At 40.1% G+C, this 144,179-nt stretch overlaps 2 protein-coding genes and 1 non-coding gene across 6 annotated transcripts; 1 reads left to right on the top strand and 2 right to left on the bottom strand.

Moving 5' to 3' along the window:
• Window positions 1-26,989: 26,989 nt before the first annotated feature.
• FZD2 (frizzled class receptor 2) lies at window positions 26,990-28,966 on the bottom strand. The gene has a single exon (XM_031468619.2). The coding sequence runs from the start codon at window positions 28,915-28,917 to the stop codon at window positions 27,220-27,222; it is 1,698 nt and encodes a 565-aa protein (XP_031324479.1). The 5' UTR covers window positions 28,918-28,966; the 3' UTR covers window positions 26,990-27,219.
• Window positions 28,967-58,100: 29,134 nt separating this feature from the next.
• GPATCH8 (G-patch domain containing 8) lies at window positions 58,101-143,250 on the top strand. Of its 4 annotated transcripts, none has more exons than XM_031468621.2 (8): window positions 58,101-58,212; window positions 78,357-78,431; window positions 86,456-86,528; window positions 103,900-103,967; window positions 104,635-104,721; window positions 121,410-121,553; window positions 133,985-134,115; window positions 137,071-143,250. In XM_031468621.2, exons 1-8 carry the CDS (start codon window positions 58,168-58,170, stop codon window positions 140,969-140,971), a joined length of 4,524 nt encoding a protein of 1,507 aa, XP_031324481.2. In that variant the 5' UTR covers window positions 58,101-58,167; the 3' UTR covers window positions 140,972-143,250. The 4 variants fall into 4 exon arrangements, with proteins under 4 accessions (XP_031324481.2, XP_064351850.1, XP_064351852.1 ...); XM_064495780.1 differs by lacking the exon at window positions 58,101-58,212 and adding an exon at window positions 84,185-84,202 and having other exon boundaries at window positions 78,351-78,431; XM_064495781.1 differs by lacking the exon at window positions 58,101-58,212 and adding an exon at window positions 101,775-101,819 and having other exon boundaries at window positions 78,365-78,431.
• TRNAN-AUU (transfer RNA asparagine (anticodon AUU)) lies at window positions 134,251-134,325 on the bottom strand. The gene is given in 2 exon segments: window positions 134,251-134,286; window positions 134,290-134,325. It is a non-coding gene; the product is annotated as a tRNA-Asn (tRNA).
• Window positions 143,251-144,179: the final 929 nt, after the last annotated feature.

Genomic DNA, 144,179 nt, shown 5'->3' with positions numbered 1-144,179 from the left:
GAGCCCTGTATTGCTCACTTCTATGCTAAATGCCCAGAGAGGAACCACAGGGTCCAAGGATCCCCTTATCAAAGCAGCCCAGTTCCAGATGTCCTCAGTCTTTCCCAGTCTGCAAAGTCTCAAGTCAGAAGAGCTCCATCTCTGTTCTGTTAGGTTTCTTCGGCCTTCTGATCATCCCATTCAGTCATCCGGTTTATATAATTCCTTTAATCATATTTAATTATAATTTTTATATGAACAATAGCAGGCACATAATAAATGTAAACTATACAGTAATATACCAAGTGTAATAACATAATTATTATAGTTAACATTTTATTGACTGCCTACTTTGTCAGGCCTTTTATATATATTACCTCTTACGTTCATAACACCCTGCCAAGCAGCCTTTACTGTTTTATAAGCAGAAATCTGCGACTTGGGGAGTTTAACTTGCTCAAAGTCATATAGCTAATAACGGGTAGGGACAGCATCAATCCTAGGTCTCTGGCTAATTTCAAACCCATTTCCCCCTGAGGCCTAACACTGTAGGGAATTTGAAGAATAAACTTGAAGGATACATCGTCAGCACCATTAAAACACTGACAAGCCAGTTCACGGGACTTTATGCTCGTGCGCATGCGCGGGCACGGACACGCAGGGAAAGTTAAGACGACAGCGCAAAATAGCTTTTGGAGGACTGATACCAGACAGCGCGGGCAAGGAGGGCCCGGGGAGTGGTGCTGGCAGTAAATGGCACAGTTTGGAGGAGAGAGAGGCCACCAAGGGCAGCGGGGATCACTGAAGACTTTGCAGAGGGAGGAGAGGGACTTAAAGGGTGGGTAGGAGTTGATGGTGGGAAGAACAGGAGCAAAGGTACACAGGTGGGAACTCAGTCGCGGTGAAGAGATCAGACTGATCTCCTGTACCCTGGTAACTTCCGTCCCTCCACTCGCCATCCCTCTAAGCAGGGCTGCCCTTAACATCTTGCGGGCTTGGGGCAAGAGTACAAATAAAAAGCTGCAAACCATATTTCTAAATATTTAAAATTTATCAATCAAGTGAACAAATGTTAACTAAGATCTATCCTACCCTCTAACCTTCATGGATCTACTTTCAAAACGACTCTGGAGTTTAGTGCTGGAATGTGACAGCTCTGCCCATCCTCTCACCTACTCACCTTCTCTTCTCACCAACAGTTCCTTTCTGCTCTGCTCAGGTGAGGACACCTCCCCAACTCCCATGTGCAAGTCCCACCCACCTGTCTGCCCCAAGGGTACACACACTTGCCCTTGGCCTGCCCTTACGGGTAGGTAAGATGAAAGGGGAAAGAAATCTGAAGGTCTTGAAAACAGTCTGGGGTCACTTAAATAGGAAATTCTGGGGATCAGTGAGGCCTCCAGCTCAGGTGCAAAATTTAATGGATGCCCAAAATAATGATAAATAATCTTTAATGCAGTATTTTAAAAATCAAAATGAATGTAAAAGGCCCATGATAAACAAAATAACATTTTTTTCTAAGATGGGATCAGTATTATGGTTTTTTTGTGTGTGTGTGTTGGGGGGGAGGGAGGACTCAGACTTCAATACAGTTCCACACAGCGCTGGGCCAGGAACCCAGAGCATGATCTAGGAGGGAGAGTGGAGGGGGCCATGTAGGCTCAGAGTAGGCACATCCCATGAACTCTTTGCTCTGCGGGGTGGTGAGCAACTGGAGGCTCCCAGAACAGAAAATCCTCTTGCCTAGACCCCAAGGGTAATGCATACTAACTGTGAGCTCCATGAAGGTGTCCAGCATCTAGCAGAGGATCTGGTATGTAGGAGGCTCTCAATAAATAATTCTTGAATAAGTAAACGGATAGCACTAAATTCCAAAATCATCACAGTCATAGCCATTACAAGGTTCCTGGGACAGTGACTCAGTGCCAGCCTGGCATCCTTGTTATCATCATGTTGTCAGCTGGGTCAAGGCCATGAGTTAGGGAACAGAGGCAGAGAATGTGTCAAGACTTGAAGGAAAATGAACTAGGGTCCTGGAACAGTTTGGGGCAGAAGGAGGCAAGGTTGTAGTTGAAGAGAGTGTGAGGTCCAGGAGGAAATCCAGGTGAGGTGGAGGCCAGGGGTTTCAGGGGCTCAACCAGAGCAGGATTTGGAAGACTGAAGGAAAGGGAAAGGGATCCAGGCATAGGGTGGGGGATGGGAGGGAGGGAAGAGCAGGCTCTGGGAGGACTGAAGGGCAGGCCAGGGAGTTAGCAGGAGTAGGATGCAGGGAAGGGAGCTCCAGAGCCTGGCAGGAAGAACCTGGGATCTGGAAGGAGTGACGGGTGTGCATGTTTCTGCACAGTGACTTGAGGCCTCGAGAAGGGGAGCCGAAGCCTCCATTATGAATCCCAGGAGCCAAGAACAGGTCTTTTCCTCAAGAAAGGGTTCTGGGCGGGCCCCTCCCCATCGACTCGGGTTACACGCTGGTGTTTCCTATTTCAGGCCCAAAGCCCAAGCCGATGGCCTGGCCTCTACCCCCTCCTCCCTCCCTCTTGCCTCCACCTTCCCCAGGGAGGGACAAACACACTTGATATATGAAGTGTTTCCACCTCGACGCTTGGGAATCCCACAAAGGCTTCAGTGTGTGGCGGCCCCTCCTCCCTTCACCCCACCCCCTCCCTTTCCTCCTTCTGTCTGGGAGTCTGGGAATGCCTCCTTTCCCTGGGGGGTGTCAGAGAGAAGGCCGACAAGCTCTGGGTGGGGAGGTTCCTTGTCCTCTCCAGTTGCACGCCTCCCGTAGCGGGTGAGGAGGCGTGGGTCAGTGTTGGGGGTGTGGGATGATGATCACTGGTCTCTTTGGCTTCCCACGAGAGCCAGGTTCTAGAGGTCAAAGTGGTAGATGGGAGGGCTTGGTTTCTAATTTACCTCTTTGCCTACCTTCCCACCTTGTTCCCTGCTGCCAAAGCCTACTCCCTCAGGTCAGGGGAGCATTGCACGCCCCACTTTTCTCCATACAGGGACCCAAAGGAGAAAGAATACCGAGTTTTCAAATGCTCCCTACATGCCAGGCACTGTGCTAGGCCATTTTACAAAAATCATCTCAATTCCTTGCTGGAAAACTTCTGAAGTAGGTATTTTTATAGCCTAAGACAGGGTGAGGCAAGCGAAGTTGGAGGCAGTATGGTGCAGTGTTCAAGACCATGGACTTGGGCAGCAGACAGACCTGAGACCAAATCCCAGCTCTTGGCCTCATTAGCTCTATGAATGGGGCAAGATTTTTATCCCCCAAAGCCTCAGCTTCCCCATTCCTAAAGGATAAAGCTCTTCACAGACTTGATGGAAGCATTAAATAATATATAGTGCAAGAAATACCTGACAAGTGATGTGTAGTCAGTGCTGAGATTATTATTTTTGCACAGTCCCACAACTGGTAGCGGGCAGAGCAGTCCCTGAGCTTTCCACCCCACAATGAGGCTCTTCTTAGACGGCAAGAGCCCTAAGCCCAGTGGAGCGGGCTTGGTCCCCGGACAGTGAGTCTAGGAGGAAGAAGTGTGTGTGAAGCAGAAAACTCCCTCCCAATTCCCAGGGGCCCTCTATGGAAGTACAGATGGTGTAAGGACTCCACAAGAGCCTGAAGTCAGGGAGCGCTGAGGACACAGACATCCCACCTCCCACCCACAGGCAAGGGGAGGACCCACTTCAACGCAGTGGGTGGTCTCTTGGGCCAACTCCTCCTCTGACTCAGGGAGAAGCTGCAGCTGGCTCTGGGCCACACCCGCCATTCACACCACCAGTCACACCACATGTGTCCATCACTCTAACTCTTCTTGCCACCAAGAGTACAGTGAAATGCATACACTCAGGGTGTTCAGAATAACGTCTCACGTGCGAACGTTTCACTTGCCAGCAGGCAAACACAGGTACCAGGCACCCATGTAGGGGATATGCTTTGGGTTTATGTGCATTACATCTCATCTGCTTGCGAAGGACTGCCTGTTTACAAACACCTCTGAGGTTACACAACTCCTAGACTTACCCTGGAGTCCCTGGGTGCATGTGTGTGCCATGTGCCAGGATATATGCATGTGTCCACGTGTGTGACTGCATGTCAGACAAACTCCCTGGAGCTGGGGCTCTGCAGGAGGGGTCAGATGGCAGTCTGAGACACTTTTCATGTGTCAGGAAAACCAGGCTCCCCTTTCAGGAAGCCTTCCCAAGGAAAATAAACTAGCCCAGCTCCTGGGGCAAAGGGGGAGGGAGAGATGGGGAAAGAGAGAAAGTGACTGAGCATGGTGGAGGAGGTCACAAAGCAAGGCAGTCAAATGACACCCCTCTGACCCCACCCTATGACCCCATCCTGATCTCTGGAAATTCTCTTCCTTTCACTTTATCCTAAGAGGGCTTTGTCCTCTTTCTCCTTTTCGGATCTTTCTTCGCTTCTCTCTTCTCTCTCTCTGCACTTTCTTCTCTCCCTTCTCTACTCTTCTCCTTCCAATGTCCTCTCTTCCTCCCCACTCCTACTTCTCTGGCTGCCAGCCAATCACCTCTGCTTCTCTCTCACTTCCACTGTGGGAGTCAAAGCCATGGTCCACCTATGAGAACAGGTGGTCAGAAAATCCCCATAAGAAGCCCCTGGCCAGTGCTTTCAGCGATGGAGGGGGTCTTTTATTTGTCAATTGGCTAACTGACTACATCACTTATCAGATGTTTATTAAACACCTGGTTTGTGCCAGGCACTGTGGTTAGCTCTAGAGCTGCAACAAATGGGCTCTGCCTCAAGGAAATTTCAGACTGATAGGGGAGTCAGAAATTAATCAAAACCACGTACATAATGTAAAGTTAAAACAATGTTGAGGGCTACGGACAGAAGAATACATAAATATGTATTGAGAGAGCCTCTAATGGGAGAATTAACATGGTTAGGGGATGGGAAAGATTCATTAAGGAAGTGTTTAGTCTAGATTTGAGGGAAAAGTAAGAGTTAACCAGGCCAAGGACTGGAGAGTGGGTGTAAAGTGAGACAGGTTATTGGATTGTTGTAGGCAGAGGGAACAGCATATGCAAAGGCCCAGAGGCCAGAGGGAACAGGTCCATTTGTATAATTGAAGAAAGGCTTATGTGGTGAGGACACAGAGGGAACTTAAATGAGACTGGAGCAAGCCCTGCATGCTCTCAGAGGCTGTTAATGGTCATTCATCTTGCCAAAATTCACCTTGCCAAAATGCTAACATGCTTTATAAGTATGATATGTTTTATAAGTTTTTAAGTTAAAAAAGAATAAATTCATTAAGACTTTTAAGTGATTTTATGTTTTTTTCACCACAACAGCATCCAGCCATATTTGAAGAACAACAGCACCCAGATCTGGGGGACAGTAGGAAATCTGCAATCTGCAGATGATGTTTGGTCCATCTATGAATTCTCAGGGCCCCCACAGGTTGAAGGTCACCGTGCTGGGGAAGAGAGGAAAGGAGGGGATAGAAAATCACCTCAGTGTGTTGCTAGGGTCTGGATCAGACAGAAAAAGCCAGGCTGAGCCCAGCTCCGCACACTCTCCTCCCACAGGATCTGCCTCTGGCCCTCTGCCACCCCAGCCATGTGCTTAGCCCCTAACAGCTGGGGTGGCTTGAACTTGGGGTAGCGGGGTTGGGGCAGGCAGGCAGTGGCTGGGAGAGGGATGAGACAGCTGAGCAGGGAGGGGAGGAAGAAGGAGTAAAGCATGGCCTGGGGACCCGGAGCATCAGCATCGCCAGGGAATTTGTTGGAAATTCAAATGCTCAGCCATCGCCCTTGACCTACTGAATCAAAATCTTGAAGTGAGGTGGCCTTCCTGGCATTATGTTTTAACAAGCCCACCAAGGGATACTTAGGTGCTGTGCAAGTTTAAGAACCAGCGGTATAGAGGAAGTGCTATAGGCTGAATCTGTGACAATAGGAGCTGAGTCCTCCATGCATCCATCCATTCAGCCATCCAGCCGTCATCTACGTCATCTACGTCGTCTACGTCATCTACGCTGGGCACTCTTTTCATGGAAGCCTGTCAAGGGAAAGGCACGGAGATGGAAATAACAGGGCTCCCTTAGGCCCAACTCCCTCTCTAGGCTCTCCCCAGCCTCTGGCCTCTTGTTCTGGTAGGTGGAGAGTCCCCCCACCCGACCCTGGCCCACGTGTGTGGGGTGGGGGAGGGGAAGGGTCTCAGGAGGGGTGTCAGGCGATGTTTCCCGGCAGAGCCAGCTGTCCTTTCCAATCCGCATCGCACCCCCACGCCCCCCAGCTCCCTCACAACAAGCACACCCAGCAGCTGCAGGAACCACCCAGCCTGGCCCGACTCTAGCCCCAGTGTCCCCCAGCTCAGGGGAAGTGAAGTTCAACCTGTTCTTCCTTGATGGCCCCGCCCAGGTCTCCACAAGGGACCCAGACCTACCACAGCCTGAACCCATGATGACTTCCAAAAACTTCTCTCCGTCCCCACAAATCTCCCCTTCTTGAGGGTATTGGGGAAAACTGTCCCAAGCCATGTCAGCGCCCCCAGCCAGAGCCCCAAACCCAGCTGTCAGCTCCTCGGGTCACAGCCCACCCCCACTGAACGCCATCCCACACTGTGGGTGGGATCTCATCGCCACACAGGCCAAGCAGCTGGCTGGACCACCTGCCTCAGGAGAGACCAAATGGGAGGCTGAGAGGAAGGGCAGGGGTGGGGGAGGCTCTGAGGGAGAGGAAGCAGGGGTGAGAGGGCTGGGGTCAGGAAGTCTAGGCTGTTAGAGTTGCCAGGGGTCTTAGGGATCAGCTAGTTCAGTCTGGACATTTTACAGCCCTCCCCTCTAAGGGGAGAGAGAGTCAGGGCATCTGTGCATAGAAAATGCCCTCCCCCAACTGACTCTCATCCATTTCAGTACACGGGGTCTTCCTTGATTCAAGTCCACATTTCTCCTCCCCTGTCACTCATTCTACTAGTCCTGACTGTTCATAACTGATACTAAGTCATGAATAGGTCATCTTGTATTCACTGCATGTTTATAACTTTTTGTGCCATGTGTGTGTGTGTGTGTGTTTGTGTGTGTGTGTGTGTGAGTATGTGCATGCAGCCTCTACCATCAGACTGGGGGTTTCCCAAGGACAGAAACTATGCCTCTACCATCAGTCTAGGTATTCCTAGACGACAAATGATGTCTCCCTTCCATTAGAATAGGAGTTCCCTGAGGGCAGGGGCCATCTCCCCTATTAGACTGGGGTTTCCTAAAAGCAGGAACTGAGCCTCCAGAATGCTGGGAGCCTCCTTCTCACCCCCATGATTCTCTTCAACAGAGACATTCTGGTGTTAGTCCCTTAGCCATGGGGTCTGGGGCTCAAGTTCAATGAGGCCCTTGGACAAGCAGTACTCAATTCAGAGACTATCTCTGCCTAAAATGGCTGGTGGCATTTGGAGCCACTGGGGCCACTGTTTTGGGATATGACTAGGGAATTCTCAGACAGCTGTTCCCACTCCTTGCCCATCCCTCGATTCCAAATTTTTGTCACACTAATTACCAGGTTTGGTGTTTGGTGATTCCCGTCCCATCAGCCCTTTAGGGGAAATTCTCTAAGTTTTGAAAGGAGCTCAGCCTACCTAAACTGGAGACCCTGTGAATGAACTAAGGGAGTCTTGTGGGAAATGAGGGGTAGAGGGGAGGCCTTCCTCCCTCCCCTTGGCTAAGGCCTTGGGACAGCTGAGGCAGAGGATCCCTGCTCAAAGCTCCCCAGGCCCCTGCCCCTCAGTGACCTTCTCCCTCTCATTTGCCCCGGTCCCTCCCATCTCCATCTCCCGTGATGAACTGGGACTGTACTTCAGTGAAGACATCAAAGCTAACCTTCTCTCTAAGGAATTGGTCATAGAGCCTTCCTCAATGCTCCCTAAAGAGGGTGCTGGAATAGATAAACAACAAGGTCCTACTGTAATAGCCTGAAAAAGAATATGAAAAGGAATATGTATGTGTATAACTGAATCACTATGCTGTACACCAGAAACTAAGACAACATTGTAAATCAACTACACTTCAATAAAAAAGAAAAAAGGAGGGTGCTGCTTTTGGTCACAGCTGCCAACCTGTTCAAGGTTCTAGTAGAATTCCTTCTGGAACCTTTCTGGTATTATCATCCTGAGCATCTAACAGCCCCGGCCGCCAGCCAGAGATGTGGCAGAGTCTGAGCATGTGCAGTACAGGGGACCTCAGTTCTGTCCCAGAGGGTCCTGCACAGCCTCTCCCCACACTGGGCTGGGCCTCACAGTGTCCAGGCATCTTCACAGATGTCATCTTAAGAACATACAGGTAACAGGCTGGCCAGCAGTGCTTCCTCCTCCACTCTCTATGGCCCAGAGTTAGAGTGCTGTCCATTCACACTGTGTGTGTGTGTATGTGTGTGTGTGTAACTAACCCCACCCTACCCCACCCCATACTATTAAGGATGAGCTTTTAATGGTCAGGGTCCTTATTCACTTTTGTGGCCCCAGTGACCAAACGAGTGTGTAGTATATAGTAGCCATCAGGTTTGTGGGATAGACGGATAGACAGATGGATGGATACGTGGACAGGCAGAGGAACATGATCTATGCAACAGCCCTACGAGAACAGACCTTAAGCCAACTTGCAGATAAAGCAAGTAAGGCTCAGAGAGGTAAGAAATATATCCAAGGCCCCACAGCTAGTCAGTAGAGCTGGAACACCATGCCAGGTCTTTTGGGGTACTATATCCTATAGCCGTGCTAGCTTGGAACCAAATCCAGGCCCCCAGGCTCCCTGCACGCAGGAGCACCATGCGTGGCTGAGCACGTCACACGCTGCAGGACTGCAGAGGGTGCCCCTTGTAAATGGCATCCTCTGGAGTTGTGGCCGGATATGACCCACGTGGCTGCCTCCACACTCACACCTCAGCCCCCTCTGTGCACACATTCAAACATTGGGCAATAGTAATTCATTCCCTCCTTCTCTTCTCTCCCTAGCAAGGGTGACTGCCACAGTCCCTGCTGGGCAGGTGAGGATCACTGAAGAGTACCCAGCACCCCTTCCCGGGACCGCTGTGTGCCTCCCACCTCCCAGGTAGGAGCACTTCTGTCAAACCTTAGTGTGGCCCCCACAGGCCCCCTACACGTGCCCATACCCCCCAACACACATGGTCACCATGCAAAACCGAGGTGCAGGGCGCCAGATCTCCAAACTCCTGTCTGAGACTCAAGCAAGCAGGCGGCTGAGGGCTGGGAGCCCGGCTGCCCATAGCAGGGCCCTGGCCCCCTCCGCTCATGTGCAGGGCCCCAGCCCCTCCCAAGGAACAAGGCTGGGATTAATAAGCGGCCCGGCTCCCTCCCCTAATGGGCTCCAGCTGCACAAACATTCCCAGAATTCAGAGCCGGCTCTGTCTGGGGCGGCCCAGGCCTCAGCCCCAGCATTCCTGGCCCCCTCCCCCTCAAGCCTGGGACAGCTGCTCCGGAACTCTGGCAACTTGCTGAGGATCGAATCCCAATTCAGCTTTTCCAGAGGTGGGGGCACTGGAATGGCTGGGGCCAGGGGAGGTGGGGGCAGGGAAGAGGTGAACAAACACTGAAGGGACCTCAGAAGTTCCTGCCCTACCTGCCCCTCCCCTCCGGCTCTGCTGCCCACCCTCCCCACTGACACCGTAGGTTCCAGGGGCCCAGCACCGTCTTACCTAATTTGTCTCACCAGGCAGTGCCCTTGGCTGGCAGTGCCCAGGAGGAGGTGACAGGGCAGGGCTGAGAGGAAAGGTAAACATCTCCCCTTGTGTTTTAAGAGATCCAGCTGTGTCTCAGATGGAACCGGCCTGGCAGGAGCTTCATTCAAACAGATTCTTATCAAGAAGGGGGAGGGGTGGCCCAGGGAGCAGGAAGAAGGAAAGTGGGGTCCTCACCCTCTCATTATCCACTCAGGAAGGAACATTCAGGGACCCATTGGCAGGAGCGCTAAGGGGACAGAGCTGTGTCTGGACTGAGGACAGCTCTGCACCTGTCTGTCTCTGCTTCCCACCTCTGGATTCGGGGCCAGAACTGGTCGTTCAGCTGTCTTTGCTCAGTTGCCACCAGTTAGGCCAGTTTGGAGGACACCAAGGGCTGAGGCCAGGCGTGGAGTCCTATGACTTGTGTTTGTGCCAGGGTCCATCTGCAGAGGGGGACTGTGGAGAGCACAGGCAATCCCAGTGGAGGCGTGTCTGTGACTCTCTGGTGCGCACATGTCTGGTGCCCAAGCACCAGCAACCGTGGTAAGCGGCACCACGATGGTGTCTGCAGGTGGGTGTGTGTGCGCAAGTGCACGCCCACCTCAGTGTGCAGAAATGTGCTTTGTAAGTTCCATGCTGATTAGGAAAGGCTGCCTGCTGGCCGGCCTTCCCCCATGGAAAGTGCCTCTACCCAGGGGGTGTGGACCAGAGACGCACAGAAAAGAGAATGGTAAAGAGAAAATGGAACTCAGAGAGGATTGAGCCCCTCTAGAGGCTGGAGGCCACCAAGGGCATCGACTTAGGAGTTTAGAAATGTGGGTCTTGGCCCCAAGTCTGCCCTGAACCAGCTGAGGACTTTGGGCAAGTGCCTCCCATGACCTGGCCTTGGTTTCCTATTTTGAATATGAGAAGGTTGAACTAGTCTCTCCTGCATCCCTGCTTAGAGTTCACTGTGACTGAGCTAGGCTTGGGGGCCCATGGAAGATGCTCCGTCCCCTCAGAGCTGTGGAGAAATGGGTGCTGGGTGACCACAAAGAGCAGTCAACAGGGACTGTAAGGAGGGTGCCCTGGAGGGGCAGTTCAGAGGAAGGAGGTGGTCCCTGCCCTAGGGAAACACTAGACATGGAGGCAGGTAATGGCATCTCTCCCAGATGGCTGAGCTCTTGGTGGCAGTCCTGTGTTAGGGGAGAAGAGGGTCACTGAGACAGAGAACCTGGGGTCAGTCATGTACACCAGCAGACACACATGCCCTCCTCCCGGGCCCCGCTGAGGAATGCAGACACACCTCTCACGTCTTTGTCCCCATCAGTCACCTGCCCATATCACATCATCTGCTTCTTCCTGGGCCCCCGCTATTCTCTTAGGAGGCACAGAGGGGATGGCTCTCTGATGGTGTCTGAGCCCTTTAACTCATCATTACCACCTCACTCTCCACCCCCAGCTAAGGACCAGCTCCTGAGTTGGAGAGAAAGGATGAGGTGAGAAATTCTTCTCAAATAAATAGAGAAACTGAAGGGTTTGGGTTGGGGACAGGAACTCAGGAACTGGACTCCATTTAGGACTCTCTCCAAGCAAGCTTCCTTACCCATTCATCTAACATTTAATGAACAACTACTTTATATTCAGTCCTGCACTAGAAAATGAGGAATACAAAGAAATAACATTTCCCCCAGGGGTAGGATGTCAGAAAAAAAATTATTTCCCCCAAACCAAAAGATGGAATTGGAACCAACCCTCAGCTGGCTTAAGAAAACAGTAATCAACCTGCAATGGGTGGCAGAGCTGTTGAATGTGGGCACTGGAGAAACAACAGACCAGGACACCTGAACCTCCTAGATGAAAGCTCCAGACTATATTAGGGATTTTAAAAATGAAAGGAAGAAAGCAGCAGACCATGGTTATGGAACTCTAAGGTAGAGATGGGCAAGACACTAAACTCATAATCTCTCTCTCCCACCCCCCACCCCACCTCTTTCAGCTGTCTATTGAGTAATAATCCACCCCAAAACTTAAAACAAGAACAATCTTTTATTTGCCCACAATTCTGCACTTTGGGCAGGATTTGATATGGACAGCTTGCCTCAGCTCCATTCAGTATTGTCTGAAGCCTGGGCAGCTCCACTGGCATGGCTGGAAGAGACAGGGGCTGGCTGGACCTCTCTCTTTCTCTTCATAGTCTCTCATCATCCACAGGGTGTCTCTCTCCCTCTCTTTATATGTAGTCTCTCTCTCTCCTATGGGGTGTTTGGACTTCTGGACATGGTGACTGGCTTCCAAGAGGGCAAAAGAGAAAGCTGTGCCAAGCCTTTTAAGACTTAGATCTGAACTGTCAGGACATCAATTTTGCTGCATCCTGTTAAAGCCAGTCACAGGGCCACCCAGATTCAAAGAGAGAGAAAAATAGATGAAAGTATGGGGAAGGCACTGCTGGGGGCCATTTTTGCACACCATCCACCACATTCCCCTAACTGTGCTCCCTTTGGTTCCCCTTTGGCTCACTGAAGGGCACTCTCCTCCTCTGTGGGGTGTCATCCTTAACCCCTTCCTCTCTCATATCTATGTCTAATCAGTGCCTAAGTTCTATTGTTTCTGCTTCCTCAGTGTCTCTCTAATCACTCCCATGGTTTCTACCATCCTCTGTTACTTGGAATGCTCAATAGCTTTCTAAAAGATCTCCTGTTTCCATCTTAGCTTCATTACTGTGTTGCTTCCCATACTGCAGCCAGCGCAATCATTCTAAAAGCCACACCTATGGGGGTGCTGAGGGAGTTGGGGACAAGAGAGCCAGTGAGACCTGTGCTTAATTATGTGCTCTTTTGGCATTTCCTCTAAGATCAGGAACAACACAAGGATGCCCACTCTTGCCACTTTTATTCAACATAGTATAGGAAGTCCTAGCCATAGCAATCAGACAAAAAAAAAAAAAAAAAAAAAGAGAGAATCTAAATTGGAAAGGAAGAAGTAAAACTGTCAATGTTTGCAGATGACATGATACTATAAAGAGAAAATCCTAAAGATGCCACCAAAGAACCTACTAGAGCTCATCAATGAACTCGGTAAAGTGGCAGATACAAAATTAACATACATAAACCTGTTGCATTTCTGTACATTATGTTCCCTTTTGTACCATGTATGTACCTACCCCCAAAACTAAAATGCCTTTTAAAAAACTATTCACAATCAAAATAAAATTTAATAATAGATCAAATTAACCAAGCCCTCATTCAGTCTTCTAATGAAGCCCCTCAGTGATGGCCCAGGGCTCCCAGGAAAAAGTTTAGACTCCTAAGTGGAGCTTACAAAGCCCTTCATGATCTGCCCCGCCTTACCTGCAGCCTCATCACCCACTTTGCACTCTGTGCTCCACCTGAGCAGAAATAGTACTTCGAACTTCCTGTAGTTCCTTGAAAACACGATTTTTTTCTCTTGCCTTGCAGTTTTTGCACAGGTGACTCCTCACAACACTCCTCATCCTTTGGGCCTTAGCTTAGATGTTTCCTCCAGGAAATCTTCCATAGTCCATAAAGTTGGGATTTGACACCTCTTCTATGAATTCCCATAGTGCCTGGATTTGATGAGCACTGTGCTCACCATGCTCTATTGTAATGACCTGCTGCTTCACCTCATCCCTTCCACTAGAGCACACACTTCCCACAGGGCAGGAACCAAGCCTGCGTTGCTCACGGCTGTTTCCTGAGCACCTATGCCAGGGTACTTACTACACACTGGGGGAAGAAAGAAAGAGGAAGGAAGAAAGAAAAGGAGGAAAGTGGAAGAGAAGAAAGACAAGTTGGTTGAAAAGCTGGAGCAGCTCAGAATGTGGCCAGGATCCCACCACATGGATGGATCTCACAGATATTAGAAACAAAAGAGGGCATATTATATGATTCCATCTCTAGAAGTTCTAGAACAGGCAAAATTAACCAATAATGACAGAAGTCAGAATGGTGGTTCCTCTAGAATGGGACTCACTGGAAAGAAGAAAATGTCCTGTATCTTGATTTAAGTAGTGTTACTTGAGTGTAGACACATGTAAAAATTCATTAATCTCTATTTAAAATTAAAATGCACTTTATGTATTTTTCTATTAGTTGTCAATAAGAAAGTAGAAAAGAAGGAAGGAAGGAAGGAAGGAAAGAAGGAAATGAGGGAATTATCTGGCCAGAAATTCAGGCAAACTGCCTTGTTGGAAACACTGACAAACTAGTTATAATCTAGGACTAAGGTATAGAACTGGCATTTGGGCAGAAAAAGTCGTGTGTGTGTGTGTGTATGTGTGTGTGTACATGTATGTGTGCAAATGAGAGAAGGAGCTGGTTTATATTGAAAGGAGGAAAGTAATGCAAAAACTTTGCCCATCCATTCTTCACATATCAACCTGCCCCAACCCAAAGCCTCCACTGCTGCTCCACAACTATAGCATAGAGCCTGGGCTTCTTGACCTGGCATTAAAACATTCTATCTGCCCACCCCCTGCCTTTCTATGCTTATCTATTTGCCTTGTGCCCTTTCTCCTCAAGTCCACCATACTCTGCTGCTTCCATGAACTCCTTACCTGTTTAGGTCTGTTGGTCCACTGAGAGGTCAGCTATCATTGCTCTTTGCTTAGGGGTCTCCTACTCACCCTCATGGGATTCCCTGCTCCTCTATCTTTCTTTTCATGGCATTTTGTTCATAGACAGATAGCATGTAACTTGATCTTTTGTAGATCACAGCTATTTCTGTATGTTTCTGTCCCTGTCTAGAATGTAAGCCCTCTAGAAGGAAGAGACAATGTTAGTGCTCAAACCTACAGGTCAGACTCCCAACTCCTGTCTGAGCCTCAGAACCACATTTCCAACTGCCTACTCCATATCTCCTCCTCAAGGTAAATGTGTTCAAAACTGAGTAATGTGTTTATTACCTCTGTATGGCAGAGACAATCATGCTCACCAAGTATTCCATGTGCTCTACTATACTTTCCAACCGTCTGTAGTTAGAAGAGGCCATATACAGTTTCTGGCCAATGAAATGTGAGTGGAAGTGATGTGAATCATTGCTGAGCTGGGTTTGGTAAAAAAGTAAATCCATACACAATTCTCTAGTGTCTCTCTCTTCCCTTGCCATGTGACTGAAGAGGTACCTGAAGGAGCCACGTGTTCAAGATGGTGCTGATACAAAATGGTGGAGCCCCTGTCAGCTTGGATCTCTGAGTGATGGCATAAACACCTCAGGTGACCACAAGGGTCCTGTAATATGAGTGAGAAAATAAAAAAGACCTTTGTTTTGTTAAGCCAATGAATTTTTGAGGTTATCTGTTACCGCAGCATAATCTACATAATCCTGACTAATAGATTTATTAATTTACTTAAAAATTTGCCTCTCCCCTAGAATGGAAGCTCCTTGGTGGCAGAAATGATATCATTAATCTTTATACCCTTAGAGGCAAAGGAGGTAAAAACATATTGAAGAATGAGCAAACAGGTAGATAGATGGAAAGAATTCTCTTACATCTATCTCTTCCTTAACATATAGCTCATTTTCACCCCCAAGCTTTCCTTAATATGCAGTGTATTAGTTATTGGTTGTTGTGTAAATAATTACCCCCAAACTTGGTAGTTTTAAACAACAAACATTTATTGTCTTGCAGTTTCTGTAGGTCATGAAGTTGGGCACAGCTTAGGTGGTTGTCTTTGGCCCGACATATTGTGAGACTGCAGTGAAGCTGCCAGCTGGGGTTGGGGTCTCATCCAAAGACTTGACTAGGGCAGGGTGAGGCAAGGGAATCTGCTTCCAAACTCATTTATATGGGTGTGAGCAGGTCCGAGTCCCTCATAGAGAGGAGATTATATGAGATGTGAACACCAGGAACCAGGGATTCAACTTAGAAGCTGCCAACCACATGTAGTCAGACTTTTTCCACTTTAAATGACATGAGGAAAGAATGGAAAGGAAGAGAGAGACAAGAGATGTTCTTTGTGCAGGATCTTGAGCCAGGTTAATACCTTTGAAAGTAAAAATCCTGATCACTGAGATGGTATCAACAGAAATTTTATGTAGGGTCTGATGAAATTGTGTGTGTGTGTGTGTGTGTGTGTACCTGGAAGTCCCCAGAAGGACCTAGTTAGTTTTGCACATCTAGTGAATAGCAGAGATTGAAACCAAGATTTTTGGTACGGTGACCCTAGGACAGGAAGTAGGCATGGTGGTCCAGAAGGAAATGGGTTTTGAGATAGAAGAGTGTTCCATTCTGTATTTTTTCATGGAGTGGGAGGCAACAAACTTGGGATCTGGTCCTGACTCAGCACAAAGAGACTGTGGGGTCCTGGAGTTATTCTTTTAATTCTCCTGGTTCTCACCTCAGATAGCGGGTCCCCCACAGTCCATGCCAGTGGGAACGCACGCGGCGTCCCTGCGTGGCACTGCACACCCTGCTACATTTTGGGACCGGGGTCCATTGCAGGGAGCCCTTTGTCGTGGCAGCCGCCCCTGAGCCTGTCACTCAAAGCACCAGGTTCGTGGGGAACCTGGTGCTAAACCATTTGTAGATAACCTGATTCTGGATGGGGGTTTCATAAGTAGCAGAGCAGCTCCCCCGTTGAGATCTACTGAAAGTCTGCCTCGACATAAGGGTTTGTAAATAAGAAAGGAATTTAAAAAATAGATTAAAAAGAAAGAATTTTCCTAGTTCTCCATACACTGATATATCCATACAATGGAATGTTATTGGGCAATAAAAAGAAATGAAGTGCTGACATACGAGACAATATAGATGAACCTTGAAAACATTATACCAAGTGGAAGAAGCCAGACACAAAAGACTTCATATTATATAATTTCATTCATATGAAATATCCGTCTGTAGAGACAGGGACCTATAGAGATAAAAAGCATTTTAGTGGGCTCCTGGAGGGGAAAGTGGAATTAAGGGGCATGCCTGCCAATAGATACAGGGTTCCTTTTTGGGGGTGATGAACAGGCTCTAAAATTAGATAGTGGTGATGGTTGTATAGCTCATGAATATAACTGAAACCAATTAATTATTTTACAAGGGTGAATTTAATGGTATTCACTTCTTTTTCTGTAAAATAAGGGAGTTCAGTCATGTGATCTCTAAGATTCTTTTGATGTCTATTATTCTACAGTCTAAGGTAAGGGTTAGGAGCATAGACTATGGTGTTAGACTGCGTGGGTTCAAGTCTAAGTGATCCCACTTACAAGCTGTTACCTTGAGAAAATTAACTAATTCCTCTGATTTCTGCATCCTCTTCTTAGATATGAGATAAATGAGATAATACATGTCAAATACTTAGAACAGTGCCAGATATGCAGTAAGTACTTAACAAACTTTATTATTTCCATTTGTTTCCATTATCTATTGCTGAATGACAAAGTTCCCCTAAACGTTGTAGCTTCAAACAACCACCATTTTATTATATCTCACCATTTTATGGGTTAGGAATTTGGGCAGAGTTTGGCTATGTGATTCTTCTGTTCCACAAGGCATTGTTGAGGACACTTGATGAGATTCAGCTGGTGGATGGGCTGGTCTGGGTGATTCAAGAGTTTCAACACCCACATGTCTGGTGTGTCAGTGGGGATGGCTGAAAGGCCAGGCTCAGCGAGAACTATGAAAACAAGCACCTACTTTTGGCTTTGCTAGCATGGCGGCCTCAGGATAGTCTGACTTCTTACATGGTAGCTCAAGCTGCTCAAGGGGTGAGAATTCCAACAAACATGGTTGAAACTGGCTTTTATGATCCAGACTTGGATGTCACAGAGCATCACTTTCATCATATTCAACTGGTCAGAGTAGCCCAGATTCAAGATGAAGAGACATAGACCCCATCTCTCAATAGGAAGAGTGTCAAATATTTGAAGTTATGTATTAAAGCCCCCTCACACCACAAGCCCTAAGTAGGCTTCCCATGTAAATCCCAGAGAGGTGTCAATGGAACAGTCTATCCCTCTTTCTCTGATAAGGAATTGGGATGATATCTCTTGAAATTTCGAGGGAACCAATTCCTGCCCCTTTCCGGAAGTGTGCATGTGTATGCTCACACATATACATCCACACACATACAGGCACAGTCAGAGTCAGATCTGTAGTCAAGCCTGCCCCCATCTCTAGATGAGACCCAAAGTCCTGCCCTGAGTTCTTTCCCTAATTCACTGCCCATTCCTGCCCCTCCTGGTGTGAAAGGGAATGTTGGCAGCAATGGAACCAGTCATCGATTGGAGAGGGCGCATAGATCCCAAACCCACTTACACTTGTCTTTAACATGTCTTGTTAAATATGTTGCACTTGTGTGTAAATGTCTCTTGATTCTTATTGGCTCAAGTCAGTAAAGAAATGAGATCTGGTGTTGATGAGCAGGCAGGCGTGGCTCAGACATATGTTGTCGGGCCAAGCCAGCGTGAGATTTAAATTTTGCTGGGGATCAGCCCAAATCCTCACTTAGATCAGCCCTGCCACTCTCCTCCACACTCAGCCTATGTCCCAGATCCACTCTCCTTCTCACTGTTCCCTGAACTTCCATGGCTTTGACTATGTTGTTCCCTCTGCATTGAACACCCTTGTCTTTTTCCTGAAAACCCAAGTGTCTGCCTTCTGTATCACCTGCCATTGCAATTATCTGCTTACATGTCCACTTTCTTCAAGAGCAGAGGCCAGTGCTGTATTCACTCACTTCCTGGCACAAAGCAGTTCTCAACAACACTGGTTAGACCACTGATTGAATGAGCAGCTATTGCTCTCAGATTCAGCAATGATTTCTCTTCCACATCTCTGTGCTGTCCAACTCCACCCCAACTCCCTGGACCCCTGTGAGAAGGGGCAAAGGTCTCAAAGGCTAGGATGGAAAGTTTGGGCTGGATTCTTAAGGCCCCAGGGAGACTCTGCAGAGTCTCAGAAAACAGGAAAGAACGTGGTGCTGAGCTGTGGAGGTGTGGCCAGCAGACCCAGAGGCACTCACACTCCTAGTGGGAAAAGCCAGAGAATCCTGCAAGGTTTTTCCAGGGTTGGGGAAGGATGTCTTAAAGTCCTTATGCCTCAATTGAAATAGTCTATAAACACACCTGGTTCTGCTGGGTTAAGTGTTAGGATCCCTCGTGAATACTTAGACCTGGTCCTGAGCCAGCACCTTCCTGGAAGATGATTCTGGCTATTGAGGTGGGGGCAGCTGCAGTTGAGTAAAGAGGTCCCTTGGACCAGTGCTCCTCACACTTGAACGTGCAAACAAATCCCCTGGGAATCTTGTTAAAAATGCAGCTTCTGATTTGGTAGGTATGAGGTCAGACTCAAGATTCTACTTTTCTAACAAGCCCCAGGTGATGGCACTGCTGGGGGTGTTGGGGAGGGCAGGGCAGAAAACAAATGCACTTTGAGTGGCAAAGATCTAGAAAACTGGCATTAAGATCCAGACACTGCGGGAGGGCTCAGGGCACAGGCAATAAAAGGATACACTGCCATCCACAATGTAAAAAAAATTCAGGAGATGATGCAAGAGACAATATAGTATAAAGCCAGCCTGACAAATACCTGGCATGCTTGCCAACCCTTGTATTCTCTGATTCTGTGATCATGGCAGACATCACTAGTAGATCCCAGCACTATCTCCCACTGAACCAAGGGGATGCCTCAGAATCCATCTTAACACAGTATTCCAGGTAGGCACTACCAATTAATTACAGTTGGCATAGGAAATGACCCCATTTGCTTTTTCTGGTATTGTGGTTAAGAGTCTGATTGCCTTTGCTCTGCTCTGACTACCTAGGTACCCTCAGAATAACTGTTTTCACAAGCTTCAGTTACTTTAGTATGCTGTCATTTGAGGTGAAGATAGCATTAATTTCATAGTTCTTTTGAACATTAAGTGCTATGATGAATGTATAGTGCTTAGCACAGTGTCTAGCACATAGAAACTATTCAATAAATGATGGCTACCATGTACAGGGACGAATGGATGGGCTGCACAATTAGAGGGGATGTGAGTAGTGGGGGTGGGGAAGATGAAGGCAAGGGAGAGAGAAGAATCAGAGAGATAAGGGTGGGGAAGAATAGGTGGGCAAAGGCTGGGGATGGCTGGAAGATTTCCAGCTCTCTCTGGATGGGACTGGCCCCCCTACTGGCACTAAAGCTCTTCGTTTGGAAGGGGAGAGTGGTACTTGTCACTTTGTGGTGTATGAGCTCAGAACTTCTTACTGAGGAAAACTAAAAGACTTTGAAGTATACAAAAAGATTACTGTATGTCCTTAAAGATCATCACTGAATTTTCTTATCATTCAGTTATTTTATGACTCAGACAACTGATAATAATGGAAATGATTTTGTTCATAAAAATGTAAATTGTGTCTGGTGGAGATGCAATTGATTGTTGCCCAGTGGATATTGCCCAGTTTTGCATTAAGCAAGTTTATTTCAGCCTTCTTGATCGTCTGGATATGTTCTGTTCTTTGGATTCGTCTTCAAACGTCTTACTGGTTCCATCATTAAGTAATGAGTTAAGTGAAAATTTGGATGTGTTCATTGTGTATTTCTATAAGAGTAATTACTCTGCCTTGCAGAAAAAAATTTTAATATTCTCATTAGCAGTGAAGATTGAGCAGGAGGCTTCCAGGATCCTCTGTCCTGCATAAGCTTCCTCATGTGCTACAAACACCAGATTACATATGTCAAGTTTATAAGGGATCGACCACAATTGCATTGCTTGTTCTACAAAATCCAGTTACACCACTGTGATTCCATATTTGAGCCTGGACACATTCTTAGTTATATAGTGAGCTTTTTTAACAAAACACATAACAAAGTCACAACTACCACACCTAACACTTATCCATTGATTGATTCAACAAACTAGATGGTAGGCTACATATGGGCAAGGACTGAATTCACGCATCTCTAAAACTTAGCAAGTGCCTCACTCATGGTAAACGCTAAATACACATCTATGGAGACAACACATGAATGAATAAGCTTAATTAGCATTTATTAGGCACTTACTATGAGCCAGCCACTTTTTAAAACATTTTACTTGAATCAGTTTGTTTAATTTTCAAACCAGTCTCGCAAGGTAAGTATAATTACTATCCTCAATTACAGATAATACACAGAGAGGTTAATCACCTTGTCCAAACTCAACAGCTAGCAAGGGGCTGAGACAGGATTCAAGCCTAGGTAGTCCGGCTCCAGAACCTGTGATCTTGGGCACCCACTATGTGCCAGGGATATCGCTGAACTCAGGGATACAGAGGTAAAAGACCACAGACTCTTCCTCAAAGAGGTCACAGTCAAGAAAGGAGATGACTAACAATAATGGGATATGCTGTGACAGGTGAGAACACGGTGTAGGGGCAGGATTGGCCTGGGATATGGCTTTCTGCAGAAGGGCCACCTGAACTCAGACAAGTAGTTAATATCCAGGCTAGGGGAAAGGAAGGGCATTTGGGTCACAGGAACAGTATGTGTGAAGTCATGGAGCATGACTGGTTTGAGAACAGAAGAGTTCTGGAGGCTGGCAGGTAAAAATGTAGGGAGGAGAGGTGGGGAGTGAGACTGGAGGCATAGGAGCCAGATCCACTTCTTGGAAAGCTTTATGTGCTGAGTGAGGGCAGGAGTTGGGACATTCCTTGGAGGCTTCACAGAATTAAGAAGCTCAGACTCCGAACTCTGCCCACCTCTCCACCCACAGGACACCAAACCCAGTACACATAATTCCCTACAAGCCACATCCCACCCCAGAGAGGCCCTGGGGGGCCTAGACATGGAGTGAGATGCTGAGTCTGATACACATCCAGTACCACCTGGGAATCGTCTTTCCCTCCTGCCTAGGATTCCTACTGTCACCCCCCAGTCCCCAACCACCACCACTGTAGTCACCTCAGGCACACTCCCTCCTGTCACCTGCTGGGTGAGGCCAGAGATCAGAATGAAGTGCCCTTCCTTCCTACATCCCTTCCCTGCCCACCCTCTGACTCCACCATCCTAAGCAGCTGCAAAGCCAGGCACACCCCAGGCCCCAGTCAGAGGAAGGAGAGCAGGGAGACCGGAGCTTCCTGGGGGAGCCAAGGCTCTGGGCTGTACCCTCCCCTCCCACCAGGCTGAGGCTGGTGATTAGCTGCGTTAATTATATCCAAGCCATTTCCGATTGGCACAAGCCCACCCACCCACAGAGCCTGCCCAGAGGCGTGCAGGCCTGGCCCAGGATGCTAGGGCGCCAGCTACTCTGGGAGGGGTCCTGATCCCTGCAATGGTCAAATGGAGGGTGGTGGTCCTCCCCTCTCCAGGATCCCCACATCACTTCCTACCTTCATCCTCCATTTTGCCCATCCCCACACAAATCCCTTTCCCTTCCCTCCCCTCTCCTCCCCCAGGTTTGGAATGAAATCATGGGGCTCTGAGTTCCGCACGAGGCCCCGACATAAACACTCTGATTGGGACTAATTATAAGGGCCAGGTTGGGAGGCTGGAGCCTTCAGAAAGCTTGGCTTTCAAACAAAGGACCCAGTGCTCAGCCCCCAGCCCAGGCCGGCTCCTCTCCAGGCTTCATGAGAAATAAGGAGGGGTCCCGGGCCCAGGCCGTCTTCTCTGAACCCAGTCAATGGTCTGTGAGCTTGTTCCATGTCCCAAGTCCTAGCTTGTATTTTCTCAATTGCTTTCACCTTGGCCCTTCCAGGCCTCAAATCCCAGGGTCTTCCCAGATGGCTTAGAAGAGTCACAAGCCTGCATTGGAAGGTAAGGCAGCTGGGGAGGGGCTTTCAGGCTGTGAAGCTGGGGATGGGGCAGAGCAGGGGGAGGGGTAGATGCAGGGGAAGCCAGCTGTGACAGCCCTAGCTCTAATTAGCCAGCTTCAAAGCCGGCCGGAGAGAAAGCCCGCCTGCGTGTGTGCTCTGCTCACTCAGGCGGGTAAGATATTTCTGTCCTAATCAGAGGAGAGAGAGGGAGAAAAACACTGCCTACCACTACCCCTGGAATTGTGAGCTGGCACCCCAAGGCAGGTAGAAAAAGTGGGAGCACAGGAAATCATTCTATTTTGTTAAAACTACCAGCGGGGAGATATAGCTCAAGTGGTAGAGTACATGCACAAGGTCCTGGGTTCAATCCCCAGTACCTCCATTAAAAACAAATAAATAAATAAACCCAATTCCCATCACCAAAGGAAACAAACAAACAAAAAGGACTGTTTGAAAAAAAAAAAAAACTACCAGTAACTCCAAGTCAAAAAGTCCTTAAGACATGCCCATCATTTGATCCGTTGATTCTCATTTTCAGAACTTGTCCTAAGTAATTGGAATAGTGTTACAATTTATTGAGATTCTGCTATGTGCCGGCTCTGTGCATCATGCATCATCTGATCTAATCTTCACAACAACCTTGTTGGACAGGTACCATCACCTTTTTTACAGATGAGGACTGAGGCTCAGAGGTTAGGAGACTACCACAAGGGCTCACAGCTGGCACTGTCTCATGCCGACGCCTGTAACTCCCCATACATGGCCTGTTTCTTTTTCCTTTTTTCCCTCGACTATAAAAGTATTACACATTCATTCCACTCTGTTGTGTCTTGATACCTGCGGAACAGACAGGCTCAAGTGAATAATCTAGTTTGGAGATGTTCCTGGTTTTGTAGGTCTGATGGTTTTCCCTCCAGACCCGCCTTTCCATAGCAGAGGGAATTACAGACTGGGGGACGCTGCAGTCTGAGAAGGTAAAGATTGCCCCAAAAGAAGTAGAGATACCCAGTGATGAAGACTAGATAGTGTCTAAACCAGGGACTGAAAAACTAGTTTGGGGGTAGGGTGGGGGAGGGGTGTGCACAGATTAGACAGTCCGTAAACCACCTAAATTTACATGCAAAATTGTGTTCACCAGGATCTGGCCATTTTTTTTTTCTCAGGAGGATGTCCAAAGATATTTCAGGTTCTCAAAGGAACCTGAAGGTTGCTTTTCCTCCCCCCATCTGATTCCCCTCCTGAAGATGCTTCCATTTTCTACAAACTCTTTGTCCTCTAAAATGCCCCAGAAAAGGACACTAAGCCCCAGAAGCTTAAGAAGCAATTTCAAGATGTGAATAGTATGTCTGGAGAAGGAAGGGACCCTACTACAGTGATGGGTGAGACTATCAAAGGGATGATGCTTTGGAAGTGGCAGAGCTTGGGCTCTGCTCCCCCAGATGTGCCCCACAGCACCCTGGGACAGCATCTCCCCACTCCCAGAATCCAGCTCAGATTTGGGACCCCAACTCCCTCTTGGAAAGCCTTTTGGAATAATCTGAAAGTCCACAGCTCCAAATCCCACTGACCCTCACTCTTTGGGGATGTTCAGAAGAATTTTGTCTTGAAAAATCTTAGTGTTCTTTTCTGGGGCATTTTAGAGGACAAAGAGTTTGTAGAAAATGGAAGCATCTTCAGGAGGGGAGTCGGATTGGGGAGAGGAAAAGCAAAAGTTTGATCAAGGAGGCAGGGGAGTCTGGGAGAGAGATGCCCTGTTCCTAGAGAACCAGCACCATTGTTCCTTTGCGGGAGGGGGTGCAGAGGGTGGGAGGGCAGGTAGAAAGCATCTGTGGTCTGACACCTGCCCCAAGCCTGGGAGCCTCAGGTGAAGGGCTTTCTTTCTGGGCCCTAGACCCTCCACCAAAGCCTCACTCTTCCAGAGGGAGGGACCAACCTACTTACAAGGAGTAAACCTTTCCCTAACTATAGGGCGACCTAGAAATCTACAAAAGCAGACCTCCAAGCCCATGTGTTTAATTGGCTTTTCCAAACAAGGGGGCAGAGACAGACCCCTCTCTAGGTGTGGCAGTGAGCTCAAGTGGTTTACTTAGGGGTCTCTGCTTCAGGGCACTTTCTCCCATAAATCCTCTACACTTCCCTCTAAGAGTTGTTTCATTAGAACAATGAGAGCAGACTCAGAGAAAGTTCCCCACTACTTTCTGTAAGGTAATTCAGCCCTTGGCTCCCCCTTTGGAGAAGGGGAGGGCATCTAGAAGATGTATCCTTTCCTAAAGAGCCAATTATCTTATTATCTATCCTCTCTCCACCCCACCATAAAACCTTCCCCCACCCCAGCTTTATCAAGCCCTCTTCCCCTCCGTTGGCAGACTTTGAGGGAGGAGGGTTGAGAAGGATCTTTAGCAAAATTCCTTCCCTCCCACCCTACTCCAGGAAGGAAAAGGTAATTGTTGCTAGTCTACCATCTCCTCCTGCCATCAGCATGAGGGTCCACTGACAAATTTACCCAAAGCCCAGAGAGCTGGGATCTGGGGGCAAAGAGGCAGGGAAGGCGCTTCCCAAATTTCAACAGAGACCGGCACTCCTCTTCCCACTGGGCTCCATCCCAGCCACTGGAAACCACCCTGCCCCCACCCCACCCCTTTTTGCAAGCTTTGGCCATTCTTTCCAGGAGAGGCGCTCACAATTTGTTTGTAATTTAACTCTTTCTTGCAGCCTTTGTGGGGTTCCTTTAGAATCCTGCAACAAATGGAGCTATGGGCGGTGCCACCTCCCTAGCCAGTTTCTTTGATAGCTAAAAGAATTTCAGGTTGGGACTTCATAAATAATATTATTTGAGAAAAGATTAGCTTTAACTTATGATGTTGGTCAATTGCACAAACGATTTGAGGGAGAGTTATATATCTTGGGAAGGGGCTCCACTGAAATCCCCAGGTCCCACTCAATTCCAAACAAAGCCCCACATACGTGTTCAATTACCACCAAACATTTCCAGGTCCCCTCCCCCAACATAAACTAACACACGCAAACACTTCGAAGTAGGGGTTCTAACTTACTTTCTCTCTTATCCCAAAGACTGCCAACAAAGGGTGTTAAGGCACCATTTTCTCTATCACCTTTCAGCTAAAAGAGCAAGGTCTGGGGTAGGGAACTTCTTCACCCCACCCCCAACCAACTAGGTCAGGGGGAGATGGAAGGTGTGGTTTGGTTAAACTAATAAAAGGTTACAACCCTGTTAAATACAATTAAAGGGCTAGATCTCTAGAAGATAATTAAATGCACTTTATTATGATGATTATTAGCTTTTAATTTGCACTATTATCAAGAAACAGGAGATGGTGAAAAGTTGAGTTAAAGTTTAGTGTCAAACTTGTTTCACTCCAACCATTGGTCTACCAATCAATCCTTTGGAATTAAAATTATAAAATAGTCCAAATAGCTGAGGGAAATGATATGTATTGGAAACTCTCATACCAGCGTCAAAGATACTTTAAGCAACGTCTTGACTTTTATTTGTGGGGGGTAGGGGAAAGATAAGAAACATCTGTTATAAACATTCTATCAATCTTCTGATATAGAATGTCATGTAAACACTCAACCCCACCCCCACGGTCACAAAGAGCCTGCCCAGAACCTTCTTCCAAAGCAAAAATACCCCCCACCCCTTTCTGGACAAGTTTGAAAAGAAACCAGTCTTTTGTCAAAGGAAAACTGAAAGTCCCACCAGTCCAACCATCTCCTCCCTCCTACCCAACCCATTTTATTGCTTTTTGGGGAAACAAACAAACAAACAAACCTAACAACGGAAGTCCACATATAACACACAAGCCACCCCACAAACTGCTAACCTGAATGGCCAGAGGAGATACTCAGTTGTGGGGGGGCGCGGTTGCCGGGGAGCGGGCATGGAGCCGACTGAAGAGGAAACGAGTACAAGAGCATCTTTAAACCCCAACATTTGCAAGCTAATGCTCCCTCTAAAAGTGGAGGCGGTCAGGATGGGTATTCAACGTAATGTGTGTGTATGGGGTGGGGGGTGTTTTGTTTTAAAACACACTTCACAAAGCACTTTCTGCCCACTCCAAGCGCTTCGGGCAGCGAGTTGAAAAGAAAAAGTCGGAGGAGAAAGATCTTCCTGCCTGCAATGGGGGTGGGCCGGGGCGGGGTGGGGGGGAGTCCATTCCTCACAGGATCTCCGCCCTCTCCCCACCCCACCCGTCGGCTAGGGTGTTTTTTTTCCCCCCCACGTCTTCATCTCCGTTGGGAGGTTTCCAAAGATCGAGTGAAGGAGACAGGACAAGTGAGGAGAGAAAGGGGGAAAGGGAAATAAAACAAAATGAAACAAAATGAATCCAAGTCTTGTTAAAAAATATCCAACAGCTTCGACAGGCCCAGCGTCAGTGAGAAGGCTCAAAAATGTGGCTATAGAAGTTGAAGGTAACTCCCAACTCCTCACAGCCAACACCTCTTCCAGCAGACCTAGCCCTGTCAAATCACCAAAATATTCGAACCGAAGTAGGGGGTGGTGTATGAAAGGGCACTGAAGGAAAGAACCCCCTCTACTCCCCTCCCCCGACTCCTCAGCCCTGGCGCCCCTCTCCACTTTTTTTTCTTTTTGTTTTAAATAGAAAATATATAATTAAATTTACAAAGACTATTTACAGTTTTAATTACAAACCTGATGGGGAAGCTGGGCAGAGTTCCCTTTAAAAAGCGACCTAAAAAAGAAATGGTTTCGATCGTTCTTTATTTAAAAAAATAAAATAAGGAGTCTGTAGGAACCCCCCACCCCGGGCAGAGAGCGCAGTGCGGGGGCCCCGGCTGGGGACGCCGCGCAGGGGCGCCCGCTCACACGGTGGTCTCGCCGTGCCGGCTGTTGGTGAGACGCGTGTAGAACTTCCTCCACGAGTGCAGCGTCTTACCGGACCAGATCCAGAAGCCCGACGTGATGCCCACGATGAGCGTCATGAGGTATTTGATCATGTAGACTGTGAAGTCGGGCGACATGCGCGGCGTGTAGTGTGCCGGGCACGGGATGGCCAGGCTCTTGCAGTGCTGGCTCACCCACGAGCGCTCCCAGTGCTCTCGGAAGGCCTGCTCGTAGAAGTAGCAGGCGATGACGATGGTGGCGGGCACGGTGTAGAGCACCGAGAAGACGCCGATGCGCACCATGAGCCGCTCCAGCTTCTCTGTCTTGGTGCCGTCGTGCTTCATGATGGTACGGATGCGGAAGAGGGACACGAAACCGGCCAGGAGGAAGGACGTGCCTATGAACAGGTATACGAAGAGCGGCGCTAGCACGAAGCCTCGCAGCGGGTCCAGGCTGTTGAGGCCCACGAAGCACACGCCGCTCAACAGGTCGCCGTCGATCTGGCCCATGGCCAGGATGGTGATGGTCTTGACCGCGGGCACGGCCCACGCGGCCAGGTGGAAGTACTGCGAGTTGGCCTCGATGGCCTCGTGGCCCCACTTCATGCCCGCCGCCAGGAACCAGGTGAGCGACAGGATGACCCACCAGATGGAACTGGCCATGCTGAAGAAGTAGAGCATCATGAAGAGGATGGTGCAGCCCTCCTTCTTGGTGCCCTGCACCACCGTGCGATAGCCGTCCTCGGAGAAGCGCTCGTTGCACACTACGCGCTCCTGAAGCACGAAACCGGCGATGTAGGCTACCGATACCATAGTATAGCAGCCGGACAGAAAGATGATGGGCCGCTCGGGGTAGCGGAAGCGCTGCATGTCCACCAGGTACGTGGTGACGGTGAAGAAGGTGGAAGCGCAGCACAACACCGACCAGGTGAGGATCCACAGACGCGCAAAGCGTGTCTCCTCCTGCGAGAAGAACATGGAGCCATCGGGCCGGGCCGGCTCGCAGGGCGCCGCGCAGTCGCGCTCGCCGAGGAACTTGTAGCTGAGATAGGACGGCACCTTGAGGACACGCGGGCAGTGGAACGGGTGCTCCAGCGTGGCGTAGCGCGGGGGCGAACCGCCGCCGCCCGGGCCGCCCGGGGTGCCCCCTGCACCCGGCTGCAGGCCCGGCGGGGGCGCGGTGGTGAGCAGCGCTGGTGCGCCGTCCTCCGAGTGGTTCTGGCCCACGCAGATCTGCTCCGCGCCGTGGCGGGGGAAATGCTCGCAGCGCAGGCGCTCCGGCCACTGGAAACCGAACTTGTTCATGAGCGCCTCGCAGCCCTGGCGCGCGCGCTCACAGATGGAGCGGCACGGAGGGATGGCCTGCTCCAGCACCGTGCACACGGGTGCGTACATGGAGCACAAGAAGAAGCGCAGTTCGGGCGAGCACTGCACCTTCACCAACGGGTAGAACTGGTGCACCTCCAGGCCCGCGTCCTCCTGGTTCGTGTGGCCCAGAAGGTTGGGCATGATGGTCTGGTTGTAGGCGATGTCCGTGCACAGAGGGATGGAGATGGGCTGGCAGAAGCCGTGGTCCGGGATGGAGATGCCCTTCTCCCCGTGGAACTGGGCTGGCCCGGCGGCAGGCAGCAGCAGCAGCGGCAGCAGCAGGCGGGGCAGGGCACTGCGGGGCCGCATGCTGGCCGCCGCCCCCCACCCGGCTCCCGGGCGCCCCCCCGCCCCCGCCCCCAGCCCCAAGACCACGCGCCTTCCCCGCCGCCGCCGCCTCGCCGTGGCCGCTGCCTCGCGCGCTTCTTTGCAAACTTTGCTCGCGGCCGCAGAGTCAGGGAGGCCGGGCAGGGGAGGGGGGCGGCGCGCCTGCCTGCTAGCTTGCCGAGGTCGGACTGAGCCGCCGAAGATACCGAGTGCGGCTAGCCCTCTCTCCTCTTCTTCCTCCTCCTTTCGCCTCTCCCCTCCCTTCTCCGCCCAGAGACTCCTTTGTGCCTCCCTCCAGCCCTCACCTCGGCCTCTCCAATCCCAATTAGTCGGTTTCAAGGGGGCCCCCGCCGGCGGCCCCGCCCTCTCTTCAGCCCCCCAAAAAAGGGATCCTTGAAACCGCCCCGTCGAGCTCTAAGAACCATCCCAAAATGTGCTCTTGGCCAATAAGATTTAAACCCGAGGACCAGCCCCGAGGGCTGGATTGGTCGACCACAACATAATGAGATCAGAAACCAGATGCCAACAAAACTTCCCCCCCTCCTTTTGCTTTTTAAAGAGACAAGCTATTATTATATTTAGGGTTGTTTGCCCAGCACGGGATTTCTCCGGAGTCGCAGCGGCGAGATCCGGAGACACGTTCCCCAGCACTGCGGCGGACCCAAGTCACTCAACGCCGGATCACTCTTCTTCCGGGGGCCACGGCGGCCTCCCGGGTAGGGCCTCTTTAAATCCTTGCCTCCGCCTCCACTCCTTGAATCCCACCTATTACAGTGTAATTTTTCAGATCAAGTAAAAAAATATTGAGTTTGAAAAAAAAATTTAAGGAAGAATTTTTTTTTTAAAAAGAAAAAAACAACTAACAGTTTACAAAGACTTTTCTCTTAGCCCCTTCTCAAGGAATCCAGACAAAAGTTTCATGTCTCCCTAGATGTAGACCCCTAGGAGTTTACCTTGTCCCTCACCCTACAAACACCCTTAAATTACCCTCTGAAAATGAGACCCTATCTCTTTAAGAGGTTCTTAAAGGGGCCTGGACTCCGGGGCGTAATTGCCCCGTAGCGAGCACAAAGGAGCCCATTATGGTTCTTTGTGTTCGGTGGCACCTCAAAGTGAGAAAACTCAGGAACTCAGAGGCCCTGAGCTGGAGGGTTGGGGCGAGGGTGGGAGGGGGTGAGGTGAAGGAGAATGGCCCAGAGCTGCGGCTTCTCCTTCCCCTTTCTTCCGAGGCAAATCTTAATTATGCAAACTAAAGTTTAGTTGCCATAACGAGGAGGTCTTAATCGAAGGTTAATGGGGGTGGGGTGGGGTGGGGAGGACGAGCAGTTTTGAGTGAAGAGATGACTCTTTTAGGCCGTTTGAGGGTATTTAATTCCTCTCTCCCCACCGCTGCCTCCGCCGCCTAAAAACTTCCAGATACCGTCTCCAGGGAGAGAGGGGAGTTTTACCCAAATCTTAAGTGATTCCACACCCGAAAGGAAAGGGGTGGTGTGTGTGGTGAGAGAGGAGGCTGCAGGGTCGGGGGTTGTGGTGGATTAACCTCCCCCCCACCCCCCAACACACACACACTTCCCTCACCTGGTTGGGGGTGGGTAGTGGTGGCCAGCAGGGTTCTGGCTAGTTTAAAAAGGTTTTCTTTTTCCTCCTTCTGGGATTTTAAGTTTGAGAGGAGGTTTTGGAGAGGAGAGGGGGAATTTGCATGTAAATCTCCTGGGCCTGGTACTGGATGATGGATTAATTATTTCTGTAGTCTCTTGGAGTTGGGGTGGGGGTGGGGGGACTTAAAAAGAAAGAAATTTGAGTTTAGAAAACCCCTTTACTTCTCAATATGGGCCAGATCCTCCCAGCCTGGCGAGCTGTTTCTTGATCCAATCTAGAAAAGGATTGCTTTTAAAACAAAAACAAAACAGAATAACAACAACAAAAATCAACAACAAAAAGAAATTTAAGCGAGCAAAAGAAGAAAGGGGTAGGAAGAAGGAAAGAAATTCTAAGTAGTATATACATACAATGGATCTAGATTGGACAGTATCCGATTTTTTTTTTTCTTGATTGAATGAAATACAGATTTTCAGGTTCTTTACAACATGAAAATTCTCCTTATTGTTTCCTGGAGAAGCTGACTTTTCCTTGCTTTAGGAAGAAAGATTTCCTTCAAAATCAGGAGGACATACCTTAGCTCCCCATTTTATTTATACCCCACCTCAAGGCCACATTTACCCTAGAGAAATCTAGGGATAGGAAAGTTGTGCTGTCCTGCTCTGCGGGGCCCAAACTAAGCCTGAGGTGCTGCTTCTTCAAATCTCCCCTCCTGCTCTACCTCCAGGGCTTCTCTAGAGTTGATACCAAGTCTCTGAGCTGAGCCACAGCTAAAACAAAACTGAATAAGGCAGCCTTCTGCATACCACTCAGGAAGCTCTCACAGTCGGATAGGAAACTGAGAGTAAATCTCCAATAGAAATGCAGCATCTTCAGTTTCCTTCCATGACAAACCTGTTTTCCTACCCTAGAGCCCAGCTTGAGTGACAGTTATCCCTTCCCCAGCCAAAAGGCAAGGAGTAGGGAGCAAGCTGAAGCTGGAAAAAGGAAACAGAAGACATTCTTTCATTCACTCAGTCAACCTTTCATTCCTTCAACACACTTTTATTCCCTCTTCTCCTTATTTCAAGCCACTGTGATATATGCTGTGGGCAAGACAGAAAAATGGCAGCATCCCTGCCCTTCAAGAGTTTATGGTATCCTGGAAGAAAAGTGATTCTGTGAAGATATTCATTTTATCTAGAATTTTTGCATGAAATAAGAAATCATGACATTTCATGATTACTCTTGCCCTTCACGTGAGGGACTTGAGTGTGAACAGGACCAGAACCTGCATCTTCAGACTACAGGCCTACCCACAGCACTTTCTATTCCACCTACCGACCTTTTGACTGTAGGAGACCTGTAACTGAAGGAAATTTACAGATTCTCTCAGTTTAAATGCTTCATGATGTCATTTGATAGATAGAGCAATTATTTATAATTTTTTAAATTAGCTTGAGCCTTGACCTGGACCTAATCTCTAACTCTATCACTAGCTGTGTGGCCTTGGAACAATCACTTCACTTTTTTTTTTTTTAACATTTTTTATTGACTTATAATCATTTTACAATGTTGTGTCAAATTCCAGTGTAGAGCACAATTTTTCAGTTATACATGAACATATATATATTCATTGTCACATTTTTTTCTCTGTGAGCTACCATAAGATCTTGTGTATATTTCCCTGTGCTATACAGTATAATCTTGTTTCTCTATTCTACAATTTTGAAATCCCGTCTGTCCCTTCCCACCCTCCACCCCCTTGGCAACCACAAGTTTGTATTCTATGTCTATGAGTCTATTTCTGTTTTGTATTTATGCTTTGTTTTTTTTGTTTTTTTTTTTAGATTCCACATATGAATGACCTCATATGGTATTTTTCTTTCTCTTTCTGGCTTACTTCACTTAGAATGACATTTTCCAGGAGCATCCATATTGCTGCAAATGGCGTTATGTTGTCGGTTTTTATGGCTGAGTAGTATTCCATCGTATAAATATACCACATCTTCTTTATCCAGTCATCCGTTGATGGACATTTAGGCTGTCTCCATGTCTTGGCTATTGTATATAGTGCTGCTGTGAACATCGGGGTGCAGGTGTCATCCTGAAGTAGGGTTCCTTCTGGATATACGCCCAGGAGCGGGATGACTGGGTCATGTGGTAAGTCTATTCCTAGTCTTTTGTGGAATCTCCATACTGTTTTCCACAGTGGCTGTACCAAACTGCATTCCTACCAGCAGCGTAGGAGGGTTCCCCTTTCTCCACAGCCTCTCCAGCATTTGTCATTTGTGGATTTTTGAATGATGGCCATTCTGACTGGTGTGAGGTGATACCTCATTGTAGTTTTGATTTGCATTTCTCTGATAATTAGTGATATTGAGCATTTTTTCATGTGCCTATTGATCATTTGTATGTCTTCCTTGGAGAATTGTTTGTTTGGCTCTTTTGCCCATCTTTCAACTGGGTTGTTTGGTTGTTCACTTCACTTCTTTAAACCTCAGTTTCCTCACTGGCAAAGTGGAATAAACCAACAGATTTTTTTAAAAATATGAGACTAGACATCCCAAATAATTTCAGAATGACAAAAATAAATTTTATAATCTTAATGCTCCCTTCAAAACAAGAAGTTATACAACTCAAATATTCATTCAGCAAACATCTTTGGATACCTAGGGTAATTATTAGTATTTATTGAATTCCTGCTAAGCTCAGAACATACAGTATGTGTATACCTACAAAGTAGGTATTGCATTGTATTTATGGGTAAAGAATCTGACCTTGGGGAGATATGGCAACTTTCTCAAGGTCACATAGTAAATGGCAGAACTGAGAGTTAAACACAGGCCTGCTTGAATCTTAAAGCTGTGTTTTGTCTCCTACACTCACAGCCCCTAACATCTATAAAACTTGTGCACCTTTGGTGGGGAGGGTATAGCTCAAGTGGTAAAGCACATGCTTGGCATGTATGAGGTCCCAGGTTTAATCCCAAGTACCTCCATTAAATAAATAATTAAATGAATGAAACTAATTACTTCCCCCTGCAAAAATAAATAAATAAATAAATAAATAAATAAATAAATAAATAAATAAATAAAGCGTGCTTTTATGCACTTAACAAATATATACTGACCATCAGACCCAACCTATTCCTGTAGAGTTTATATTCTAGTGGGAGAGATTCACATTCATCACAGAGTCACTTAAATGGATGTAAAATTGCCACAGGATTCAGTAGGACTAAGGGAAAGTCCACCGTGCTATGAAAGCATAACTGGGGAGATAATGTGACTGAGTTGGGGAGGGCAGAGGAGGCCTGTGTGGTTGGATTGAGGAGTAAAATAGGGTGAGGTAAAGAGAGGCCCATAGATGTCATGTCACACCTGCAGGGCTTTGCAGACCATGTGTAAGGTGTAAGGCAGGGATAAGCATTCCAGACAGAGGGAATGGCATGTACAAGGGTGTAGTGGGGTGAAATGGATGGAATGGGCAGGGAGCACAAATATACCCTGGTCCTGTTAGAACCCCGTGTACATCTGGGAGGGTGGTAGCAGAGGAGGTTTTAAATAAACAGGGACCTTAGATACCATGCACACAATCTGGACTCCTAGAGATGGAGATGCACTGGAGTGTTTAGGGATGGGAAGTGGTCACACTTAAGTTTTAGAGAGTGCCTTTGGGCAGTCTAGAGGAGCATGACTTGAGTCAGCAGAGTCAGATACCAGTTAGGTAGATTGTAAGAGACCAGGCAAGAGATGGTGAGGGCAAGAACCGAGGCAGTGTAGACAGAGAGAAGAGAGTAAGGGAGGAGGCTAACCAAGTTTTCAGTGTCATCAAGTAGGCTGGGAACTGCAGGGATAGGGCAGATAATGAACACAATCAAGCCAGATCAAGCCTATGGTATGCCCAAGAGAAGATGTCGGAAAACAGGTGGATATTCTAATGCACGGCCCAGGAGGGTGCTCTGGGCTAGTTTTAGTTCTGGTACTTTTAGCCTGTGGTTGCAGCTATGAGAGTGGCTAAGATGACCTAGGGAAAGGGGATTGGGTGGGAAGACTAAAGTTTGGGGGATGCCAACATTTAAGGACTATGGGCTGGGGAGGAGGGAGACTAAGCAGGAGATTCTAGCCAACAGGAGAATGTCCCAGGCTTGTTTTCCCTGGGTCTTGAGAACCTCAACTAAGAATTTGTATTTACCTTGTTTCAGTTGTGAGAATTAAATCAGATAGATTATGGCTGTCACTTGACCTGATGCTAGACTAGAAGCTTGGTAAATAATAGCTATCATTTTTATCCAACAAATAAATTATCAAGCACCTACTATATGCAAAGCAGACAAAGTCTGCAGAGACCTAGGCTCCAGCGTCAGGGAGCATACAGTCCACAGAGAGCCTTCCTGAAGGACATTTCTGGTTGGTCAGGCTTCTGCTATTGGGTGGGAGCCTAGGAGTCCCCAGTGCACAGTGCCATGGCTACTTCTGTCCCCAAATCCTGAGATACTACTGTCAATCATCTCTGGGCTTACAAATCTGCTATCTAGGATACTTGTTAAATGCCCACTTGTAAAGATCCCACCCACTCCATTCCGAGGGATGGTCTGTGGGAGCAGAAATCACAGCCTGACAGCAGAGCAGAGCTTATAGCTGGTGGAGAGGAAAGAAGCCTGGTCTGGGGCTCAGAATGTGCAGGGGCTGCAGGCTTGGCTCCACCATACCCCTGCTGAGTGGCCTCAGGCAAGTCATTTTCCTTCCTTTGATTCAGCTTCCTAATTTTCCTGGGGGATCACAAAAACATATTGATTTGACATTTGGGCCAGATGCATTGACGCTGTCCTTGCTTGATGCCACCTGGACAAGGTGAAAGGCTTGAGTATTATAGCCAGTCAGCAACATCCAACACACCACTGGTGTGCCTGCCAGCCAAGGAAATGGGGGTTCTGCCCAGCGCTCCCCACTCTTACCCCCAGATCCTCTTGTCTCTGGCCTTTCACTTTGCCAAGAAGCATACCGGTGACTGCATGTGTCCCTAACTTCTCGCTTGCTTTTTTTCCTGTTAGAACCCCTTCCTTCCAGAGGAATCATCCTCCCTAGCAGAGTTACGGGTCCCTTCTGTTTCTTCAATCCCCGGGTCAGTATTCTTTCCCTCCAGAGGCATTGAGCTCCCTCCACCCTAAAGGGGAGGGGTGTGTGTATCTGTTCAGAAGAGGGAGGACCGAGGATGAGAATAGGATTTCGGATACTATGAATCCTCAAGAGTTAGATTCTCTAAGCTAGAATAGTCTCAATGGGGTAGGGCCGGGACACTTGGTGGAGAACAAGTTTGAGCCTTCAGAGAATCAAGTTGGCTATCCCCACCTCCAACCCACAAGGTTCTCCTCTGCTCTTTGAGAATCTTCCATTTCCTCCTCTCTCCTTGAGCCTGGAATCCACCTTCAGGTGAGATACCAAATTCCCCCTCTCTGAACTCCAGCCTCCGTGTAGTTCTCAGGAAACTGGCCCTTAGAAACCAGGCACAGAATAATCAGGAGGTCTAGGACTCCCACTTATATGTCACCTTCAGTGCACTTCCCCCTTCCCCCTTCCAAGTTCCCAGGCTGCCCCTGCTGGGGACAAAGGGAGTGGGGAATTGGCAGAGTACAGCTGTTATCCTCTTTACCTCTCCAGCACCCTTCCCCAAGGTCTCTGGGTGGCAAAATGGGCCAGAAAAGGATTAAACAGATATAACAGAAGATCTATTAATTAAGGACTGTAATTAGCCCAGGCCTAGACTGAGCAAAAGCATGGAGCAGGCTGCTCAGAGCAGACTAGGGAAAACAAAGCTGAAAAATCGGTGCTGAGTTTGGTTAGTGAGGTTGTTGGGGGGTGACTCTGCCTTCTTGGCCCAGGAAATAAGCATCCCTGGGAATGAATGAGTCAGATATTTTGTCTCCTGGAAACTTCTAGAACCTAATGCCAAGAGGAGAAGAATCAAGAGGGGGAGTCTGAATCATAGACTTGTAGAGGTGGAGGGGTCTGGGAGGAGGGTGATGGGTATGGGGTTGCTCACTGGGGAAGGAGAAATGAGACGAGTCTGCTTCCGGGTTGGGGCTCCCCTCCTGCTCCAGCAGAGCACACACTTCCTTTCTTGGGGCTGCACCCCATCTCCTTTCTATTTTTTCCCCCTCTTTTTTTCTTCCTTTCTCTTTTCTTTCCACTCTCCCTTGTCCCCTTCCCTTCTCCCAGAAATTTCTCTCCTTCTCCTCCAGGCTGGGCTACCTCACCCCCTCCCCTTTCTCTTTCCTGTAACTTAAGCTGTTGTTGGGAGTTGGAGGAGCTGGGCTGGTTTGAAAGGAGGCCCCACTGCTTTTCAGGGAGGAATTGAAACCATGGAGCTGGGGGTGAGGGGAGGCAGAGGGGGAGGGGGCAACTTGAGAAATCAAAGCGGCTGCAGCTCCATCTGGGAAACCAACTTTGATTTACTAGCAAGGACCTGGCTCTCCAACCAGCACCCCCCACTCCCAGCCCAGCCCATGCCCTCTCCTTCCCTGGACTTTGCTTTGTAGTGATAACTGGGGGGTGAGGGGACCCCCTCCCGGAACCTGAAGGCCCATTCTTGTCCTGGGAGAACCTGCCCAGAGGAGCAAGGCCCAGAGGATCCTGGCTAACCAGGGCTGCAGATGCTTCTAAAGGAGCTGGGTGTGGGAGGGGACCCCTGGGAAGGAGGAAATCCCCTCAGTCCAGGCAGCCTGGCCCCACAGACTGCACTTTGCTCTGGCTTAACTCGGCCCCTTCCCCAGAGATGTGGGGCTGGGCTGGGGGTGCTGACAGGCGGAGGCCAGGGCTGCTTCAACTGTCTGTGGCCTTTCCCTTAGAACTCTGGGTTGAGAGACTGAGGGGGGAGCAGTCAGAGAAAGAAATAAAAAGAAAATCTATTTTAATAGATGATTCTGGGTTGAAATTCGGTGTGGGCTGTGGACATCACTGGGTTCTAGGGGAGACTCAAGGCCATTCTGGATGGCAATGCCACCTTTCTCCTCTCTCCCTCTCCCGTCCCGTTTCTGTTTCACCTTGCCCCTTCTCTATCAAATTCTTAAACTCCTTGAGGTTTAAGGTGCTCTCTAACGGAGCCTCTGCAATGGAAGTAGGGTCCCAAGGGTTCTGGACACCAGTGCCAGGGTGGGACTAGAGCACAAGGTGAGTCCCAATGCCAGGAAACACTTATGCAGGTTTTTGACTGACCACCTAGTCCTCCTCGGTGGGGGTTTAAATCCCTGGACTCCTGGGTTCCAGGCAGAGTCCCCTTCCCCTGCACCCTCACATCATTGGTATTTTTCAGGGTTCAAGCATCCAACCTTCAGGAGTAGTTCTCAGGAGGGAGAAGAAGGGGCAAATTCAGGGTATGCCCCCCACAAATCAAACCTTGGAGCTCACAGCACCATGTGGGATGCCCCATCAGAGCTCCTGCTCCAGGATGAAATGCCTGAAAGCCTAGAGTCCAAGGGCATCAGAGTCATGGGAGAAGCGGCACTGGGGCAAAAGTCACCTATTAGAAATACAGATTCCTGGAACCTATAATGAAAAAGAATGTGAAAAGGAATATATATATATTCCTACATATATATATGTAATCACTGTGCTGCACATCAGAAATTAACACAATATTGTAAACCAACTATACTTCAATTTTTAAAAAAAAAAAGAAATACAGATTCCTCAGCGGGAGTTTATAATCCCCAAGTGATTTTTGTGCACACTCTAGAGCTCTCTGCTTTCCAGAACACTCAATTAGCTTTCAGAGCCCTGGTTAATCTTGGCAGCTGCCCAGTCTTGCTCTGCCCCCCACTCCAAACTCATTCAACTGCCTTTCAAAATCTAACCCCAATGTGTCTTTCCAGCATTAACTTCTACCCACACTTGCCCCTCTGTGGTGGATAAAATGGACTTGCCCTCAGCATCCATTCCCACCTCCTTCTAGGTACCCTCCTGCACTGCAGAAGTTGGAAAGCCAAAACCTCATCTCTTAGCCTCCCTTGCAGCTAGAGTTCTGGATGCAAAATGCATTCACTCGGGACTTGGAAGATGAGGCCATGTTCTTACTGCTCTGGCGACTTCTATTGGTGAGCAAGGTCCTGGAGATGGGTTTTTCCTGCAGCACCCAGTTCAGTCTCTGTGACAGCTGTGGCAGCTGGGCACTGATTCTCATGGGGCCATGAGGCTATGGGGGTACATCTGTCACCCTAGTTCCAGTGGCAGCCTCCTGATTCTCCCCACCCGATTGTGGCAGAGGTGGCAGCTCCTATTGGACGATCATTTCTGTGGCTACATTATAAAATCTGCTCCTCCAGTCCGTCTAGCCATTTTGCAAGCTCTAATTCCCTATTGTCTTAGTCGACTTTGGCTGCCATAACAAAATACCATAAAGCAAGTGGCTTAAACAACAGGAACTTATTGTCTCCCTTCTGGAGGCTGGAAGTCTAAGATCAGTTTGGGCCAGCATGGTTGGGTTCTGGTGAGGGCTCTCTTCTTGGCTTGCAGATAGCTGTCTTCTTGCTGTGTGTTCACATGGCCTTTCCTTGGCGTGTACTTGTAGAAAGAGAAATCTCTCTCTCCCTCTTCTTATAAAGCCACCAATTCTATAGGATTAGGACTCCACCCTTATGATCTCATTTAACTTTAATTACCTCTTAAAAGCCCTGACTCCATATATATTCATATTGGGGGTTAGGGTTTAGGGCTTAGACATATGAGTTTCAGGGGGACACAATTCAGTCCTTAGCATCTGTGTTAAATATCCTTCTGCATAAAGCACTTAGAATGGTGTTCATTTATTGCACTGAATCCTGACTTTACCCATGAACTAGACAGAGCGGAACACTTGGTACTTGCATCTATGTCCTTGCTCCAAGGGGCCTTTTCTAAAATGTCCTTCTACTGTTGTAAATCTTTTTAAGGCTCCTTCTCTGTGGTACTTCCCTGATACTATTCTCATACTCCTTTCTCTGGGTTTGTGTTTCTCTCATGGCATCGAGCATTTGATATGTGACTTTGTATGTCTAACTGCTCCCCACTCTCAACAAGATTGTCTCTTGTGGGCAGAGACCATGTCTGTTTTTGTGCACACCTTAGTGCTTATAATGGATGGTATAGTAGGTGCTCAATAAAGATTTGTGAAGTGAGTCAGCGCCCTCTTTGAGTAGGACAGAGCCTGGAGAATTCCCTGGGTTGAGAAGTCTAGAGACTCAAGCATCCTGCCCTGGGTGCCCAGCCCAGCTCCATTAACCTGACCACTTTGCCCTGTTTTGGAACCCACACTTCAAGAAGGGAGAAGCTGAGCTCTGAGGAGGAGAAATGAGCAAGCCAGGTCTGGGTTTCCAGCTTCCAGTTTTGACAAAATTATCCAGTTCCTTGAAGCCATATTTAATTGCAAATATGTTCTGGTCCCTAGTCTTAGAAAGAGTGAAGGGAACAACAAATCTGACATAATGCTGAGAATATATGAAGTGGACCCAGGAGATCAAAGTGTTTAGGTCCCAGCCTTGATAGCCCACAGCTGACTTACTTACGAGCTCTCTGACCTTCCGTTGTTACGGAAACGACAGGCCAGCCAAGAAACAAGCACCACTCGGAGGGTTGGAGTACTCAGATGTATTACGCCGGCGGGCTCAGAGGGGCTTCTGCTCCAAAGCTCTGAGCACCTCCAAGACGTGCGCATGAGGTTTTATAGGGTACAGTACAAGCTTGGGGTATTTGACCAATAGGCATGGAACAGCTTTAGCAGCATCATTATCACCAAAGTGGAGGCAGGGAGGCAGCAAACCAACATTCCAAAACCAGATATATCTCTTTGAAAATCCAGCTGGCTAGCAAAAAAACATGAACAGCAAGCCAACACTAATTAACTTAGATTTACAAGTTAGTTCAGCAGAACTCAGATCAGTATTCCGATACTTAGATTTGTGTGTTATCTTGTTAGCCCAGCCCGGCTTTTCCTTCACACCGTGAATCACTCTGCTTCTGAGTATCAGTTTCTCTGTCTGTAGAATGGGCACAATAAAGCTGTCTTATTCCCTTTGAGGCAAAGATTGAATGAGAAAATGGATTTGTAGGGACTAGTGCTCTGGGAAGGGACGCTCAGGGTGGTAGATGCTGCTCTGTAACCCGTAAGCAGAATGTCAACCAGAGGTCACCCAGAGTCCTGAACATGGGCACACAAAGCGGACCTACTAAGGAAGCAGTGTGCTGGGGCAGAGCACTGGTCTCCACACCCCAGGAGGTTTGAATCTCAGCTCCACTTCCTTGCTACATCCCCTGGGGCAGGTCACTCAAGCTCTCTGAAGCGCAGTCTCTTCATCTACAAGGTGGGAGGTTAATCCTCTCTCTTTGAGGGTTGGGAGGATCAGATGAAGTGGTAAGTGAGCCATAACTTCACTTAAGGGACACTCAGTACAGGCTCTTAGTATTTCTTTTCCTCCTCCTCCTCAATCAGGTAGAGAGACAGTGAGAGAGGAGGTTTTCCAGGGAAATTGGGGCAGGTGTCAGACTTCTAAGACCTGAGGGGTTCAGGAGGCTTTCCTCCATGGCTGGGTCACTCAGATTAAACCTTGAGGACTTTTGTGGCCTGTGAACTGGCAGTATAGAGAGACAGATGTGCTAACATTGGGTTAAAGTCAAAATTTACAGGGACTTCAGTTTTGGGAACAGAGTGACAAGGCCTCTTTGAAGTTGGAGCTGACCCAGACACTCTCCAGGTGGCCCTCTTTTGACACCCTCCTCCACTCTTCCAAATGTCTCTAAGCATCCCAAAAGGAGAGAAGCTGACTCACTAGGAAGCAAAGAAAGCTATCAGGACCTCAGCTGAGCCCTCTGAATATCCCCATTTGTTGGGAGGGGCCTCAATGGTGAGGCAGCTTCTTGGGGAGGGGGACACCAAGGATGGAATTGGGAGAGGCAGATCCTACCTTGGGGATGGGGGTCATTGGGAGGAGAAAACACATTTCCCTTGTCTCTCCAGGACGCTTTCCTTCCCTGCAGCTGGTGCCCCAAGGATCCCCCCCCCCCCATCCTAAGCCCTTCCCTTAGAGAGAGCCTGCTGAGTCTGGAATGAGAAGAATCTCAACTACAAACAGACCTCCCAGAGGCTCCCCCAACTCTCCTCTAACCACTCCAAGCCTGCAAAAGGCTGGCTTCCTGGAGCGGGAGACTAAGAGGCAAGACTGGGGTTTGGGCTATGGAGAAGGGGCCTCCGTGGGGGGAATTTTTTCCTGGAGAGGGAAGAGAGGGAAGGATTGAAGGCAGGATAGGGACTAGGCCATACAAGGACCATATTTTCCAAACCCCAAATCTATACCAGTAAGAGTATACTTGCAGGGACCATGGGATTTGGGGTTTGAAATCAAGCTTGTCCTAAGCTGTGAGGTCTCCACCCCAGGAGTGACAGGCAGTCACCCAAATATAACCCAGGAGGGAAGAAAGAACTCAGTCTGTCTCCTCCCCAACCCAGCCCTCCCTTCCCCTCTACATGGCCTCTCTCTTTGCCTATCTGAACACTCAGTCATGGTGGGCCAGGTGGGCCAGGAAGCATCGTGCTTTGTAGCCCCTCCTCAAGACAGGCTCTCCCAGTCCTCAGTCTGGCCTGTACAACCGAGTCTGAGGAGGCTGTGAATGAGCTTTGAGGAGTTAGGGGCAGGGGCTGGAATCACAGGAAAGTTGGAGAGCCCAGCCAAAGGGACCAAAGGCACAGAGCCAGAGAGGCCCCCTCCTGCCTGCCACACTTCCCCAGCCCCTGGCCTCCTGTCTGCTGTCCGCTGGGAATCCCTAACCCCCACCCTGACCTGGATCCAGCCTGGGGCTTTCATGTGAGTTAGCCAGGACTGTCAGTGTCCAGGGATTCCCAGGCTGGGCATTAGAAGGGGAAGCCCTGGGGAGATGACCAGGGAGGACAGGCTGCTGGAGCTGGAAGCTGCCTGAGGCACGATGACCTCTTCGCAGGGGCCGCTCTCTCCAGCTTGTATAACACAGCTCCTGCCAAGGGTGGTATAGAAAGGCACAGAGCCCACAGCGGGCTGGGGAAGGTCGCTGAAAAGGCAGCTTAAGGGCTTCCTGCTGGGTGAGATGGATTAGGGGCCTGTGGGGAGGGAGCCAGGCAGTGAGAAAGGCATTGGCCCAAAGCCAGAGCCCCTTGGCTGAAGGCCCTCTGGGATCAGAAGCCCCTGGGTGTCTGGCAGGTGGGGGTCAGCTCGCTTCACTTGGCCAAGGGGCCAGGAGGCTGGGGGCCTGGGCAGGGTGACTCTGGGATGAGGAGATATCATAGGGTCCCTAAAACAGAGGGGGGAAGGAGGGAAGGAAGGAGACACTCCTGGGTGAACTAGCCAACTTCTAGTAGGAAAAGAGAGAAGAGGAAGAGCCAACTGCCCAGCTACATCCCAGTGGTTTCCTCTGAGTTTTCCAGGGTGGGAGGGGAGGGGACAACCCCCTTCCTAGCCACCAGCCGGCCCTTTCTGCTTCTCAGGAACCCAAACATGGAACAGAATGTAGGGGATCCAACTTCTGATGGTCTGAAAGTTTCCACACAAGCATCAATTTAGAGAAAGAGCCCAAGTGGGCTCACAAGACAAGCTGTATAACCGAGAAACCCTGGGTGGTGCCTGGACTGTGAAAGCTGGGGCTGGTTTCACTCTGGCCCTTGGGTTCTGCAGTCCAATCTGTGAGACAAGATCTCTGAGGCCACACTGTGGAGTGGGATGAGCACTGTTGGAGGAGTCAGGAGATCTGACTGCCCTTCTGAGTTTCAGTTTCATCACTAGTCAAATGTGGAGGAAAAAAAATTTGTTCCACTTAGTGTATTGTCAAGAGCTGACACACGTGTTCTGGAAAATTCAAATGTGAGATACCAAGATGTCATTATCCCAGGAGTGTGTGTGTGTAAAAGGAAGGATGTTCCCAGGATGGGGAAGGAACACATCAAGAACCAGGGACTGCCACACGGGGTGCTTTTCATCCCTTTATATCTTCATGAGGACTTTAAGAGCACGGTATTGTTGCCTCATTTTAGAGGTGAGAAAACTGAGGCTCAGTAAGGTTATGTAATTTCTTGCCTGAGTCTATAGAAGCTTATAAAATAGGGCATCTGACTTAGAATGCAAGACTCTTGAGTCTTTAAGAGGTTATGTGGCCCCAGGATCTGACAGCATTAATTCTATGTTCCTATGTTTAGAGGATTTCTCTAGAGGTTTGATTCCTTCTCCTCCCTGGTTGGGTTCAGGCAGGAAGTGGCCTGGGATCCTTGAGACCCTTCCCATAAGCAAGAGTTTTGGAAGTCTGAAATGGGGCCCAGCTGACCAGATAATGTATATGTGGCCAACCGGGCCCTCCTCTCAGAAGGGGCTCCAGCCATGGATACTTCAAGCTTAGGGCATCCCTGGATCAGAGCGGCCCTGTCTCCCAACTCAGCTGGGCCAGCCCCCTTCTTTGTGCTCAGTTTTTTCCCACAGCCCGGCAAGGGGGGTGCTGGGATCCCAGGCCCACCCCCTCCTGCTGGGCAGCACCCCATCAAACCCCACCATAAAAAGCTTGAGCGTGGAGGAGGGGGGTGTCCTCATTCCAAGGAGGCCTCGGCACCCTACTCACTTTCTGGGGAACAAGAAGCTTGCTAACGGCTTGGGCCCCTTCCCTAGCCCCTGGCCCCAGCCCTGGCTCCCCCAGACAAAAAGCTGCTTTACATGAGAAGAGCAGGCTGGCCTGGCCTCACCCGGGCACTCAAAGAGGCGGTAGCCCCTGACAGCCGGGAGACTGCCCCTTCCCCCACACCGAGGCCTCGTTTAGTTGCAATTAGCAATTCTTTGCAACCCCCGGGGCCGAGGGGAACGAGCGCCCTTACCTCCCAAACCCAGCCTCCCGGCATGGGCTCCCCTTACCCCTCCTCTCTCCTCCCTCCCCACTCCTCTCCTCCCCACTGCCCCACCCCCCAACTCTCCCGCTAGTCCGTCGACTTCCTTGGAGTTCGCCAAAGAAGGAAGCACCCAGAGGCGCCAAACCATGGGCGGCTTGGGTAGGGGTGCGGGTGGGGGTGCTCAACGAGGCGGGTAGAGGGGACCCCCTCGTCACCTCGCATTGCCCCTTCCCTCCTCTCTTCTCACTAGCCACCCCCTCTCCAAATCAGGCTTAGCTTTTGGATCAGTAGAAGAGCAGAGGTGGAAGGAAGTTTTTAGACAGAGATCTGAGGAAGGGAAAGAGGGGGAGCTGGTGGTTCAGGGCCTGTGGTGATGAAGGAGGGGGAGGCTTTGTCTCAGATAGGGTCGGACATTCGCGTCTTCTCCCCTGGCTGGCTTGCCCCTAAATGCTACACTTCGGGCTCCCTCTTCTCAGGGGGTAGGGGGCGTCCGTGTAGGGCTCGGGGATAGAATCCCAGAACCCCTTTTGGGCTCACACAATCCACCCCTTGGCGTCTGGTCCCCACCGAGGGTGGAGTCGGCGTACAGTGAGGGAGAGAGGTCTGAATAGTTCCCTGCAGGATCCACTCTAACCTTGCGTCGAAGTCTCTGGTAGGTTTTCTCCGTCGCCACCAGGGGCGCCAGAAGAGAGTGAGGTTACCTTGCTAGGTCTGCACTCTAGGGTTAGTCCCTCCCTGTACCCACTTGGCTTCCTTCCCCATGGACAGAGACTGAGCATGCCTGGAAAAAAAAGATCCTATCCTCCGAAGGAATTCTGCTCTGGCTCTAAAGGGTATGTGGGAATGAATGAATGAGTGAATGAATGAATGAATGAATGAATGAATAAATAAATAAAACAAAGGGTATGTGGGCAGTAGAACGGGATGCCCAGCTCTGTGGTTCTGCTGGCCATAAAGGGACAAGACAAGATAGAGGGACTTAGGCTACCCTGGGGTCATCTCAGCTGACCCACCTCTCATCTTTTTTTGGAGGAGTCTGGGATTCCTGGTGGTGTAGTGGTGGTGGGGCATCCCCTTGGGATCCTCAGGATTTATGAAGGGAATAGGACGAGGGTGACTTAGAAGCAGAACAGGGGTTCGTGGTTAGGCTGAGACGAACTGGGCTGTTTTGGGTAGTCCTCTCCCTGTTTTAAGTATTGATATCACACTACCCATGGCAGCGGGGCATGGTTTAGGCTTGAGAAGTAAGAAAAACAGATCTGGCTTCTTTACCAACCTTCAGTGGGCTCTCAAAACTCACATTTTGGAGCCTCACGTCAGAACCAAGGTGGAAACTACAAATCGAGGCCCCAGGTGGTTCTAGGGAAGGAATCACTTAGCATTATTTCCTGCGGAATTTGCACATAGCCCCCCTTTCCCTTTAGAAACCCCCAACTTCTGTTTTGGAAGAAAAAGTGCCCCATGAGTGAAGAAGGGATGTGAGTTTCCAACCAACAGCTGAAGGGCCCAAAGAGGGTAAACAAGCCAAAAGGAAGGGACCTGAGATCCTCTCCCCAGGGAAGAGAGGCTGGCTCTGCCCCTCACCTCCAAAATCTCTCCGCGGGGAGTTTCCCTTCGAGGCCTGGATTCCAGGTCCTCAGAGGGTCCTGCGGAGGCTGGGCATCTTGGCACCTGGGATCCTGCCTCCTTCAACTGCGGACGTGCTGGGGTCTCTGGACCTTCGAAACCTAGGAGGCCCTCATGGCCACCCACCTCCCCTGGGAGGAAGGGATTTAATGGGGGTCAAGTGTTTGGAGCTCTGGGCAGGAAGCAGTTGTGAGCCAAAGGCAGGAAATGCTCCTCAAGAGCCATCCTCCCACAGCTAACCTCCTCCAAGGAGTTTGTTCACCACACTCACTCCCCTCCAGGAGCGGAAGGAGGGAGGACCTGGGAAGCAGAGAGAAAGTCGGGCGGGCGGAGGATGGAGGAGGCGGGGCCTGCCACTCACTGCCCCGCCCCCTCTCCCCGCTCTCTCATCCCTACTGGAGCCCTTTGCTGGCAAAATCCCCAAGCCCTCCCCAACTGTCAGTGTCTGGAGCTCCATCCTGCCAAGAGCCTTTGGCCTCACAGTCAAAGCCCCCCACAGCCTGAGGTCTTCTGGCCTTGGCTCCCACTACTTATTCCAGCGCTGGATGCCCCAGCCTCCCTGCCTGACTTGCTGTCCCCTCTGCTTTGCTTCTTTGGCCTCAGCTGCCCCCACTGCTCTCCTCTCCAGGACCTTTGGAAGTCTGACTCAAGCTGCCTCCATGCTGAAAGCATCTCTGGGATCTTTTTACATCACTTTGTTCTCCCTTTTCAGAACACAAACCACTTTTTCCCTTGTTTTAGAACTGTTTGAGATCCTGTCTGTTTTTCCACCAAGGTGAGAGCTCCTAGAACTCCACCCCATAGAAATAAAAGGTGAGCCACCTATGCCATTTAAAAAGTTCTAGTAGCCATATTTTAAAAAGTAAAAAGAAACAGGTGAGATTAATTTTGATAATAGTATATTTAACTCAGTGTATCCAAAATATGATCATTTCCACATGTAATCAATATTAATATGATTAATTCTGAATATTTTATACATACATATTTCAAATGGAGTCTGAAATTCAGTGCATATTTTTTATTCAATTTTTTCTTCCAGTTTTATTGAGATATGATTGACATACAGCACTGTATCCTTTTGGGGGGTAACTAGGTTTTATTTATTTACTTATTTAATAGAGGGACAGGGGATTGAACCCAAGACCTCATGCATGCTAAGCATGCACTCTACCACTGAGCTATACCCTCCCCTCTTCAGTGCATATTTTACACCCACAGCACTTCTTCAGTTTGAATTACTCATGTGCTCAATAGTGGTTACCATATTGGATAGCGCAGTTCTCGAAATCATGGATGGAGCCCAGGTCTATGCTAAAAGTCCAGATGGCACCTTGTTTAAGAAGCCCAGTCGTTGGAACAGACTGCCAGAGTTTTAATGCTACCTGAGCTATTAGCTGTGTGACCTTAGACATGCCCTTTAAACACTTTGTGACTTAACTGGCTCATCTGTAAAATGGGTCTCCCAAGCCTCATAGGGTTGTTGTGAGGATTATATGAAGTGCTTAGAACAACATCTGGCACACGGTAGTAGGTGCTCAATAAAGACTGGATGGCTTCATCTCTGCATGAGGCTAACCTTGGCCCCAAACAATTGTTAGCTGAAAGATGGAATGAAAAAAATAGTCCTTTGCCCTGCAGCAGAAGTAAGATGGGTGGAGTGAGTTTTGTCTGGAGAAATTGGAACAGGACCGAAGAGGAGAAGGCTGTGGGTGGCTGGCAGAAGGCTCTTTTAGAGGCCAGGCCGAGGTTTACAGCTGTGCTGCCATGGAATTTGGAAACAGTAACAGAGCCGCATAAGGCCGGGATGATTCATTGCTGCAATGAAGCTTCTGGGATTCAAACAAGTGAACGCTGGAACCTTGAGAAAGCGACTCACGGAACAGTGTGAGATTCGGAAAACCAGCCAGCAGTGGGTGATGGAGTTTGCTGAGTGCGCAGAGAAAGGGACTAAGTGGGACAAAGGGCCTGACTGGAGTCAGGCCCACCCTCTTGCAGGTACCCTCCCTCCCTAGCGGCGGACTTCCTTGGAGAGGGAAGAGTCCGCTGGCTGCATTTTGAGGCCATAGCGCCCTCTGCTGGACAAGGGATCTGGGGCAGCCGCGAGAGTGCGCGGTGCTGGAGATTAGGGTTGACAAAACTCCGTGCAAGTCCTTCCTGATCCCCAGACACTCCTGAGGAGGTCACACTATAGGAATCCCTTAACAAGAATGCAGGAAGATTAAGCAAAATGAGCAACCCCTAAAGTGTAATTGTCTATCGGATCATTTTTATTTGTTCAGTTGGTGTAGATAAATGTGGACTGCACTAATTTCACTTCATAATCTTTTGGAGTTTAGGGCTATGTATTAGAGGCAAATACTAGTAACAATAGCCAATAATGCTTACGTAGCCCTAATATATGCCAAGTGCTAGTCTTTTATTATTTTACAGGTGAGGAACCTGAGGCACAGAAAGGCTTATGTCACCTGCCTAATGTGACACAGCTGACAGATGGCAGGGCCAGGGTGACCTGGGCAGTCTGGCTCCACAGGGTGTGTACTGAACCAACCTGCTACCTACTGCTCCTCTGAAATGATCAGGACCATTTTCCCCTTTATGTGAGATATGGTATGTCTGGGTGCTCCATGAATCTGGAACATCCTAGTCCTGTTTCTGAGTCATTTTGAAAAACTCAGGGCTAACATTTATTGATTTGTTCTGCACTAAATACACGCCAGGCCCTGTGACAAGCACACTGTTGGATTATCTCACTGAAGCTCCAGTGAGATGACTACTATTATTTCCCCTCTTTTACAGATAGGGAGGTGTATTAGTTTTCTTTTCTTTTTTTTAAATTGAAATATAGTCAGTTTACAATGTGTCAATTTCTGGTGTATAGCATAATGTTTCAGTTGTACATATACATACATATAGTAATTTTCCTCTTCTTTTTCATTATAGGTTACTACAAGATATTAAGTATAGTTCCCTGTGCTATATGAAGAAACTTGTCTATTTTGTATATAGTAGTTAGTTGCAAATCTTGAACTCCCAATTTATCCCTTCCCAAACCCTTCCCCCTGGTTTGTTTACTATGTCTGTAAGTCTGTTTCTGTTTTGTAGATAAGTTCATTAGTGTCTTCTTTTTCTTTTCTTTTTTTTTTTTTTAGATTCCATATATGAATATCATATGGTATTTTTCTTCCTCTTTCTGGCTTACTTCACTTAGAATGACGATCTTCAAGTTCACCTATGTTGCTGCAAATGGCATTATTTTTTCTTCTTAATGGCTGAGTAGTATTCAATTATATAAATAAACCACAGCTTCTTTATCCAGTCATCTGTTGATGGACATTCAGGTTGTTTATATGTCTTGGCTATTGTATTTAGTGCTGCTATGAACATTGGGGTGCATGTATCTTTTCGAATTAGAGTTCCCTCTGGATATATGCCCAGGAGTGGGATTGCTGGAATGTCATATGGTAAGTCTGTTTTTAGTTTTATGAGGAATCTCCATACTGTTTTCCATAATGGCTGCACCAACCTACAGTCCTATGAACAGTTTAGTAGGGTTCCCTTTTCTCCACATTCTCTCCAGCATTTATCGTTTATGGACTTTTTAATCATGGCCATTCTGGCTGGTGAGAGTTGAAAACTCATTGTTGTTTTGATTTGCATTTCTCTGATAATTAATGATATTGAGCATTTTTTCATGTGCCTATTGGCCACTTGTATGTCTTCACTGGAGGACTGCTTGTTTAGATCCTCTGCTCATTTTTGGATTGGATTGTTTGTTTTTTGTTATTATGTTGTATGAGCTGTTTATATACTCTGGAAATTAAGCCCTTATCAGTCTCATCTTTTGCAAATATTTTCTCCCATTCCGTAGGTTGTCTTTTTGTTTTGCTTATAATTTCCTTTGCTGTGCAAAAGCTTGTAAGTTTAATTAGGTCGCATTTGTTTATTTTTACTTTTATTTCTATTGCTTGGGTAGATTGCCTTAGGAGAACATTGCTGAGATTTATTGTGACACTGTTAAAGAGATTTAAGAACTCTTTCACACAGCATTTGCAGTTGTTTTCTGTGGGAAGGTTGGTTTGAATAATTTAGTCCATTATGGAGATGGAAGTCCTACCATCCTCATTCCCTCTGCTTGACTATATTCTCCCTTTCCTGCTGCCTCAAATTGGGGCCATTCTCCAAGAACTGCCTTCACTTTCACTTCTTCCACCAGCTCTTCCCCTTCCTGACTCCTTTGAGCTTCCAGAACTAGAACTGATTGTCTCCCATTCAGTGGCAGCACCTTGGGACTCCTCTTGCATTGTTCACTTACCAAATAATTTACAGATTGAGTTATTGTCTCCCACACTAGATGATCAGCTCAGGGAAGGTAGGAATAGCCCTGGCCAGTGACTCCAAATCCTGGTAAATCAGGAGGTGTGGTGGGGATGGGGGTGATTCCAGTTCAGAGGTTTGAAGCAGATTGTGGTTCTGACCAGCCATCTGAAGGTGCAGGTTGAGAACCCCTCCTCCCACATTGCTGCGTTAATTCCTACTGGCCCCCACAGTTCTCCTTCCCAGAGCTGGAGGCTTCTGGGAGAGGTAGCTGCGGGTCTGGAATCCCCTGGTCTGGTCTGAGGTCTCCCTGGGTCCGGTGAGGTGGCCTGAAGGCGACTGCACTGCCTCGGCACCACGGTAGGTGGCAGCACACACATTCCATTGCACCCCTGGCCGCTGTTTGCGGACTTCCGGGTGGAGCCGGGAACTAACAGGGCATGAAGGAATGTGACTGCTCCAAGTTGGACCTCTTTGTAGTCCCCGTACCCAAAACAGCATACGGTAAACTTCTTCTCCAACCCTCTCCCTGTCTCCTCTCCCATTAGGCCCCGTGCTATGGCTATCCTCACCAAATTACAGTTTCCTATCCACTGTCGTTTCTTGCGTGCTTAATCTTTGCCCTAGCTGTACCACTTTCTGAAATGCTCTTTTCAGTTCACTCTCCTAACCATTCTGAGTTCAAATTTTTTGTTTGTTTCTTGAATTGGTTACAGTGATCTTAAACTTTATATATGATAATGAGTGCCAAGAAAAGTATGAAAAAAAATTGAGGGAGGACTTGCCTTAACCAGGTATGAGAACAGACCATGAAGCCTCCAGAATTGAATCAATATAGTATTGATACAGGAACAGACAGATCGATCAGAACAGAATAGAGAATCCAGAAATAAGTCCCACTATATATGAAATTCTAATATATAATATAGGGAGTTGTTGGGAAAAATTGGAAAAAAATGATTTTTGCATTAGTAGGCTTTCCAAATGGAAGAAAATAAAACTAGAGCTTTACTTTATACCATATACAAAAAAGAATTTAGATGGATTAAAATTTTAAATGTGAAAAATAAATTCATCTTACAACTAGTAGATAAGTAAGTTCTGGAGATCTAATGCACACCATAATGATTATAGTCAACAATACTGTATTATAAACGTCAAAATTGCTGTGAGACTAAATCTTAACTGTTCTCAACACACAAAAAAAAATGATAAATATGTGACAATAGAGGTATTAGCTAACACAACTGTAGTAATCATATTGCAATATATAAACATATCAAACCAATGCATTGTACATTTTAAACGTATACAACGTTATATGTCAATTATAGCTCCAAATTTTTGACTACATACGTTAAAACAATCATTTTGCAATATATACATATATCAGATGATCATGCTGTACACCTTAAACTTACACAATGTTATACATCAATTACATCTCAATAAAACTGGAAAAAAGTTTAAACTGTTTTTTGGATGGAAAATGGAAAAAATGGAACAAAAATACAGTTGTTAGATTAACTGTAGCTTTAGAAAAAAATTGTAATACAGATGGCAAATCATGGGTTAACAGCTCTACTAAAGAAAAAGATCTTATAAATTGATAAGAAAAAGACAACCTCGTAAAAAAAAGGCAAGGCTGTGAACAGGCAATTCATGGAAGAACAATAAATAATACAAAAAAGGCTGAAATTCACAAGTAGACAGGGAAGTGCAAAATCAAGTAACAATAGGATGTCAGTTTATACCCACCAGACTGAAAAAATCAAAGAGAACCAAGTCATCACTTCCTGGTAGGAATATGGAGAAAGGTGCACTCTTGGGTGCTGCTGGATACCGTTGAGAAAAGGGGGTGGTGCAGCCTTTCTGGAGAATAACTGGGCAACATCTATTAAATTTAAAACACTTCTCTATTTTTTTTTAACTTTCTTTTTCTTAATTGAAGTACAGTTGATTTACAATATTAGTTTCAGGTGTACAAACATAATGATTTAATACTTTTATATATTATATTCCGTTTAAAGCTATTATAAAATATTGGCTATATTCCCTGTGCTGTAATATATCCTTGTAGCTTATTTGTTTTATACATAGTAGCTTGTACCTCTTAATGTTGACCATTTTTAATCTTGTAAAATTGAGATAAAATTGACATATAACATTATATTAGTTTCAGATGTATAACATAATGATTTGATATTTGTATATATTGTGAAGTAATCACCACAATAAATCTAGTTAACATAAATCACCACATTTAAATTTGTTTTTTCTTGTGATGAGAACTTCTAAGGTTTACTCCCTTAGCACCTTTCAAATATACAATACAGTATTACTAACTATAGTCACTATGCTGCATATTACATCCCCAGGGCTTATATATTTTATAACTGGAAGTTTGTACCTTTTGACCCCTTTTATGCATTTTGTGCCCACCCCCACCTGCCAGCAACCACCAATCTGTTCTCTAAATCTATGAGTTCCATTTTTGTTTGTTTTTGTTTTGTTTTGCTTTTTATATTCCACATATACAATATTTGTCTTTCTCTGTCTGACTTATTTCACTTAGCATAATGCCCTCAAGGTCCATTTATGTTGTCACAAATGACAAGATTTCTATCTTCTCATGCTGCATAATATTCCATTGAGGTGTCATGTGTGTGTGCGCATGTGTGTGTGAAAACACTTCTACTCTTTCACTGAGCAATCCCATTCTTGGGAATTTATCCCATGGAAATAAAACCAGACATAGGGACAAGTGTACAAGGATGCTCAGTGTAGCATTAATGGCAGACACTGGAAACAGTGAATGCCCATCAGCGTGTGGTTAAATAAATGGTGACACAGCCATACAGTGCAACATTATACAATATTTAAAAAGAATGAGAGCTGTACCGATTGCCTTGGAGGGATCCTCATGAGGTATAATTGAGTAAGAAAAGCAAGATGCAGAAGAGTGTGAGTATTATGATCCTTTTTTTGTAAAACTAGCAACAAAAATATTTCACATACATGTATATATATGTGTGTATAAAATTATATGAGCATTTTTTCAAAATGAGTGAATACAGAGTGAGTTGTAAATGTGGTTTTCCTGGTTGGGGAAGAAGAAGAAGAAAAGTCAAGTAGTTTTTAAAACAGAAGACTGCTTTAAAAATTTTTTGGAAGATTATACTCATACATTTAGGTAAAATCATGTTGATACGTGGAAAAATAAATAAATTTGAAAAGAATAAAATAGGAAAAATATCTATTCCAGACATCATGTTCTATTATGCTTTCTCCTATTAAAAAGAGTTGATCTCTTCTGAGTCACACCTCTGAACCCACACTATGCCCCATACAGTCTCCTTCCTATCCCAACACCTGACCCTGGACCTTAAAGAATCATATCTAAATCATGTCTGTCTCCCACAAAGTTTGGGTGCTCCTGGGGGTCATGGGCCATTATCATTAATGTCCTAGCACAGGTCATTCATAGGTTAAATACTCAATAAGTCTCCCGAAGTGACTACTTTGTCACACAGCGTGAATACTCTGCAGAAGGAAGGTGGATGCCATGGCCCCTTGCCTCACAGAAACAGAGCAGTTGGCCTCAAATTTTCATGGTCATCAGGTTTTGAGGGATGAGGGTAGTTTTCTGATTTGGCAGAACTGGGGCAGAGCACTGTAATCTGCATTTTAAATAGCACTCCTATGTTATTCTAAACCCCATTTTGAGAATCTCCTCTAAACTCAAGATCCACATAGACAATTGATTTCTTTTCATCTCCATTTAAACTCTCAGAGACATCTCAGACTTAGCATATCCAAAATGCATCTCATGACACCCTCCAAATTTGTCTGCCATCCACACAACCTTCCCAATCTCAGCAAATGACTCCATATTCCACCTGGTTACTCACACCAGGAACCTGAAAGCCATTCTTGATTCTGTCTTTTTCTTACCCCCAGCATCTAATCCATTTTCTTCTTGCCAGTACTTCTTCAAAATTATCTTAAATTGCCTTCTCTCCATCTCTATTGCCACCATCTTAGTCTAGGCTGTCACCATCTATCATCTCTCATGGAATTTACTGCATATTTGTTCTCACTTCCATTCTTGTTCTCTTAAAATCCGTATTCCATACATGCAGTGATGGATCTCCTGAAAATGTAAATAGGGTCACATTGCCCCTCTTCTCCAAATCTGTCAAAGATTTCCCTCCTGTGTGGAATAAGCTCCAGCTCCTTGCAGTGACTTCAAGGTCCTCCCAGGTAAGATGGTCCCTGCCTCCCTTTCCACTTCACCTCTAAAACCTCTTCCCCCACTTCTTGCAGTACCTCCAACTGGGACTGGCTACATAATATGTAGGGCCCTGTGAAAAATGAAAATGTGGGCCTCTTGTTAAAAAATTATTAAGACTCTCAAGATGTGACAGCGGAGCATTAAACCAAGCATGGAGTCCTTCTGAATACAGATCTTTGTGCCACCGGCCCTGCCTCTGCCTGGAACTGTCTGCCCCAGTTTATAGAAGCCAACTCTTAGCTCAAATGTCACCTCATCCGAGGTATCATCTGACTGTCACTGAATTTAAAGTAGCCTCACCCAGTTCCTCTCTATGACAGCACGGGGTGTTATTATCTTCCCAGCACCTGGCCATATCTGAAATGATCTCAATTGTTTACTTGTGTATTGTCTGTCTCTCCCCGCCTTCTCCCCATGGCCTGAACATAAACTCAGTGAAGGACATTTCCTGCCATTCTCAGCTCCGTATCTCCAGCACCTAGGACAGGGCTGCTTTGGACTAGGCACAGGATAAATATTTGATGAATAAAGTAATGATTAGCCTAAAGCATTCCAGGAAGCTAGTCTAGCATTGGTCACTACCCTAGGGGAGTCCTATGGCCAGCAGTGTTGTCTTTTTTTCCTTTGAATTGCATTTGAATGCCTTTGGGTGTTGTGAATACCATAACCCCCTTTCCCCCACTGCCTTAATTCCATCCCAAGTCTCACACTTAAGTTTCTATCTTTCCTCTCGGTGGGCAGGGATGAGCAGCACATGTTTGCATCTTATTAGCTGTGTGACCAAGAACAAATGATTTGACCTCTCTGAGCCTTGCTTCTTCATCTACCCAAAGAAGATAATTATGCTATAAGCTATTTTGATGATATTGAGATTCAATGTGTGAAAATTAAGAAAGGGAAACCTCACTAAAATGGAGTCTGGAGCCCAGAAAGGGTGCTCTCACTCGCATACCGCTCCACATGAACACAGATCCCAACAGGAAGAGATGAACCCTGTACCTCTGGCAGGAAGTGACACTACTACCACCAGCAGGAGGAAGAAAGATTTTCTCCTTGCCTGGCAACAGCACAGCCAATGAGAGACTGTCATAGCTCAGCCAGTGAAAAGTCACTATATTTTCAATTCCCAGTTTCCTTGGGTGGACTTTCTGTTTTTAACAGCCCCTCCCAACCTCTCCTCCTCCTCTACAAAAGGATTTCCTTTCCTTTGCTTTACAGGACTTGCATGGGGTTTGCTGTAGTTGCTTGTCCTGAATTACAATTCTTTCCTACTCCTGAATAAATTCATTTTGCTAGTTAAAAAAAAACTGGCTATTTTATTATTTTAGATCAACAGGAAGATCTAAATCTATCAAGCTATCTCCCTTTTCCTTTCCCACATCCTCACAACATACTTTTACAAGACACTTTTGTTAGATTAATATTCAGTTATTATATTATTATGATTGTAAATATTGTTCACAGTTAAGCCACCTTATACAGTAGGATTACTGATTATATTGTTCCTTATTCAGATGTTGGATTGATCTTCACACTTTCTCATCTGTTCTTTCCTATGTCACCCATTCAACAAATCTTTATTTAATGCCTATTTAATGTGCCATTCATTATTCTAGGTGCTGTGGATACTGAAGGGAACAAAATTGAGAAAAATTCCTGCTCTCATTGAGTTTACATTACATATTAGAAAGTGATAAGTACTATGGAGAAAAGCAAAACGAGGGAAAGAGGCTAGGGAGTTCAGAATACAGGACTCCGTAATTTTAAATAGAGTGATCAAGGGAAGATCTTACTGAGAAACTAACACTTGAATAAAGACCAGAAGGTGAGGGGGCAAGCCACGTGGGTGGGTATCTAGGAAAAAATGATAGGCAGAAAAAAAGCATATACATTAGCCCCTAAATGGGGCAGTCTGAGGCAGGAGAAAGCCCACAGGATTAAGGCTTAGCCAGGAGGTGTTTTCAGAGAGGAGGGAAGCAGAGGGCAGAGAGGAAAATGAGGTCTGAGAGGGGAGGTGACGATTGGTAGATTTTACTGTGAATGACAGGGAAAGCCACTGGAGAGTTGAAGCAGGGGACTGATGTGATCGGATTGACTTTTTAACAGGATCATCATAGTCTGAAGAGTGTAGGGGGTCAAGGTGAAAGCAGAACACTTAGCAGCTATTGCAATCATTAAGGAAAAAGCTCTTCTCATCCTTTTACCATCATCTCAGTGGGGATGGGAGAGGGAGAAAAGGTAAACTTGTCATGTGTATCCATGGGATTCAATCTGCCACGTTTACCCTCAAATCCCTTCACAACGTTTAAATTCTGTGTGTTCTGCCTTGCCTTAGACAGGGAGCTCACTTCACTGCTTAGAACTGTACTCTGCTTGGACTGGGGGTTGGGTGAAGCAGAGGATAACAAAGGAATAGAGAAGATACCCTTCCTCCAAAAAATTATACTCTATTTGACTCTCTCAGGGTAGGATAAGAGCCATTTTTTCCATCGTGTGATTTCTGTCAATTATTCTTTTCAAAAGCAGGGAAGTCCTACTACCTCTCCTATGTGTTTTATGTATTTTGGCTAAGGGAGCTGGGGGACTGGGTGGGGTGCTCAAAAAGGTCAAAGGATAGAAAAATCTTATTCATAATCCACACAAAGTCAGCGCTGGGCAGGGGCAGTAGAGATTACTAAATTCAATTTCCTTATTTTTAAAAAGGAAACTGAAGCACGAAGAGCTGCAGTTGATTTGGATCAACTTTGGTCTCTTGACAAGTATTTCTCTCAATGATCGCTTGAAAATGCCAGGTTATTAGCAGTCATTGACCCTTTGAGTCTAATGTTCCCTCTGCCCCAAGGCTGCCGGCCCCTTGCTGTTCCTTGGGTCAAAGGTCGTTTAAGAGGGCGTTCCTCTCACAACTGCACCCAGTTTTGGGTTTTTTTGCAGTACTCATTAATTTTTAAAATTACGTAATTATTTTATTGTTCATCTGATTTTCTCCACTGGAATCTAAGTCCTATGAGAGAAGGGATCTTTCCTGTCTTGTTCGCTGTTTAATCCTCAGGGTGAACCTGGATAAGAAATTAAGCAGTCTGGCTCCAAAAGCCGCGCTTTCAGCCACTATATTATGCTGCTATTTGGTGAATAAAGCGGAGGATAGCCTTCCGCATACTCAGAGAAGCAAGAAGGCAAAAAGGTATCTTACTGGGAGAAGTAAACAGGTGGAAAACATCCAGCTCCAGGCGAGCAGCGCCCTCTCGCGACCTTTCTCTCCGGAAGCGCTTGTAGCCCTTTGGCCCTAGTGCGCGTGCGCGGCCGCCGGGGTCTCTCTGGGTCGCGCGCGAAGTGGGGATGTGAGGGAAGGTTCCGCCTCTCGGGCAAAAAGGCGCCTGCGCCGGCAGGGCTCTGGTAGGGACGCGCATTCTCGCTTCCTCCCTCCCTCGCCTGCGCGCGCGGGTGGGCGTGGGAGGAGGCGGGGAACAGGGGAGGGGAGCGAGGGGGCGGGTGTCGCGGGAGGGAAGGAGCGAACCGGGGAGCGTCGTCCTGCGAGGAGTGAAGGCGGCAAAATGGCGGATCGCTTCTCCCGCTTCAACGAGGACCGAGACTTTCAGGTAAACACGGGCGTCGCCGAGGATCCGGGGAAGGCCCTGGCCGAACCGGAACCTCCTTATTCCCCGCTTCCAGCTCTCTTTCCCTCCGGGCTCTGCTCCGGCTTCCGAACCGACTGCCCTTTTTCCTGCCTCCAGTTCCTCAAGGGGCCTTTCAGCGTGAGGGGAGGCCGCATCTTCTCTCACCCCGTATTCTCTTACCTCTTTTAACTCAGTCCACCGGGTTTGCAGCTTCGGCCCGTTCGGCCTGCGGGTTTCGGAACCCCAGCCTGGCCGCTGAGTGTGGGGTGTGCTGCCTTCGGGTGTGCCCAGCGTGTACAGGCGCCGGGCTGGCTCCCAGGGGAAAGGGGGGTTGGGGTGGGGTGGGAGGGCTTGGGGCGAGTGTTGTTGAGACCAGGGCTTCCAAACCCCTGGATTTTGCTCGCACGGCTCTTGTTGGGGTCCTCTTCCCTCTTTCCTCACTGTAACAAGTAAATCCCTTTATTGTCTATTTTTCCATTTCCTCACCCGGAAAAGGGGGCTTTAATTATCAGACGCCTTCTTGGTAGTCAAGCATTGAGATTTCCCCGGGCGTAAATGTTGCTATTGTCATTAGGCCGTTAATTGGGCTTGGAAAACAGTAAGTTACAGGACTACCTATGGTCAATGTAAGCTTAGCCTCAAATCCTACCTCGAGAGATTTGTAAGAAGCGTCATGATAATGGACTTTACAAGCACGTGATGACTAGTACCAAAAGCTTAATTTTTCTTTCTTCAGTTTCAAATATTTAATGGAAAAATGTCCTTGCCGTGACAAGCATTATTGGGGAAAAAATAAAGGCCAAATTAGAACAACACGTCTTTCAGCTGTTTCAAATACCTTCCTGTTGAGCATTGTTACCACAGAAGTCTCGGCGTCTAAAAGGGATTTTATAGAGATTGGCTATTTCTATGGTAAAATACATCCTCAGAGTGTCACAGAAACCACTGCATTACTACCGCATATCCTGGCAACAGTAGTTTGGGTCAGGGGATGAACATCAGAACTCAAGTTTTTATCCCGCTACAGATCTTTCTCAGAGTAACGTGGAAATACTATAGATAGGTTTCGGAAAGCAGTTTGAAGGGTTTGAATTCCCCGAGATGGTTGGGTGGGTAAATAAACAGGTAAAGCAGTTTAACCAACGTTGTTAACACTCTAGTGCATTGAACGCTTATGAGAAGTTTTGCGGCAGTAAGGGATCTGGAAGCTGTTGAAAAGCCTTGTGATCATGCGCCTGCTGTATAGCTGCAGCACAATACAGGATCTCAGCGTGTTTAAGGATATAACGCAGGTCTGGGGAACTTTGAAGCAGTTCATATTAGCCATTTGATCCCTCGGAAAGGTGTTTTTTTAGGGAGCACTGTAACACATGAGTAGTCTGCAAGATGTGTGGGTTTTATCGGTAGTTTTTTAAAGGATATGTTGATAACCCAAACCCTCAGGTGCTTGAAGGTCACTTAAAAAATTGAGAATAAGATAATATGGACAAGTTTTGAGGGAAACTGTCAGTCACAGGATTTCAGCAGTCTTAAACAAAAAGGATTTGCAGGGCCTTGAAAGATTTTTAAAACTGGATATCAGAGTATGAAAAAAATCACCTGAAAAATTTGAGAAAGCCTCTACTTTTTCAAGTAAGATGACTTTCTTTTCTTATGCTTTAGTTGGGTTTATGTAAGACCTGCTTTTGGTTGCTTGGTGGTCCTTTGAATATGCTACATATATTTTATTGGATTCCTTCTGTATTGGATTAGCCAGGTAAATGTTTTTTAAATTCAGATGTCCCAGCATTATGAGTAAATAGGGTATTGGTAATGAAAACCTTTTAGACAATTACCGGATATTAAAAGTTCAGTAAATTACTGTGCTAACATTTCTAAAACTCATTAATTTAAAAATACTTAAAAGTACTATTTTTTTCTGGATGTTTTAATAAAACGGGAAAAAGATTGAAAGTTATTGGAGAGAAAAATGTAATAGGATGCTGCTGCATGTAGTATATCTGAAACATTGTTCAAGGTCAGGTTATTCATAATTAACTGTGGCCTCCTTTTAAGGTTTTAAGTGATAAATGAGGTGAAGCTGCTGAGTACACTTGAAAACAAATCCAAAGTAGGTTTCCGAACAGTGCATAGATCCTGTTGCTTTAAACAGATCTTCTTATATAGCACTGGAAATTTTTGTGTGCACCTTTTCTGGTAAGTTCTAGATGACTGTAATTTTCTTTGCCTTTAATTTGGCAAGATAATTTAGAATTGTATTTCACTCTTTACCAATTTACTGTTAAGTGCAAATTTTAAGGAGTTTGAATATTGAACTTAAATTTTTTGCCTATTTTTTAGGGGGGAGACAATTAGATTTGTTTATTTATCTTATTTTTTTATTTTTGTTGGAGATACTGGGGATTGAACCCAGGACCTTGTGCATGCTAGACACACACACTACCACTGAGCTATACCCTACCCCTGAATGTTGAATTCTTGAACTTCATGTGGAGTCAGAGGTGGGTTCACTACTAGATTTTGTGAACTTAGAGTTTCAAAGGTGTTTTGAATAATACAGTGAGGAGCTTAACTAGTATGCTCCTTGAAGCACTTGTGAATATGAAGAGTAATCATTATCAGGGACATACATTTAAAAACATTTGGTAACTTTATTTTAATAATAAACAGGTACTATTCTATGGGCTTTACATATATTATCTCATAATCTTTACAATAACTCTTTGAGGTAGATACTGTTACTCCCATTTTCAAATGAGGCAGCCAAGAAACAGATAATTAAGTAACCTGCCAAGTATACACAGCTGGTAAATAGCAGAACCTGGATTCAGACTCTGGCTTTTTGACTTTTGAACCTGTGCTTGTGACCATTATCTCTACTGGCAGTTATATATTTTATATAACTAAGTCATCATGGATGAAGGATAAACTTATAGGTCACAAAGAATAAATGAGCTTTTAGAAAGGTTAATACACTTACAATTTTTACTCTTCTGTTTTGTCCATATTGTTTCTTTTTGGTCTCCCAAGGGCTTCTAGGGAGGCTTCTGACAGTGATAAGTTACACTGTGTCATAGAGGATATATTGTTAACTGTTATTTTAATTCAGTTATTCTTTTGTGTACTCCTTTTAAGTGGAATTTTATCGTTGGAAGTCTTTGTGATTTAGGCTGATGTATTTATTTTTTTAAATGTTTTAGCTACTCCTTTAAGAATCTGACCTTAATTTCTGAATGAGACATGGCTTCTACCTCCATTTACCAAATTAAGGCATATTTGTTCACAGATTGAAATGTTACATAAACTAATGGAAAATAATCTAGTATAATTTACAATATAGACATATTCAACATTTTTGAATTACAGGTTCAATAAAGAAAGTATTATTTGTACAGTGATGTACAACTATAAGGTGTTAAGATACACATTGCTTAGCATTTAGTGGTTGCGCAGCTAATAATGGTGATGCAGCTGAATGCTAGTGAGGAATGTTCTTCAGTTTGTGTACCTGCAGAGGACTGATGATTTAAAGTAGCCTCTTCTTGTTCTGAATGTATTCCCATTTCTAATGAACAGGAGCTACAAGAATAGACCAGTGAGTGGTAATGAGAAACACTATCTTAAAGGTCATAATAAAAATGTAAAGATTATCGGAGAACTTCTTACACCCTGTATAATAATTGTAATGGGACATAGCAGTAAGCAAGTCATATATTACTTTTAAATGGTATGTTTGTAGGATTCCTTTTTGTGTTTCATATATGATACCAGATGTGACCTTCAGATCACTTTTAATTAAAACCATTAAGGAAGGTTTACAGTTTTAAAATACTTAGGCCACAGAAGTATATTAGAATATTTTCTGTGTGGTACTGTATAATAGAGTTGGCATTCTAATGCAGGCATGCCAGAGATGACACATGGGCAAGTGTTCTAATCTCTGTTTCCTGGGTTTCTCTCCTGTCATCTGAGAGAGTTGTCACTAGCTGTGAAAATCAGTGTCAGCTTTGCATGGGATACTGAAACATGCAAAATCATTGTTTCCTTTCCCATACATATTATGATAGATAGAAAGAATTGGAAGCAAGGCTGTACAAATTTCAGAATACTGATGATGAATGAATATTAGATTTGCTAATATCTAATATCTGCACGATATTAGCAAATGCAGAATTATTGGTTAGTATATTCTCAATAGATCGAGAGTGACCAAATTAAGGTCAGCATAAAGGAAGTCTCCCTGGTGGTGATTTGAAGGGTAGAAAGTATATATTTAAGGCAAAAGGCACTTAAAAACATGAGACATATCAAGGAATAACATCATAGAGGAAGATAAGTTGCACTGAAGGGAGGATGGCGTTGGCAGGAACTGTGATGATCATAGGGCTTCGTGTGATGTTGTCCTTATTTATTTGTTTTTAGAGTAGGCATGGGAGACCAAGAAGAAACAGATCTAGACAAATATATCATTAGGCTGAGTACTATCAAAATTATGAGAAAACAGATGCCCCTGTTGTATTCTTTCTTTTTATTCTATAGATATTACAGAATTATTATTAAAATACTGCAGAGGAATTGTTTTATCCCATTTTCTCAGGTTTCTATAAGTTACATAACCAGAACTAAAATTTGTGACTTAAAAAAAATTTTAAACACATATATATAATTAGTTATCCTGATTGTACTACTTCATTGCTGAGATAATTTCCATATAAATTCAGTCTATTTGGGTACATGATAAAATGAAAAAAGGACAGTCTGTTGTCTTGATATGGTCAAGGTTATTATTTTCTGAAAAGGTGTAGCAGAAGTTCATGAGATCTTGAATTATAGATTTGAAACCTATGTAGAGGTTTCATCTTTGTTCTTGTTACTTAATAAGTCTAATACTTTATTAATGAAAATGGATTCCATCTTGAGGTAGACATCCAGTTCTTGAATTCTCTTAAAATTCCTTCCCTGAAGCAACTTACTACTTGCTTGTATGTCTGGCATTCTCTTTTCTTATTAGCATTGCCATTTAGTGTTAAGTGAAAGCTGACTCATGGCAATTACCAAAGGAATTACAAATGACCATCACAAATACTGAAAGAAGTCATTGATTGATATTGCAGTGAATACCAGAAGATGTTGTAATGATTTTCCAGTTATAAAAAGTGAATTGTCCATTTAACTGTGAAAGTCAAACCAAATGTGCATAATTGTATTAATCAGTGCATAGTTAAAAAATTAACTATACCCAGGCCAAAAGACAGAATATATTGTATTGTCACGCTTGTACAAAATGATTTCTTTGGAATTTAACATACATTGAGTATTTTATACCTAATTTAGGAATGTATGGAAGAAAAAGTAGCTAAAGTTGCTTTGGCCTTGTACATAGTTTAGTAGCACATATTTTAATAAGCCCTATAGATAGTAAGAAGTTAAAGTTAGGGTCAAAAATGGGAGTTGCTTGTTATTTGCCTTAATTCTTCTTTTTACTGGCATTGTTAAGGTAAGATAAATCTTGTGTTGTGTGTTTCTCAAGCAACCGGAAAGTTATTTTTGTAATACTACATTTGCTCTCATCTCATGAGGTTCCAGTTATTTTTTTGTCATCCTTGCCACTCTGGCAATTACATTGATTTCAAAGAGGAATTTCAGTTTATCTCTGTTTTATAGGATCGAAATCAAAACAGCTGTCTAGGTTTAAAGTTGTAATAGAGAAAAGTCATTGATCATGTTTTGCTCTGACATTTTAAATAATGATTGTTGGAAAAGTCAGTACTCATATCTCATGGTTCATGTAACTATCCAGAGTTGAAGAGGGAAGAGCAGATTAATTTTTCACCCTTTTTATAGTCAGTACTGGAAAAATCAAGAAATTAATTTGATACTATAGGTCTTGACTATAGAAGAAACTAAAGCTGATGCTTGTGGATTATGTGCTGTAATGTCAGTAACTTCTCTTGTTGGTACAAGTAAAGCTATGAGTAAAATTATGAGGTATTTTTCAAGAAGGGGCAGAAGTGGTAGAAAATTTAATTGTTTTAATATTACTTTAGGATATCATCTGCACAAGAGATACCAAGGGATATATTTACTTTGAGCTCTTTTTAAGACTGTAAGCTAATTTATGAAAAGATTGTTAAATAAAACAAAATTTGAATAGTGGTTGTACTAAGAAGTATGTATGAGTATGTCTGTGGGGGAAGTTGGTGAAGAATGGTCTTTTTCGAAAAGCTATTCTAGCTGGAGAGATAACAAAAATAATATTTAATTTATTAAACATAGGACCAGCATGATTATCAGATGAATAGTATTATAGTCAATAAATGCAAAACCCCAAGGAAAGGTGAGAAACCTTAAGGTAGGATGATTAGGTGGACCTTTATGAAGAACTTAGCATTTAAACTGGATCTTGAAAGGTGGATTGCATCCTTGCAAAGGAAAAGAATGGGAGAAAATAGCCAGGGAAAAGTATAGAAGTGGAACTAACAGAACTGGGTCTTTTAGGACAATGAATTAGCCATTGGGAGTAGGGAGAAAGTGAAAGCTAGGGCTATAAAAGTAAGTTTTGTTTTAATGCTCTAAGTAGGCATGTACTAGCTATTTTAAGGCGTGTAAGCATGGGAGTAGAGATCTTCCAATTGATTTAGCTACAGTTGTGTTAGATATGCTATACATACAGTTAAAGCTTTGATAACCAGTCTCCACTAAACAGAATAAATGTGAGTGGTGGCAGAGGAGTAGGACACATACAAGGCAGTGATTGTATAATGGGCTATGTGATTTTTTAAGCTTGGTAGGGAGATAAGAGAACTTTTGGGGTGGGAGGTAGAGAGAAAAGTTGGATCAATGGATTGTAGGTTCTGATAGGGTTTAAGAGTTGTAGGAATGGAGGTAGTAGAGGGAATGAGCTGGAAAGACAGAAGGTTGTGGCTGGAGAGCACAATGTTTGAAGTAGAGATTATGGAAGGGTTGCAATAATTGGTAATGACCATGAAAGTGAAATGACTAAGGTAGGATGGAGGACAAGATCATTATAGGAAAGGAAGTTAGGGAATGGAGGTCCCAGGATGTTGTAAAATCATCTAACCTGGATGTTAGAATGGTAATATTGTGTAGTTGCATACTGTCATGATTTAATAAGTGCCATTGCGTACATTCTTGTCTAATTCTTCCAGTAACTCAGCAAGGTAAATAGAATAGGTAGTAACTCTTTTATAGATGCAGAAACTGAGGATAAATTAAGTATTTGAAAATACAGAGCTGAGTTTTAAACTTTAATCTTCTGATTTCTTTTGTAGCATTCTTTCTGCTGTGGTTTATAGATTGGCCTCTTTTTAAGGAGATGAGTGTTGGAATTGTCTTCATTATGCAAAGCGTTATTTCTCTTTTAATACATGGCAGCATTTTCTACCAGTTAACTAGTAGGAAATAGTTGGTATGTTTATCATTAAATTTTTTTCCCCAGAAATGTCTCAGTGTTACAAGCTTAATTGGTTGTTCATGACTTCTTTTTTGTTTTGTTTTGTTTTTTGTTTTTTTGTTTGTTTTTGTTTTAACATTTTTTAATTGAGTTATAGTGTTCATGACTTCTTGCTGGCCTTTTTGCTGTTTATAGGGCTACCAGAAATTTCATTCCATTTCCCAAACATTTGTTAAGTGCCTGTTTGTTAGCATGGCATCATAAAAGAACAACAAAAAAATTTTTAAAAAGTCAGTCCACTTTGTTCATTTGTTCCAGTAAAAGAGTAGGTGGCAGAGGAGTGTTACTGCTACTGGATACTGTCAAATTAGGGTACCAAAAAGTTATCCTTGACCATTATAGCATCAAAAGTTGACTACTGTGATATCTTGTGATGGTACTGTCAGCTACCATTTGTTGAGTAGTATTGCTTAGCTCTGTGCCAAGGCATTTTGGAGATACTTATCTCATCCAAGTAAGCGTCCAAACTAGGTGGTAGTGTCCTTCAATTTGCAGAAGAGAAAGTTGAGAAGTTGAGGCTACGCAATTAGTAAACTCAGGTTTGAAACTTGATCTCTCCAGTCCTAAGATGTGACTTTTCCTTTCTTACCTGATTGTTTCGAGTGTAAGATCCAAACTCATTAACTTGGCTTATAAGATTCTGAAGCATCTGGTGCCATATTAACAGATGTATTTCTTTTCTTTCCCCTTCACTGTCCTGCTATCCTATAGTTTCTGTTGTTATCTGGACATGCTAGGCTCTTTCATTATTCTTGTTTTTGCATATGCTCTTACTTGTCTGGAATTCCTACTATTCATTCTTTAAGACTCAATTTGCTGTTATCTGATAACTTCGCTAGGCAGAGTTACTTCCTTCATTTTTTTGCGCTCCCATAGCACTTTGGTCATATTTCAATTATAGCATTTTTATTAGTAATAGTAGTAGCTGGCAGTACAGAGTGTTTACTGTGTTAGGCATTGATGTATGCATTATTATATCATGTAATCCTCCAGTAAGGTAGGTTCTATTATTATCCCTACTTTACAAATGAAAAAGTTAAACCATTTCACACAGCTAGCAAGTTAAAGAGGTAACTTTCAGGTAGTTTGGACTAGTCTCAGCCTTTAATCGCTGTGCTGTTTTACCTCTCCTATTGTATACTTGTAATTTATCTCATCTCTCTAGACATGGAACTTCTTTAATGCAGAGTCTTTTCTTATTTTATTCATTTCTAGTACTGAGTCAGGGTCTGGCATCTAGAAGTTGCTCCAGTGTTTGAATTAATGGTAAAGTAGAGGCAAGTATGTAGTAAGGAAAGGCTTAGTAGTCTGAGGAGAATGTCCAGACTTGGGGACTCAGCTTCCTGCTATGCTGTGGATTATCTAGCTTGAACTATTAGTTCTGTGATATTTTATAAAACCAGCTGAAGGATATTTCAAGCATGGAGGTTGTGTTATGGAGAGTTAAAACCTTGCTTTATTATGTATTGTATATAATTACAGCAGTCTTTTAGCTATGACACATACACACACATTGTTTTTCTGTGGACTAGTGCAGAGTTTTTGTTAAATGTCTGAATAGATAGTTGTCATACCAGCCAGTGGTGAAACAAATAATAAGCATTACTATGGGTCCCAGAGGAATTCTTAACTATTGACTCCCTATCTCTTTGAATGCCTCAAGAATTGTTGGCTGATTTTTGTCTGCATTTCTGAAAAGGGTCGATTTCTCCTATGGGGTTTTAAAGTTATTCATTTTTCAGTGTAGTGTTGTGGGTTTTTGTTTTTGTTTTTTGGAAACCTGTCCTTTCTTGTTCTAGTCAAATTATCCAGAAAATTTGATACGTCAAACAGATATACATGTATTTGTAGATGAGTGTGTGATATGCTTATACCCTTGACTCAGTGTAATCTGTTTTCAGGTTCTTAGATATTTGCTGAGATTGCTTAGCCAATTATCTTTCCTTCCAATTTACAAATAGTTAAATTTCATGAGTGACTTTATTCTTCTGGGTTACTGACTGGCCTCAATAATGTTTTAAAATAATAATTCATTACTTTGTGCCTCTTTAAATCTCAAAACCTATGCAATAATACTATGGTGTCATCATCTCGACTTTACCATTGGGAAACAGGCCGAGGCCCAGAGAATGGTTTGGTAATCCGTCCAGCCTTATACAGCTGACAGATAGTAAAAATTTGATTTCTAGTGTCTTTGGTTTTATGATAATATACTGGAAGTCATTGGAATCAGATTATATGATTGTGAAAACAGCAGTGAAGAACTGGGGTTTTTGAGGAATTGACCACAGTGGTGTTTCTGTCTACTTTCTGAACTGAAATAAATTTATAAGTATACTAATAAAGTGACATCAGTAATCCCCCAGAATGTCTGTTTCTTTTTGGATAGGTTTTTCATCCTGAGATTTTTTTCTTTCTGAATTAAGACAGTACTAGAAATTGTTTATTTGGAAATGAGTAGAAGAGAGGGAGACAGAGATGAATTCTCTTTTAATTGACAGAGGAGGACTGGTTTTGCTCATAGATGGAATATACAGTCATTTTATATGGCTCTATCTGCTAAACATACCATTCTGGTTCCATGGCAGGTGAAATCAGCATCATTATATGTTTTGAATTTAGAAAGTCCAAATTCATATCCACTTAGTGGCGTTAGACAGTCTCTAAGAAAATAATGGTACATACAGTATAAAAGATGAATTTTGGTTGGGGAGGTTTGGAGCAGAGACAGGAGTGTCTACAGTAAGCAGCTTAATAGCTAAAAGGGCTAGCATGAGTGGTGCAATAAACTGTCAAAGATAAAACTTTCAGACTTGGTTCATACCTAGTCTTGATGGGGAAAGTTAGGATTTAAATTTTTAGTCTGTATGATCCTCATGTTAATTGATTTGACTGTTCAGATCAGAAACTTTGGATCTGCTGACTTTGATGATGAGTGATATTTCTCATTAAATTTTTTTTTAGAAATTGTATTAAATTTTCATAGTCATAGGAAGATGAAAGAGACTATCACTGCTTTAGGGTCTTAAATATTGTCTTTTGCTATTTGAAATTATGGGCTGTTGGCTGTGATATTTTAAAGAATTGTCCCTCTAATTAACTAACTCTGATTTTCTAACTCTAATTTTCCCTGTTAATTACCACATAGTTAATCACTGGGAAAGGTACAGCTTTCGGATTATGTGACTGCCAAAATCAGCACTGGTTAGCAAATAAAATAGATTCCATTTATATGGATAAATTTAGGGCAGCCCCTGTCACTATTTATATTTGAATGATCACTACAGCTAAATTTGTAATAGAGAAGTTTCCACATTTGTCGTGTGTTTGGAAGCAGAATCCTTGACCTGTAAGGAACTAGAGCTACTGTGTGCTTTAATGACATGCAGGTCAGTCAAGTTCTATTCATTTGTAATTAGACCTACCACACGTTGATGCTTTTTTTTTTTTTTTTTTTTGAGGGAATAGGCAGTTGAAAGAGAGTCAGCTGGATGTGTATGTGTACATGTGTGTGCATTTAAAAATCCTTGACACTTTTTTTTTTAGAAACATGAGATTGCTTTTAGTCTGATCTTTTTGAACTTACATTTCTGATCAGCATAAATGAAAAGCTATCTTACAACTGTGAAAGCAAGTAATATTTAGAAAGGAAGAGTTGATTTAGACAATGGAATAAGTGTTTAAAGCAGTCATCATTAAAACCAAATTTTAGAAATGTTTGTAATGTACAATCTGTGAATTTTCACTAGGATGACTGTATGTTTAGTTTATGCTTCTTGTACTGGGATAATTAAGATTAGCTCTCCCTTTTGCTCTAAAAGTACCCTGGTTTATATGATATCATGCTAATTCTAATGGGATTTGAGAGATCTAAAACCAGGTTTTGAAAGCAGGGTAAAGTAGAAAAAAATACTTCTCTTCAAATCCCCGTTGAGGCATTTACATAATTAGACGCCATACTGACTATTTTTGGAAAGAATGATCTTAATAAGTTCATCAGAATGACTTGAAAAAAATTTTGTGTGGGAGAGAGGCAAGAAATAAAGTAGTATCATTATCGTCACCACTGCTACTACTACCATAGTTTGTAACCTAGGAGTTTGAAATCACACTTTATATTCTTTCCTTTTCTCTTCTTTTTGCTCTTCTAATAGAGCATTCAGAAGGGACAAAAGTATTCAAGGGTGAAAGTTAAACTACTTAACTTTCTCAAAACCAAGTGTTTCAGGTTCACAGCAAGGTTGAGCTGAAGTTTCAGAGTTCCCGTATGTCCATTCCCCTCTTCACACACATGGGCAATCATCAACAACTCCCACCAGAGTGGTACATTTGTTACAAGAGGTGAACCAACATTGGCACATAATTATCAACCAAGGTCCGAGTTTACACTAAGGTTCACTCTTGGTATAGTTCTGTAGTTTTGACAAATGTAGTATAATGACATGTATCCACCAAAATACAGAATAATTTCACTGCCCTAAAAATTGATGGTAATTATGTTTTTGTAGTACCAAATTTTAAATGAGTCAGCCTTTTTTTCTATAGGGTAAATTTAATTCAGTTCAAATCTGCAAATTCATGGCATTTTAGACTAAGAAATGTGTCTACTTCAAGTTCTTCATTTTAAAGTGAGTACACAATGGATGAGAAATATAACATGATTTGTATGAGGTCAAACAGCAAATTTGCAATAAAAATAGGACTTAGAATTGGTAATAACTGGTTTAAAGAACTGAGGTGGAAGATGTATTGATAGTTTTTCTTGTATGAAAAGTACTTTATTGATAGTTGTTTCTTATTCTTTATGAATTGGTGTCATGGTTCCTAAAATTTAAGAGTAAGTTTTGAAACAGTAAAAAATATAAACACTTATACTTTTTAAATGTTGCAGCTAATTGTTTTATTATGGCAAATCAAACAGATACTCATAAATGTTGAGAAGTGACTTCTCTTAATTCCCTGAGTTAGTAACATATTACTATATAGTTTTAAAACTTTTGTGATGACTCCCTAATTGTTGCTTTAACAAAATAGTATTAAACGCTTCCCCTGTTGGACATTAGTTTCTACTTTTAAAAATAGTATATTAGAAAATGTCACAGTGAATGTGATCTGCATTTTAAATTTGTAATAGCTATGGAAAATGTGATATTGTTCTCCTAGTGATCCCCCTCTTACCTCTTCCTCCTGGGAAAAAAGTCACAAAGTAGCATAACAGGAAGAAAGTGCATGAACTTAAAAGTTATAGAGGGTTTGGAATTTGGGCTTCTTTATTTACTATTTAAGTAACTTTTAGCAAGTTTCTTACACCCTCTGAATTCCACATCTGAAGATGGAAATAATCTATGACAACTACCTTGTTGGGTCTTTGAGGGGATTACCTGAGATATTGCCTGTGAACTACACAGTGCCTGATACTTACCTAAATATAGGTACTCAAAAGATAGCTGTTATAAATGTGGCAAGACCACATGAGTACATTGTTAAAATTGAGTTTCTCTCTGAGCTTTCTTTTCTGAACAATCTCTAATTTAGACTGAATCGGGGGAAAAAAAACCCAGCAGGATACTTCTACTTTTTAATGTGTAAATTTGTTGGTTTCACTGAAAAGTTCATTTGGTTAAAATTTACTTTATAGCGGTATTGATTAAAAAATATATGTAGTTTTCACTTTAAATAACTAGAGATAAACACAAGATGATATGATTTCTGTTAGGGTATTTGAGTAATTAGGCTATATATTAAAATTCTAAAGAAAAAAAAACACAAGCAGTTAAAAACAGAGCCTCCCTCTCATCTTTTGTCTCTTAGGCATTCAGATCTGAGTTAACCTCTAGAAACAGCCTCTTAAGTATTCCAGAGCTGTCTGTGTATGTTTTTAGGTTTTTTTTTTTTTTTTTTTTTAAATTGGAGTATAGTCAGTTACAGTGTGTCAATTTCTGGTACAGCACAATGTCCCAGTCATGCATATATGTGCATATATTTGGAAGGCAGCTATGCTCACCACTATACCACCAACACCTTGTTTGAAGTTTGTTTTATTTTTAATTTTAAAATTTATACAGTAATATTTTTATTTTGACGTGTAGATTCATGTAACTACCAGTATAATGTGTTTGTAGAATAGAATTTAAACTTAAAATTTAAAAAAAATTTATTTATTTATTTTTGTTTGTTTGTTTGTTTTTTGGGGGGAGGTAATAAGTTATTTATTTAGTTAGTTACTTATTTAGGTATGTTTTAGAGGGGGAGGTAATTAGGTTTATTTACCTATTTTTTAATGGGGGTATCAGTGATTTAACCCAGGACCTCATGCATGGTAAGCATGTGCTCTATCACTGAGCTATACCCTCCTCTGGTTATTTATTTTTCAATTGAGGTACTGGGGATTCAACTCAGGACCTGGTGCTTGCTAAACATGCACTCTACCACTGAGCTATATCCTTTCCTCCGGATTTAAACTTTTTTTAATGCTTAAGGAATATTTTTAAGGGGGGAAATGTAGAAATATTGGCTTTTCCCACCTTTTTTATTTAAAAAATCAAAGTATAATTAAAATATAGTGAAACTAACCCATTTTAGTATATAGTTCGAGTTTTAGCAAACCGTCATAGTATAGCCACCATGTCAGTTTATAGGCCCTGGCAGTCACTGGTCAGTTTTCTTCTAGTTTTGCCTTTTCCAGAATGCCATATTAACAGAATGATACGGTAACTTCTTGAGTATGGCTTCTTTCACTTAGCATGCGTTGAAATTTATACATGTTAGTGCTTATGTGAGCAGTTTGTCGCTTTTTTATTGCTGAGTAATAGTCCATTGTATGTGTGTACCATAGCTTTTACTTTTTTATTTTTATTTTTTATTTATTTTTTAAACATTTTTTATTGATTTGTAATCATTTTACAATGTTGTGTCAAATTCCAGTGTAGAGCACAATTTTTCAGTTATACATGAACATATATATATTCATTGTCACATTTTTTTCTCTGTGAGCTACCATAAGATCTTGTGTATATTTCCCTGTGCTATACAGTATAATCTTGTTTCTCTATTCTACAATTTTGAAATCCCGTCTGTCCCTTCCCACCCTCCACCCCCTTGGCAACCACAAGTTTGTATTCTATGTCTATGAGTCTATTTCTGTTTTGTATTTATGCTTTTTTTTGTTGTTTTTTTTTTTTTTAGATTCCACATATGAACGATCTCATATGGTATTTTTCTTTCTCTTTCTGGCGTACTTCACTTAAAATGACATTTTCCAGGAGCATCCATATTGCTGCAAATGGTGTTATGTTGTCCGTTTTTATGGCTGAGTAGTATTCCATCGTATAAATATACCACATCTTCTTTATCCAGTCATCCGTTGATGGACATTTAGGCTGTCTCCATGTCTTGGCTATTGTATATAGTGCTGCTGTGAACATCAGGGTGCAGGTGTCATCCTGAAGTAGGGTTCCTTCTGGATATATGCCCAGGAGCGGGATGACTGGGTCATGTGGTAAGTCTATTACCTAGTCTTTTGTGGAATCTCCATACTGTTTTCCACAGTGGCTGCACCAAACTGCATTCCTACCAGCAGCGTAGGAGGGTTCCCCTTTCTCCACAGCCTCTCCAGCATTTGTCATTTGTGGATTTTTGAATGATGGCCATTCTGACTGGTGTGAGGTGATACCTCATTGTAGTTTTGATTTGCATTTCTCTGATAATTAGTGATATTGAGCATTTTTTCATGTGCCTATTGATCATTTGTATGTCTTCCTTGGAGAATTGCTTGTTCAGGTCTTTTGCCCATTTTTAGATTGGGTTGTTTGGTTGTTTCTTATTAAGTCATATGAGCTGCTTATATATTCTGGAGATCAAGCCTTTGTTGGTTTCATTTGCAAAAATTTTCTCCCATTCTGTAGGTTGTCTTTTTGTTTTATTTATGGTTTCCTTTGCTGTGCAGAAGCTTGTAAGTTTCATTAGGTCTCATTTGTTTATTCTTGCTTTTATTTCTATTGCTTGAGTAGACTGTTCTAGGAGAACATTTTTGAGATGTATGTCAGATAATGTTTTGCCTATATTTTCTTCTAGGAAGTTTATTGTATCTTGTCTTATGTTTAAGTCTTTGATCCATTTTGAGTTTATTTTTGTGTATGGTGTAAGGGAGTGTTCTAGCTTCATTGCTTTACATGCTGCTGTCCAGTTTTCCCAACACCATTTGCTGAAGAGACTGTCTTTATTCCATTGTATATTCTTGCCTCCTTTGTCGAAGATTAGTTTGTGGGTTCATTTCTGGGCTTCCTATTCTGTTCCATTGGTCTATATGTCTGTTTTTGTACCAATACCATGCTGTCTTGATGACCGTAGCTCTGTAGTATTGTCTGAAGTCTGGGAGAGTTATTCCTCCAGCCTCTTTCTTTCTCTTCAGTAATGCTTTGGCAATTCTAGGTCTTTGATGGTTCCATATAAATTTTATTATGATTTGTTCTAGTTCTGTGAAATATGTCGTGGGTAATTTGATAGAGATTGCATTAAATCTGTAGATTGCCTTGGGCAGTGTGACCATTTTAACAATATTGATTCCTCCAATCCAAGAGCATGGGATATCTTTCCATTTTTTTAAAGTCTTCTTTAATTTCCTTCATCAATGGTTTATAGTTTTCTGTGTATAATTCTTTCACCTCCTTGGTTAGATTTATACCTAGGTATTTTATTACTTGGGTGCTATTTTAAAGGGGATTGTTTCTTTACTTTCTTTTTCTGTTGATTCATCGTTAGTGTAGAGAAATGCAACTGATTTTTGAACGTTAATCTTGTAACCTGCTACCTTGCTGAATTCTTCGATCAGCTCTATTAGTTTTTGTGTGGACCTTTTAGGGTTTTCTATATATAGTGGCATGTCATCGGCATATAGTGACACTTTTACCTCTTCTTTTCCAATTTGGATCCCTTTTATTTCTCTCTCTTGCCTGATTGCTGTGGCTAGGACTTCCAAGACTATGTTGAATAGGATTGGTGATAGTGGGCATCCTTGCCTTGTCCCAGATTTTATTGGGAAGCTTTTGAGTTTTTCACCATTGAGTACTATGCTGGCTGTAGGTTTGTCATATGTAGCTTTTATTATGTTGAGATATGTTCCCTCTATACACACTTTGGTGAGAGTTTTTATCATAAATGGGTGTTGAATTGTATCAAATGCTTTTTCTGCATCTATTGAGATGATCATGTGGTTTTTGTCCTTTCTCTTGTTGATGTGATGTATTACATTGATTTGTGTATGTTGAACCACCCTTGTGTCCCTGGGATGAACCCCATTTGGTCATGATGTATAATCTTTTTTATGTGTTGTTGGATTGTATTTGCTAATATTTTGAGGATCTTGACATCTATGTTCATCAGTGATATTGGCCTATAATTCTCTTTTTTGGTAGTGTCTTTGCCTGGTTTTGGTATCAGGGTGATGGTGGCTTCATAGAATGAGTTTGGGAGTATTCCCTCCTTTTCAGTCTTCTGGAATAGCTTGAGAAGGACTGGTATGAGTTCTTCTTTGTATGTTTGGTAGAATTCCCCAGTGAAGCCGTCCGGTCCTGGACTTTTATTTGTAGGGAGGTTTTTTATTGCTATTTCGATTTCATTTTTAGTGATTGGTTTGTTCAAGAGGTCAGTTTCTTCTTGATTCAGTCTTGGTGGACTGTATGTTTTCAGAAACTTGTCCATCTCCTCTAGGTTATCCAGTTTGATTCCGTATAGTTTTCATAATATTCTTGTATGATATTCTGTATTTCTATTTTATTTGTTGTAATTTCTCCATTTTCCTTTCTTATTTTGCTAATTTGTGCTGTCTCTTTTTTCTTCTTTGTGAGTTACCATAGCTTTTAACTTCATTTCCCAGTTAAGGGACATTTGATATTTTCCAAACATTCACAGACAGGTTTGGTGTGAACATAGGTTTTTCCTTTCACTTGTGTAAATACCTGGGGATAGTATTAATGGGTTATTTGGTAAGTGCATGTTTAAGTTTATAAGAAACTGCCAGACTGTTTTCTATTTTACATTCCCAGCAGCAATCTATCAGCGTTCCTGTGCAGTTTCATCAGTACTTGATATTGTTAGTTTATTTTAAAGCCATTTTGATAGGTGCGAAGTGGTATTAACCTTGTGATTTCAGTTTCTATTTCCCTAAAGATTAATGATGTTGAGTACTTGTCATCTGTCTATATTCTTTGGTGACATGATCTGTTTAAATCTTTTGCCTACTTTTAAATTGGATTTTCTTATTGTTGTGTTTTGAGAGTTCCTTATGTATTTTGGATATAAGTCTTTTATCAAGTAAAGGGATTTGTGAATGTTTTCTCTAGTACAGTTTTTCAATTTTTTTCTCTTGCAGATTGTGCTTTTGGGGTTGTATATTAAGAAATTTTTGTGAAGCCTGAGGTCACCAAAATTTTCTCCTATATATTTTCTTCTAGAAATTTTATAATTTTAGGTTTTGTATTTAGGTCTGTGATACATTTTGAGGGTTTTGTTTTGTTTTGTTTTGTTGCGTATGGATGCCTAGTTACAGCACCATTTATTGAAAATACTATTATTTCTCTATTGATTTGTCTTTTTACCTTTGGTGAAAATGAGTAATCATGAATGTATGGGTCTTTTTTGGGACTCAAACTATATTATTAATCCTGCTTTGTATTGTGTCTGTTAGATGCAGAATGATTTGAAAACTTAACTAGCCATGTTTAGAATCTGGTATTTATGGGTAGTGATTTGTAATCCACAGAAGGATTTTCTAAAATGATAAGTATGCAGATTAAAAGAAGATTTTGCTAGTGATTCATGACCTATTTGGAAAAACTTGAGTTATTTCTTGTGCAGTAAAGATGAGCTGGAATGGCTTTTCCAAGATGCCATTTTCTTTTTTGTAGAATTACTTGGTAGTTCTCTAATAATATCTGTAAGTATTTGTGCTTTTATTATATCATCTTTGATGGTGATAAATTTGGGGGCAGTTTTCTTTTAAAGTGTGGTTGTCCTAAGTTAAATATTATAAAGATTTAATTACTTTAAAAATAGTGCCCAGTTATTGTTGGTAGTTTGAGATTATTCTTTTATCATTTAATCATATAGTGCTATAAAGTGAAAGAGAAAATTACGAGATTTGGCTGGACATTGGTATTCTATAATACTGTGTGGTTTGAGTTAATCATTATCTGGATTTTATTATTTAGGGATTTAGAAGTACTTTGCAATTAACATCTTTTCAATAACTTAAATTTTTAAATGTCAGAATAGAAGTTAAAATGCCAAGAGGTAGGTGTTATTTTGAAGTGGTCATTGGACAAAATATTGGAGATTAATTTAGACAGACTTTCAGGATTGACAGCTATTTTTTCATTTTTTAGTATTTCTTGACAATTGGTTTTTCTCATTCTTGGAAGGAATACCTGCTTTTAAATCCTATTCAATTTTTAAGATTTGCTTTTTGTCTTTGGAAAACTCACTACTGTTCTGTTACTCCTTCTTTTGGATAAATTCAACAGCAAAATTAAAATTTTTTTATTGTGCTGGAATACACATAACAAAATTTGTCATTTTAACTGTTTTACAGTGTATGGTTCAGTGGCATTAAGTACGTTAATAGTGTTGTACGACCATTATCAACACACAACTGTCTAGTTGTAGAATTTTCAGCACTTCCACTTAATTTTAGCACTTAACTGTTCTCTAGTGTTTAGGTACCATATTAAGTTTTAGGATTGTAAGAGAAAAACAAGACTTCATTCTTGTCTGGTTAACATTCAAGTTATCATACCACTCCATGCCTGAATTAGATTTAGGCTAGACTGAAGTCTTTAGTCTTTCTGACTTAGGTCAATTCAGGACTCACAAATCTTCATGCCCTCTACTTTGTAAACAGAAGGGAACCAGACAATTGATATTCTGATTTAAAGCCAAATTATGGCCTCTTCCTTTTTCATGGAGCAGAGAAAACCATGATTAGAGAGAGCTTCCTAGTTGTCTGCCCCATCCTCAATTTTGACTGTTTTAACTTATTCTAGTTGCAATGACAGCTTGCTTGATTATGGTCAAATATGGTGTTATACAGGCATGCTTATCTCCCTTGGCAGATCATTTGAGAAATTGTGTATTGGGGATACTGTGTCAAGAGACTGTGTTTTTTGAATTCCTTGAAACTTTGGAGTTAGAACTTGATTTAAAGTTGAATATTTTAGTAGTTTTAATTAAAAACAATGTTATCAACATTTAGCAGTATTATACAGATTTTATTTGCATTCTTTGGTTAGGACTTATTTTCTGTAGCACAAAATTGTTTATGAAAAGTAAAGCACAGTACAGCCCTTTGATTTTGATTCTGCAGTCTTCCTAATATAGTCAGTCTAAGAGTTGATATCCCAAATGGTTGATAATGTTTTAGTTACCAGTTTCGATGCTTGTCAGAGGAAGAAGAGTTCATATTACTAGACCTAGACTTTTAATAAATTGTTTGTTTGTTTGTTTTTGTAGATTTAAGAAAGTCTGAATTTGTGGCAGAGTTTTGTTGCTTACTGAAAAAGAATGAAAAGTTTAAAATAACCCCTAGTTTGATTACTTTTACTAATAATTTTGGCATTTATTGCTTTGGGGAAAAATAACCCTAGTTTTGTTTTTTCAGGGTAATCACTTTGATCAGTATGAAGAAGGACATTTGGAAATTGAACAAGCATCACTTGACAAGCCTATAGAATCGGTAAGATCAGTGCTTAATTTTGGGTCATAGCTAGTTAGGTAGTGTTCGTGTGACACTTGATGTGAATGAAGTTAAACTTAGTAAAAACTTACATAGTACAGTTTAGAGTTGTTTTCTTGCATGCCCTACAGTAATCAGGTAGAGTTTAGATTGTAATCTAGTATTTAATATGTTGGGGAATCAGTGAAAAAATCTAGAAATAATTTAGAATTTTGATGGAAAAAAATATCATTTTGCCCCTTACTAATGCTGTTAAAGAAAGCAAGTTGAAGTTCAGTATTTTTGTAAATTGAGTAAAGGAGTAAAATGTATTTTGATCCTTTAGAAGCTTCATCTTTCCTGGGCAACACAATCATGTGTGAAATGTTCCATTAAGAACAGTTAAGGACTAATATGTTTTATTTACCAGACTCTTGTGAAACATGGTAATTTTGGTTTCTGTGGCTTAAGAGATGTCTGGTTTTTGTCAAAAGTTGATTCTTTCTGTCTCTTCACATGGCTTAGTTTTAAATATTGATATCATGCAACAGAGCAAGGAGATTTTCCTGACTCTTAATTTTTGAACATTACTTTCATTTTGAAAAGCCCATTATTTTCAGATTACGCAGTCCATTGTTAAGATGTCTAAACTTGTCAGTATTGTCAATATTTAATATTTGTGCTTTAGTATACATATTTAATAAGGGTTATAGGGAGTTATTGGTAAACTTGAGTGAAAAATCATCAGAGAGAGAATCTCTATAGCAGTCAAGACATCCCTCTTCTCCCTTTAAGAACACTAGCATCTCCCTCAGGTTAAGGCAATTTAGAGAGTATAGATATTTTAACTTAGCTTTTATTTTCATAACTATAACATAGTAAAGGATCAACATATATTTATGTTCCTAATTAGGTTGGTGTTGTGTGTGTTTGTGTGTGTGTTTAGATGTTTACAGAAATTTACACAACTTGGGGTGTTCGACATTTTTCTTCCACAGCAGTTGGCCCATATTAGCTAAGCAGCCATGATCTGGTTTGTATTGCACGGTCTGCCTTTTTTTAATTTCTTCTCTAGGGTTTCTTTCTCCCCCACTTCCCCTTCTTATTTCTGTTCTTCTGGTCCAGTGAACACTGCATATAGTACTTTCTGTCTAAATGTGCTGGCATGATGCTAGACTTAGGCATGGCAGTAATTGATGACGCATGTGATAATGCTGCAGAGGGAGAATTCACACCTGATGTTGTGCTGAAAGCCCAGTCTTGTTTTGACTTAAGGATAAAATGCCAAGCCCACTTTGCTAAGTTAAAAATCACCAGAGTTTTTGCCTTATTCTGTATCACCTTGGGAATTATCACAAGGTAGAATTTTACAATGAAGTCTGTAGGCTAGCTAAGTCAATATCTTGTACTTGAAAAATAATTTAATTTTTCCATTTTATTCAATTTTTTTTTTGAGTCAGAGTTTAAGAGCAGATAGCTATTGGAAGAAAGTCCCAAGTACCATATTCTACAAGGTACATATTTGGTTAATATTATACAAGCTATATAATTCTGTGGGTACTCTGACTCAACAGTAGCAGGAAATTTAGTTAGACCAAATTTGCTGCCTAGTATTCATTTTTTACTATACTCAACAAAGTTTTTTTAAAAGCACTAAATTAAATGATATTTAACATTTGTAAAGCCTTCTTTTAAGGCTACATTTAAAGGTTTTTGGAAAATTCATTCCTTTGGCATGTGAGACTGATGTTCTTTTTCCTCTCACACTGTCCAGGAATTTTTCCAGCGTATGTCATAGGGAGAACACTATCAGAAGACAGTCTGCCTGAGTAATCTCAGTGAGTAGGAGTGGAATTGATACATGCCTTATTTATTAAATAGTGTTATCTTCCCCACTTAAAATAGCAAATGGTATATAGTACTCAGACTGGATAATTAATTTTTAATGAATAAGTGTATGTTCAGAGATGTATATTAATAACTTACACTTAAAATGAAAATTTACTCCCGAAACACATTAAGATAATGCAATATTTGTGATGTGGTAGTTAGGTAGTAGGAGGGAGGAGCTTCATAGCTTACATGGTGTTAGATAGGAGTGGGACAAACAAGATAGGGATTTTATTTCTCTTACCAAATCTTACCAAATCATTTGGGTATAAATTTAAAGTTTTTAAAATAAGCCCTAAAATGATTGGCATCAAAATAGGCAGTGTAGCAACCCCTCCTCCCCATCTCCCCCAGAAAGTACCCTCTCACCTTAGGAATGCCCACCAAATAAGTGTATGTTAGTTATAAGGCTGGCTGGCTGGCTATATTGAGCTATCTTGTTCTTATGGGAAAATGCGTTGCTTCTAACACACAGAAAGAGTCTGCTGAATTAAAATCTTTCTCTGCAGCAATATCTATTGAGAGGTGCTGACTGTTTTGCTACAGCATGCAACTCAAAAGTGGCTGGAAATATGCAGCTTTGGGAGTCTACAGATCATTGCAGGAGCTAAAGGTGTAGTCATTTTTTTTTTTTTAACAAAGGTCTTCTGCAGCAGCTGGTAACCGAGGAAGTCTCTGCACAGGTTTGTGCCAAGAATATGCCTGTGTGAAGGGTTATTGTGAGTATAGGATTAAGGTCTTTTTGTTTTGTAATAGGGTAAATTTGTTGCAAACCTGCAAGATGGGAAATGAGATACAAAGATGCAATAATGCATTATACTTTTGGTAAACTTCTGAAGTCTAGATTTGTTAGTGAGATGATCCAGGTATGTCGGTTTCAATCAGAAAATGTTGGAAACACATCAAAATCCAGATTTGTAAAAATGTATTTCATTATCTTTGTTATAAAGTTTTATTTTCCCTGTTTTATTTCAACCAACCGAATATCTTTCAATGAAATTTCTGGTCAAGAATAAATCGTATTCTAAGAAAATTATGAAAGAATTTCCAGACAACTTGATTATCTGAATTAAAGAGGAGGTAGAAAGTATTAACGTTTTACCCTTATTACAAAAAACTTTTTAGAACTTATATTTCAATTTATTGCTTTATGAGATTTTTAGGTCCCAGTTATTGTAATTATGACCTCCACATACTTTAAGATAAAATAATTAGAAAACAAATAAAACTTAATCTAAAGCCATAAACCCAGCCTAGGATTCCACTATATATCCAAGTATTGGTTGTCATGATTTAGGATATATGGTCCTTTATGACCTTTACCATAGAAAGAACATGAGAAATCAGATGGGAGAGTGACTGTAAGCTATATAAAAGGCAAAATCCCTGCATTGTAGACTTAAAGTATGTTTTCATTATTGCAGTTAGAAGTAAAATTACCCATCAGTTAGTTGTCAGGTTGACTGAGCAGGTTTTAAAAAGTAATGTAAGTTTTCAAATTCCAGTTGCTGATGTTTACTTTGCTTACCTAGGGATTTAGAAGTATATGTATAATTGGGTTTTGTCATGTTGCATATCTGTTTAGATCTGTGGACTCCACTAGTTCCAAACTGTAACTCTATAAGACCTGCTGATTTGACATTTAGCAGTGACCATATGTGGACTGCACTATAAATAATGTGCTTCTTGGAGCTGAATGGTGTAGCATTACTATATGGCTTTTCTCTCTAGTCTTCATTGTGTCATCTGTAGTGAGCTATAGATTTTTTTGTTTTGGGAATTTTACTACTTGTTGTTTGCATGGGTTCACCTAGTAGCACTTGGTTTTTGCTTATAGAGTCTTTAATACACAATCAGCAAAGCTTACAATCCACTCAAGAGACTTGCCATTTTTGTCACTGTTGAAAATGGGCTAAATGGTATAAATTGAATGTGGCTGTCAGCTAGAAGAAAATTCAGTGTGGAATTGGTATTCATCTAGTCACTGACATAGTTGTAATATAGTTTTCTCTTGAGACATGATATTCTATTTCCTACTGTAGAAACTTGGAATCAGCCTCGTACAATGAAGTAAATTTTTATCTGTGTTTTGGTAGGCTCACATTATAGAGATTGATGGTGCTATTGACAAAATGACCATTGTTACTGTGATGGTATTCAGCTTCACAGAGCAAAGTTCCTGGGAAAGTTTTCTATTTGTTATTTAGTTAATAAAAACGTTGAGGAATGGCTGAAACAATAATGAGGTGTTTCTTTTGTTTTTGTTTTTGTTTTTGGCTGGTATTGTGTTTTCAGCATATTGGTAGTTGTTTATAATACACATTCCTTATTATCAAAGATGTTGCCATTTAAAAATTATATCCTTCTTTCTCACACATAGATAAAGGGGCACAATAGATTAAAATGTAGTGTTTTAATTTACTTGTAAGTTTAGAAATAGGAAGAAAAGTGAAGATCAATTTAGGTAATCTAGGTGAAAAAAGTGAATTTTCAGCTCAGCTTCGTGGTTTAAATTAAGAAGAACATTATGCTTCTAACCAAAGAAAATGCCACACTGCCACCATTTTTGGAGTGTTAAAGCACCGGGAGTAACAAATAGGTTGTGGGAACTATTTATGAATTATGTGGAAAACGAGCCTTTTGCCTACCTCCCTTGGGCAAAGTTCAGTTGCTTTATTAATCTGCTTTCAATTAGTATTTCCCTGCATTTCTACATTGTGCATTTAAATTATAAACAACCTATCACTGTTCATTCCCCTTTGTTAGTCACAAACTAAGACTGTGTTAAAAAAAGAAAAATATTTATTTTTGGTTCATGAGATTATAACTAAACCTCAAATTATATATTTTATTTAAAAATAAAAAAATGAAAGTTTGATTAGTCATTATTATAATGGCTGAAATGGTAAACTATTACTATTTCAGAAGCTAAACAGTGCTCGTTGCTCTTGTTATATCTAGGTTACCTGTTTGAGAAAATTACTTCAGTTTACCATCATAAATAACATCCACGGAAATAATTGGCAGCCTAAACAGAGTAGATTGATTATTTTCACAGGCTGGCCATTCCTTGCTCTCTCACAGTGAAAGTTACATGAACATTTTGACCACTTCAGATTAGACAAGTCTGCTTTGTTACAAGGTATTTTGGCGTGCCTTTCTTGTGTTACCCATCATCCCTAAGCCTACTGGACTTTTGATGAGTGTTTATAAAGCTTTTTTCTTTTTTTGGTAGGAAAAGAGACCATACTGAATACTAGCCCTTTCTGCAGAGTCACAGAACTGCCTTTTTTCCTCCAAAAGCAGGTAGTTTGGAATAATAGGAAAGGTTCAGATTTTCTGTATTAGTCGTTCACTAAGTCTAGGAGGTCGGTGAGGGGAAGACTTTCTGGGAGATATGTCTGTTATTTTTGTTGCCTTTGTTATAATTAAGGACATAGAATGGCATGCTAATTTTAATATAACCCCTGACATTTCATTTCCTATTCATACTTGGGGAGATAGAGTTACTTAAAGAACAGTTTTCCCCTAAAGTTTTAGAAGAGAAATGCCACTACCATTTTCTATCAGTAGCTTTTTCTGAGAAGGTGACAGCCATCTTGAGTGGTTTTGTAAAAGTGGTGCTAATGTGTATAACTCTAAATTTTTCTTTTTTCTCCCTCTCCCTTTAACATTTGCTTTTCCTTTCACTGTTGTCAGTCACAACACGCTGCTCTTGAATCTCTCAGCTGGTCTTGACTCGTGAATTTACTTATGCTTTCACTCTTCTTTAATAAATACATTAATTGCAAGCAGTGAATTGAAAACAAGACAAAAAAAAAAAACGACCATTAGTGATTGGACAGTTTCTTACTTTGTGTTACATTTAACTGTTCTTTTGACAGCCCAGTTTTTAAAGCCAGGTTCGTATGGAAATGCTTTCACTCCACTTGCACTGCTTTTGGAAATAGCATACTGCTTCATCTGTCTGTTTATTTTAGTGCATTCATAATATAACACAGTCAGCATAATGTCTCATCTCCACTTAGCCAAAAGATTTGAGTTTTTCAAAATTGAAAAAAGGGGGCAACAATTTTTGTCAGCATAGTTTAATACCCTAAATATCTGTGCCAAGTATAGTTACATCATTAGTCTGTTAAAAGATTAGACAATACTTTAATCAACTACATAATCTTAGAGTCATTCTGCTATCCTTGTCCTTTCCAGAGTTATTTAGTTGTAAGAGTTATATAAAACAAGGGTTTTATGTACAGGTAAGTTTATTTTCACAATAGTACTATAAAGGCTGTTTTATCTTCATTTTCTGCTAACATTACTTGTATTAAGACTTAGAAACTTTTTTTTAAGCAGTAAAGTTATTTGGAAATAGGCACTCAACACTGGTTAAGGGAATGCTTTTCCTGACAGTTCAGTTGGGAGGAGAGAAGGGAAGAAAAGGACGCACCAGTGTTGAACTAAGTTTTTGTGATATCTGATAATATGGAAGTTATTACCTGGGATTATCCATAACCATAGCACTTTCTCATTCTTCCAGTTGCTAGCAAAAAATAATCTCTAGTGACCTTTTGTGCACTGTAATGATTTTGTATATATATTATACAAATCGTATATATATTTATATATACAAATTGTATATATATTATACAATCGTTTAAAACGATTGTATGTTTTGTTCTAGAAACAAGCTTTTCATTATCATTTGCCTCATTTTTTTTTTTAAAGTATCCTGATCTTTGTTGCCCCTGATCAATGAAATAATCAGCTCCTCAGCCCAGTTTTCTTCTGGTTGGCATGCTGTTATAAACTCATAGAAGGAAGTTGGCCCTTTTTTTTTTCCTTAAACAGGACATGAGGGAGGCTTAATCTTCTTCTAACTTACTGTCAGAGAAGATAATAGCAAAATAATTTTTTTCTTTCCTCCAGAAAGCATTTTATCATTGAGTATGGAGCTGAAAGATAAAAAGCAGTTTAATATGAGATGTTTGATTTTAATTCAAAGATTATGGTTTTGTTCACTTTATAAACTGATTTCAGGAAATATGAGATTATTTTCAAATGGTGGTAACCCAGTTAATGCTATAAGCTACATTTTAATGCATACAGAACACTTTGTGTTTAAAATTTTTTAAGGTTTTCCTTTGAATGAGTAACATCATTTTATCTGATACAGTTAATAGTTACTTTAGCTTTGTCTCTGTACTTCATAGTATTTGTAAAAAGCAAAGAATTGGACAAAGGTCTGCAGAGGTTTCTGAGATCTTGAACCGTTACACAAAAAGCTGACATTTAATTGTTGTTTCTGATGTCTTTTCATACAATATACATTGAAGTACCTTTTCTAGTGTGCTCCCAGGAAGATGAGACATTATGTATATTGGTTTTTTTCCCCTACATGCACTAATGGTTCTTTACTGTTAACTTATTGCTAGGCCTGTTTCATTCTAACATTTTAGCATTTTTGTTAGATTACATGTTGAAATGCATCACTCAGTCTGTGCTTGAGCTCATTTTATTTTTCTGTTTAATCAGTTTAATTTCTTGTTTTACTAACCTCACTGTTTTTTCAGTTTAATATTGGCTGCATGCTAGTTAAATATTTATATTTTATATATATATTAAAAAACCAATCAAGTCTAGCCTGGATTTTGCTCTGATTGTGTTTTCATTTCTAGTGGTGGGGCAGTCTTACACTTACAACTTACTTTGTATCATGAAAGCCTGACACATAAGCAGAATAACTAAACACAATGTAGATTTTCTTTAAACAAATCTTAAAGTGGTGCTGTCTAGGTGGTGGATATGATTGTATAAGTACCTTGATTTTATGCTTTTTAATGTTAGTTTTAAACTTCATAAATGTATTCTTCCCCCTTTCCCCTTCCCTTTTTTCTCCTTTTAAAGTGTATGTACAAAGTTGCCCAGCACACCATCAGAAAGGACCTTTACCCTCTATGTTCTTCCCATGTAAAATACTACCCAGCATTTCTTTTTACATTAATGCCCCCTTTATTGGGCACATTTACCCTATTATTAGCACTTTTTTGCATGCATATATGTAGAATTATCTCTTGCTCATCACCTGTTTAAATATCACTAGGAAGGGAAGAATATATTATTGGAATATTTTTGGTTTGTCTCTCTGTTCTGTCTGTCAGGATAATATTGGACATCGCTTACTCCAGAAACATGGGTGGAAGCTGGGCCAGGGATTGGGAAAATCTCTTCAGGGTAAGTTTTTTAAACATACCAAAAAAAGAAAGAATAAGAAAATGTTTCTGATGCAGATCTTATGCCTGAATATATTTGTCGTCTTTCTTTAAAAAGTGTTTGGGCTTTTCCCCCCATGGCTTTTATGCCCTAGAATAGTGTATTTTTCCTGTATCTGTATTTTAAATCACCATTAAGCTAATTTGCAAGAGAAGCTTCTGGCTTTTCCCCCCATGGCTTTTATGCCCTAGAATAGTGTATTTTTCCTGTATCTGTATTTTAAATCACCATTAAGCTAATTTGCAAGAATACTTTCAGGTCAAACATACTGTGTATGACTCAACTTGTTTTAAATTTCTTTTGGTGGAGGTGATGGGTGGGTGGAGTACAAGAAATATATAGTATAGTGTGCTTTCTTTGTATCATTTAGTGATGGAGTATTGTGGCTTCAGTATTATAAAGAGAACTATTCAACAGCCGACTTTAATTTTTGCCCTCCCAAAATCTTCCTGAAGCTAGTGATTGCCCTGGCTCTTTTTCTCTGTAATCAGAATAAATGTAGTAGTAGAGAGAGAAATTAACCTATGTGAAACTTAAAATGAAAGCAGATGTTTTGTAGGGCTCTCTGAGCAGAGAGGCCATTTCTTAAGTTCGGATCAGTCTAAGTTCTTGTTAGTTGGAAACCAGTTGGCTCCATTCACTTTTTAGCTCCTTCATATTTGAGGGCTGTGGTTTATTCTTTGCAGATGTGAACACCACCTCAAAAATGATGGAAATTATTGCACTTCTACATTAGATCCTGAAGGGTCTCGTTACGCAAGAGGACCTTTGGGGAGGGGTGTACTACTGTTGACTAATTCTTTGAATTTTGGAAATGGATTTCCACAACTTGAATGCGAGGTCTAATCAATTCAAGTGTGTGTATTAAGGGGCACAAGAGGACAGGGCATGAAGCAGGATGTTTCAGTCTTTAAAACCTTTGCTTTTTAAATTATATGTCCACAAATTCTATTCAGTAGTGAACACAAAGGAAATGCTCAATAAATTTGTTTCAAATTAATAGTTATTACTAAGCGTTAACCTGTTCTTTTGGGGGAGATAGAAGGATTTAATACCATTAAACTTGTTTTCCCAGTGTCACAAGAACTCATTGCAAACAATACAAAGAATACTCTACAATTGAGAGCAATTTGTTTGGCATAGGCCATAGATTTTGTTAAGAGTCTAGAAGAGAGAAATGATAATCAGAACTACAATAGAAATGGCTTCTTGATAGGATTTGTCCCAGAGGTTTGCACAGTTACGTGTTGGGTTGAATTGAATGGAGGCAATAGCTCAGAATAAGGTCCTACTATTGGAAACATCTCTTTTTGTGCAGAGATTCCCAGAAACATTGTTGACTGTTACTCTCTGTGTTCAGGCACACAAGGGAGTAGAATTTGGGGGCATTTCATGGGGGCTAACGAATCTGTTTGAACCCGAGAATTTTTCATTTTGAACATCAGAGACTAGAACCTGCAGAGAGGAAGAGAGTGAAAGAGAGACCAAGAGTTTAAGAAAGGAGAGATAAATGGATACTCACCTATTTTGGAGGGATGGAAAATTATTATTATTAAGAATACTTTTGAATTTTGGTCCTCTTTAAACTTTGAGCTTCTTGAAAAGAGACATTAGGTTTTATCCGTATTTCCCCTCCACATCTGGTGATAAGCATATAATAAGCACTCAATAACTCATAAATCTGTTATTTATTTAAAATACGAGGGAAATAGGAAGCCCATCTTTATTCTTTTTAATCGTAGTAAAAAAACACATAACATAAAATGCCATCTTAGCCATTTTTAAGCATACAGTTCAGTATTGTTCACTAAATTCACATTGCTGTGTAAAGCCCATCTGTTTTGAATGGCTAGTACAATCTGTACCCTTCAAAAAAAAAAATGGGGCCTTATTCGATTGCCAACATTAAGGGCTGAATTTAATTGGCTTGTAAATAGCTCTTTATTTTTTGGTGTCAGATTCAACATTGTGCAGGCATTGTGCTGATTTCTCTTACATGGGTCTTTTCTGTAATATCCACATGATTTGACCTAGAATATAGCCGCATTTACGGCATATTGAGGTAATTCATGACAGATTTTGTTTTTCATTGTACCAGCCTTTGCTATAAATAACCATTGAAGAAAGCCCTGCTGCTCTACTGAAAATAATTAATGCCTTGCTAATATTGCATAAACTAGTTACTGCATATAATTTCTAGGTTCATGGCTTTGTAAGTTCTTCGTATTTACTAGTTTTTTGGTCAACTTTTAGTTCTTTTTATTTGATTTTAAGGCTCTAACATCTTTAACATGCTACCATCTACTAAAATTTAAAACTGATATTTTCAGGATTTTTTTTTTGTTAACGTTTAAAAATTATTTCCACTCATGCAAGATTTTTACAAAGGATACCAGTCCTTAGGGCTGGCTAAAGTGCAGATAACTTGTTACTGGATAGATTGAAGAATAGGGCATGCTGACTCTGAAATGAAATTATCTGTGGCATGACAGAAAATTGTACTTTGTAGTATGGGTTTATTTTTGTACTTGAATTTCCCTTATTATTCACCTTTTATTCTTCCCTAGTATTTATTAAAACATTTCAAAAGTTAAAAAAAATAAGAACTATCTTGTGTGGCACAAAAGTGATTGTTAGTGTTTAAAAAAAAACTTGTAGAAAAGATATGTTTACAAGATGTCTTTCTTTACAAACAAAGTCCTGTTGAGAAATATTATGGACAGTTTATTGTAGAGGATGTGTTCAATTTGGAATAAATCAACAGTAAATGACTGTTGTATTTTGTTACTGTTGAAATGGATTTGGTTCTTGAAATTGTTTGTTATAACAAACAGCAGCTTCAAAATGGAATGGAATGTAGCTCAAAAATCTTTATTTTGCTATGAAATAGGTACGTAGTTGTAGCCCAGAAGCTGTGCCTGAATTTCCTTGTTACATTGTCTAAGAGTTGTTTGAGGATATGGCTGATTTTTTGCTCACGGAGAAAAGTTCTGCCCCTTAGAAAAATGAGTAGGATCTAATATTATTTCATTATTTCAACCAGTAACAGACAGCCAACATTTACTGAGCTAATGATGTATTCTAGTTATACCAGCTGTAAATAGCATAAGCCATGGACAGAGTATACATTGTTTATGCTCTTCAGGTTTATTTTCCAGTCCCCCAAGTCCTACTTTTTAAATTTACTGTAGATCTTTGAAAGTTTCTTGGCTAGGAATCATGTTTCATATTTTTTTGTACTCTTTCCATGTTTAGAATTAAGTTTGTGATCAATCTGAATATTTAATTGAAAAATTGCTTCCAGTTTCTTGAAAGTAGAGATTCTCTTTTTTGTTTGTTTGTTTATTTATTTATTTTTTGTGGGGATTTGATTGATTTTCGAGGAGGTACTGGGGATCGAATCCAGGGCCTCATGCGTGCTAAGCATGTGCTCTACCACTTGAGCAATACCCTCTCCCACTTCTCATTTATTTTTGTATAAAAGTACTTGATGTAGAGTATGAAAGCAGTGTGAGCAGCATTTGAAAACATAAGACCTAGGTTTGAGTTTGTCTTTGCCACTTACTTTAAGTAAAGGGACAAGTTACCATCACTGAATTATTTTTCTCAACAATAAATGGGGATTAAAATCTGTCTGTATTCTCACAGAGTGATTATGAGGATAAAGTAAGTTAATGTAAGTGAAGTTTTTATAAAAACTGTAAAACACTATATGAGTGCTGATTGTTATTAACATCTGTATTGTATAGTGTATAGTTAGATATTTTAACTGAATTTGAGATAGTCCATCTTTAGGACTTTATCAGAAACCTAAATGTCATAAAAATCGTAAATAGAGAGGTCTCTGTCTTACTACTCTCTATTTCCCAGAATTTATAACAGTGGTACCTAATATGCTTAATGTGTGCTAGTTATCTGACTCCCAGATTTGTGCTTTTAATGCTGTATATGTTTTAAGGTCCCTAAGCCCCTAATTTTGGTGTTTGTTTCACTGTTTCTGAGCTCTTAGTTATCAGCACTTCTGAGCCTAACTTAAAACATCTAAAAAGAGCCTTAGTCACTGAGCAGTGATAACTAGGTAGCAACCCAGAAAAAAGAAGTTGGATCTCCACTGTCATACCTTACTTCAAAATATATTCCAGATGAATAAAATATTTAGATATAAAAAAATGAAATCACAAAATCATTAAGATGAACAGTGGGATAATTATTTTAAAAATAATCTTAGAATGAGGAAAATTTTTCTAAGTTCAACCTCAAACCCAGAAGCCATTAAAAAAAAGAATAAATTGACTATATTTCATCATAAATAAAGTTTAAAAAAGGAAAAGAACAACTGGGGGAAATACCTACAATATCATTATAGACAAAGGAAAAATTTCCTTTATCAGTATGTAAAAGACCTAAATAGAAAACCTAAATAGAAAAGGGGAACTGATATGAACACTGTTTACATAAAAGTAATGCATATGACCTTTAAGCGTATGAAAATATTCTTAATCCTTTTCATATTAGAGATAATGCATATTAAAACAATGCAATATCATTTTTCACTTGTTGGATTAGGAAAGGTTTTTTTTAAAAAAATTAGCCTAGTGACCCAGCAATCCAACTCCTGGACATATATCCAGAAGGAACCCTAATTCAAAAAGACACATACACCTCAGTGTTCATAGCAGCACTATTTACAATAGCCAAAACATGGAAACAACCTAAATGTCCATTGACAGATGACTGATAAAGAAGTTGTGGTATGTTTATACAATGGAATACTATTCGGCCATAAAAATGACAACATGCCATTTGTAGCAACATGGATGTCCCTGGAGAATGTCATTCTAAGTGAAGTAAGCCAGAAAGAGAAAGAAAAATACCATATGATGTCACTAATATATGGAATCTAAAAAAAAAGATGACAAGTGAACTTAAATATAAAACAGAAACAGACTCACAGACATAGAATACAAACTTGGGGTTGCCAGGGGGGAGGGATGGACTGGGAGTTGGAGATTTGTAGATACTGACAGGTATATGTAGAATAGATAAACGATTTATACTGTATAGCACAGGAAAATATATTCAACGTCTTGTAGTAGCTCACAGTGAAAATATGAAAATGAATATATGTATATTCATGTATGACTGAAAAATTGTACTGTACACCACAAATTGACACAACATTGTAAACTGAGTATAACTCAATAAAAAAAAATTAGCCTGGTCACATTTTGGGAAAGTAGGTACTTACGTCATGGCCAGTGCAACTATAAGCTAGTAAAGCCACTATAGAGAACAATTTGGATCATTTAAAAATTGAAATGCATGTTAAAATGCATTAAGATCCAGCAATTCTGTTTCTAGTTACCTGTCTTTAACTTATTATTAAATGCACAAATAATGCATGCTTGAGGTTATTCATTATATGATTGTGATAACAAAAGATTGTAATTAGTCCACTATATTTCATTGATTCTAAGACATTTTTTCACATTTAATAAATGTAAAATCAGATGCATCTTATTAATGACATTATAGTTATAATTGACAGCTTTTAAAATTAGTGGCACATAAAACTGTGTTTTATGGTTAATGGCATTTTAGATTGGAAGAAGTAGAATATTAAAATGATATAAAGGGAAACCATGCAGCTTTAAAAGGATTGAGTTAGTTTAGTATGTATTCAATCTATATAGAAAAATTTCCAAGATACATTAAAGAAGCAAGATGCAGAACAGTGTGTACTATATAGTTAACTACAATTTATGTTACATTATATAGATATACATCTATATATATATATGGACAGATACATACTTCTTGCTTTAAAAAACCACTATTTTAAACAAGTTTATACTGTATAGCACAGGGAAATATATACAAGATCTTGTGGTAGCTCACCGGGAAAAAGAATATGAAAATGAATATATGTATATTCATGTATGACTGAAAACTTGTGCTGTACGCCAGAAGTTGACACAGCATTGTAAACCAACTATAACTCAATCAAAAAATCACTATTTTGTTCCTGAAAATCAGACATTCTGTATGAAAATCCTTCTTAAGAACCTATTTACCATTATTTTAAATGGGTTACACATGAACTCAACCCCTAACAAAGTTCTAAAACATAGTTACCATTTATGAATTAAAAAATTAAGATATAAAATACTTAAACATTTCTTGCATGATTACCAGATAATTAACATGGTTGCTAACAGTTGCTTTCTATGCAATATGTTTATCCCTTTTGCAGCTTTCAAAGCCCTGCTAGTTGTATGTGGAATGTATCTCCAGATTTCTCACATATCTTTTTCTTAAAAATGTTGAATTAGATTTTTGAGATTGAAACATAAACATTTTACTTTATAAAATCATTGCCTGGAAAATGTTGTATCGAGAAAGATGAACTGAGGCATTTCACTGTGAAACATTAAAAGGGTACATTCTGTGAAATATGCCTATATAATTATTTATTTGCTTGACTATGCACAGGACAATCTTTGTAAAGGCAGACTCTGGAGGGAAAGTGAGTTACTTTTTACTGTATTCTTTTAAAATTTGACATGATATACTTGTATACTATTTAAAATATGGAAAATAATTATTTTGAAAAAGACTTACAGTAGGCAGAATCAAAGCAGAGTAGAGTTGGACATGTTTCTTTGGTCCCCAGTCCCACTCTAGTTAACAATTAGCAAATAAATGGTTAATATAGTTGGGTAAGCCCTGCCTTAGCTAAGCCCTAACAGTGTTTATATTGTATTTTATAAATGAAGAAAAATTAGATTTGAATTCAATACAGTAGAATAGAAATATGTGTTACAGTTTAAACTTTATTGTAAAATTAGAATGTTGATCTTTAAAAAAGAAAAATCATTCTTTGGTTGAGGAAAAATAGCTTTCCTTTAATATTATGATATAAATTTTCTGGATAGGGTCTTTGTAAAAGCTGAGTTGTTGTCTTTCTATCTTAGTTTCCCTTTGAAATTTGTTTTCCTCTGGGAAAAGGAAATACCACTTACTCAGGATGTATTACATGCCAAATCTAGAATCTAAACATTTTGCATGTCCTACTTAATAAAATATGTATTGGTATACTCATCTTATAAGTGAAGAAACAGTTTTGGAAAGGTCGTACAGCTGTTGAGTCTCTGCCATTCAAATACAAGCCTGACTTGAAATCGGTGTTCTACATGTGTACCTTTTCCCTTCTCAGAAAAAGCTGATAACTGAAAATAAAAAGTAGGTTGGTGGGGACAGCAGACATGTAGTTCCCCCAAATCACAAGGGTATGGATTGTCAGAAAGGCTTAGTTGTTGCTGGTCTAGCTGAAGGAGCCTGTAGCTATAATGCCCTCTGTTCCCTGCTAATTAAATGAGCTGTGCAGTCTTTATACATTGACAATGGCAAGCATAATTTTAATAATTCATGTATCAAATTTAGTAAGATACAGTTTCTATACATCCTCTGACCATCTTAATGGAATTCAGTTAATATAGACAAAAGAAATGAACAGCTAGTAAAATTAGTCAGAATTGGCAGCCTATAGAGGGTCTAGGTTTTACGGCAGTCTAGAAGGGGAAAAAGGGATTGGAGGAGAAGAGAAGAAATGGTGGACTTCGTTGCTGTATAGACTCCTTGTTTCTCAGTATAGAGATCGTCACATTTAAAGATAGACATTAAATATATGAATTCATGGCAGAATAACCAGAAAGGAAGTGGCAAATTTTTCAAATGAAGGTTTAGAACAGATATGTATAGTTTCCTTTTTTATTTTTTTCTTTATATTTCTCTTCTGTAGCATTTTTAATATTCTACCTTGTATAATTTGTCTTTATGTGTCTCTTAAGTCTCATTAGATTATAAACTCCTAAATGATAATAATTGCTAGGCATTTATGTGTTCTCTGTTGCTTTTCATGTTTTTTTATTCTGCATATGGTTATTCTATCCTTAGAATGTGCCAGATGTACTAAATCTTAAGAGTTGAAGGATGAATAAGATACAGCCTCTGCCCTCCAGAGGCTCGTGTCTAATGTGGAGACAAATGTACAAATAAATGTAATGCAGTGGTGGGGGATATAGCTCAGTGGTAGAGCACAATGCTTACTTAGCATGCACAAGGTCCTGGGTTCAATCCCCAACACCTCCATTAAAAAAACAAAACAAAACAAAATTTAAAAAAAATTAAAACATGAATGTAAGGCAGTATAATTTCATAATTGTGAAGTTAAATGTACAGTGGAAGATCAATAGAAAATTGAACAACCTAACTTAGAATTTCAATTTATTTCTTGAATGATTTAACAAGTGAAAAAATCTCAGATTGTGAGAATAAGGAAGCAAGCAACTATATCACATCTGCCCAACTATGCTTATTAGTTGATACGTGGAATCTCCACATTTCTTCTATAAGAAGCACTCGTATTTTAAAATAGGGCCAAATGTAAGCATGATAAGAACATAGAGTAAAAAGTTTTATGAGAATATAACTCAATACAGGAAAAAGCTAAAAAATAAAATATTCATTAAAAATGGCTACCAAAATTTGAAATAGTAGGATTGTACATTTAGAAAAGGGAACAAACAAAATAATATCTTTCATGTAGAAATATGGTTTATTAGTTTTATTTTAGTTTATTTTTTCTTGAAGAATAGTCGATTTACAATGTTGTATTACTCTCTGGTGTAACAGCATGGTGATTCAGTTATACACACACATATATATTCTTTTTCATATTCTTCATTGTAGGTCACTATGAGATATTGAATATAGTTCCCTATGCTATACAATAGGACCTTGTTGTTTATAGTTTTAAATTTAGTCTTTTCTCTCTCAGTGAGTCTCTCTAGCCCTGTGAAGTAGATAGTTACCAAGTGAAAGTTAAAGAGAAAATCCAGTGGGAGTTCAGAAGGAGGGAGCAAAGAATAGTCTTAGGAGTAGGAGCTGCAAGTCCCATGCCTGTTAGGGCCAAATAGTAACATACAGAATTGAAGCGCAGTGAGTGTGAGACAATAGGAAGTAATGTGGGCTGTGCCATGTCTGGAGTGGAATAACTCAGAATAACTGCCACTCAACCAGCTCGTGCTCATTATTATCATGTAGGAATATAGTCTCATGTGTTTCTAGACCCTCTGAACTTTTTGAAAGAAATCAGAAATCCAGATATTTTGATGAAACTTTCTAATTAATAAATTTTGGCTCAAAGTTTAATCTGGGATAAACAAAACATATGCAAGGCCTATATTTGATCCACTTTATGACCTCATTTGAAGTTCGACCTGGGTTTAAATTCAAGCTTTGCAACCAGTAAATGATATGACCTTGCAATAATCTCTGTATTCTCCATATTTTTAAAAGATTTGAGGGTTATTTGGGGAATTAAACATGTTGGTATATAAGTTTCATACCTGTATCCTATCTCATTTTCGTCTCCGGTATGTAGAATGGGAGATAATGCCACTTAACAGATTGAGAAGCTTAAGTGTTTATCCATGGTCAGACCGCTAAGGATAGGAGCTATGTTGATGGCATAAGTCTTCTGACTTCTACTCTGGTACTTTTTCCATTAGGCTTATGATTCTCAAGCTTTAGTGAGCAGCAGAATCACCTTGGGTGCTTGTTAAAAATGTAGATTCCCAACCAGCACAACTGAGCAGATCTGGGGTGGGGTTCAGGAAATTACATTTTAAACAAGCTCCCCAGATAATTTGCTTTGGACCATATGAATAAAAAAAGCTGCTAAGAAAGTTTCCTTTATATAGCATGTAGGGTAGACAGTTGGTTTTTTTTACTCCTCCAAAATACTCGTGATTTTTAGTCTGAATTAGTATAATGCTATTTATTTTTCTTTATAGCTTATCCACATTGTTTGCTACCTACTATTGACTTCTTGCCCTAGATTAATTTACATGATTAAAATGAAACTGGTTAGTGTGGAATTTGATTTCTTACTTAGGCAAGAAAATGGAGTGTCCAAGAAACTTTTTAAATGAGCAAAATGGAGTATATAGTGACAGTAATTTCATTGTGAGTAGAGTAGTCCAATCAGGTGGCAATAGTGGAAAATACAAAACTTCAATAGCTAACCAATATTTGATAAGTAGGAACTAAGAGGAGACAAAAATGCCTTCAAAGCTGTATGGAATCATAGACTTTAGAACTGGGAAAGTAGATTTCTACGGATAACCTAGGATCTCTGGGGTTTTTCGCAGAGACTTCAAAGGAAGTAAGGGAGATTTTTGAGTAATTTCAATCTACTTGACTTTCTGAATTTACTCTTACATTCTGCATGGACTGTACTCTATTACGAATTTGACATACTATGGATTAATAACTTGCTATTCAGTACACATACATAGGTGCTATTATCTTCCTCCAGATGACAGTAATGGTAAAATAGTAAGCATTTTGATGTTTAATTTATTCTGTCTTGCTTAGTCTTAATTTATTTTCTTAGATGATTTGTTCTGTATGCTTAATATGGAGAAGGTCTTGCTAATTATGCTTCATTCTTTTGCCTTGGATTTAATATTTGTATAACCTTGCTTTTCAACTCAGTGGTCACTGTTAGTGGAATGATAATATGGAAAGGATTTGGGGGTAGTACTTTGGTTATTGATCATGGATGATAATTTTCTCTATCTGTAAATAGAGTTGTTTCATTATCACCAAATTGTAGGTGAAACATTAGGATTTATCAACACTTCTTAGAATATCTTTAATTTTAAGGTACTTATTTTCAAAAATGCCAGATTTGGAATTGAAAGAACAAATTGAGTTTTTAATTTTCTGAGGCCTTCAGGAGATGAGAAGTTTGGAGTTTAGCAGTATTCTTTATAGTGACTTACGGTTTACAAAGTATCTTCTGTTTGTTATCTCTTTTGATCAGCATGCCAGTCCTGAAAGTGAAGATAGTATCTCCATTTTGCTGGAGAGGCTGCTGAGACTCATGCTGAGACTGTCAGAAGTCACACAAGTGTTTAGAAATTGTCTCTTAACTGAAGAACTGAGATTTTGTAGCCCAAGTTTTTTAGGGACTACCTAGGAAAATACAGAAAGAAAATAATTAATGAATTGAGGGGGTTGATGTGGAGAGTAAAGGAAGAGCAGTTTAGCTGGAAAGTCTTTTGGGTTATAGAGTGATCCTGGAATATTAAGAAATGCTCAGTGTAATTACAGAATTACTTAATCAATAGTAATGGGATTATTTAACCAATAATAAGAGAATACAACTCTAAGAAAGCATTGGATTATTATTACAGTACCATAGAACTGGCTACTATCTACATAACTTCCTCAAATATTTTCTAGTCTTCAAACTTAAAAATTGAAGTGAACCTTAGAGACCATTAAGTATTTCTGACTCCTTAAATATTTGGTGCCTGCTTCTTTTTGTCTGCTAATGAGTGATGGTAGAACAAATTGAACAAGCCTCTAATGAACAGTAATGCAAAGCCTCAGATGTTTCTTTATATTAGCGTACATATTTTTGAGATACGAAGACTTACATAAAATAGCTATATCTTCTGTTTGATAAAATAATTCCTTGATTACAAGACAATTAAGTCATTGTGATGTTAAACAGAAAGCATTGTGATGACTAAATATTTATACGTAAGCAAGGTGAGACCCACTGTGAACATGTTCATTCTCTTGAGTCAACAAATGCTTTTTAAATAAGTGCTAGTTTTTCAGGAAACAAACATAAGTAAAACTCAGGGCACAGAAGTGTTCCTCCATTTTTTTTAAACTAAGGACATAATACTGTTTTGCACTCTCCACCTAAGCCTCATGTTTTGGATTATTTTCTCTGGAATTTATTTATTACATTGGTTTTCTCATTTAAAAAATAAATAGACCTTATCTTAACACATGGTTAGCATGAGGCAGTATTTAGTGAGTTGATATAATTTTAACTAAATCTGGAATAAAAGTATGATTTCCTCTAGGTGATTCTTTTTTTTTTAATTGGAAGTACCTCATGCATTCCCTTATTTCCTCTCCTGAGGTCTTAAATATCTTATGTCATCCCTGATGAGTTAACTTTTACAGACTTAACATTCTGATTCCAACACTTTGTTTAATTTATCATTTATTTTGCCCCTTCTTTGTCCCTGTTTATTAATATATTAGGTTATATAATTAAAATTGGACTATTTTGTCAGAAAGCCACCTCTGATACTTTGGAAAGATGGAAGAATCTTTAGGTCACAGTTAAAGTTCTGTGCCTTTAAGAAACATCGGTGTTTGAAAATAAAAATAACCTGGTTATTAACATAGATTACTAAACAGGCTGTGGCAGGACTAGAGTTAGTTTTTGTAGCACTGGAGAATTTGAATTCTATTTTGAGTAGAAAGTCTTTAAAAAAAAAAAAAACCTTAGAAAGTCTCTAGGGAATAATTAATATGCTTGATTTTGCTTGATGTTTCCAAGGAGGTAGCATTTATCATGTTATTGCTACTAATTAAAATATCTAAATGATGCGGAAAGTAATCATTGTTTACATGCTACTGAAGACTATCATTTTCAGGAGAAAGTTGCAAAAGTGAAGCTTTGATTTGGAGATAGATGTACCACTTTTTACCCAGTAAGTGTTCCTGAAAGTTGTATGTAATCACTGTTCTAATAAATGAAATTATATTAAATGTATTAACATAGCTTAGTATAGAGTCTTATTTTGAATAGTTTTCCAAGTCAGAATAGTCACCATCTTAATTTTGTGTTATTCTTGATTTTTACACATGTATTTGACTTGCTTAAAGTAAGAAATAAATAGATTTAAAGATGTCAGGTCAGGTAGTTGGCCTTTAGGAGAAAGATTTTGTGACTTTTATTAGAGTCAGTCTTCAAAAATAATTTTAGACTTCTTTAAAAGACAACTTCAGACATTTTTAAACTTTTTGAATCATCCATTGGCTCCACAAATGTTCTTTATCCCCCCTCATGCCAGAAGTTTAAATTGGCAATGTAATTTTGCCTAGTTATAGGTATTTTATGGGGTGTAGGGCTTTGTTTTGATCACTGCCTTATGCCCAGTGCCTTCCAACAGTTCTTGGTGTGTAGTAGCAACTCAATAAAATTTTGTTGTTGAATGAATCTCAGTAAGAGGAAGGGCAGCAGCGATAAATTGTGGTGTTCTTACATCTGTTGATTTCCCAGCCAGTGTTGTAAACATTTCAGAAGCTTCTTCATTTCTAATTTCTATGAAGAAGTCATGTGTCTTCTGTTTCTGAAGTGTGTTGATTACCAGATTATGGTTGTCATTTAACATTTTCTTCCTAGTTGTTACATTCCTGGTGTTAGTTTCCAAATGTTTGTTAAAAAAAAAAAAGTATTTCTCTACAGTCCAGTTCTTTGGGCCAATTTTGTGGTTTATATATCCTTAGCTGTTTTTAAATCAAAACTGACTAATAAGAGATTGTTCTCAGAAACAGTGTGTCTATAGGCAGTCAGTGGGTTTTTGTGTTTGACTTATTCTCTCTTCAGTTATGATAAGTCACAGTACTGTCACACTTTAGCAAGAGATCCATATATGAACATTTTAGCACTTTTGTCATTGTTTGAAATACAGAATGTACAATACTGGTTGGTTAAAGAAACATTTGAAGTTTTTTTTCTAAGAAAATTGAGATTCATTTGATATACAGTATTTTAGTTTTAGGTGTATAACATAATGATACAATATTTGTATATATATTTAAAGTTTTGACTTAGAAGATATGAATATTAATTTTTTTCTATCACATGAATACATTGGTACTGGCACATTCCATTTTATTTATTTATTTTTGATGGAGGTACTGCAAATTGAACCCAGGACCTCATGCATGCTGAGCATGCACTCTCTCACTCTGCGCTATAACCTCCCCACTCTGGCACATTCTAGATGTGGTATGTTTTTTTTTTTTCCCTCTTGCCCAGTTGGCTAGAATCACAGTCATAGTTATCTATATATAGATCTTTGGCTGAGGTGGACGGTTTCTTTTAAGGAAAAGTGTTTAGTGTTCTGGTTGAAGTTGCCTCCTTTGAAATGAAATAAACAAAAAAGTTTTTATTTTAATGGGTTTTAAGAAATATTTGCCCCCATGAAAAGAAGCCAAGAAATAGGGAACCTGTATTTAGTTCAGTTTGTTTTCAAAAGAAGTTGAGTTTCTAGAGAATATTGTATTAGCTAACATTCTGTTACTATCTATCTGCCTTTTGAAAAGATATCCCTATAGATTGTTATTCAGATGTTCCACAGTGGTGTTCTTTATGATAGGATTTATCATTGATCACAAATGAATAAACTGAGGTTTTTTTTTTTTTTTTTTTTTTTTTTTAGTGCTGCAACCTCTTCCTATTTGTATTGTTCAGTGTCTTCTCCCAGTGGGATTTTTCCTTGGTCTGGAGCCTCTAATAATGGACAGAAATTACTGCTTGGCCCAGGCAGTAATGTTATTTTCAGATTGTTTGTAAAGCCAGACTGTTTGTTGTCTGTGTTACCTGTCAGTGGGCATTACTAATTGTAAATATGACAGCCCTTTTGATGCCGCTTTGTCTGGAATTCCTGGTCTCCTTCAAAGTTTGGCTTAGTTGTGTGCAGAAAGAAAGATGTTGGCAGGCTTGGGAAGACTTCATTACAAGGAAACAAAGTTCTGAGGGAAGCTACTTGAAGAATTTTATTCATTCATGGCAGAATTCAAATGCACATAAGTTTTCTGAAGATCTAAGGTTATTTTCCTTTTACTTACTATAAATATTTAGTAAGGTCTTGATGATCCCCTCCCACCCCCAAATCCCCTTAGAGTTCTTTTAGTGAAGCAATGACTTGATCATCACTGTCCAGTTGATCTGTCTTTGGTGTTATTTCTTTAAGGAAAAGTCCCACTTTGGGCCCTGAATACTTTACTAGAGTGAGTAGTTATTAAATGAGAGATTGGAAGCTGGAGCTAGTTCTCCGCCCCCCCCCCCCCCCCAATTCTCTTGCATTATTTTAGAGGAGGCTGTTCGTGTTCTCAGGTAGCAGTAGAAAAATCTCACACCCTGATCCGACCAGAGTGAAAACATTTGCAGTAGCACAAAGTGTCCTTCCTGTGTCCCCAGTTGAAATTGGGGGAGGGACAAAGCCCAGTTGTTACTTTAACCCATCCTGTCTGCCTGCTAGAAGGCCTGTTTTCTACCCTAATGGTTTCTGCCTAACAAATGGTGTTTCTTTTTTACAGCATTATGATCCTGGACTTGTTGTGGTGATGGTAAACTTAGCAGTGGTAATTTTTAATTTTCAGACTGAATTACTCCTTTTGTCATCAGTGCACCAATATGTTAGGCTTACTTTCTCTGTTGTAGCCTTCATCCTTCTGCTTGGTCTTTTTCATTTTCCTTTCCTTTCCTTATGCAACTTGTCTGATCCTTGTTCATTAAAGGGTAATGTTAAGAAGGGATATATCTGTTTGTGTTAGAAGTGCCAAAAAAAAAAATCAGTTAAAACATTAAATTCTAATACTGTAAAAAACTTGATTTCCCCACAATGTAATGGGCACTAGCACTTGCTACTGCAATTTATAAATAAATTAAAACAAACTTTGACTGCCTTAGAAGGCAAAAGTACTAATGCAGAGTTTATAAACAGGGGTTTACAGAGGTAATGAATTTGTGCCAAAATTTTCTTGATTCTTGCAAAACAAATTCTGACAGACCAAAAAAGATATCAAAACAAACAAACAAAAAAATAAATTCGTTTGACAGTTCTTTTCAATTCTTTCATCGGACCATTTGTTTTTACCAGTAAATCCCTGATTGAGACGTTATGAAAGTGATATTGCACCTAGGAAGTCATTTTTATAACCTGTCTTTAATTTGGTCCTTTTGCTAAAGATTGCAGTCACTGCTTATTTATTATACCATTGGGCATAAGGTAGTAATGCATTTTCATTTTGTTTAACTGGCAGTCTTTGATAGTATCTAAAAGAAGGCTGTGTTTTAGAACTTTTTTTCTCTTTTTTTTTCTGGCATGAGATGTTCTTTATTTACTTAGACTTTTTTTTTTCCATTGTGATAATTACTTCTAATTATCTCCTTATTTATTGTTTAAAAGCAATAATGGTATACTGGTGATACGTAGTTAAACTTGTGAATTTGTTTTTCATTACTTTTTAAAGACAAAAATTAATCCCACAAATACAGAGCAACTGGATACAAGCGGTTGCTGGTTGCTTTGGAAAGTTTTTTTTCCTCTTGGACTGATCCTAGTCATGATAATGGTATTCACCATTTTTTGTTTGTTTTCAAATTTAGTTTTGGTAATATCTCAGATGTAGCCTGAAAAAACTCAACTGTTTAGCCCAAAGGTATAATATATATGTGTGTATAACAAAAAAACAAAAACAAAAAAAACAATTGTTTACACCAGCCTGAGTGAAAAGATGAGGGAAGTAAACATTGTGTTTTTCACCAAAGGTATACAGCGGATAAGGTAAGTCCTCTTTTCAGTGGGCTTACATCACAATAAACAGCGCAAGTTGTGATGTAAAACAGCTGTGGTAGTAAAGTGCTTGTCTGCCCCATTTTGCTTTGTTTGGCTGGTTATGAGTGGATTAAATATACATTTTTTTAAAAATCTCCAGCATAGATCAATTAGTTTAAAGTCAATTTTCTTCGCAACTAGTCCTTTTCACAGCTTACTGATTGCCACAGCCAGTGTTAAATCCACTCTGAAAAATGGGACCTCAGAGCACCAGTTTAAAAGTAAAACTATTCTTCATTCCTAAGGGCAACTAACTGTTGCTTTTTACTTAATTTTTGCACAACCTCATTTAATTGTAAAGCATCTTTTGAATACAAAAAAATATATAAAGCTTGCTGAGTTAAAATTATAGAGTTTTCTTGTATCATGTTGGAAACTGTGCTCTTTTGATTTAAGCATGTCAGCTGAGTTATTTATTATTAGTTTTAAAAGTGTGTGTGGGAAGAGGTCAGTGGACAGTAAGAGTGAGGTGATTCTTGATGTAAAGTTATTTGGGGGTCTTTTAAATATGGAATTTCTAACGTTTTTGATTTTAAACTTCCTGGTGCCATTGCTTAGAAGTGCTTTGCATTACTTATTTACTTAATTTTGCCATAGTAATCTGGAATCATCCCCAACTGGAAGGTCAACCAAGGTGGTTAGTTGGGCTTAAACTGGGAGAGGTAGGTTTGATTGTAAGCTGTGAGAATGGCTTGTGTTTGGTTCACTGTAGCTTTCTGGTCTCTGCACTCCAAGGCAAGATCTCTAACCACCCAAACCCAATGTGTAAAGAGAGTTGTTGACTTAGCTTTGCATCTTACCTTGATCATGTGTTCCTGTTGCAGGGAGAACAGATCCCATTCCAATTGTTGTCAAGTATGATGTCATGGGTATGGGTCGCATGGAAATGGAGGTAAATTGATCTCATTAGTTCACTTGTTTTATGGGGTATTTCATATTATACCAACTCCAAATTCAGATGCCAATGCCAGAATACATTTTTTTAGATAGAATGTGGTTTTAATATTTTTGAGGGGAAATTTAAAAATATATTTTATGTTCTCATTTAGTGCTGCCTTTGAGGCAGGTAGGTGGCAAATAATGCCCCTCTTTTGGGGGCATAAAGAAGTTGAGTGGCTTCCCCAGGGTTGCGCCACAAGGCAAGATCAGACTTAAACCCTGACCCTGGTGCTCATTTTAGTAGGCAGTGCTGTTCAACTCTTAAAATATTTGCTATGGTAGAAGCTCTGTCCCTATATAGCTGTGTACAGTTGTCATCTGTGATACCTTCTTTTCATTGCCTAAAATATTTTTCTCCATTTACTCCTAATTCTTTGGCATTGAACATTGAAGTAAAGTCTGTTATCAACAAATGATGCCTGTTGGGAACAACCAGCAGGAAAGGATTAATGAACTATTTTTCATGCTATTTTCTCTGTGGGGTGACAAGAAAGCAAGAGGTAGTTGAGCAAAATATAAAGTTTCTTATTTTCATACAACATTGTAGTTCTGCAAATGACTTTTTTGTAGCTAATTGGGGATACTTTAGGAAATAAGACATTGCATCTGTTTTTCTTAAGCTTGATTATGCCGAAGATGCTACCGAACGGCGCCGTGTCCTAGAAGTGGAAAAAGAAGACACGGAAGAACTGAGACAGAAGTACAAGGTACTTAATTGAAGGCATTTCGTATATGTGGGGTGCTCACACTGAGATACTCATTTTGGTGGAAACAATCTTTGTTGACTACAACATTTGTTTGGCATTTGATGGTGATTAGTAGTTGACCTCAGGTTTCTGTTAACTTCCTTATTTATTGCTTCTGTAAAAACTATAGAGATAATAATACCCACTTTGTAAGTCTGTTAGAAGAGTGCATTAGTGTTTGAAAACACAGTGTCTGGTACACATTAGGTAGCAGTAGCAGTAGAAATTGGTAGTAGTCCTTTGAGAGCTTGATACCTATTGATAAGCCTTCTCTTTTTTTAATGAATGAGATGTTTTAAGAATAACAAACAATTGAGAACTTCAGCATCTAACCTTTTAAGCTGATAGTTTCAGAAATCTGCAGCTTAGAAAATGTTACAAGTTAGCTTTCAAAGACTGACCAGGAAACATGCCTTTCAGGATGTCATAGCATGCCCAGTTTCTACCATAAAATAGGTAATAAACAGGCTTACTTAAGACTACTGTATAGAAACTGATTTTGGTCATGAATACTTAAGGTAAGAAGAGAGAAAAGAAATTTTTTTTAATCTATTCTACCATAAAAATACATATAAAGCAAAACCTGACAGCTACAAAGAGGAATGTCTATAGCCACCACAGTAATGGGAGATTTTAATATACCTCTCTCAGTAATTGAGAGAAGTAAAGGGAAAAAATTGGCAAGGATGTTTGGAAGATTTGAACAAAATAATTAACAAAATGATTTACCAAATCATTTTCAAAATAACAAATTTCAAATAATTATGAAACATTTATTTAAACAAATTTTTTTTACCATATTCTGTGTCATAAACAAAATAACAAATTTCAAATAACTGAAATCAAGCTATCAAGCCATAAAAGCTGTCCAATTTAAAAAAAAAGGTAATAGAAAAACTTATGTTTCAAAATTAAAATACATATTTTTGCATAACCGATCAGTAAAAGAAGAAATAACAGTGGTAATTGGAAAATATTTTGGACTGAAAGATAAAAATACTACATATCAAAACTTGTAGGATAAGCTAAAGCAATATGATATTTGATAGCAAGTACAAGTCCTTAAATGCTTATCTTAGGAAAAAAGATAGGCAGGAAATAAATAAAGTAAATATTCCTTTCGGGAAGTTAGCAAACGAATAGCAAAATAAGCCCAAAGGATGGAAAAGAAAAGAAATAATGAAGATAAGATAAAGATAAGAAGAGAAAAGAATGAAACCGAAAACAAACATACAATAAATCCAAAAGTTAGTTTTTTGATGTGATATTAAGAGGGAAAAGAACCTTGAAAAACCAATATCAATAATGAAAAAAGAGGATATCATTGCAGATTCAGCAGGCACTAAAAGATAAAACTATTGTGAATAACTTTATGCCACTGAATGCAAAGATAAGTTTAAATGGACAAATTCCTAAAAATAGACTTGAAGAGAAATAGGAAACTTCATGGTCCTATAATGTATATTATATAAATTGAATCTGTAGTGAAAATTCTTTCCATATAGCCCAGATAACTTCACTAGTGAGTTCTATCAAAATTCATAAAAGAAATAACTTCAGTTGTAACCAACAATTGCTGATCTTCCAGAGAATTGAAAATGAAGAAAAACTCTCAGCTCATTTAATGAGAAACTGGTACTACCTTGATGCTAAATTCTGAAAAGGACAGTATGAGAATAGTTATATGACACTCTGATTTATAAAACAGTGCAAATTTTAAAACACCAGAACTAATTTAGGATATATCATAACCAGATTATCCCAGCAATGCAAAATTGATTTAATGTTAGAAATCAGTTTATTAGTCAATCACATTAAGTGATTAAAGGGAAAAAAATCATCTCAATAGATGCAGTATACAAACGAAAGCATTATATAAAATTCAGCATTCATACATGATGAACAGTCTTGTCTAACTCGATAAAGAAAGGACCTTTTTATTAAAAAAAAAAAAAAAAAAGACCTTTTTAAACCAGATGGAATGCCTACAAAAAGGATATGAGACATCATACTTACTATTGAAGAATTGAAATCTTTCCTTTTGAGATGGGGAAACCTAACAAGGATGCCTGCTGTCATTGTTTCTATTAAATATTGTGCTGGATGTCCTAAGCAGCACAATAAGGCAGACAGGCAGAAACAAATAAACAAAGATTTAAGAGATGAAGGGGAGAAACAAAACTCTTTTGTTTACATGTGTGATTATTTCATAGATATCCAAAGGAATTTACAGATGAATTACACAAATAACAGAGTTTAGCAGGATGCAATATCATGAATTTAAATCAGCATATCTCTATATCAACAACAAAGAGACAATGGAAATAATAAAAATGTCACCAATTGTAATAGCAAAAAAAAAATGTATGAAGCATCTGGGAATAGATCTAATGAGTTACAAGAGACTTAAGGCAAAAATTCTAAGGCGTTATTTAGAAGTATTAAAGAACAATGAATAAAAAATGAGATTTTTTTTAATGATCATGAATTAGAAGACTCAGTATTGTAAAGATATCTATTTTCCCCCAACTTTCTATACATCCAAATCAAGCAGATCAAAACCCAACAAGATTTTGTATGAAATTTAATAGCTGATTCCAAAATTTATATGGAAGTGTGAAGGGCCAAGAATAGTCAAAGCAGTCCTTAAAATACAAGATTGAACATCATGGTACTTCAGACATGTGATATTGGCATGAGGATAGACCAATGGAACAGAAAAGAGAGCCCAGACACAAACTCTTACATTTTTGACCACTTGATAAGACAAAGATGGTATTGCAGTGAGGGGAGAATGAACTTTTCAGTAAAATGTTCTGAGAAAATTGGTTATCCATATGGAAAATAGATTTGAACTTTATACCCCAATACCATGCAATAATCAGTTGCAGTTGCAGATGTAATAAAGATTTAAATGTAAAAGGAAAAAACTAGAGAAGACAGTATAGGGGATTTTTTCTTCTAGCTTTACCTAACATCATTTACTTATTTTTTATTTCAGTGGTATAATGAAAATTATTGAGCATACAGAAAAATTGAAATAACTATATAATGAATACCCATATACCACCTGTGTTCTACAGTTAACATTTATAAGTATTGTTTTATTATATGTCAGCTTTATCAAGAGTCAGTGCTTTTTTTTTTTAGTTCTTAAAATATCTCTGATTCTTTTTCCAAAAAATTACCATTTTTTGTTTTTTAATAATGCCCTAGTTTTGCCTTTTGGTTACTATTTCTGATTTTTTTTAAACATTCTTAATGTTCTTATTTTATCATTTCTTTGAAATCTTCTGTTATCTATAATACTTGTTAAGTGTTTTTATAGTTTGCTGCTTCTCCTGACTTTCTCACAGTGATTTGTTTCCTTGTGTTGTTTGCAGTTTTGATTGTCATCTCATCCTCTGTGGACATTTCTCATATCCTGGATTTTAGAGGAGTCCATATGTGCCTTTGCTAGAGCCTTGGGTCTTTAACTGAAGACCTCAGTTCATATGGACTAGTTTTAAAATGTTAATATGTAAAACTAAGGGTTCCTGCTATGAGTGACAGGTGTAAATTCTTTAGGTCCACCAATGACTCTGGTCCGAAATTTCAGCCTTCTATACATCACCTTTTTCCATTTATACTTCGGTAGATGGCGAGTTTCTTGATGCATTCAAAGGACAGCAGATGATGATACAGTGCAGTTTTTCTAGTCCTCGTTTCAAGGATGGGGACAACTGTTCATATCTCTGAGCTTTTCACAGAGAGAGCTTAGTTAGCATTCTACCATCAAGTTCCTCAGGCCTCACCTTCAGGTCCTTAGGGATTGCCCTGTCTTGTTGAGCTCAGCTGTATATTAAATTTTCTGTGTTTTATTTTATACAGAATTAAAATATGGTGAAATCTCTCTCTTCCTTCTCTTCCTTTTTTCTTTTTCTATTGTCTTTTCCCTACCCCTTTCTTTGTGTACTCTTCAACCCACTTTTTACTGAACCAGTTTATTTAAGGCTGCAGGACACCTTTATTTGCTAAATCCAATAGACCTTTTAAAATTCTTATTTTATTATTTTAAAAAATTTTTATCGATGTATAGTTGATTTACAGTATTATGTTAGTTTCTGGTATACAGCAAAGTGATTCAATTATATATGTGTATATTCATTTTCATAGTCTTTTCCATTATCATTTATTACAGGATATTGAATATAGTTCCCTGTGCTATAAAGTAGGACTTCGTTGTTTATCTATTTTATATATAACAGTTTGTGTCTGCTAATTTATCCCAAACTCCTAATTTATTCTTCCGCCACCCCTTTTCCCTTTTGGTAACCATAAGTTTGATTTCTATGTCTGTCAGTCTATTTCAATTTTATAAATATGTTCATTTGTGTCATATTTTAGATTCAATGTATAAGTGATATCATATGGTATTTGTCTTCCTGATCTATAGTATGATAATCTCTAGGTCCATCCATGTTGCTGTAAATGGCATCATTTCATCTTTTTTATGGCTGAATAATACTCCATTGTAGATATATACCACATCTTCTTTATCCAGTCATCTGTTGATGCACATTTAGGTTGCTTACATGTTTTGGCTATTGTTAATAGTGCTGCTATGAACATTGGGATACAAGTATCTTTTTGAATTAAAGTTTTCTCCAGATATTTGCCTAGAAGTGGGATTGCTGGATCATAAAGCACTCTATATAACATCTTGTTTTATTCTGTATTTTGTTTCTTGGCATCATTCAATACAATTGACAACTCTTTTCTCTTTAAAACAATTTCTTTTCTCTTGCTTTTGAAGATATTATGCTTTCCTGGATTTCTCCCTTCTTACCTCTCTTGCTGCTTCTATATAGATTCTTTTGTTGACTCCTCTTCTGCTTGAACTTTAAATGCTAGAGTTCTTTGGTTTCAGACCTGTACCCTCTTTCTGTCTAAATAGTGTTCTTAAACATGGAATGGTCATGCCACTGTGATTAGAAATCTTTCACATTGTTGTGGTTTATCCTTTGGGTCTTAGCTTAAATATTGCCTCACTGGAAACCTTTTCTAACCACCTTATTTATCTGTTTAGTCATTTTACAGTGTTGTGTCAGTTTCTGGTGTACAGCATGTTTCAGCCAACCACCCAATTTAAATAAATCCTTCACTCTGCCTTATTCTCTTGCAGTTTTCTCTTTGATAATAAGAAAAAGGACACATTGTCTAATTCAAGGCTATGAAAAGTAACATGTTTCCTTCTAAGAATTTTATGGTTTTAGCTCTTGTATTTAGGTCTTTTGATATACTTTGAATTAATTTTTATATGTCATATTTGGTAGGGCGTTCAAATTCATTTTTTTAAATTGAAGTATAGTCAGTTTACAATGTTTTGTTAATTTCTGGTATACAGCATAGTGATACAGTTATATATATTTTTTTCTCATCTTCTTTTTCATTATAAGCTGTTATAAGTTACCCTGTGCTATACAGTTGGACCTTGTTGTTTATCCAAATTCATTCTTTTTGCATGTGGCTACCCAGTTGGCCCAGCACCATTTGTTGAAAAGACTGTTCTTCTCCATTGAATGGTATTGGCATCTCATCGAAAATAAATTGATCATATATATGGGTTTTTTTCTCTCAGTTGTAGTCCATTGATCTATATGTCTGCCCCTGTGCCAGTAACATACTGTCTTGATTACTGTTGCTTTGAAGCAAGTTTTGCAGTTGAGAAGTGTGAGCCCTTCTACTTTATCCATTTTTGGGATTATTTTGGCTATTCTTAGTCCCTTGCAATTCTGTGTGAATTTTATTTTTTATTTTTTTTTTTTTATTTTAGAGGGGAGAGGTAATTGGGTTTATTTATTTTCGAAGGAGATACTGGGGATTGAACCCAGGACCTCATGTATGTTAAGCATGTGCTCTGCCATTTGAGCTATACCCTTCCCCCTCTGTGAATTTTAGAATCAGCTTGTCAGTTTTACAAAGAAGTCAGCTGGGATTCTGGTAAGGACTATGTTGAATGTAGATCAGTTTGGGGTGTATTGCTGTCTTAACAATGTTAATAAGTTTTCCAGTCCATGAACATAGGATTTTTTTCCATTTATTTAGATCTTCTTAAATTTCTTTCAGTAATGTTTTTATTAAGTGCTGTTTCTTTTGTTAAATTTAATTCTAAGTATTCTTTTTTTTAATGCTACTGTGATTTTTGTGTATTAATCTTGTATACTGTGACTTTGCTGAACTCATTTAGCAGCTTGAATAGTTTTCTTGTGTATTCTTTAGGGTTTATTTCATGAATAAAGATTGTCTTCTTCCTTTCCCATTTGGGTCCCTTTTTTTTTTTTTTTTTAACACATTTAATTGCCCTGCCTAGAACTTCCAGTATAATGTTGAGAAGTGACAAGAGAGCAGATATCTCTGTCTTAGGGGAGAAGACATCTCTGTTCTGATTTATTGGGGCAAGCTTTCAGTCTAACAACTTTTAGGTATAATGTTAGCTGGGGGTTTTCCGTAAATACTCTTATCAGATTGTGGAAGTTACCCTCTCTTAATAGTTTGTTGAGTATTTTTCTCATGAAAAGGTGTTACATTTTGTCAAGTGCTTTCTTTGCAACTATTGAAAAAAAATCATGTGAGGTTCCCTCCTATTAATGTGGTGTATTATATAGATTCATTTTTATATGTTGAACCAACTTTGCATTCCTGAGGTAAATCCTACTTGATCATGGTATATAATCCTTTTAATATGCTGCTGGATTTGGTTTGCTATCAATTTATTGAAGATTTCTGCGTCTATATTCGTAAGAGATGTTAGTCTGTAGTTTTCTTCTGATATCTTTGTATCAGGGTAATACTGATCTCATAGAATGAATTAGAAAGTGTTACTACCTTTAAAATTTCCCCTTCCTTTTAAAAATGCATTAAATGTGTTTCATATCCCTAAGCATGTATTGTTTAATGTTAACATGTTTTTGAATTTTGTATAAATGGAATAATATATTTCCTGGTATACGTATATAAGACATTATCCAGGATATGGTTTTTATTTGTTTTTTATTATCTTATTGTTTTAAAGTAAAATTAAACCTGTATGTTTTGCCTAAGCATTACTTCAGCTGTAGCCGTTATATATTAATACATAATGTTGTTATTATTTTCTCCCTAGAAATTCTAGTTTCAGATTTATAGAAAGACCTTTTAAAAATGTTAACTTCTAGTTTCATTGTACTGTGTTCATATATTGTTGCATACATTATTTCCTCTTTTTGGAATTTATTATGGTCTCCTCTATAGGGTCTTTTTGGCTGAATGTTTTATGACTACTTTTTAAAAAGGTATATGCCCTATTTTCAGGCACACCTTATCAGAATATCCTTAAGGTGTTCTGTTTCTTTGTTTATTTTTATCTCTTTGACCTATAATGAAATGAGAGATGATTTGAGTCTCCTTACTTTAGTATAGTATGTTCATCTATTTTCCTTTAATCTCCACTAATTTCTGCTTTATGAATGTTGCTGCTAGGTTGTGGTAGATATTAAAATTTTTGGATACCATGAGTTGCCCTCATTTACATTATAAGTACTTTTCTTTATCTATTATAAGTACCACTGACTTCTGGAATTGAATATAATACAGAAGAAGTCAAAGGCTGGGCTGATTTCTTTATTTGATTGTTTTGCCTATCTGCTCTAAGGAGTCTTTACCTTTAAGAGTCAGTAACTTTACTACAGTACTGACTGTGACTACTGTTTTGGGACCATTTTCATTGGCACACAGTATGCCATTTCAACCTGTAGATCAAGGAATGTAATTCTTTTGGCCTGTATATATGAAGGGATTTGTATATTTGAAGTAATGTTTCCCTGTTGCTCTAGTCCAGGTTCTTCCCTCTGCTCCTTCTAGGTCTCAAAAGTTCTTGATGAGTGCAAGAGATGTAGGTATATCACTTCAAATGAGTCCTTTACTTGAAGTATGTCTTTGCTATCGTTTTCTGAAATCTGCTACCACTGACCTTTTTTCACTGCTCACTGGCCTTGTATGGCTTCTACAGCATTTCTCCTCACAAAGCTTCTGTAAGGAGTTTAATTTCTCTTATCCATTTTTTTTTCCTTCTCCACATCATGTCACCATTTTCCTTTTGTATCATATCCAAGAAGAAAAGATTTTTCATATGCTGCCACGTGCATACCAGAAATCCTAATGTTGTTTTTTGTTGTTGATATACAGAAATATTTTGGGGTTTTTTTTTTAATGTATCCAGCAACCTTTCATTACTAGTATTGATAAGAATTTATTATCTGAAGAATCTGTTGGATTTCCTATGTCTTTTCTGCAAATAAGGACATTTCAGTGTCATTCTTTCCAGTTCTTGTACCTTTCCTCCCTCTCTTTCTTCCTTCCTCCCTCTTCCTCCGTTCTCTCTCCCCTTCCCTCCTCTTTCCCTTCAGTATTATCATTTCAGCTACATCTTAGGAGTTGAGATGTGTCATTTTTATCTCTCAGTTTAAAATATTTTCTAGTTTATTATGATTTCGTCTTTTTTTGGCAGGGAGGTAAGTAGTTTTTTTTTTTGTAATTACTTAATTTATTTATTTATTTTAATGGAGGTAGTGGGGATTGTACCTAGGACCTCGTGCATTCTAAGCATGTACTCTACCACTCTTCCCTCTCCCCCCATGATTTCTTCTTTAACTATTAAGTTTTTTTAAAAGTGATTCTTGATTTCTAAACATGTGACTGTTTTTCCCCTAATGATTATATTACTGATTTCTAATTTAATTGTAATACAGCGAATAATATCAGTTGTTTGAAATAGAATAAGGTGGTCAGTCTTCTTAAATACTCTGTTTACTTGAGAAGAATATATATCCTTCAGTTGTTGGGTGCAGTTTTCCACGTATTCTGTTTGTTTGAGATTGTTAATTGTTTTGATTGAATCAACTATATTCTTACAAAATTCTTTTTGCTTGCTTAAACTCAGTTACTGAGAGGAATGTTAATCTTCCACTGATGTATTTTTCCATTTCTTCTTACAGTTTTGACATTTTTTAATCTATATTTTGAAGCTACATACAACTTTATAATTATTAGTAGATTGAGCCTGTAATTATGAAGTGATACTTTTGCCTTAAAGTTTCTTTTGTCTGATACTCAATTTTAATAGCTTTATTTTGGGTAGTGTATTTTCTTTTCTCTTCTTTCTTTCTTTTTTATTTTTGACATGAATTTTATTTTAAGTTAGTGTATTTTCCGATACATCCTTTTCCACCTTTTTTCTTTTCGTTTTTTATAATCAACATTTAATCAGATTGTTTGTGGGTGTTTTATCTAGTCTTCCAGTCTCTCTTTTCCCCAGACTCTCTTAATTGGAATATTTAATCTAAATATAGGTAATGTCATTTCCAATATATTTAGACATAAATCGGTTATCTTATTTTGTCCTTTTTGTCCCCCCTTCTTTATTTCTGCATTCTTTTGTATTGATTATTTTTATCCTTCTTTTTTCCTCTCCATTAAACTGGGAATAATACACTACTATTTTAGTAGTTACCCTAGAAATTACAGTGTACATACTTATTATATTTTACTTTACCTTCCTCATAGATAATATAACATCTTAGACTATTTTAATTCCATTTTAACTCTCTTCTGTCTTGCAGTAATAATAAGTCAATTAAAAAACTGATTATTCCCATTATATCTTCCACATATAACCAAACATAGAAGACAGAACAGATGGTGTAAATGGAATGAGTTCATTTTGGAGCATCTGAAATTTATGGTGCTTAATATGCATCCAGTAAAAATAACCAACAAAATAATTCACCTGTGGAATTTAAGGGGAAATTGCTCTGAGCAAGAAGTATAGGTTTGAGAGATGTCTAGCATATTGATGATTTTAAGATCACAGGAATGGATTCAGTCACCCAGAAAGAAAGGAAAAATACAATGTCAGAGATGAAGGATTCTTTCAGTGAGCCTGTCAACAGACTAGACACAGCGAAAGATAGAATCAGTGTATTTGAAGACAAGTTAATATAAATTATCCAAACAAATTGAAAGAAAAAGTAAAAAAAGAAACAGAACATTAATCCAAGATTAATGGGATATCAGACAGTTTAATACAATATATTAAAGTCCCAGTAGAAGGAGAGATAAATGAGGTGAATTCTAAGAGATAATGACTGAGCATTTTCCAAAATTAATTAAAATTCAGTTGTCAGAATTTTATTTCTATCTTTTTTTTCTTTTTTAGTGGGACATAAAATAATCAATGACATATTAAGAATAAGTGAAATATATGGTAAAGTGGTCTCAGGCAAATAGTGCCCTTAGGAAGAAGCAAATTCAAACTTCTCTAGAGCAACTTAGGCTTCAGAGAACTCCTAGATAAAGTTCCCCAAAACAGGAGATCATAGTCATATCACAAATCCAACTGAGAAACTAAACACTATGGACTAGAGTTAGGAGAGGGGAAAAAAGAGCAAAATCAGACTCCTTAAGACTTAAGATATTGGAATTGTCAGCTCCAATTACAGCATATAAAACAAGCATATTTAATATGTTTAAGAATAAAGAGGGATTGAGATGCTGAGTAAAAGGCAAGAGACTATCTTAAAAACTCAGAGGATTTAATAGCATTTTACACAGAGTCAAACAGTGAATTGTAACACATCTGAACAAATATCAGAATGCAATTAGAAGTAGAGAGAGGAAGGGCAAGAAAGAGAGAAACGCAAAATACATGAAAGAGTGTGGGGAGGGCTTTGTGCGAACTCTCTGTATTTCTGCTCAATTCTGCTGTGAACTTGAAACTGCTCTAAAAAGATAAAGTCTATTAATAAAGTAAAATAAAATCATAGGAAAAAATGTAAGAGAAAAAAGAAAGAAAATACATGAAAGAGGTTAAGAGTTGAATGATAAAGAATGAGAAGCTCTAATATTTGTCTAGACAGAGTTCCAGAAAGAAAGAAAAAAAGAATAGGGTAGAGGCAATGTTCAAAGAAAAGATCCCAGAATTTGATGAAAGACATAATTCACAGGAAGCCTAATGAATCTCAAACAAGATTTAAAAAGAAACACCAGTTAGAATGGCCATCATTAAAAAGTCTACAAATAATAAATGCTGGAGATGGTATGAAGAAAAAGGAACCCTCCTGCAGTGTTGGTGAGAATGTAAATTGGTGCAGCCACAATGGAGAATAGTAGAGAGTTTCCTTTAAAAACTAAAAATAGACTTATGTGATCCTGCAGTCCCACTGCTGGGTATATATATCCAGAGAAAACTCTAATTCAAAAGATCATGCACCTTAGTGTTCATAGCAGCACTATTTACAATAACCAAGACATGGAAGCAGCCTAAATGTCCATCAACAGATAAATGGATACAGAAGATGTGATATTTATCTACAATGGAATATTAGCCAAAAAAAGGAATGAAATAATGCCATTTGCAGTAACATGGATGGACCTAGAGATTATCATATTAAGTGAAGTAAATCAGACAAAGAAAAATATATAACACTTATATGTGGGATTTAAAATATAAAAAATGAACTTATTTATGAAACCCGAAACAGACTGACAGACATAGAAAACAAACTTAAGATTACCAAAGGGGAAAGGGGGGATGGGGGTGGGGGGGTGGATGGGCATAAGGTAGGAGTTTGGGATTAACATATACACTTTACTATATATGAAATAAACAACAAGGATCTCCTGTATAGCACAGGGAACTATATATTCAGTATCTTATAATAACCTATAATGGGAAAGAATCGGAAAAAGAATATATATGTGTGTAACTGAATCACTTTGCTGTACACCTGAAACTAATACAACATTGTAAATTAACTGTCTTCAGTTTTTTTAAATGGTTAGAAAAAGATTAAGAAGTCTATATGTAGATACATCATGGTAAAATTGTACCATGCCAAAGAAGAAGACAGTTTTTAAAGAACAGTTACAGTAACAAGGAAATTTGAATACAACGTGGATTCTGTTACAGTCTAATGGAATGTTGAATGTGCTTAGAGCAAACAACTGTTAACCTAGAATTGGACACCCAGCAAAAATATCTTTAAGAATAAAGATGAAAATAGATAAATTTTCAGATTAAAAAATTAGTTTGCCACCAAAAGACTCTTCTAAAAGAAATTTCAAAGAAAGTACTTCAGGAGAAAGGAACATGATTCCCATTGAAAGACTTGAGAAAACAATAAGGAATCTCTTACAATCAATACTTAATTGGATTGTGGTTTTTTTTTTAATCCACTCTTCTGGTATCTTTTTTTTTTTAGAAGAGTTAATCTTCCAAATGTATATAAACATTTAAAAAATTACAGAATTAAACAAAAACCAAGATATAATTAAAATATGCTTCTACAGCCACCATTGCTAGAAGATGGGATTCCATTTGGCATCTACTTCTTTATACTGCTCACTTTTGAAAAGTTTCACGCAGATGAATTTGACAGGAAGAGCGTAGATCATATGTCTGCACCCTAGTTTTAAGAGGGATTGGGAAGGTGAGCTTTCTGACTTCTTTCTGGGAAACCAATACTGATAAGGGAGAATATCCACAAGTTGCTCAATAACCAGACAACATGAAATTGCCCAGGATGCTGAGAGAAAGCTGTTAAGAAGAATTGAATAGGGTAAAAATCATAATATGCTATATATTCACTTTTCAATTTTAACACATTTAACCACACTAGTTAAATACTGGCATTCCACAAACTAAAGCAACCTTTTCTTGCTTATTGATTAAGTAGTTCATGTGAGAAATATAGAGAGGTGATAGATGCTGCTTTGAAAATGTATCCAAAAAAATACAAAACTGAATAAAAGGCTGATTTTAGAGCCTTTGAAATGAGATTTATCTTTAAGTCTGTTAGATAGAAGGAGTTACTCATTATGAGAGTAATGCATCTACCCTGCTCTAAAAGGCTAGCAAACAGTCATTTATCATTTATCATTCTTTTCCCCTTCTTATTCTTCTTTGCTACCTTACAACAAATGAATATATTCAACTTCTTTGAGATGTCTTTTGATGTCTAGTTTTTAAGTGAAACTGCTGAGGCCAGTTGGACCACCTCTTTGGGTCAGTCCCACACTTTTGAAACAAAACCTCATTAAGACTAATGGGTAGTGACTGACAAAGGTTTAATTTCCAGAATATATAAACAACTCATACAACTTAATAACCAAAAAAAAGACCCAAATCAAAAATTGGCAGAAGACCTAAACAAGCAATTCTCCATTGAAGACATAGAAAAGGCCAATAGGCACATGGAAAAAATGCTCAATATTGCTAATTATCAGAGAAATGCAAATCAAAACTACAATGAGGTATCACCTTACACCAGTCAGAATGGTCATCATTAAAAAGTCCACAAACGATAAGTGCTGGAGAGGGTATGGAGAAAAGGGAACCCTCCTATACTGCTGGTGGGAATGTAGTTTGGTACAGCCAATATGGAAAACAGTATGGAGATTCCTCAAAAAACTAAAAATAGACTTAGCATATGATCCAGCAATCCCACTTTTGGGCATATATCCAGAGGGAACTCTAATTCAAAAAGATACATGCACCCCAATGTTCATAGCAACACTATTTACAATAGCCAAGACACGGAAGCAACCTAAATGTCCATCAACAGATGACTGGATAAAGAAGCTGTGGTATATTTATACAATGGAATACTACTCAGTCATAAAAAGAATAAAACAGTGCAGTTTGCAGCAACATGGATGGACCTACAGATCATCATTCTAAGTGAAGTAAGCCAGAAAGAAAAATACCATAGAATATCACTCATGTGGAATCCAAAAAAAAAAGAAAAATAGAAGACACTAATGAACTCATCTACAAAACAGAAACAGACTCACAGACATAGTAAACAATCTTATGGTTACTCGGGGAAAGTGAGTAAGAAGGGATAAATTTGGGAGTTTCAGATTTGCAAATGTTAGCTAATATATATAAAAATAGATTAAAATGTTTTCTGTATAGCACAGGGAACTATATTCAATATTTTGTAATAACCTTTAATTAAAAAGAATATGAAAATAAATATATATGTGTATATGCATACTGTATACCAGAAATTGACACATCATAACTGACTACTTCAATTTAAAAATAAAAACTAATGGATAACCAACATATCTGTGTTGGCTTTTCAAAATTAGCAGTGCAGCTTATTTGGAGAATAATCTTGTTTAATTCCGTAGCTGACCATAGTCTAAAGTAATGCTTTTTGCCATAATGTCTAAGAAGTTGAATGTTCATAGTTATTCCAACTTCTTTTGGTTAGTATTTGCCTGGTATATCTTTTTCTATCCTTTAGGAGTATCTCAGACAGCATGTAATTGGATTTTGTTTTTCTGACAGTATTTTAGTACATTTACATTTATTGTGACTACTTATAAATCTGTTTTATACCATCTTTTTACTTTCTGTTTTCCTGACTTCTCTTTTATTGTCCTGTTTTACCTTTATAAAGTTGAAGTTTTCTTAGTTTTTCCCCCTTTACTACTTCTAGTCTAATAATAACTGTTGGAATTTTAGTAAAAAATTATGCTTAATTTAACAAAGTCTGAAGTTAACTCCGTCTCAATCGGTAGGATTCCTGTTATACATGGCTATGTCAGCTAACATTTTGTTTTTATCCCTTTTCCATTCTGCAAACTGGGTGCTGTTGTTACTGTTATTATTCATCTGTATATTTATTAATTTCATTGCTTACCATTTACTTTTGGAATTTCAGACCTTTTTTCTAGCATCATTTTCCTTCTTCCCTAAGGTACATCCTTAAAACAATGACTTTCAAGGCTGCAGTAAGAAATATGTTTAATATTACAGACACACAAACACAATTGAAACAAAAGTTTTACAAGACAATATTTACTCTTGTTATGTAAAATACTGTATTTTTCTATTCTTTTTTTCTTTTCTATGTCTGTTACAGTCTACTAAATCAGTATGATCCTAGTGGGTTGAAATGTATGAATTCAAAAATACTGCTTTAGGAAGGTCCTTTTTTAATTAATCTGTTAGTGGTAAATGCTCTTTTTATCTGGAAATGCCTTAATTCCATCATTTCTGAAAAATATTTTCATTTGGTATACAAGTAAAAATGTGTTTTCCCTCAGCACACTGAAGCACACTATCTTCTGTCTTTTGTTGTTGCTTTTGAATCTACTGTCAGTCTGATTGTGGATGATTTAATTTTTCTAAGTAGTTTTATGATTTCATTGTCTTTGGTCCCATAACTTATAATTTCATTAGAGTGTATCTAGGTACTTATTTTTATTTAGCCTATGTGGTATACTTTGTGCTTCCTGTTCCTGTGGAGTCATATCTTTCATCAGTTTGGAAAATTTCTCAGCCCTTATGTCAACTGAGATGTAATTCACTAACCATAAAATTCACCCTTTTAAAGTGCACAGTTCAGTGGATTTTATTACATTCCACAAGGTCATGCAACCATTGTTACAATCTAATCCCAGAACATTTTCATTACCCTGCTACATCTTTTTTGAGCTGTATCTAGCCTGTTTTTAAACAATTCCCCAAGTAGTTGAGAAATACTTTTGTTTGTTTTTTACAGTTAGATTTTTCTTTGTAAAAATCTCATTTGATTCTTTCTGTAGTCTGCGTAGGTTTTTGTTTTTGTTTCTTTAATAGTGTTTTACGTTTGTTCATTTTTTGTAATTCCATTTTGTATTTTAAACATTTTATAGTTATTTTATATTCTGTAGCAGACTATTCCAATATCAGATTGGGGGAGCCTAAGTCTGTTGCTTATTTTTTTACTCTCACTTGTGATAGATTTATTTCCTTTTGTGTATATAGCGGTCTTTGATTGTAACTCATATTTTGTTGATCCTAATCTAGGAAAAATTTAGGACCAAAATTGAGAATGCTTTCTGAGAATATTCTTTATTCCCTCTGCTGAGACTCAGAGATCCTGGGATCTCTCCAGCCCACTTCCAGGTTCTTTTCCTTTTTTAATGAGGTTTCTCAGGTTTAGCTCTCCCACCTTGCTGGAACCCCAAGCTCCAGTGTCACCCACATGTCCTGAGAAGGACCCTTGCCCATTGCAGCTTTGGTTTCAATTTCAGATCATAGCTGATTTTTTTGCTTTGTTTTCTTCTATTGTTCCTCTTGAGGATATAGTTTTATTTGTATGGTTTCTGCAATGCAGTAAAAATTATGTTTTATGTATCTGGTTGTTTGGGGTTTTTTTTAGCCAAGGATAAGAAGGTGTAGGAAATGCCACAGTATCTAGTCTACCATACTGCCAAAAGAGAAAGTAAAATTAAACTTTTTGAACATTTTGGCTATTTAGGGTCTTTTGTGTTGCTGTATAAATTTCAAAATTATCTGTTCCAGTTTTGTGAAAAATGCCATTGGTAATCTGATAGAGATTGCATTGAATCTGTAAATTGCCTTGGGTAGTATGGTCATTTAAAAAATATTAATTTGAAGAATTGTTAGCATAACTTCACACTAAATACCCCACCAAATTGCTACTTGTGCTCTTCCTGGCACCGCTAAATGTTATGAAGAGACCTCTTCCTCTCTTCAGGTAAGGCTATTTTTTATAACATTCACTTAAAATTCTATAAAGTTCATTTTTTATTTTATTTTGTGGTTCTTACAGGATTATGTTGACAAAGAGAAGGCAATTGCCAAAGCGTTGGAAGACCTCAGAGCAAACTTTTACTGTGAACTCTGTGATAAGCAATATCAGAAACATCAGGAATTTGACAACCATATCAACTCCTATGATCATGCACACAAACAGGTGAGGAATAGTTAATTGCTAACAAGGAAAAAGATACTTTATTTGTTGTTATAACTATTGAATTTTATGAGTGTACCCACAAAAACTTGTTGACTGTGGTTTCTTATATCTGCCTGTCTTTATCTGAGGTCATCTGACTGACTTGATTTTGTTTCAGTGACAAGAAGTCCTGACATAGGCATCACCTTTCCAAGATTTTATGTAGAGTGAAGAATTGTGAGCTTCATAAATCTTGCATAAAGTTTTTGGCTTTGAGTGGTTTCTAAATTTGTGTTTAATTTGATAATTCAGCTGAGGATCACTGGGAGCTTTGTTTTCTTTCCTCCTTTCTGAACTTGTTAAGCTTTGAATGGTTATCTCATACTGTGGTCATTTCATCTTCTGTATCTAAAAGTTCATGCTTCATTGGCTGTATCCTGTCAGTAAGTCATTTTGTTATTCAGTATACTTTGGAAGGCAGATAAATCTTGAGAAGGGAAATAAAATTAGATGCTGTCTTTAACAAAAAAACTCTGATGCTGCATGTTGAAGAGCTTGCTGAAAATGAATTATACCTTCTTTGCAGTCTTTTTTTCTTTCTTTCTTTCATTGATTTAGAAAAGAAACTTATACATAACTAGTTATGGCATAAAGAAGGTGGCAGTAATCATCTTGGGGGATTTTAGAAGGAGAAAGTGAAACTTGAAATCTATAGAACAATTCTGACTTATTAAAGAATTTTGAGCCATTTGATCTTGGGTGACTTTAGCAGAACTTGTTAGGTCTTTGGGGATACGATAGTCATATGTATTAAACTTATGAGATTGATGAGCATTGGTGGGATGCTGTTATAAGCTGGACCTTTTGAACCAACTTTTTTTTTTAACATTTGCCTCATCTCCTAACCAACCATAAGATTTCAGTGCACATAAAAGGCAGGCTCTGACTAAGTTTTACTCTTACTAGCACAGGAATAGTTTGTAAGCTGGTTGTGGTCTTACAGTTTTTTGCAACAATCTCTTTCACATTTAACCACACCTAACCAATTTAAGATGCTTCCAGTGATAAACTTGTATTGAAGACAGCTTTTTAACTTTGTATACAACTTTGGATATTGTTTTGATATATTGTCGGCTCTGCTCGATTTGAAGAAGAGAAATCTAGAGAGCATATAAATGGACAAGGTATATTGGCAATTACCTTACTGCTTCGAAGAATCATCTGTCATCTGAAAGATGAATGCAGCAGTGAATGTTGCTTATCCAGCAACTTTTCCAGCTTTTTGGTGTATATATAATCCAAATTTTGGGGTTATGATTTTTTGTGGAATTAACAAAGACATCTAAATATGTATTTTGGGGGCTCTTGAGAATTTTTTCAATTAAGAATTGTATATGATAAAAGACTCTAGAAGAAACTTTAGGCACCAAAAGGACATTTAGAAAGGTTACATTTTTAGTTGATGAGAAGTTTCTTGACTTGTCTTTCTTTCAATTAGAGAAAAATAAACCAAAAAATAAAAGGGAAAGTGTGATTCAAACTTGAATCATGCATAGACTTGCTTTTTAAGGGGGAAAAAACTCTCAGAGCAAAACAGATTTATAAATTAAATCTGAGCAAAAATACAGAACTAATAAAACTCACATTGACAACATTAATGTGATAGATGGTAATGTTTTGGTGATAATTCTCTCACCTTGAGAGTAGTAGAAATTGTTAGAGCTGTGGTTCATTTGAATTTGACATGTTTATTCTCCTGTGCACCTTATGTTGACTTGGTTCCCTTACCACTTTCTCAGTTGCAGTGGTTCTCCACCTGGGGAGATTTTGTCCCACTGGGGGCACCTGGCAATGTCTGGAGACATTTTTGATTATCAAAGCTAGGGAGATAGTACTACTGACAGCTAGTGGGTAGAGACCAAAGGTGCTGTTAAACATCCTACAATTCACAGGAAAGCTTGCAACAAAGAATTGCCTGGCCTAAAATGTCAGTCAGTGGTGCAGAGGTTGAGAAACTATTCTCTTAGCACTACTGTAAAACTTCCAAATAGATATGGAATGATGGTATCATTTGGCCTTTGGTTGGTACAAACAAATCACTCATTTTAAGTCCCCAGTTATGTTGTAAACATTTCTAGTTTTTTCATCCAAATGATCCCACATATTCATTTATTACTCTTTTTTATATTATCATCAAAATGAAAATACAGAGTTAAGGATTTCTTATATTGAACTACTTTATCCCTTAATGTAGAATATATCTACGATCCCTGGTCTGGGAACAAATATTTAGCTGGTATGATTAATAAATGCATGTAAGCGTTATTTCTTCACCTTGATCAAAAAGCCCATCTTAGGTATTAAACAAAGAACAGATATAGTGAGTTTGTTATTTTGTTTGTTTTTTGGTGGAGTGTTCTTTATTTGGTTAAAATGCAGGCTTTTCATCTTTCTTTATGCTGCTCTCAATACATATGGTAGTCATGAAACAGAAGTCTATGAATATATAAACAAAAAAATGCACAGTACTGATTTTTTTTATAGTTCTACTTTTCCCTGCCCTTAGAATTTCTAAGGAGCCTTTAAAGACCTTGGTATAACACAGCTAAATAACCCCTAAGAGGAGGTAGGTCCTATTTTTCATACCTCTTTGATGGACATGAACATACCATACAAATGGACCGACCATTTTTCAAATTCATGCTCTAAAATCATAAAGACACCCTGTCTTGTCTTCCAGGAAGGCACACAGGATTATTATGAATCTGAGATAATAGGTAAGTACATTCAACCCTATATTAGTAATCCCTAGTTTGCATCTTTCATCAAATTTTCACCATTAAAATTTTCCAGAGAAATCTATTGTGTTAGTGGTAAACTACTAGTATAGGCAGGATCCTGAACATGCCCTTATCTTTATTAAACACAAATAATCTCTCAAAAAGGAGCTATGTGGTCACCCTCATTTGTGGTGATTTGTTTTTAGTTTTTGGTATTATGTACCTCTCACTATTCACTAGTTTTTCTCACATTTTATAAGATATTTTATGAAGAGAGTCATTAATACACAATTAATAAGACCCAGCTTGATCTTCAAAGATGAAAAACCTAATTAGACATTCTGGCTCGTTTTAGCAGTCCAACCCTCTTTAAGAGTGATAATCTCATACATTTTGAGATCTCCAGGGGTAGGCCTTCCAGTCCTCAAGAGGTAATCCAATCTGTGATTCATTTTTATAAAGTTAGTTCTGATACACCTGAGTGCTCAGTAAACATTAGTTTTCACCTTCTACCTTTGTTGGCTTAGTTATAAATTAAAGTTGACTTTGAAACTAAACATTTTTCCATCTCTACCTCCTTGCCTCTTTAATTATTTTGCATATCTTTTAAAAAACATGTCTGCTAATGGATATGACAATGGTAAACCATTTTATTTAGCTTTTGAAGGTTTATATTTCAAACTCCAAAGAGTATTCTCTTTCTCAGAGTTAAATTTGTGCAACACAGTAATAGTCAATGCCTTATTTTAACACTGGTATGTTTTGCTTTTGCTTTTGCTTTTGCGGTGCCTTGTTACCTACTCAGGATTCTTCTAGTCTTAACTCTCTTTTGTTTGTGCCACTAAGGAGTGCTTCTCAGCAGCCTCTAGTACATAAACTAGAAATCACAGATTGTCCCAGAGATGTACATTTGACCCTTGAATAACACAGAGATTAGGGGTGCTGACCCTCCATAGAGTTGAAAATCTGCGTATAATTTATAGTTGGCCATCCGTATCTGAGGTCCCTCTCTATCCATGGTTCCGTGTCCATGGATTCAACCAACCCCAGATCATGTAGTACTGTAGTAGTTACTATTAGAAAAAATCCACATATCAGTGTATCTGCACAGTTCAAACCTGTGTTATTCAAGGGTCAGCTGTATTTTGTCTGGCCTTTGTGGTGTTAGTTTTTTCTCCTTTAATTTCAGTTGGTTCTCAATTTTGTTTAATGAAGAGATTTTATATAATTCAGGCTTTGGCTTATCTAGAAAAATTGAAATACGTGAAAACATTGGGCTTACATTTCAACATAACAATTGGCTAAAGCTGAATAGTTTCCGTCTCTTTAGAAAGGCGTGTGCTCGTTCTTCAATTGGATATGGCTTCAACTTCATCTTTCTCTTACATTAACCTGTGTGACTCATTACATTACCTGCCAAACCCCTCTAAACATTTGAGTTTGTGACCCAAGCCTATACCTTTCCCTCCTCTCCACTCAGGCTCCCACAGGCTCTGACTGACACTAGGGAAGTAACATACTGAAAAACTGCCGCCTTATTCTTCCTTAATGTTGAGTACAACTTCCTTGCAATTTCAAAACCATCTGTATTATATCCAGTTAACAAAATCTGGTACTGTAAAGCAGCTCTGACTTGTAGAGAGAATAAGTATCTCCATCAGCAGAAAGAATGCTTTCACACTACCTCTTCTTTCTGCTAAAACAGCTTCAGTATGAAAACTCCTGTACTTTTGTATTTTTTTTTAAAAGACTTAAGTCTCATTTAATACCAGGGTCTGTTTCAGCTGTAAAAACTGTGGTGTCCTGAACTTTACAAGTGACTGAAGTAAAACAAAGTAAGTTGCTACACAGCAATTAGTGACTTCTGTATTCTAAATTGTACAGGACAGAATCTGTAACTACGTGATTTAGTTAGGTTTGTCTGAACCGTTACTTTCTGACAGCGTTGCTTACTCTTAGTTGACTAGTTTAGTACCTGGTAATGTGTATTACCAAGGAATAGAAATGTTAGAGTTTTCCTCATTACTCAAAAATAAAATAGGTTCTGAATTGAAATATTTTCTGAGAAATTCTTTGGTGATGGAAGGAATGATCATTTTTGGACTTCACATGGACTTCATTCAAGTTTATAGTAGTCTTGAAGTTTCAAGTAAAACGAAGTTTCACTATTTACTGATTGGATTATTGCCTCAAGATATTTTACTGCATTTGATTTCTCTGTATGCTTGGCATGTATGGCATCAGGATAATAGTAAGCACATCAAAACCAGCTGAACCTCTGGCAAGCCACTGCAGATTTAAAGAAATGCAGATAGGTTCCTTTCTCAGTGCTACTTTGATATTGGTGGGGGTAAGAAAATAATAAAAAATGCAAAGTGTGAGGAGATTCTAGGGCTAAAATAAGAAGAAAATGACCCTTCTAAGAAGTGAAACCAATAAAATCAGATACCAATGAAGATATTCCATAGCTTCTGTATATTTGGAGTGTTTATAGAATGTTTATCCTTACAAAATCATAAATTGATAATTGTAAAGATGTGAAATAGGTTAGGAAAATCATAAAGTACTTATGAATCTCAAAGCTTAGTAAATGTTGGTTTAAAGAGCACAATTCATTTCTGAAGAGGTTATGCTTTGAGAAGCATAGCAAGTGTGAGAAGAGGAATGCATCTCAGAACTTAAACATATTGTAGTTTTATTTTAATAACCTGTAGTAGAGAGAAGAAAATTTTAGTTTCAGTGGTATTTTGTGCCACTATGGATACTGTTTTATTTGAGACTGTTTTACTTAATAACAATTGACATTATTTGGCCAGTCTTCCAAAAATTGAGCATGTTTTGAGTCTTTTCACCTATTAAATCCTATGTACCCACTACCTCTGCTTTTGTTGAGAATAGGCTCCTTCTTACAACCTAGTTAACCTTGGGAAACTCTGTGTCTGTTTAGGGAAGCTGTCTGCTTTTGTGAGCAGGGGTAACCTGAAACAGACCTTTTGGAAGCTAAGGTTGCTGGTAACCCTGTATTCTCTTGCTATGTATTTCTGACTCTGTTTTACATCTTGGCACACAATCCCAAAATGAATAAAAATGAATCTACCTTATTTGTGTTCTGTGGTTTTCAGCCCCTATACACATTATCACAATGATGGACTGTGGTGGAGATTCTGGGATGAGGCTGTATGTTCTGTTATAGTCTGAAGGATTAAAGCAACCTAAGGAATAATAAGTTTGAGTGACAGTACTGAAAAGAGAGCTCTGAACGAGGATGCTGCTGTGCCATTTGCTTTGGGCCTAGGCAGCTCTTATGAATTATGCTCCTTCAAATTTTACCTAGAGGGCAAATCTTTGCCTCCAGATATGATCTAGAGGATTATGTAAATATACTTAAAACTCATTGTCCACAGAACCTTAGTGGTATACCATTAACATCTAATCAGATGGCTAAAATTAAAAAGACACAATAAGTATTGGAGAAGATATGGAGAAATGGGAACTCTCGTACATTGCTATTGGGGTTGTAAAATTGTGCAAGCCAGTCTGGAAAATAGTTTGACAGTTCCTCAAAATGTTATAGAGCTACCATATGACTAGTATATACTAGAGAAATGAAAATACATGTTCACACAAAAATTTGCATAAGATTGTTCATAGCAGCATTATTCATAATAGCTAAAAGGTGGAAACAACCCAAATAACCATCAGATGATGGATAAATAAACAAAATGTGGTATATTTGTACACTGTTATTCAATAAAATGGAATGACTTACTGATAATGATTTACAACATGCATGATTTAAACATGCATGAATCTTGAAAATATGCTGAGTGGAAGAAGCTAGTTACAAAAGACCCTCATGTGATTATAAAATCATATGTGATTTTATATGAAAACTCTAGAATAAACAAATCCATAGAGACTGTAGATTAGGTTTCCAGGGACTGGGAAGAAAGGGGTAATGAGGAGTAAATGCTAATGGGTATGGGTTTTCCTTTGAGGTTAATGGAAATGTTCTAAAATTAGATAGTGGTGATAGTTGCACAACTCTGAGAATATACTTAGCCCACTAAGTTTTACACTTTAAATAGGTGAATTTTATGGTTATATGAATTATATATCTCTAAAATTATTTTTAAAAACTTTATTATCGAATTTAAATTTTAGTGGTAGTGATGGTGACTGTGTATGTGTGTAAAAATTCCTTAAAGCAAGTATACACCTGATGCTATTAAGGCTTTTTGCTGAATATTTGAACACAAAACAAGTGTTACATAATGATTTTATGACAAATTAATTTGTTATTCACCAAATGATATTAAGTCATTGTGTTTCAAAATAATTGGGCACAAATGGTAAGTATTGTTATAAATGACTAATACTGTCACCTAGCCAAAAGAATGTATACTTCTCTTTTTCCCTCTGATTTTTTTCAGTATCTGTAATCAGCATTAGTATTTAGTTTTCTCTGTTACCAAACATTTGGTTTTCTCTGTTACTGAATAAAACTTATTTTCATCACTTACTGATATTCGTGTGCTAACAGAATTTAACGTCTTATGTCCAGTAACTTGAATTTCCTTAACCATTCAACTATAATCATTTTTCCCTGAGTAAGCTTAATGCTGAAGCTTTTTGTGTTCTCTCTTGGTCTTTTCTCTCCTTCACCATGTGGTGATGTCTTGAATGGCCTTGAAGCATCGAACACTGAGATTAGAATTGGATAACCTGGCCCAACTACAGCATAACCACTCCAGTTTGGGAGCGGAGTGGAGATGCTAATTGATGTTATATCGTTGGAGAGAGGCAAGAAACAGTGGGGAGAAGAGGCCATGGATTTTGAGTATGCAGGATTGTTGACATAATGGAAAGGGAGTGGTTGAGAGTCAGAAAAGACTGGATTATGATTAGGCAAAAAAACAGATTGAGCTGCAAACAACCACTTTTTTTTTACTCACTATTTCCCATCCCTGTTCATAACCAAAAAATAATATATAAAAGATGTATATGCGTTCCCTCTCCCAACAACTCATTTTAAAACTGAAACCAGTTTGATAAATGTTTATTGAGCATCTGTTTTGTGCCATAGACAACAGTGTGTACATTGCAGGGTTAGTTATAAAGGAAGACTAAGAACAGTTTCTGTTCTGGGAGAGTGGGGTTGCTATCAGGTGAGTGAAAGAAATCATGGATAATCTTTTGACCCTCAGCAGACAGAATCAGGTTTCTCTTTAGAACTGAGTAAATATTAGAACATACGGTTTTTGGATTTTTAGTGGCACTAGGAAATACTCTCTACCTATTTTCTGATGCCTGAAACTCCCTTCACATGGGAGCAATGATTTTTATTGTTTAGATTGTAATAATAGATTTAAAATACTTGAGAAAGATAATGGATTTATTCATAGTAAACTATACTCAAACTTTTAGTATGAAATTTTGTTGTGATGCAAGAGAGAAGAGTAGCATCAAAAGATACAAAAAATATTATATTAGACTCAGATCATTATCTTTTGTTGTTAGGAAAAACTATATGCAGAAGTATCTGTCTCACTTATTCGCAAACACAATGCTGCTCCTTGCTACTGACACTCCCCATTATTGATAATGTGGGCATATTTATCACCCACATTAAAAACCTAGTAAGATTTACCAGATTTTTATTTCTCTGGTTTAATTTGTTCAGAGTTGGATAGTGGAGTAGGATTTTGTTGCTGGAGTAGACATTTTTCTGCCAACACAGTTCTGTTTAGCTAGTTTTAAGAACTAGAATGTCATTTACATTTGAAGTGAATGAAGTTTACTTTTACTTACTTTGAAGTTGTTAGCCCAAAAAGTCATAGTTCTTTGGATAGGTATTTCAAGTGATGGGTTATTTGTTAAGATCTTTTGGAAAATTTAATGGAAACCCCAGCTACCATGTGATTGAAAATCAGTCAGACATTATGTTCTCTGCCACAAATGTATACTTTTTGGGAAATATGGTTTTTCAGGAAAACAGGATCTTCAAACCCTTTCATTATAAATGGGGTTTCATCTCCTTTTCCTTGAATCTTGAATATTTTCCAGTTAAAAATGTGTTATGTGGCTTAAATTTACATTAATAATCATTAATAGTCCAATAAATAAGCAAATTCACTAGGAACTCTTCAGAAAGCATACTTTACAATTTTCAGAGATAAGGACATTTGGAGTCAGCTTAAATGATTAGTTACATCCATTCAGATAGACTGTGTGCCAATTTAGAGTCTAACTTGAATTTGTGTGTATGGTATGAAATTTGCTCAGCCTTTGAAACAGTTTTTGGCTTGATGGCACATCTATACCTTTTGGTCTCCTTATCTGACAGGCAGATTCGTTGCTCCTCTATTCTTGCCTTGAAAAAAAGCTATCTAAAGTTGAGTTCCTCTTCAGAATTTAAGAAGAAAATAAAGGTACAGGTCACAGAGAATTTCTTATGGGTATTCAGCAGTGGCAAATGAGCCAACCTTGTTAGCCTTTTGGAATAAAATAGGCAACTTTGGGAAATCTGACTCTGAATTAGGGCTTTGTACCATTACTTTATCGACTGGAAATTGAGAAATTTCTGGTCTTTTTTTTTTTTTTTTTTTTTTTTTTTTTTGCTATTGGCCCAATTCTGTTCAGAAGTAAGGGGCTTAAAATTTTAGGCTTTTTGAGTCTCTAAGGAATGAGACTTCTTTACTACATGACAGTAATAGCGAGGAAAACCATATTATATAAATTGAATACATCCCTGGTAAAGATAATGAAAATATTTCATATCAAATGTTCCTACAGATGGTAAAAAAAAAAAAAAAATTGTCAAAAATCAAGGAAACAGTGTTTAAGCCTAGTTATTCACCAGCTGCTTACCAGACATCTTCTGTAGGCTTAGTGCTGCTCCTTACACAGTGTTGATTATAAAGGCAAGCCATAGTCCCTGCCCCAAGTAAAGGGGAAGGGCACTGTTGAACAGTTTGAATATACTAAGTGCTTTACATTTATTTTGATAGTCAGTCTTGTAAATCTCTTGCTAGGTGGCCCTGTTTTTCTAATGAGGGAATTGGAGCTCAGAGAGTTGAAACCACTTGGCTAGTATTTAATGGATTTGAACCCAAGTCTTTCTGACTCTGAAACTTTACACATACTGCCTTTCTAAAAGACAGGAAAAAGTATAATCAAACAAAATAAGATAGTTGCTAGATGAGTGCTCTAACAAAGAACTAAAACAGTTCAGAAAGAAAAATCCTATCATATGTGAGGGATCAGTAGAGTCTTTGTGAGGGGAAGTTAGTTTGACCTTAAGGGAGAAAGAGAGACTTCAAGTTAGGAATCCATTTTCATCATCAGAACCACCCTTATCTGAGAGAGACCTCAAATACACATTTTGGATTTGGGAGAATTGTCTCTAAGGTTTGGGTTAGGATTCTGGGGTTGCCAGTTCTATTTTTGAGACCCCAGACTTGACTATAAAGTTTGTATGGGTGATACAGGAGTGTTTGCTACGCCCTGTGTAGTACCAGGATTTGGATTTGTGTTCTTGACATACCATTTTCTTCCCTACCTACCTCCAGTTATATTGTGGTAGGAGTTTGAAATAGGGTGTCTTCAGGATGATGTGGACATAGCTCTGTCGCTTCAACTTCAGGGTCATACTAAGTGACTGCTGAATGATTGGAAATCATTGACTTAGCCTGCAGACACCAGACTTCGATAAAATGCTCATTCTTTTAGTCAGTGTCCTGTAATTTGGGAAATAACTCCTAAAAATATAAGAGAGAAGGGAGTGATTGAACTCATGGAGATTTTTCCAGGCTTTTGAGGGGGCCAGAGAAAAGACAGCAGAATTGAGGAAAACATATGTTCTATTTAAATCTTGGCCAGAGAGCCTGTTAAGTGTTTGAGGCAGAAAAAAACTAGGTTTGTGGCCTAAAATAATCACAGTAGTCCTGACAGGCTCTTTCTCTCTGCCCCATTCTCCTTGGAAGGAGAAAATTGGAATTCATATTTTATTTAAAATAGTTGATCCCCATTTTGAAGTGGTTTTTATAAAAATCTTAATTCTGGGCAGCCAGCCTCAGTAAAACAATTTTGCCAAATGTTGGTTACTTGAATGTCCCTAAAATAAAGGCAAATGAAAATAAGATTAACTGCTTTTAGACAGCAGTGGTCTTTCCTAAAGTTACATAATCAATTTTTCTGAAAGAATGGAGATAGTTCCATTTATATAGGAGGAATTATTCCTGTGTCAGTCTATGTGTATGTATACATACATGTGTTGTACAGGTACTTCCCTTCTCCCCAACCCTTTTAGAGTTGATGGCTTTGTCTCTGATTGTTCAGTATAATAGTTTGCAGATTCACTAAGAGAGCTTGTGTAGTAATGCTTGCTTTATTTTTTTTTTTCTCTTCCACTCTTGTTTTATTTTTTGCTTTTCTTTCTTTGTGATGTGACATTTTCAGCTGATGTATTGAAAGCAAATCCTTCTAATTTGGGAGCCCAGATCACAAGAGTGAGTTTTTCTACTAGTGTCTTTAGCTGTATATCTTTCTTTGTGTGTGTCTTTCCACCCTTTTCCTCTCCCAATTCAAAAATATTCAAAACACATCTCATAAATATTAGATAAGAAAATTCCTCTGTCTGTTGAACATCATCCCTTTCCACAAAGCAATGTCCACTTTATATTGGGTCAAATTCCTTTTCCCAATGCTGTTGTAAAAGCATAGGCTAATGTACGTGTTTTGTTTTGGTTTGTTTGCTTTGTTTATTATCTAATATGTTGGAAATAATTTTAGTTCTGTCTTCATTGCAGATAGTTGTCTGGACTCTGTCACCAGTGTGTCATAACACTGTTACTTTTTGGTGGTTGTTTTGTTTTGTTTCAAGGAAAATTATATAGTAGCTTCTGAGAACAAAAGTCCCATTCTTTTATCAGGATTTTAAGTAATAAATTCTTTGACTTATGTCTGTTCTTCCTCCTCATTCCCTGGATATTCCTCTTGGGGCCATGACGGAATGAAAAGCCACACATATTACTCCCTAATTTCTGCAGGCTGACCATATGAAAGTGGTCAGACTGTTGAGCTCTGAACATGGCAAGCATTGGAAGACCCATTTGTTTGCTTAGTTACAGGAAAACTGTTGATGCTGAAAAGAATAGCACCTTTTTATGGTGAAATGAAAGTATGCTTTCTCTTTGTTAACTTTTGATTCAAATAACCTCCCCATGTAAGCTGTACATTGCTTTTTAAGATCTTACACCTGGGTAATTTTCTATACTAGCTTAACCCCTTTCTGTTCACTTTGGCTTGTGTTACTACAATTTAACTCATGTTCTGTTTGTCTAGTTTTGCATCCTTGGAAGAGCAGGTGATTAAATAGTCCCTTTTCTTTCCTCCTAGTGTTCTAAAATTTGCTTGTTGCTTCTGAAATTATTTTATTTTGCCCAATAAAGCAAATGGTATGCTGTCCTAATTAGGAATGCAAATACTCCAAGTGTTTCACCCAAAGTAATCAGCCATTGTGTTTTCAATTACCATAAAAGAGTGTAGCAATATATTCTATATTAGCACTGTAACCATTGATTAAGTGTAGATATTCTGAAGGCCTTGCTTTCAGGATCCCCAGGTTATTCTAAATCACCCACCCTCTTTTCCTTTCTTGTGTTACCCCAGAGATTGAAAGATCTTAAGCAGAGAGAGTTTGCTCGAAATGTATCTTCAAGATCCCGCAAGGATGAGAGGAAACAGGAGAAAGCCCTACGGCGGCTCCATGAGTTGGCAGAGCAAAGAAAACAAGCTGAATGGTGAGGGTGTTTTTTTCTCAGAGGGTTTATAATCTTAAGATTTAAGGTTATAATTTAAGATTCTAAGATTTAAGAATTAAAATTCTTTTTTTTTAATTGAGGTATAATTGACATACAATTTTATTTTTTTTTAAGTGAATATACTGGGGATTGAACCTAGGACCTCATGCATGCTAATAAGCATGTGCTCTACCACTGAGCTATACCTCCCCCCACTGACATTACAATTCTTAATTTTTTAATAGATCATTCTATTAAACAAAAAGGATGTCTATATTTGAAGTATAATATTACTAATTAAGAATATGTACTTCTGAGACCATATCCTATGATCTGTGTAACCTTAGTTATCTGAGCTCTATGCCTCAGTTTCCTCATCTGTAAGATGGAGATAATAATAACAGTTTGCTTCTGTAGTTATTGTGGGGAGTGATTAAATTATGTTAGAGTGCCTATAAAAGAGTGCCTAGCACATAGAAGATGCTCAGTGAATCAGTAAATTATGCAACTATCATTGTTCTCATTCTTCAACATTTTTCTCATGTAGAAAAGGATGTAAATTATAGTATACTACTGGGGCACAGATTCAAGTGTTGTAACTGCCTTTTAAGTACCATAGAATTGGTACTAAACACTGTAAAACCTAGGAAATTCTGTCCATTTGTTTCTCTGCAGATTCTTGCCTTCTTAGTGTTTTTAGTGTTCCTTCATGGTTCTTGATGATAAATTTGGGGCTGGTATTTAGCCTTAGGTGGAATTTACCCCATCTAGGGCTGAATTTCCAAGCACTAGACTTTGGGGACCCAGTCTCAGCATCTAAGGATTCATGAGTTATGTGCCTCCATCCAAAGGACTTAGGCCGCCATGTTTGTTTTTTGTGGCTGGCCAGGAACAAAGGAGGAACTGGTTACGTGGAAAGAGAAACTATGATTGTGGTTTTTAAAAGTTTACAGCCAAGTTGGGGCAGAGTCTCTGGATCCTTTTTTACTGATTATCTTGTGTTTTGGAGGAAGAAGGAAGGGAGAGAACATGTATAGTGTAGGCATTTGAACAGAATTAACCTGTGATCTCTAATGGTGAGTTAAACTGCCTGTAAATGTTCTGAGTCCTTCATTGGCAGCTCTTTATTTAGTAAACACATTCCTTTTGGGCTTGTTGCCAGAGTGCCTCCTTAAAAAGTGTGTACCAGGCCACTCTCTACTCTCTAGTTCAGAACTTTTTTTTTTTTTTAATTGAGTTATAGTCAGTTTACAATGTTGTGGCAATTTGCAGTGTAGAGCACAATTTTTCAGTTATACATGATCATACATATATTCATTGTTGTATTCTTGTTCGCTGTGAGCTACCACAAGATCTTGTATATATTTCCCTGTGCTATACAGGATAATCTTGTTTATCTCTTCTACATATGCCTGTCAGTATCTACAAATTTCAAACTCCAGAACATATTTTAATACATGTTTTTCTTTAGTAATGACTTTTAGTTATCAGTTTTTGAAATAAACAGTTAAAAACTGACCACATAATCTCTTGCAAGAATAAAAGAAGGTTTTGATCCATCATCAGGTATTTCATTGTCCTAGGAGTAATGCATGATCCTATAGTATTATTGAAGTAACATGGCAAAGACTGAAGCAAAAGATCAAAATAAATTCCCTTTTAGTCAATTTGAGGGTTTCTTTGCTGTGGGATAGGTTTTGTGACACCATTAGAGTATCTCTTGCTGTCTAAATCTGTTAGATTCCACCTTCCAATAATAAGAGTTCAGATAGCAAAGGATACCATATTATCCTAATATATTTGGTCCCTGAGGTTATGACAGCTAGTAGCTAGGGTTTAAATTAAAAGGGCTTCATCCAAATAGATATCTAATTCTCTTCAGTTCTTGAGTTTGGCTTGAGATGTACCTGTCTGTATAGTACACACACTGTAAAAATTTCAGACATGACAAGGGTTTAAAACACTTTGAGGCTCCTTGGTGTTCCTGTTGTTTCACAGCTGAAAAGGTACTTCATAGAATGATGATTATTATATGGAATGCCAAAAAGTATCACAAAACCAAAGCAAATGCTTGGGTGTGGTGCCAGGAGGTTAGTACAGACTCTTAAGTTTCTGTAACAGACATAGTAACCACAGACCATCATAGAGTAGTATGGTGGGGGATTCTGACTATGTTCAACTCAGAATATGCATATTTTAAAAGGAAATTTGAAAGCACAGAGGAAATTGGAATCTTTTTTTAGCTGAGTGAAATATAGTTGATCCTTGAGCAACGTGGAGGTTAGGGGTGCCAGTGACTCCCAGCACACAGACACACACACAGACACAGACACAGACACATACACATAATACACACAGAGTCAGAAATCCTTGTGTAACTTTATAATTGAACCTCTATATCTGTGGTTCCATATCTATGGATTCAACCAACCACAGATTGTGAAACGTGTATTTATTAGGAAAAAAAATCTGCATATAAGTGGGCCTGTGAAGTTCAAACCTGCAAACCCGTATTGTTCAAAGATCAACTGTGTAACCTTTGTGAATAGATGGTCAGCCATATATGTTTGATAGCATACTAATGGATAGGATGATACAGTGAAAAATGAGTCCAGATAGAGGACAAGTGGACTGTAGCAGATGGTAGTGATGAAGTATTTGAATTGTGAGATAAGCTTCAGTTTTGTATTTTAGACAGTCTAGGAAGAAATAGCAGTAACTGACTAGCCCTGGGAATGTCGCTTGGTAGGTTAACAGCATGAGACTGTGCCTAACCTCACTGAAGAAGTTTCCTTTATTAGCACAGGGCCAGGGAATGACCACTACTCAGTGTCTTTAAGACCCACCTCTAATGCATGGTAGAACATAAGAGATAAGTATTTTATTAAAAAGTATGAAGTGTACCCCTAAACCTGTTTCTTTGTTTGTTTTTCATTTTTCCAAACCATTGTGTAGTGCACCTGGAAGTGGTCCCATGTTCAGACCAACCACAGTGGCTGTAGATGAAGAAGGTGGAGATGATGATAAAGATGAATCAGCGACAAACAGTGGCACAACTGCTTCTGCTACTTGTAGCCTGGGATCTGAATTCTCCACAGACAAAGGAGGCCCTTTCACTGCAGTACAAATCACTAATACCACTGGACTGGCACAGGCTCCTGGGTTAGCCTCTCAAGGCATCAGCTTTGGAATTAAGAATAATCTGGGTACCCCACTGCAAAAACTGGGTGTGTCATTTTCCTTTGCCAAGAAGGCTCCTGTCAAACTTGAATCAATAGCATCAGTTTTCAAGGACCATGCGGAGGAAGGGACCTCTGAAGATGGAACAAAAGCTGATGAGAAGGGTTCTGACCAAGGACTTCAGAAGGTGGGAGACTCTGATGGTAGCAGTAATCTTGATGGTAAAAAAGAGGATGAAGACCCTCAGGATGGAGGATCCCTTGCCTCAACATTATCTAAGTTAAAAAAAATGAAGCGAGAAGAAGGAGCTGGGGCTACAGAGCCAGAATACTACCACTACATCCCCCCAGCACACTGCAAAGTAAAACCTAATTTTCCTTTCCTACTCTTTATGAGAGCCAGTGAACAAATGGAAGGTGATAATTGTACACACCCAAAGAATGCCCTAGAGAGCAAAAAAAGTGGTTCTCCCAAGCCTAAGGGCTGCATCAAGGTGGCAGCAAGCCAAGGAACAGAAGAGACAGTTAGTGAAGTCTCTGAGCGGCAGATGGAAACCAGTGTGGCTGAGCTCTCAGAGCCTAGAAGCAAAGCTGAGACAAAGAAGACCTCAGGAGGGGATGTAAGTGAACATAGTTTAGAGAGTCAGAGTCAGAAGGATTCAGCGATCCAAATGTGTGAATCTAACCCTTCTAAAGAAACCTCTCAGGCCCCTCCACCAGGGAAAGAAAGCCAGGAGGGACCTAAACATCCTACTGGTCCCTTCTTTCCAGTTTTGAGCAAAGATGAAAGCACTGCCCTCCAGTGGCCATCAGAACTATTAATTTTCACAAAGGCAGAACCCTCCATTTCATATAGTTGTAACCCTTTGTACTTTGACTTTAAGCTTTCAAGGAACAAAGATGCCAGAGCTAAAGGGACAGAAAAGCCAAAGGACGTGGGAGGCTCCTCAAAGGACCATCTCCAAGGCCTTGATCCTGGCGAGCCCAATAAAAGCAAGGAGGAGGGGGATAATGTAGAACATTCTTCAGGAGGCAGAATGGATGCACCTGCTTCAGGGTCTGCCTGTAGCAGCCTGAATAAGCAGGAACCTGGAGGCAGCCATGGGTCAGAGACAGAAGACACAGGGAGAAGCCTTCCTAGCAAGAAAGAACGATCTGGGAAGTCCCACCGACACAAAAAGAAAAAGAAGCACAAAAAATCCAGCAAACACAAACGGAAACACAAGGCTGACCCAGAAGAGAAAAGTTCTAAGGCGGAGTCTGGGGAGAAGTCTAAGAAGCGCAAGAAAAGAAAACGAAAGAAAAATAAGTCATCAGCCCCAGCAGATTCTGAGCGGGGACCCAAACCAGAACCCCCTGGGAGTGGTAGCCCTGCACCACCACGAAGACGGCGGCGAGCTCAAGATGATTCCCAGCGGAGATCTCTTCCAGCTGAAGAAGGAAACAGTGGCAAGAAGGATGAAGGTGGAGGCGGTGGCAGCTCCCAAGATCATGGTGGGAGGAAACACAAAGGTGAACCTCCAGCTTCATCCTGTCAGCGAAGAGCTAGCACCAAACGGAGCAGCCGCTCCAGCCATCGGAGTCGACCCAGTAGTGGAGATGAGGATAGTGATGATGCTTCATCACGCCGGCTGCACCAGAAGTCTCCATCCCAGTACAGTGAGGAAGAGGAGGAAGAGGAGGAAGAAGAGTCGGGCAGCGAGCATTCCCGTAGCCGCTCACGGTCTGGCCGGCGCCATTCCTCACGCCGTTCCTCCCGGCGTTCTTACTCAAGTAGCTCAGATGCTTCTTCAGACCAGAGCTGCTATAGCAGACAGCGCAGTTACTCTGATGACAGCTACAGTGACTACAGTGACCGATCACGAAGGCACTCCAAGCGCTCCCATGACTCAGATGACTCAGACTACGCCAGTTCCAAGCACCGGTCCAAACGGCACAAATACTCATCTTCTGATGATGACTACAGTCTCAGCTGCAGCCAGTCCCGGAGCCGGTCTCGGAGTCACACGAGGGAGCGCTCAAGGTCCCGGGGCCGCAGCCGCAGCAGCAGTTGTAGTCGCAGCCGGAGCAAACGGAGAAGCCGCAGCACCACCGCCCACAGCTGGCAGCGGAGCCGTAGCTATAGCAGGGACCGCAGCCGCAGCACCCGGAGCCCTTCCCAAAGATCAGGCTCCAGGAAGGGATCATGGGGTCACGAGAGCCCTGAGGAGAGGCGATCTGGTCGTCGAGACTTCATTCGCTCTAAAATCTACCGCTCCCAGTCTCCCCACTATTTCCGATCAGGCCGGGGAGAATGTCCTGGGGAGAAGAAGAAAGAAGATGGCAGAGGGGATGATGGCAAAGGGATAGGCCCACCTTCCCAAAACAGCAACATTGGTGCAGGAAGAGGGTCAGAAGGTGACTGCAGCCCTGAAGACAAGAACTCTGTCACTGCCAAACTACTACTGGAGAAGATTCAGTCGAGGAAAGTGGAGAGGAAACCCAGTGTGAGTGAGGAGGTGCTGGCCACCCCTAATAAAGCTGGGCTCAAGCTCAAGGACCCTCCACAAGGTTACTTTGGGCCCAAGCTCCCACCTTCTCTTGGCAGTAAGCCTGTCCTTCCATTGATAGGGAAGCTCCCAGCTACCCGAAAGCCCAACACCAAGAAATGTGAAGAGTCTGGCTTAGAAAGGGGGGAAGAGCAAGAACAATCAGAAACAGAAGAAGGGCCTCCAGGGAATAGTGATGCCCCATTCGGACATCAGTTCCCCTCAGAGGAAACAGCTGGCCCCTTATCAGACCCACCCCCAGAAGAGCCAAAGTCTGAAGAAGCTACTGCTGATCACCCTGTGGCTCCGCTAGGCACCCCAGTGCACTCTGACTGCTATCCTGGGGACCCAACCATTACCCATAACTACCTCCCTGACCCCAGTGATGGGGACACCCTCGAGTCCTTGGATAGTGGCAGTCAGCCAGGCCCTGTGGAATCCAGCTTGCTGCCTATAGCGTCAGATCTTGAGCACTTCCCCAGTTATGCACCTCCCAGTGGGGAGCCTAGTATTGAGTCAGCTGATGGGCCCGAGGATGCTTCCCTAGCCCCACTGGAAAGCCAACCCATCACCTTCACTCCCGAGGAAATGGAGAAGTACAGCAAGCTCCAGCAGGCCGCACAGCAGCACATCCAGCAGCAGCTTCTGGCCAAGCAAGTAAAGGCCTTCCCAGCCTCCGCTGCCCTGGCCCCAGCCACTCCAGCCCTGCAGCCCATCCACATTCAGCAGCCAGCCACAGCCTCTGCCACCTCCATCACAACTGTTCAGCATGCCATCTTACAACATCATGCCGCAGCAGCTGCCGCCGCCATTGGCATCCACCCCCACCCTCATCCCCAGCCTCTTGCCCAAGTACATCATATTCCCCAGCCTCACCTGACCCCCATTTCCTTGTCCCACCTTACTCACTCAATCATCCCTGGCCACCCTGCCACCTTTCTTGCTAGCCATCCCATCCATATCATTCCCGCCTCAGCCATCCATCCTGGGCCTTTCACCTTCCACCCCGTTCCACATGCTGCCCTCTACCCAACCCTGCTTGCCCCACGGCCTGCCGCAGCAGCTGCCACTGCCCTCCACCTTCACCCTCTACTTCACCCCATCTTCTCAGGTCAGGACCTGCAACACCCCCCCAGCCATGGCACATGAGTTGGGGGATAGGAGCCCAGGTAGGGCCAGGGAAGGTGGCCCATAAATCTTCCCTTTGGGGGTGTTGAGCCATTAATACCAGCAAGTAGAAGCTGGGATGGGCAGTGTCTGACAGCCAAAGAATTGAATTTTGGCTTGCAGGGGTGGTTTTAGATTTGAGGTTTGCTTTGGGTTTACTATCAGGGATTTTTTTTTTTCCCTTTCCCCTTTCTGTTTGTCCCTCCCTCTCCTGTGTTTCTAAGCTATGGAACACCAGTAAGTGCTACCCACCCCTCTGCAGCAACATCTCCAAACTGTCAAGTTTAAATACTCCCCTCCTCTGTCTACTTTTTAATCCTCTGCACTTCCATCTATAAATTTTTAAACATTTTTCTCCTCTCTGGCCGGTGGGTTGTCCATCTTGTCCTGCCTTCTCAGTGTCTTTGACCTTGGTGACCTTATTTATCCAGGGTGAGGTGGAAAGAGGGGTCTGACCTGGAATTAGATGCCACTCAGGCTGTCATTTGATCCACTTCCCACACTAACAGTCACACATTTGGCGCTGTTGTCCTCATGTCCCTCATCCCAGAAGAGACATCTGCATATCCCAGAAAAGAAGATCCTGTCATGAATAGAAGCTCTGCAGAACACAGTCGCCCATGTGCTTCCCCAGAGAGGAGCTCATGTGTCTAAAGGGTGTATTTTCTTCTGTCATGTTGATGTTTCCTTCTTAATTTATAGGATTTTTTAATGTAAAAAATTGCACTGAACTCTATAAACGTAAATGCTGCTTTTTGTAGCTCATATAAAAAAGGTTCCATATTTGTAGTATACTGCAATAATATTTTTTACATCCAGCTCTTTAAGTGATCCTTGTTCTGGTGGCTTTGTGTAAATATGTTTGCCCTAGTTGAATTAAGAAACTTTAAAGGTTATAAACTGAAAACAAAAAAATAAAGTATTTGTTTTCTGCTAGATGCAAAAATGACTAAGCATGTATATTTTATCAAGCTCATGTATTTTTTGAAGTTAAGAACTATAAAAATGTTAAAACAACACAAAAAAACATTGTTTAACATTTTTTTGCTGAGACAAAATTTGCAGTAAGTGGTGCCCCCACCACTGGGATTTTTGAACTAATGGGCAGCAGTCACCTGGGGGTATCAGAGGGACGCTCAATTATGACAGTCTCTCTCATGTGCTTTGCTCTTTTATACAGAGAAACAGGTGGGCCCCACAGAGGAGGAGGGAGAGATTCGAGAGCTTTATTCTCTGGAAGGAATGAGATTCAAAGTGATTGTCCTGGGGGATTCCTGGTTTCCTGGGTGCCTGTCCCAGGCAGTCCATTTGCCTCCCTAGTATTTAGCCCTCTCTGACAAATTTTTTTAATGTGCCTTTTGGGTTGGCTAGAAACTGAAGTAGAAGTAGATTGGACGATGATAGAGTTGGGACAATTTTCTTCCTCCTCTTGTTGGGAGGTGAGCACGTTCATAGATACTATAAATTCTTTTGCTTCATAGTTTCCATGCCTTCTGCCCAGCTTAAGTTTAAGCAGTAAAGACTTTTTTTTTTTTTTTTCTCTCCCATGACACCTACCAGAGGAATTACCACCTCAATTCCTCCTCTTCTTGACTTCTACCTGGCTCTCAGACTTAAATTAACACACTGATCCAAAGGTGTTTATATTGCAGGTCTCATTTTCTTCGGTGTAGTCAGCACTTTCCTGCTTGGCATTTCCCTGCCTATTCCTGTGGCTAGGTTGGTTGGGTGGTCACCTGACAGGAAAAACAAAATCTGCTTATGTGGGCCAAGGCTCTGTGTTCTGCCTTCTCCAGGTCCCAGAAGAGAAAGGTTTTGAGTTTATGAGAGCGAATGCTGGGCAAACAAGGCTTTTGATTGAGCCTTCTACCTGTTCAGTGCTCCTCATCTGATCAGAAGCATTACTTTTTTGATAACTAGCACTGGAAAAATGAAATCATCTGTTTGAAGTGAAGGGACTCATTTTTCTTTGCTTTCAGCCCATGTAAATATTTAAATAATACAGTATTAACATTTTTGTGCTGCTTCCCATTAGCTTGTAGATTGAGCCATACTCTGGCTGCCTCCTTCCTGGGGGCAGTTTTCTTTAACTTCCAGAATAGTGATTTTAAAACTTAAAAAAAAAAACAAAAACAAAATAACCTGTCCTTACCTACAAGCATAACAGATTGTATTTAACTTTATCACATATGATAGAGATATATATGCTGTAAAATTAGGGAAAGGAACTTTCTAATAAACCAATGATTTGTGGAAACTTAGCAGAGTCTGTCGTGATTGTTGCCCCATCCACTCAAGTGGGGAAGGGATGGAGTTATGGGCCACAAATAACATCTTGTTTGATAAAGGAATAGATTCTTGAGAACCAGTTATTTATGATGTGTAGATTTTGCTTCTCAAAGCTCAGGCTGCCCAAGTAGAGGTAAAGCTTATGCTGTGGGAGGAAGTGTTAGTAGCTAAGTTTCTCTCAGTCTCATGTAGGGGTCTTGGAATGTGCACCTCCTTTCCACTCTTTCCCACATGACTTCTATTTCTACCCTTTTCTTCACTTTAGATGTATAATCTGTGTGTAGTAGAATGTATGGCATATAGGTGCTCACTAAATGTGTTTGCAATTTTTTTATTCTGGGGGGAGGAAATTAGGTTAATTCATTAATTTAAATGGAGGTACTGGGGATTGAACCCAGGACCCCATGCATGCTAAGCACTTGCTCTGCCACTGAGGTATACCCTCTCCCCCATGTGTTTGGAATTTCTGACTGATTTTTAGGATTTTGGATGGACTTACGGGCATTGAGACTGAGTCATCTGTCTGGCTTTTGCTAGACAGTACCAGTCTTCAATGATTCTCCTCAATCCTTTAATACCATTACAATGCTTGAGAGCTACCTGGTAAAAGGAAATACGTCCTAATTGTTAAAAGATAGATAAAAGCCTCTATCTACTCTTCTGTACTGAAAAATTACAAAAGGCAAGGAAAGTTGAGCATCAAAAGCTAACCATAGGTTTGTAGTGATAAATTAGTTTCCTCTCTTCCTCAGCCTTTCAGGAAGAAGTATTACAATGTCTTTATCTTTCCCACTCTCTTGGAAAGGTGTATTTCCCCCTTGACTGAAGAGAAGCTATTCAACTTGAACATTGGGTTGGATGCTCAGATCTGCCTACTTTTCTAAAATAGCAAAATCCCTGC

This window comes from Camelus dromedarius, chromosome 16, assembly GCF_036321535.1.
Source record: "Camelus dromedarius isolate mCamDro1 chromosome 16, mCamDro1.pat, whole genome shotgun sequence".
In the NCBI taxonomy this organism is placed as follows: domain Eukaryota; kingdom Metazoa; phylum Chordata; class Mammalia; order Artiodactyla; family Camelidae; genus Camelus; species Camelus dromedarius.
The sequence above is the reverse complement of the archived record's forward strand: the minus strand, read 5'-3'. Positions and strand labels throughout refer to the sequence as shown.

What these genes read in the sequence shown, in the direction of transcription:
- FZD2 (XM_031468619.2), bottom strand. Translation starts at nt 28,917, where the DNA reads ATGCGGCCCCGCAGTGCCCTGCCCCGCCTGCTGCTGCCGCTGCTGCTG.
- GPATCH8 (XM_031468621.2), top strand. Translation starts at nt 58,168, where the DNA reads ATGGCGGATCGCTTCTCCCGCTTCAACGAGGACCGAGACTTTCAG. An exon ending in ACGAGGACCGAGACTTTCAG is followed by an intron (nt 58,213 to 78,356) that starts GTAAACACGGGC and finishes TTGTTTTTTCAG; the next exon opens with GGTAATCACTTTGATCAGTA. An exon ending in TGGGTCGCATGGAAATGGAG is followed by an intron (nt 103,968 to 104,634) that starts GTAAATTGATCT and finishes GTTTTTCTTAAG; the next exon opens with CTTGATTATGCCGAAGATGC.